Here is a 143,075-nt window from a genome sequence, read left to right as displayed (position 1 = left end):
AACTCTCTATACCAGTTGTAAACATGATCCGTAACAGCAAATTGTACTAAAAGGAGGGTTGAAGATAGTTGAGAGGGTATGCTGTCCATGACCCCACGGCATGTAAAAGAGAAACATTAAACAGAAGCAAACATTCGCACAGTTGCTCACACTGCCTTATTTATCACTACTACAGTTGCGGTACTCTACTGTGCTTATTTTTCATTGGGATTGGTATTTACCATGCAAATGATACTAAAAAGAGGGTTGAAGGCAGGTGAGAGGATATGCTATTAAGGGGCACATGGCATCTATAAGAGAGACATTAAAAAGAAGCAAACATACGCACAGTTGTCAACGCTGCCTTATCTATCACCATTAAAGATGCAATGCTCTGCTGTGTTTGATTCTCATTGGGATTGGTATTTACCGTATGCGATATAAATAATGTGGGATGCGACCCAGCAATATGAGAGAAGATATAAAGGTTATGCCCTCAGCCGCACACATCATCTTATCTATCACCTTTAGGGATGAGATACTTTATTCTATCTGTGTTTAATCTGGATTGGTATTTACCGTGTAGCTAACACTTGATATGTGTTGAAAAGTATATAGGCTTGCTGAAATACAAGAAACACTTATACTCAGTTATGCATAATCTTTGCCATTGACAAAAACTTTTAAGGGGGCAGTACTATCTACAGAAGAGCTGCGACACGCTGCAGGGAGCTGCAGAATAATAGAAACAGATAAATCTCTCTGATTACCAACTTAATCTGCATACTGTGAGTGGAGACAAAACATAAACTAGAGCAACAGGAGATCAAATGCTCCTATTTAACTGAACTATGTCGGCTAGAAAACAAAATAAGCTACATACTGGTTCTAAAACCACCACACAGCACCCCTTCTTTAAACCCACTAAGGGAGGGAAAACCCCAGAAAGAGAGACACCACCTACAGAAGAAGAAATGGATTCAGATTCAGAACCCCAATCTGACAATACTGATATGATCTCTGTCACAAAAGCTGATCTCCAAAACCTAGTCTCGAAACAAGATATGAGCTCTTGAAAAGAACTACATTGGACATTGGTGATAGATGCTTATTAACCTTTAAGTTTTGTTATAACTTTTGATACGGTTTGAATTGTATATCAGGATGAACATTTAGGGCTCGTGGATGAGCCCGTAGCAGACCTGGGACAAGTCTCCACGCACTTTCGAATCTAGAGATAACCAAAGTTTATTTTATTATGCACACAAAATTTTGAAGTGTATTTTTCTAATTGCACGAGTTAAAAGTTTTGAAATATTTTTCTTAATGCAAATTCTATTTCATATTATTAGCTTAATCATTGTTATATATCCAGAATGGATATATTTAGTTTATAAGTTTGGGATGTTTACAGTCATGTGGTCATTAAATTGCTATGTACCTTTTAGTTACCATACAATGCCAAGTATTTGGGGAAAAACTGAAGTTGGTAGGAGAACCCTCTTTCTATGTGTAGCTTATGTGGCAGGGGGACAGACCCAAGTCAGGGAAAACCTAGGCCAATATAGACTTAGAATAGCAGGAGCTATACGCAACAACAGCTATGAAACCTGTTTTATCTATGGAGCCATGGGCAATTAACCTGATTTCACATAACATCAGGGGGTTGAACTCAGATATTAAACGTAGAACAGCACTCACACAATATAGATCTTTACGAGCCAATGTGATTTTCCTACAGGAGACACATTTCTTAGACACACAGATACCTAGATACTGGATTAAAGAATTCCCACTACATTATCATGCTACGACTGATTCGAAAAAAAGGGGAGTCTCCATCCTGATACATTCATCTATACCCTTTGTACATACAGAAACAATTAAAGATAAAGAGGTCAGGTACCTAATAGTCAGGGGCCAGATACAAAGTACTGAAATCACATTTTGTAACGTATATGCCCCTAATGATAAGCAAGACACCTTCTTTAAGCTGCTATCGCATCAGCTGATAAATTGGTCACAGTCTAGAATATATTTTAACGTTGATCTTGCCTTGCAATCTAGAACACGTCCCCAATTAATGTCCAACAAACAGCATAGACAGTATAGCAAAGCTAAAACGATACTTGATCACCTGAGCACACACACTTTAATTGACTCCTGGAAGACTCTATATGGAGACACGGTAGATACCACATATTACTCTGCGGCTCAAAAGACATACACAAAGTTAGATTACATATTTGTAAGCCAAATACTACAGCCCTCCTTAGAATCAGCCAACATTCACTCCTGTGTGTGGTCGGATCACTCGATGACGCAGCTGAGAATAGGTACCCTACAACCTACTGACAGAACTGAAGCATGGACTTTTGACTCTTTTTGCCTCAAAGATCCAGTAACATTGAAATCAGTAACACGACAAATGAGGGAGTACTGGGAGATTAATGCAGGGACAACGGAGAACCCCATATCGACTTGGGCAGCCCACAAAACTTTTTTTATGTTTAAATAATTTTTATTGGTTTAATAAGGAACAGAAAGAAACAGTAACAAGTAAACAATCAAATAAATAGAAACCTTTCCCTCTATTGACCTCTATATTGAGGCATATTATGAGGTAAGTTTACAATAGGACTGGAGCATAGGATGATCAATTTAAACAGTAATCGTCAACAATCCATTTATTTCTGGTTGTAGTCATTTGGTTCCTCCAAATCTCCATCTATATATTAGTAGTAAAATCCTAGAGGTGCTAAAAGGCTGTCGATACTTAATCTGACTATCTGTTACAGTGACAAGTAGCATCTTAAAGATTGTTGTATCTTCCTAAACACTCTATCTATCTCCGTCTATATCCATTTATTATCAGAAAGCCTCTAGATCAAGGATAATCTATCGTAACTAGTGATATCCTCTCATTCAAGAGAATATTTCCAAACAAAGGTAGGGTTAGATAACTTAGGTATATAGCAAAGAAAAGAGGGGAAGGATGGGAATGTATGGGAGGGGAAGGGAAGTGACGACACACCATTCCTTGGTTTATCTTATATGTACATCAATAAGTTTAAGTCATTATTCTGGTTTTGACAATTTAAAGGTCTATCTTCCTACTATCTCATCCGAGTAGAGTCTATTTATTTATCCAGTAGTACCATACTGCTTGGACTGTATCTTTATTGTCTAGAATACCTGACGCTATCTCATACATGGTGTATGTATGGTGAATTTTATTGAGTATTTCTGTCCAGGTAGGCACTCCAGTTATCCAATATCTAGCTATGCATATCCTTGTGATTGTGCATAAAATCCTAATAAACGTGTTAATGTGCTTATGGTATATGCTGATATGTTCATGGAGAAGAGCCTGTTGTATTGTGAGGTTAATGTGTTCATCTAGGATCTGGCTGAGGAAGGCCGACAATTGTTTCCATACCCCTGATACTTCTCTACAATCCCACCACATATGTTTATATGTTCCTGTTTCCCCGCAACCTCTATAGCACAACCTATTTCCTTGTGGGTTCATGTGGGCTGTTCTTGTGGTGGTCAGATACCAGCGATAAATAGTTTTAGCAATGTTTTCCTTCAAATCTACACTTATAAGTCCTTTCTCAGCATCTTGAGAAATCTTTTCCCACTCTTTCATATCTTTACAAATATGTAGTTCCTGTTCCCAGGCCAGCATAGTTAGAGTTTTAGTGGTGTTTTGGGTGGACTGTATGTTTACGTAGAGTAAAGAGATAGTACGTTTATCACGACCTTCTGATTTACTGAAAGTTTCTAGTGGTGTAGTAATATCGCCTCGTGGGTGTTTTAGGTATGTTTGTATAGCCAAGCAGATCTGTAAATACATATACCAATGTAGCTTCAGTGGGTCTAATCTTAACTGTAGTTGAATAAATGAAAGTGTATGTCCACCCGCCATATAGTCCGCCACTCTATACAAGCCTTTATTTTCCCATTTCTTAAGTTGAACCCCAAGTTCTCTTGGCATTATGTATCTTATCGGTATGTATAAGGAATACTGTGGTAGGAGGTTATATTTTGTCCTGGCTGTTTTCCAGGTCGTCACCGTTAGGTTTGTAGTGTAAGGTCTGGGATTCTCTTTATTTCCTTGTGCTGACTCGGGATCCCAGATAATTGCATCTATCTCACCCCAGCCGCCCATATTTGCTTCTAAGGCACAAAACTTTTTTAAGAGGACTACTAATAAAAGAAAAAGCTGTCCTGGTTAAAAAAACATAGCAATCAAAGGAAAGAACTTCAAAACGAAATAAACACATTAGAACAGCAACGCAAAATTACACAATCTAAGACAGTTTATCAGCAACTACAAAAAAAGTTCGACATTAGCTAACATTCTTAACGACCAGTCAGTCAGGGCAGCATTCCGACTTAAGACCAATTACTATATCTATGCCAATAAGCCGGATAGATACATGGCTACTAAAATTCATGAAAAATTGAGAGTAGCGGCTATAGCACAGATTCAGAAACATGATGGTACCACCACTACTCATCCACAGGAAATAGCTGACTGTTTTGCTAACTATTACAGTGATCTATATGACGGGAATAAAGTGGCTCAGTCTGCACAAACGAAAACTCTGCTACATAAATTTCTTGACGAAACACAACAACCCTCCTTGACAGAAAAAGATATAGAAAAGTTAAATCAAGAGATTACGGTGATTGAAGTCCAACAGGCAGTAAAAGACTTAAAGCCAGGAAAGGCCCCAGGTCCATATGGACTACTGGGGGAATACTATAAATTGTTCAAATCCTCATTGGTATCCCACCTAGTTAAGTTCTCCAATCACATCATGCAAGGCTACACGATACCTCCTGACCTTCTCAGAGCCAGGATAGCTGTAATACCCAAACCGGGGAAAAACGTCAAATGGTGTGCTAGCTATAGACCCATCTCTCTCATAAATCAAGATCTTAAGATCTTTACCAAGATACTAGCTAATAGGCTTAAGTCAATACTGCCAGAAATTGTCCATCCAGATCAAGTTGGGTTTGTGATGGGCAGGGAAGCCCCTGATAACATTAGATGCATACTTACAACCATTACCCAATTGACAAAGACGAAAACGCCTTCTCTGGTCCTATCACTGGACGCGGAGAAGGCATTTGACAGAATTGACTGGATGTATATGTTTGCTGTCTTGGAGAAAATGGAATTTAGAGGCCCCTTTGTAACTGCTTTACAAGGTATATATTCTGCTCCTACAGCTACGGTTAGGGCTATTGGACACCATTCAAAACTTATAAATATTAAAAACAGGACTAGACAGGGATGCCAACTTTCGCCGCTATTATTCGCACTTTGTATGGAACCCTTAGCCACCTGCATTAGGCAAAATCCTGACATTACAGGTTTTCAACTTAAAAATAGGTATCATAAGATTGCCCTTTTCGCAGATGACGTTTTGCTGACATTGACCAAACCCTTAACTTCCCTCCCTAGCCTCTATGATGTCCTTGACCGGTTCTCTGCCATATCGGGGTATAAAATAAATATGGACAAAAGTGAAGCAATGGCAATAGCGTTGCCGCCTCAGACAAAAAAACTAATTGAACTTAATTTTTAATTTGCTTGGGTCAAATCATACATTAAATATCTGGGAATTAATTTATCAGCTCAATATGAGGAACTATATAGGATCAATTATTTGCCCCTATATAAAGAAATTCGTAGGGATATTGCAAAGTGGAAACATCTTAACTTTTCATGGTATGGCAGAATAGCGGCAATAAAAATGAATATTCTCCCAAGACTGTTATACTTGTTTAGAACCTTACCTATCCTAGTTCCAAAAAAAGACCTGGAAACAATGCAATCTGAACTTATTTATTTCATCAATAGCAAAAAACACTCTAGAATCCCCTTTCAAACGCTAACAAAGCATAGACAGCTAGGAGGGATTGGATTACCTAACCTGAAAGACTATTATGATGCCTCAAGACTGGCCCAGACAGCGTTAATAGGAACGTCTAACACTGACATAGTTTGGATAGGGTTGGAGGCGGACTTGGGAGACTCTGAATCCCCAGATGCTCTATTATGGGACACTTCTGTATCTCTACAGGTAATCCATGCTTATTCTCCAATCACCGGTCACTCGATGGGGCACTGGAGAACCCTAAATAAAAAGAAAAGACTGGTCCCAGAATACTCATTCAAGACACCACTTAGATATCTTATCCCAAAGGAATATAGGAAACAATTAGACAAATGGGTAAATAAGGGTCTTTATAGAGTAGGTGACATAGTACTACACAATAAACCGTTAACCTTTACACAAATCCAGGAGAAGCTAACACCAGACCCCCTTAGGTGGTACTTATACTTGCAAGTCACTTCTGCATTACATAGATTTCTCTCAAACACACAAAATCACCTTAGCACCACGTTAGAGAAAATATGCTGCGCTGATTTGAGGCAGAAACACACCATCTCAAGAATATATATAGCTTTACAATCCGCAACAAACGAGGAAAAGTCCTCTCTCATGTGCAAATGGGAAACTGATATAGGCATTAACTTAGAGGTGAAGGAATGGTATGAATTACTTTACTCCTCCTGCAGAGTTTTGATAAGCGCAGACCTACGAGAAAATAGCTATAAAACCATCTTTAGATGGTACTTAACCCCTATAAAAACTTCCCACTTCACAGAGGTAAAAAACAGAAAATGCTATAGGGGATGTAATGAAATAGGAACTTATATACACATGTGGTGGGAGTGCCGCGAAATTAAACAGATCTGGTCATGTCTGTCCAACCACCTTAGTACACTATTAGGGGAACAGATAACACTTGCCATGTCCCAGGGACTACGCAACATACCGCTTCCAAGCTATCATCATCATATCAACACTTTTATCAGAATACTCTGCACAGTCACAAGACTGTGCATTGCTAAGTATTGGAGGGAGAGAGCACCAACATGGCAGGAGGTTCTAGACAAAATTAAATTGACACATAAACTCCATGAAACTGCAGCTTTTATCCTGGGAAATGTGGATACTGGTTAATGCAATCATGATGATGTATTGACTCTCTTAGGGTCCTAAATTAAAAACATAGAAAGACAAATAACATATGCTAGGGAAGGTTCAGTTATAGATATTCTACCCCCCGATAAGGAGCATAGCTTCCGTGATATATTAAATGGCAATGACACACATAACTGCTTTTTGCTTGACCACATGTTAGTTTGTTTTTATTGTTCGTTATTATTCGTTTTGGTTTGACCTTATTTTTAATTTCTTGTTTTTTCTTGTTTGGTTTTTTCTTTTGAAAAAATGTACAAAGCGTCTATGTTAAAAATGCATTGCTCAGTATGTCAGACCGGGATTGAGGCCTGATGCCTACAGTGAAACATCAATGTGAGAAATAAGTCAAAACAGTTTGGACATTATGGACTCATATACTAGTATGCACCCAATGGTAAAAAGTTGATACAAAAGCTGGCAAATATAACCATATGGGGATGGGTTGTCTAAATTATCCTATGATGTACTGAATTACTAATGCTTATTGATATGTGATGTGACGTTTTTTGCTTAATAAAAAATATTTTAACATAAAACTTCTCATAAAGTTGATGAAATTTCAAATGACTGACAACATACTGAATTATCCTCCTCTGATGATTCAGAAGATCCTACCTCAGATATTGACACTGACAAATCTACTTATTTATTTAAAATGGAGTATATTCGTTCCTTGTTAAAAGAGGTGTTGATTACATTGGATATTAAGGATATTGAGGAAACTAGTCCTCTTGATATTAAAACTAGTAAACATTTAAACTCTGTTTATAAACCTCCTGTGGTTACTCCAGAGGTTTTTTTTCCAGTTTCTGATGCTATTTCTGATATGATTTCTAAGGAATGGAATAGGACTGGTACTTCTTTTATTCCTTCTTCAAGGTTTAAAAAATTGTATCCTTTGCCAGCAGTTAGTTTGGAGTTTTGGGAAAAGATCCCCAGAGTTGATGGGGCTATCTCTACTCTTGCCAAACGTACTATGGAATATAGTACTTCCTTTAAGGACCCTTTAGATAGGGAACTTGAATCTTATCTAAGGAAAGCTTATTTATATTCTGGCTATCTTCTCAGGCCTGCCATTTATATGGCTGATGTTGCAGCTGCATCAACGTTTTGGTTGGAAAGTTTAGCGCAACAGGAAACAGATCCTGATTTGTCTAGCATTGTTCGCTTGCTTCAGCATGGTAATCATTTTATCTGTGATGCCATTTTTGATATCATCAAAATTGATTTTAAATCTATGTCTTTAGCTTTTTTAGCTAGAAGAGCTTTGTGGCTCAAATATTGGAATGCTGACATGGTATCTTAATCTAGATTACTATCCCTTTCTTTCCAAGGTAATAATTTATTTGGTTCTCAGTTGGATTCGATTATTTCAACTGTCACTGGGGGAAGGGAGTTTTTTGCCTCAGGATAAAAGACCTAAGGGTAAATTTAAAGCTTCTAAACATTTTCGTTCCTTTCGACAAAATAATGAACAGAAACCTAATCCTTCCCCCAAAGAATCTGGTTCCAATTGGAAATCTTCTTCAAGTTGGAATAAATCCAAGACATTTAAGAAACCAAAGCCAGCCCCCAAGTCTGCATGAAGGTGCTGCCCTCATTCCAGCTCAGATGGTGGGGGCAGATTAAGATTCTTCCAAATTATTTGGGCAGATTCTGTCCAAAATCAATGGATTCAGAGTATTGTCTCTCAAGGTACCGAATAGGATTCAGAGTAAGACCTCCTGTGAGAAGATTTTTTTTCTCTCACGCATCCCAGCAAATCCAGTAAAGGCTCAGACCTGGAGCTTTCAGGGGTAATCATACCAGTTCCGTTTCAGAAACAGGTTCTGGGGTTTTATTCAAATCTATTCATTGTCCCAAAGAAAGAAAATTAATTCAGGCCAGCTCTGGATCTGAAAATTTTGAATCATTTTGTAAGAGTGCCAACTTTCAAAATGGTGACTATAAGGACTATTCTGCCTTTTGTTCAGCAAGGTCATTATATGTCCATGATAGACTTACAGGATGCATATCTTCATATTCCGATTCATCCAAACCACTATCAGTTTCTGAGATTCTCTTTTCTAGACAAGCATTACCAATTTGTCGCTCTTCCATTTGGCCTAGCGACAGCTCCAAGAATCTTTTCAAAGGTTCTTGGTGCCCTACTCTCTGTAATCAGAGAATGGGGAATTGCAGTGTTTCCTTATTTGGAGGATATCTTGGTACTAGCTCAGTCTTTACATTCTACAGAATCTCACAAGAATCAACTAGTGTTGTTTCTTCAAAGACATGGTTGGAGGATCAATTTACCAAAAAGTTCCTTGATTCCTCAGACAAGGGTTACCTTTTTAGGTTTCCAGATAGATTCAGTGTCCATGACTCTGTCTCTAACAGACAAGAGATGATTAAAATTGGTTTCAGCTTGTCGGAACCTTCAATCTCAATATTTCCCTTCAGTAGCTATGTGCATGGAAGTTTTAGGTCTCATGACTGCAGCATCGGACACGATCCCCTTTGCTCGTTTTCAAATGAGACCTCTCCTGCTTCGTATGCTGAATCAATGGTGCAGGGTTATACAAATAACACAATTAATATCCTTAAATCCCAATGTTCGACTCTCTCTGACTTGGTGGTTAGATCACCATCGTATAGTTCAAGGGGCCTCTTTTGTTCATCCAACCTGGACTGTGATCACAACAGATGCAAGTCTTTCAGGTTAGGGAGCTGTCTGGGGATCTCTGACAGCACAAGAAGTTTGGAAATCTCAAGAGGCGAGGTTACCAATCAATATTTTGGAACTCCATGCTATTTTTAGGGCTCTTCAGGTTTGGCCTCTGTTGAAGAGAGAACCGTTCATTTGTTTTCCGACAGACAATATCACAACTGTGGTATATGTCAATCATCAGGGTGGGACTCACAGTCCCCAAGCTATGAAAGAAGTATCTTGGATACTTTCTGGTGCGGAATCCAGCTCCTGTCTAATTTCTGCAGTTCATATCCCAGGTGTAGACAATTGGGAAGTGGATTATCTCAGCCGTCAGACTTTACATCCATGGGAGTGGGAGTGGTCACTCCATCCAGATGTGTTTTTTCAAATTGTTCAGATGTGGGGTCTTCCAGAAATATATCTGATGGCTTCCCATCTAAACAAGAAACTTCCCAGGTACCTGTCCAGGTCCAGGGATCCTCAGGCGGAGGCGGTGGATGCGTTAGCAGTTCCTTGGTGTTACCAACCTGCTTATATCTTCCTGCCTCTAGTTCTTCTTCCATGAGTGATTTCCAAGATCATCATGGAACAATCGTTTGTGTTGCTGGTAGCTCCAGCATGGCCTCACAGGTTTTGGTATGCGGATCTTGTTCGGATGTCCAGTTGCCTACCTTGGCCACTTCCTTTAAGACCAGACCTTCTGTCTCAAGGTCCGTTTTTCCATCAGGATCTCAAATCATTTAATTTGAAAGTATGGAAATTGAATGCCTAGTGCTTAGCCATAGAGGTTTGTCTGACTCAGTAATTAATACTATGTTACAGGTGCGTGAATCTGTTTCTAGGAAGATTTATGATCGAGTTTGGAAGTCTTATATTTCATGGTGTTCTTCTCATAAATTCTCCTGGCATTCTTTTAGAATTCCTAGAATTTTACAGTTTCTTCAGGATGGTTTAGATAAAGGTTTGTCTGCAAGTTCCTTGAAGGGACAAATCTCTGCTCTTTCTGTTTTATTTCACAGAAAGATTGCTAAGCTTCCTGATATTCACTGTTTTGTAGAGGCTTTGGTCCGTATCAAGCCTGTCATTAAATCAATCTCTCCTCCTTGGAGTCTTAATTTGGTTTTAAAGGCTTTACAGGCTCCTCCTTTTGAGCCTATGCATTCTTTGGACATTAAACTACTTTCTTGGAAAGTGTTGTTCCTTTTGGCAAGCTCTTCTGCTAGAAAAGTTTCCAAATTATTTGCTCTTTCTTGTGAACCTCCTTTTCTGATTTTCCATCAGGATAAGGCAGTTTTGCGGACTTCATTTAAATTTCTACCTAAGGTTGTGAATTCTAACAACATTTATAGAGAAATTGTTGTTCCTTCTTTGTGTCCTAATCCTAAGAATTCTTTGGAGAGATCCTTACATTCTTTGGATGTTGTAAGAGCTTTGATATATTATGTTGAAGCTACTAAAGATTTCAGGAAGACTTCTAGTCTATTTGTTGTCTTTTCTGGTTCTAGGAAAGGTCAGAAGGCTTCTGCCATTTCCTTGGCATCTTGGTTAAAGCTTTTGATTCATCAGGCTTATTTGGAGTCGGGTCAGGCCCCGCCTCAGAGAATTACAGCTCATTCTACTAGATCAGTCTCTACTTCGTGGGCTTTTAAGAATAAAGCTTCAGTTGATCAGATTTGCAAAGCAGCAACTTGATCTTCTTTGCATACATTTACTAAATTTTATCGTTTTGATGTATTTGCTTCCTTTGAAGCAGTTTTTGGTAGAAAAGTTCTTCAGGCAGCTGTTTCAGTTTGATTCCTCTGCTTATGTTTAAGTTTTTTCTTTTCATTTATGAGAATAAACGTATATTTTGGGTTGTGGATTAATTTTTTTCAGCGGAAAATGGCTGTTATTATTTTTATCCCTCCCTCTCTAGTGACTCTTCTGTGGAGTTCCACATCTTGGGTATTACTATCCCATACATCACTAGCTAATGGAATCTTGCCAATTACATGAAAGAAAACATAATTTATGTAAGAACTTACCTGATAAATTAATTTCTTTCATATTGGCAAGAGTCCATGAGACCCACCCTTTTTATGGTGGTTATGATTTTTTGTATAAAGCATAATTATTTCCAAATTCCTTTTTTTATGCTTTTTACTCCTTTCTTTATCACCCCATGTCAGGGTGCCAGGAATCAGACTGAGATGAGAAGTGCAAAAATAATCACACCTTTATTAATAGCAAAAAATAATAAAAAGTCCACAAGTCAAATAACAAGCCAGGAATCAAAACCAGAGTTGGTAGTCAGACGAGCCGAGTCAGGAGCCAAAGCGAATAGTCAGACGAGCCGAGTCAGGAGCCAAAGCAAATAGTCACACGAGCCGAGTCAGGAGCCAAAGCGAGTAGTCAGACGAGCCGGAATCAGAAACAAGGAAAACAGCAGTCAGGAACAAGCCAGGGATCAGGAACCAGGAGGGATGTCAGACAGCCAGGTAATACACAGGAGCCCTCACAAACAGGTCTGAGACAACGCAAGGGCAAAGCATAGTGAACAGAGGCCCTTTAAATAATAAGTGATGACATCACAATTCTGAGACTGCATCCTGTCTCACATGGATGATGTACACCAGTCTGGCCATAAAAGGAAGTGCAGGAAATGAGCAGCATCACACAGTATGCACTAGAGTCAGCAAGAGAGGTGAGTAAAATGGCTGCCAGCAGCACATGGCAAACAAAACAGGTAAAAACCCTGACACCCCACTACATGGCTATTTGTTAAACTGAATTGTGGGTGTGGTGAGGGGTGTATTTATAGGCATTTTTGAGGTTTGGGAAACTTTGCCCCTCCTGGAAGGATTGTATATCCCATACATCACTAGCTCAGGGACTCTTGCCAATATGAAAGAAATGAATGTATCAGGTAAGTTCTTACATAAATTATGTTTTTATATAGACAGAAAGGCAATCTCTTATTTACATTGTGGGAATCAATTTGATACCAAATATGATATGGTTGTCATATTTACCTTCATCTAATGTCATAACATGTTTTAAACACATATCTACATTATAACCATGTGCCTTTATTGACCTTATCAGTTTCTGTGAAGAGGCACTGTTCTGTTTCTCTAAAACCGACACTTTTACTGCCTGGATGCACCAATGCCTATATGATAACATTTATTGAAGTGGAACTCTGAAACTATTTATAATGGGGTCTGGTTTTATCTCAAAGAACAAACAAAATAAACACAGGACACAGTTCTTCTTGAAAAACAAATGTTTTTTTAGCTCACAGGCTAAAGAGAATTAACCCCTTGGCATTTCAATCATGGGGTATTCGTGACATCCTCTTAGCTCTATCTCACACATATAACAGCCCCTGCTTACCCTCTCAGCTCCCTTGCACACACATACAAGAACCTGTTTACCCTCTTAGCTCTATCTCACACATATACCAGCCGCTGCTTACCCTCTTAGCTCCCTCTTACGCACACACCAGCCCCTGCTTACCCTCTTAGCTCTCTCTTACACGCACACAACAGCCCCTGCTTATCCTCTTAGCTCCCTCTTACACACACACCAGCCCCTGCTTACCCTCTTAGCATCCTCTTACACACACACCAGCCCCTGCTTACTCTCAGCTCCTCTCACACACACCAGCCCCTGCTTACCCTCTTAGCTCCATCTATCAAACACTCTAGCCCCTGCTTACCCTCTTAGCTCCCTCTTACACACACACCAGCCCCTGCTTACCATCTTACCCTCAGCTCCTCTCTCACACACCAGCCCCTGCTTACCCTCTTAGCTCCATCTATCACACACTCTAGCCCCTGCTTACCCTCTTAGCTCCCTCTTACACACACACGAGCCCCTGCTTACCCTCTTAGCTCCATCTCACACACATATACCATCCCCTGCTTACCCTCTTAGCTCTATCTCACACATATACCAGCCGCTGCTTACCCTCTTAGCTCCCTCTTACACACACACCAGCCCCTGCTTACCCTCTTAGCTCCCTCTTACACACACACACCAGCCCCTGCTTACCCCCTTAGCTCCCTCGTACACACACACCAGCTCCTGCTTACCCTCAGCTCCTCTCACACACACCAGCCCCTGCTTACCATCTTAGCTTTATATATCACACACTCTAGCCCCTACTTACCCTCTTAGTTCCCTCTTACACACGCACCAGCCCCTGCTTACCCTCTTAGCTCCTTCTTAAACACACACACCAGCCCCTGCTTACCCTCTTAGCTCCTTTTTACACACACACACCAGCCCCTGCATACCCTCTTAGCTCCTTCTTACTGTAATATACTATCTCTTTAAGGGGAGGTACTTCTTCCTTACATTCCCTATTTATTGCGCTGGATATTTAAGATCAATGCTTGGTATTGAAGTATCCAGCTTCTCCCTAAGCCTTTTTCGTATGAGATGCCAAGTAGTTGATTTATTTATTTATTTATTTATAAAATATTTTACCAGGAAGGATACATTGAGATTTCTCTCGTTTTCAAGTATGTCCTGGGACCACAAAACATTGCAATGATACAATAGGGTACAATAAAATACAAAAACAATAATAATACACAATATATGCAAACATTTAACATAGAGCAGGTACGAAATATTTAATCAACCATGAAAGGAGCATTCTGTTTTGAGATATGTATAGAGGGATCTCTTAAAGGATTTTAGGCTTGGGGAAGTTTTTAAAGTGTGAGGGACGTCATTCCATAATTGTGGCGCTCTGTAAGAAAAGGAGGATCGAGCTGCTTTCTTTTTGTATTGAGGCAAGCTAAATAATGTGCTGTTATTGGATCGACTTGATTTAATCAGTTCCTGTGATCTATTCTACCTACCTACGAACTCTGCCTGTAGCCTGCTTCCTCTCCACAGAGGTATTCTGTTCTTTTTTCGCAACTAGAAGCAACGTTCCTTCTTAGGATTGCCAGCTGCTGTTTCGGATCCGCTTTTCCGCCTCATGCTGCATGAGTGACGTCACTTACCTGAGCCATTCTGCTTTCCAGCGTGTCTCCTCAGCGTTCCGGACTTACACTCTGCCTGAAACGCCATATTGATCCTATCAAGCTCAATACGAAGCGGTAAGCACTGCATCTAAGCAAGTCTATTTTTTTGTACTTCCAGCACTTCGTTAGCTAACAATAACTTTAAGGCTGCAGTTAATGTATGCAGGGAAACTTATAGTTTGTGCTATCTTCTTATACTTGCAGTTTCACCCACTCCAGTCTTGCACACTCTAATAAGTTTCCCTGCAGAGTAACTACATACTTAGTTATAGGTAATACTAAAAACCTCAGTATTTACCTACATCTTATCATGATACAAACCTTTTCTTTTAATAGAAATATTAAAGGAACAGATGATACAAATAACTCTAGTTAACATTTGCTATTTTGTTCAAATCTCTCACATACTCTTAGTGAGATTAAATTGGAAGTCTTACGTTACACTTACACACACCAGCCCCTGCTTACCCTCTTAGCTCCCTCTCACACACACACCAGCCCCTGCTTACCCTCTTAGCTCCCTCTCACGCACACACCAGCCCCTGCTTACCCTCTTAGCTCCCTCATACACACACACCAGCCCCTGCTTACCATCTTAGCTCCATTTCACACACATACACAGAGGCGTAACTAGAAAACACAGGGCCCAGGTGCAAGAATCTAAGAAGGGGCCCCCCCACCGCCCCTCCCCCCTCCAAAAAATGTGAATTTAATACATATCATTTTTTTAAAAAATTTTTTACATTTAACACATAAAAAAATGTGAATCAGAGTACATGTCTGCAAAAGGAGGTACCCTGTGCCCACAGTCTGTGAGATGGTCTGAACCCCTATTACTGTAAATAGTGACACTGTTTAACCCACCAGTACTGTATATAGTGAGTTAGTGACACAGTATGTAATCTGCTGGTGAGATGGCTGGCCTGACCCTACCCACCCAGTACTTTATAAAGTGACCACAGTAGTCAGTGACATGGTCCACACCCCGTACTGTATATAGTGGTACTGTATAGTGACACTGTTTACCCCCTGCCCCCCATGCTGTAGTAACAAGGTCTGTAATTTGCTGGTTCCACAAACATACACATACATACATACATGCATAAATACACACAAAGTCACATACACACCATATACACACACATAAACACCAATGTAAAAAAAGAAACACTAACCCCTGTAGTCATGTCACACTCACATGATATCAGTGCAGGCAGTGTTAGGTTAACGTTTTTTATTTAAATTTTTTTTTTAAGCTGGGCCCCCACCCTCAGGGGTCCAGTCGCACCTGCAACCTCTGCACCCCCTGTAGTTTTGCCCCTGCACACACACATATCAGGCCCTTTTTATTTCTCTTAGCTCCCCTTTCCCTGACACAAATGAATGCACACCAACCTCTGCATGGCCACTCTGTAAAGAAGAGTTTCACAAAACACTATCAAATAAAGTCTCTCCCTACTGACATCTAATTTACATGTCCACAGTCTCAAAACGACTCAAGCACCAGTGATATAAATTAGGTGTGCAAAGCTGGAGGAGCCACTGCTCAAAGACTCCCAAACATCAGAATCAAAGAAAGTCCAGCAGCACCACAGTAGTTTATCTTTCAAACTTTATTAGTACCTGGAGGTTAGAAAATGACGTTTCGGGCTCAGTAGCCCTTAATCATATTTATGATTAAGGGCTACTGAGCCCGAAACGTCATTTTCTTACCTCCAGGTACTAATAAAGTTTGAAAGATAAACTACTGTGGTGCTGCTGGACTTTCTTTGAATCTTTCTTTGAATCTAATTTACATGTATCAAGGTCATCTGTTAATGATCTTTTTTGACCATTTACAAATGCATTAGTGCTCCATTGAACATTGTCTACTTTAATTATATCCTTCTGGAAATAGTGGGCCTATTCTCTAAAATGTATAAAAAGAAGTGCGTGGGTCTAGCGCTAATATAAGCACCTACGGCTCTCTCCAAAAAGGATGCCTAGCCAACCTCAAATATAGCAAATACAATTCAGGTTTTGAAGTGAGCGCCCAAAAAGGCAGAGGTGAATCAAAACATTAAACTGTTAAATTTTAATAATACATAGTATATTAGACAGGATTAAAAATCATGGATCCATGCATACATTAATAACAATAAACAAATAATATAAGTTAAAAAGTGAAATAATATAATCAAAACAGATTTGGTACCACGTCGAATAGATAAAGTACCTTTATGGACATATAATTTGTGAGATTTTCAAATTTTTCAAATTGTCTATAGTATTGTTTTTATTTCTTTTCACAGGTTTTTTTCTTATTGTTTTTTTTCTAAATGTATTATCATGGGATTTTAAAACAAGCTATCACTCAGGAATCACCTTCAATATTTTCCATCATAACTGATTGTGATCACTGAACTCACAATTTTACTTTGTGTTTTGCCTTTTTGTATTCATATATTTTTCTTCACTTTTTTGACACTATCCACATATAATTTTTAATCATTTTTATTTTTTTATTATTCTTTTGGATTTTTATTGGATTTTTCACTATTGGAGCCAATATCACAAGGATTTTTTAGCACACATTGAATACTCTAACCACTCTGGACACAACATTTTTTACAAACAATTTTTTTTTTATTGGATTAAACATCTTTTTGTTAAACATCTTTTGGACACACCCACTGGATTTTGCACTTTTGGACACACCCACTGGATTTTGCACTTTTGGACATATACCTACATTCATTTTTTTTTTGGACACAACAATTCTTTTGGACATTAACTGTTATTATTTCTTTATCACATATACAGCTGTATCAGAGACGGTACTTTATCTATTCGACGTGGTACCAAATCTGTTTTGATTATATTATTCCACTTTTTAACTTATATTATTGTGTTTATTGTTATTTATGTATGCATGGATCCATGATTTTTAATCCTGTCTAATATACTATGTATTATTAAAATTTAACAGTTTAATGTTTTGATTCACCTCGGCCTTTTTGGGCGCTCACTTCAAAACCTGAATTGTATTTGCTATTCTCTAAAATGTGCCTGTATGAAGTGAAATCACCATGCTGACCCATACATGGCCAAACTTCACTCAATTATCTTACAAAAGGAACTGAACCTGGAAGCCCCAGTAAATGATTATGCATGTGCAGTACAACTTTCTTATAATGTTAGTGGCCAGTGACAATCTAAACCAAACCATGGTATTCTCAAGGATTACATTTTAGCAGATTGTATTTTCACATGACAGCCTGCTAATACCCAGCTGATGGATCTGATATGAGAGTAATTTATTTTAGAAACAAACAAACAAACAAACAAACAAACAAACAAACGGCATTATTATCCAGATTATGTTCTCCCTATGTGCCACCCTGTCAAATGCTGCTTGGGTCCCTTGGTTCCACCTGGTCCCATTCTATAGCCGGCCCTGCACTACCAGTAAAAAGGTTAAAGGGACATGATTTGTTTAGAGCATACAATTTAAAACAACTTTTCAATTTACTTCTATTATAAAATTTGCTTCATTATCTTGTTATCTTGAACATCATTGCACTATTGACAGCTAGCTGGACACATCTAGTTAGCCAATCACAAGAGACAAATGTGTGCAGGCACCAATCAGCAGCTAGCTCCCACTAGTGTAGGATATGTGCGTATTCATTTTTTAACAAGGGATATCATGAGTACAAAGCACATTTAAAAATAGAAGTTAATTTAAAAGTATCTTAAAATGATGTGCTCTGCCATCATCATGTGAGTTTAGTTTTAACTTTCCTATCCCTTTAAATTGCTGGTCTTAGAGGCATAAACCATTTTAAATGACTACTTTGTGTGTTACTGGCACAAACTGAGTAAAATAATTAAATCAGTATTTTCTCTGGCCTAGATTTGGAGTTTGGCGGTAGATGGGCTGTTAACGCTCCGCGGGCTTTTTTCTGGCCGCACCATAAATTTAACTCTGGTATCGAGAGTTCAAACAAATGCTGCGTTAGGCTCCAAAAAAGGAGTGTAGAGCATTTTTACCGCAAATGCAACTCTCGATACCAGAGTTGCTTACGGACGCGGCCAGCCTCAAAAACGTGCTCGTGCACGATATCCCCATAGGAAACAATGGGGCTGTTTGAGCTGAAAAAAAACCTAACACCTGCAAAAAAGCAGCGTTCAGCTCCTAACGCAGCCCCATTGTTTCCTATGGGGAAACACTTCCTACGTCTGCACCTAACACTCTAACATGTACCCCGAGTCTAAACACCCCTAACCTTACACTTATTAACCCCTAATCTGCCGCTCCCGCTATCGCTGACCCCTGCATATTTTTTTTTAACCCCTAATCTGCCGCTCCGTAAACCGCCGCAACCTACGTTATCCCTATGTACCCCTAATCTGCTGCCCTAACATCGCCGACCCCTATATTATATTTATTAACCCCTAATCTGCCCCCCACAACGTCGCCGACACCTGCCTACACTTATTAACCCCTAATCTGCCGAGCGGACCGCACCGCTACTATAATAAAGTTATTAACCCCTAACCCGCCTCACTAACCCTATCATAAATAGTATTAACCCCTAATCTGCCCTCCCTAACATCGCCGACACCTACCTTCAATTATTAACCCCTAATCTGACGACCGGAGCTCATCGCTACTATAATAAATGGATTAACCCCTAAAGCTAAGTCTAACCCTAACACTAACACCCCCCTAACTTAAATATAATTTACATCTAACGAAATTAATTAACTCTTATTAAATAACTTATTCCTATTTAAAGCTAAATACTTACCTGTAAAATAAATCCTAATATAGCTACAATATAAATTATAATTATATTATAGCTATTTTAGGATTAATATTTATTTTACAGTCAACTTTGTAATTATTTTAACCAGGTACAATAGCTATTAAATAGTTAAGAACTATTTAATAGTTACCTAGTTAAAATAATAACAAATTTACCTGTAAAATAAATCCTAACCTAAGATATAATTAAACCTAACACTACCCTATCAATAAATTAATTAAATAAACTACCTACAATTACCTACAATTAACCTAACACTACACTATCAATAAATTAATTAAACACAATTCCTACAAATAAATACAATTAAATAAACTAGCTAAAGTACAAAAAATAAAAAAGAACTAAGTTACAAAAAATAAAAAAATATTTACAAACATCAGAAAATTATTACAACAATTTTAAACTAATTACACCTACTCTAAGCCCCCTAATAAAATAACAAAGACCCCCAAAATAAAAAAATGCCCTACCCTATTCTAAATTAAAAAAGTTAAAAGCTCTTTTACCTTACCAGCCCTGAACAGGGCCCTTTGCGGGGCATGCCCCAAGAATTTCAGCTCTTTTGCCTGTAAAAAAAACACATACAATACCCCCCCCCCCCCAACATTACAACCCACCACCCACATACCCCTAATCTAACCCAAACCCCCCTTAAATAAACCTAACACTAAGCCCCTGAAGATCTTCCTACCTTGTCTTCACCATCCAGGTATCACCGATCCGTCCTGGCTCCAACATCTTCATCCAACCCAAGCGGGGGTTGGCGATCCATCATCCGGTGGCTGAAGAGGTCCAGAAGAGGCTCCAAAGTCTTCCTCCTATCCGGCAAGAAGAGGACATCCGGACCGGCAAACATCTTCTCCAAGCGGCATCTTCGATCTTCTTGCATCCGGTGCGGAGCGGGTCCATCTTGAAGCAGGCGACGCGGATCCATCCTCTTCTTCCGTTGTCTCCCGACGAATGACGGTTCCTTTAAGGGACGTCATCCAAGATGGCGTCCCTTGAATTCCGATTGGCTGATAGGATTCTATCAGCCAATCGGAATTAAGGTAGGAATATTCTGATTGGCTGATGGAATCAGCCAATCAGAATCAAGTTCAATCCGATTGGCTGATCCAATCAGCCAATCAGATTGAGCTCGCATTCTATTGGCTGTTCCGATCAGCCAATAGAATGCGAGCTCAATCTGATTGGCTGATTGGATCAGCCAATAGGATTGAACTTGATTCTGATTGGCTGATTCCATCAGCCAATCAGAATATTCCTACCTTAATTCCGATTGGCTGATAGAATCCTATCAGCCAATCGGAATTCAAGGGACGCTATCTTGGATGACGTCCCTTAAATGAACCGTCATTCGTCGGGAGACAACGGAAGAAGAGGATGAATCCGCGTCGCCTGCTTCAAGATGGACCCGCTCCGCACCGGATGCAAGAAGATCGAAGATGCCGCTTGGAGAAGATGTTTGCCGGTCCGGATGTCCTCTTCTTGCCGGATAGGAGGAAGACTTTGGAGCCTCTTCTGGACCTCTTCAGCCACCGGATGATGGATCGCCAACCCCCGCTTGGGTTGGATGAAGATGTTGGAGCCAGGACGGATCGGTGATACCTGGATGGTGAAGACAAGGTAGGAAGATCTTCAGGGGCTTAGTGTTAGGTTTATTTAAGGGGGGTTTGGGTTAGATTAGGGGTATGTGGGTGGTGGGTTGTAATGTTGGGGGCGGGGTATTGTATGTGTTTTTTTTACAGGCAAAAGAGCTGAAATTCTTGGGGCATGCCCCGCAAAGGGCCCTGTTCAGGGCTGGTAAGGTAAAAGAGCTTTTAACTTTTTTAATTTAGAATAGGGTAGGGAATTTTTTTATTTTGGGGGTCTTTGTTATTTTATTAGGGGGCTTAGAGTAGGTGTAATTAGTTTAAAATTGTTGTAATAATTTTCTGATGTTTGTAAATATTTTTTTATTTTTTGTAACTTAGTTCTTTTTTATTTTTTGTACTTTAGCTAGTTTATTTAATTGTATTTATTTGTAGGAATTGTGTTTAATTAATTTATTGATAGTGTAGTGTTAGGTTAATTGTAGGTAATTGTAGGTAGTTTATTTAATTAATTTATTGATAGGGTAGTGTTAGGTTTAATTATATCTTAGGTTAGGATTTATTTTACAGGTAAATTTGTTATTATTTTAACTAGGTAGCTATTAAATAGTTCTTAACTATTTAATAGCTATTGTACCTGGTTAAAATAATTACAAAGTTGACTGTAAAATAAATATTAATCCTAAAATAGCTATAATATAATTATAATTTATATTGTAGCTATATTAGGATTTATTTTACAGGTAAGTATTTAGCTTTAAATAGGAATAAGTTATTTAATAAGAGTTAATTAATTTCGTTAGATGTAAATTATATTTAAGTTAGGGGGGTGTTAGTGTTAGGGTTAGACTTAGCTTTAGGGGTTAATCCATTTATTATAGTAGCGGTGAGCTCCGGTCGTCAGATTAGGGGTTAATAATTGAAGGTAGGTGTCGGCGATGTTAGGGAGGGCAGATTAGGGGTTAATACTATTTATGATAGGGTTAGTGAGGCGGATTAGGGGTTAATAACTTTATTATAGTAGCGCTCAGGTCCGCTCGGCAGATTAGGGGTTAATAAGTGTAGGCAGGTGTCGGCGACGTTGAGGGGGGCAGATTAGGGGTTAATAAATATAATATAGGGGTCGGCGGTGTTAGGGGAAGCAGATTAGGGGTACATAAGGATAACGTAGGTGGCGGCGCTTTGCGGTCGGAAGATTAGGGGTTAATTATTGTAAGTAGCTGGCGGCGACGTTGTGGGGGGCAGGTTAGGGGTTAATAAATGTAATACAGGGGTCGGCGGGGTTAGGGGCAGCAGATTAGGGGTACATAAGTATAACGTAGGTGGCGGTCGGCAGATTAGGGGTTAAAAAATTTAAATCGAGTGGCGGCGATGTGGGGGGACCTCGGTTTAGGGGTACATAGGTAGTTTATGGGTGTTAGTGTACTTTAGGGTACAGTAGTTAAGAGCTTTATGAACCGGCGTTAGCCCAGAAAGCTCTTAACTCCTGCTATTTTCCGGCGGCTGGAGTTTTGTCGTTAGAGCTCTAACGCTCACTTCAGAAACGACTCTAAATACCGGAGTTAGAAAGATCCCATTGAAAAGATAGGATACGCAATTGACGTAAGGGGATCTGCGGTATGGAAAAGTCGCGGCTGAAAAGTGAGCGTTAGACCCTTTAATCACTGACTCCAAATACCGGCGGTAGCCTAAAACCAGCGTTAGGAGCCTCTAACGCTGGTTTTCACAGCTAACGCCAAACTCCAAATCTAGGCCTTTGTGTGTTAGTTACTCTCAGCTATGTATCTCTGTGTAATGTCATCAATCACCAGAAATTTAATTTAAAGCTGGTATGTATTTAATAACATTTTTAGGCATTTATGTGAGCAAATAAACCTCCACATTATTTTGTTGCACATATTCTTGACTTAAGTGTCTGTTCAAATGATGGCTTCACCTTTTATTTAATGAAGATCAAATAGGATATTTCCAACTATTTACTTTTGTACAGATGTTTATGTGCTGAATAAATAGTATTTTAGACTATAATAAATATGATTCTAAAAACTGTTGAAAGTTAAAGGGACACTGAACCCAATTTTTTTCTTTTGGGATTCAGATAGAGCATGCAATTTTAAGCAACTTTCTAATTTACTCCTATTATCAAATTGTCTTCATTCTCTTGGTATCATTATTTGAAATGCAAGAATGTAAGTTTAGATGACGGCCCATTTTTGGTGAACAACCTGGGTTGTTCTTGCTGATTGGTGGATAAATTCATCCACCAATAAACAAGTGCTTTCCATGGTTCTAAACCCAAAAAATAGCTTAGATGCCTTCTTTTTCAAATAAAGAAAGCAAGAGAACGAAGAAAAACTGAAAATAGGAGTAAATTAGAAAGTTGCTTAATATTACATGCTCTATCTGAATCACGAAGGAAAAAATTTGGGTTCAGTGTCCCTTTAAATTGGAATTTCGATCACGTACATAATTAACCAAGTATGATGGGTTTTCATAATACTGTACAAATTAGTGAATTTAACAATCTTCAGAATATAAAATGCTTTACTAACATATTTTATGCTGACAGTATGTACATTTTGCCTAGGTCTATTTTAATGTCTTAATGACAGGTTTGACTACACATTTGCAACAGAAGTAAGTTTAATGATAATGGGCTGCAGGTTTGAAAGGGTTAATTTAAAACCCTAGTTGTGACGTTTATAGTCCCACCCACTCCGTCTTATGGTCACACCCCCTCTGCGGAGTCACCGCTTCCCAGGTGGATCCGGCCACGTCACTGCTGCCAACAGAATGTCCCGCCTGCTCGCTCTCTAGCCATTCAGTGAAATGACACGGTGTGTGAGGGGCGTGGTTACTATAGGGGAGCGCCCTATGAGAGAGGGCGACGGGGCTGACGTTAAAAAAATGTCCAATGGGTCATAAGAGGAGGTGAAAGTGACGTCAGGACCCGGTTTGGTACCTATGTCTTGTCAGTGAGGCGGGTCTGGGAAACACAGTCAGACAGTACCGGACTATACAGGCAACATGTGTGGTGAGTAATAGTCTCGATTCGGTTCATGGGGGTCTCATTGTATTTGCTATTTATGCCGTTTCTCCCCATACGCTCCCGAACCCCAATGAGCGAGTTCTGGTGTCCAATGCGTGTCAGCTCCTGTATTAGACCCCAGTCATCTTTTATAGTGATTAAGTTACTGAGTGCTAGCAGAGATTTCCCCCTTTATTCATTCAGTGGTGGTAAAGCTTTTATTGAGTAGGTGAAGTCAGTTCTGGGGCCCCTTATTCAGCAATACACGGGTAACAATTATGTCTTCACTCATATAAGTCAGTGGCAGCTTTTTTTTGTGTGTGACTGTCAACTATTTGAAATTTGAGTCACTAGGTGTCCACTGTTCATTTTCACTTGCGCCTGAAAAGGTTAATTACAATTGGAATAAACTATCATTTGAGGTGACAGGTAGTGTAAGGGAGTGCACACATCCATGGGATATGGATAAGGCTATCCTGAGATCTCCAGCAGAATGAGAGATGCACACATTTCAGAGACAAATTTTTTTTTTTTTTTTTTTTATCTTTATAATTTTTTTTTGAGTAGGTTCTTAGTCCCTGGGATTGGTGCTTATAGTGAATTATTTCAGGCTTGTGATACATATACATTTCTTTTGCAAGAAAAACACAATTTTGTAATTTCTGGTCTCCAAATTTAATTAGTGACAAATGGTTAACCATGAAATCAGCCTTTATCATGAAAGTCTTTGCTACCTTTCAGTTTATCACTACCATCTAATTGGGCTACATATGATTTCCCCTAGCACCCCTTAATGTTCTAATTTTTCTCTCTTATTGCTTATCTATATATCAACAATACGTCAAGAATGCAAGAGCAGAAGCTATGCTGGGACATTATTTATATACATTGTGTAAATCCTATAGTAATACATGGAAGTGATTTTGAGAGTAAAAATTACTATCCCATCTAGCAGGATACTAAAACAAAAAGTTACGTGGCAAAGGGGAATGCACCCTATATGGTGACAATATAAATGGCCTATAAACTCACATAAAATATTGGAATGGTTCAGGGTACTATTATTTTCAAGGATTGGTTCTGATAACTCTGTACTTGTTCTCTGGAGAATACGCTGGCTAAACATTCAATATGTATGTGTATATTTATATCTTTTGTCCTTTTATATTAAATGGACTAGTGATTTTTTTTTTCCCTCACTGACCATAGAGGTATTTAGACTATGGTGTGTGTATCTCTCCTTTTGCTAGTCTTGGTACTTATAACTTAGCCCCACAGTTGTTTCTTCAATTACATCATATCCTCCCATCTGCCAATCAGATTGAGGCTTTATTTTTTGTTTATAATAAACTTTCAGTGTGCGCTACAGCGAAAAACAAGTTGCGCTGGTTGCCAAAGGTAGAGTTGTTTGAACATTAGCTTTCCTAAAGGTAACTGCAGAATCAGTCATGGATACACACTCGCTGTCCAATGTGCCTAGAGGTATATGGATGTACTTCACTGGTAAGTAATCAGGATTATCTGGTCTAGCTTCTTCTTGAACAGGATCTGGAATGTAGACTAATAAATCAATGTTCTTTTTACTTGTTAAAGGCACCACTGGGTTATGATGCTGTTCCTGGATTCTCTTGCACTGTCACACATACACTATTAAAGTACTGAAAACCCTGATATGCAAATGAGTGCATTTTGTTTGGCTTCCACCTACTTTACATCCTGATTCACATAGATCTTCCTCTGTTTGACAAACCCTTCACAAATATATAATGCCTTCCATTTCTCAGATCAGATGAAGGCTACTTTTGATATTTTGGTTTCACTAGAACCACAAATTGAGATTAATACTGATTGCTTTCTCAATTTCTATCTCTTACCTCTATACACACTGAATATGCAGGCTACATATGCAATGTTTGATGTATAAACAGTGTTGCAATCTAGTACATTCATAACTATTTTGACTTTAATTTGCTTCTCTAATGGACCGTTTTGCTTCTATTTTTTTTTTTATAAAGATTGCCAAGTCAATGGATTCAACAGAGCTATATCACTCTCTATCATATGTATCTCTAGTGTGTGTTTAAAAATCCAGATCAAATATGTTGCAGATGAATATAACCTTTTACAACTGAAGTGACATTCATAAGCTGATATGTGTTTATATGGTAGGTCCTTCAAGAGCTAACTTATCAACCCTCTACAGAATTTTACAGCTGTGACATATTGGAGACACTCATGAAGCTTTACAAATCATAATTTCCCTAACTTTAAATATTTACAAATTCACTTCCTGGTTGTACTAATACATCTGTCAGTGTCAACTTAAAGGGACATGAAACTCAATTTTTTGTCAGTTATGATTCAGATAAAAAAATTAAATTTTAAATCACACATATGTATGTGTGTATGTGTGTGTATGTGTGTATGTGTGTGTATGTGTGTGTGTGTGTGTATGTGTGTGTATGTGTGTGTATGTGTGTGTATGTGTGTGTATGTGTGTGTATGTGTGTATGTGTGTATGTGTATATATATGTGTATATATATGTGTATATATATATATATATATGTGTGTATATATATACACACGCGCGCAACAGCACTATGTTTAAAAATATACTTCTTTATTAGAACAACATCAGGATAAAAACATAGCGACGTTTCAAGCCTCTTGGACCCTTATTCATGAATAATGTTCTAATAAAGAAGTATATTTTTAAACATAGTGCTGTTGCCACTGTCTATTTATATATATATATGTTTCTCTAAAGTGGTCCTCAAGTACCCCAAACAGGCCAGGTTTTCATTATAGATGAAATAATCAGCTGATGGGAGAACAGGTTAGTAACCATGGTGTTGCTGATTTTCACCTGTGCTCTAGTTCAGCTATAATGAAAATGGGACTGTTGGTGGTACTTGAGGACCGCGGTTAAGAAATACTATTTTAGAGGATAGATGGCATTTAGACATGTGTTCAAATGGCTGAAACTTATTAAGGCTTTTTTTGTCTTAAAGGGACATTAAACACAAATATTTTCTTTCATGATTCAGAGCATACATATGTAAACAACTTTTCAATGTACTTCTATTATCAATTTTGCTTCATTCTTAGAATCCTTTTTTGAAGAAGCAGCAATGCATTACTGGGTACTAGCTGAACACATTGGTAAGCCAATCACAAGAGGCATATATGTGCCGCCACCAATCAGTAGCTAGCTCTCAGCTTCCGAGCCTATCTAGATATGCTTTTAAACAAAGTACAGGTAGCCCTCAGTTTACGCCGGGGTTAGGTTCCAGAAGGAATGGTTGTAAATCAAAACCATTGTAAATTGAAACTCAGTTTATAATGTAAGTCAATGGGAAGTGAGGGAGTTGGGTTCCAGGCCCCTCTCAAAATTGTCATAAGTAACACCTAATACATTATTTTTTAAAGCTTTGAAATGAAGACTTTAAAGGGATTCTAACCCCTCATTTTTTCTTTCATGATTCAGATAGAGCATGCAATTTTAAGCAACTTTCTAATTTACTCCTATTATCAATTTTTCTTTGTTCTCATGTTATCTTGATTTGAAAAAGCAGTAACAAAAGGTTAGGAGCCGGCCCATTTTTTAGTTCAGCACCTTGGTAGAGCTGCTGATTGGTTTGCTACATTTAGCCACAAATCATCAAGTGCTACCCATGTGCTGAACAAAAAATGGTCTGGCTCTAAAGCTTGCAGTACTGCTTTTTTCAAATCAAGATGGCATGAGAACAAAGAAAAATTGATAATAGGAGTAAATTAGAAAGGTGCTTAAAATCTCATGCTCTATCTGAATCATGAAATAAAAAAATTGGGTTTAGTATCCCTTTAAATGCTAAACGGCATTATAAAACTAACAAAATAATCACATGACACAGACTTCACTTACATTTTTCTGCAAACAGTTCTTTCTATGAATTTCAATTTGGACTGATTTTATAGACAGGAAGATCTTGTTCCTTTGAAATCTGCTCAATAGCTCAGGTCTGGTTAAATTCCAGCTTGCTTGGCTTTGCTGCAACACAAGCGGACAGCTCCACCTAATGGCTATTTTAATAAATGCACTGCTTCTCGATGCTTTTCAATAGCAGTCACATGACTGGGAAAAAAAAGTTGTTATTCTGAAACTGTGTAAATTGGAACCGTTGTAAAACAAGGGCCACCTGTATACAAAGGGAACGAAGCAAGTTAGATAAAAGAAGATGTACATTGTAAAGTTGTTTACATTTGTGTGTTCTGTCTAAATCATGAACCAAATTTTTTTGGGTTTCATGTCCCTTTAATGCACGTAGTATATATGAATATTTATGCCACAGACCTTTGAGGAAGTATATTATAAATAGCACACTATATAACATATTGTCTTTTTAATTACATATTCTCATAATTTATTTGTATAGTGCCACAACTTTTTTTTTTTTTTGTCAAAATGTATTAGTGTTTTTTATGGTTCTTTGCTGAATAAACACACTTTAGGCATTTTCCTATTAGCCAGTGAGCAATAAATACCTAGGTATTGATTGTACACAAACATTTAGTTCCATTTTATTTTAAACAGCTTCTACATAAACATGTTAACCTTTTTTCATGTATGGTAGTAGTAAATTTATGTCCCTCCTTAAAAGGACAGTAAGTCAAATTTGTTATGTAAATATATATACATGTGCTTGTCGGCATATAATGCTTTGTAAACAATTTATAGGATACACCCAATGTAAAGTCTGATGGGAAGATCTATTTCTCTGGAGGGAGGAGAACTTGCATCATTTTCTTGGGTATTTTACAGCAAAAGCAGACAAAAGTAAAATACACATCACAAGATTACTAATTTATGTCTATATGACAACTAGATATAAAATAGTGATTCTGAATTCCAGTTCTTGAACTTAAAGGGATAGGAAAGTGAAAATTAAAGGGATGCTGAACCCAAATTTTCTTCTTCTTTCATGATTCAGATAAAGCATGCAATTTTAAGCCAACTTTCTAATTTACTCCTATTTTTCTTCGCTCTTGCTATCTTTATTTGAAAAGGCATCTAAGCTTTTTTTTTTTTTTTTGGGTCAGTCTGTGGACAGCACTTTTTTATTGGCGGATGAATTTATCCACTAATTGGCAGGAACCCAGGTTGTTCAGCAAAATCGGCCGGCATCTAAACTTACATTCTTGCATTTCAAATAAAGATACCAAGAGAATGAAGAAAATTTGATAATAGGAGTAAATTAGAAAGTTGCTTAAAATTTCAAGCTCTATATGAATCACAAAAGAAAATTTTTTTTGGGTTCAGTGTCCCTTTAAACTTGCATGATTCATATAGAGCATGTAATTTTAATACACTTTTTTTTTAAATTCACGTCTATTTTCAAATGTGCTTCGTTCTCTTAATATCCCTTGTTAATACATGAATACGCACATATCATACACTAGTGGGAGCTGCTGCTAATTGGTGCCTGCACACATTTGTCTCTTGTGATTGGCTAAATAGATATTTTCAGCTTCCTGTCAGTAGTGCAATGCTGTCCCTTCAGCAATGGATAACAAGAGAATGAAGAAAGTTTTATAATAGAATTAAATTGGAAAGTTGTTTAAAATTGTACGTTCTATCTGAATTATAAAAGAGAATTTTTACTATCCCTTTAAGAGGCCAGATTTGAAATATTTCCCTTTTTAGGGAATTCAGTAGCTCCAGTCTTTATAACTTTCACCTGTGTTCAGATAGGGAAATCATTTAAATCTGACCTGTTTTAAGTTCCTTGAGGACTGAAATTGTGAAACACTGATGTAAAGCAATCGCTAGACGTGGTCAACGGCCTAGCAACATCAGCACCAGACATTTAGGGCTCCATTTATTAAGCAGCGGATGCTGTTTCGGAAGGCCCATCGGAAGTTAAGTAGCAGCAGTCTTAAGACCACTGCTCCTTAACTTGTGGCCGGTTGAACTCCTGTCAAACCGATTGGGATGATTGACAGCCCCTGCTAGCAGCTGATTGGCACCAGTGAGCAGGGGGCTACATTACACAAGCATTTCACCAGAAATGCTTGTGCAATGTTACATATGGACAGCGTATGCTGTCGCATTTAGCAATGTCGAGCGGAATAGCGAATCATGTCCGCTCGACAGTTAATAAATCAACCCCCCAAGAAGCAAATCTTAAATGCTCCAATTTCTCTAACTGCCACTTAGTGGTTTAAGACACAGATGAAGTCCTACGATGGGAACCACAAGCATTGCAGCTCCCAAGTAAAAAATAGCCTGTGGTTGGCAGGTCTTGTTACTGCCGCTCTTTATTGGCTCAATGGCTAAATTCTGATGGATTTTACCTGTGTGTTTAACAAATTAGTGGAAGTTAAAGGGACACCGAACCCATATATTTTTTCTTTCATGATTCAGAGCATAAAATTGTAAGCAACTTTCTCATTTACTCCTATTATCAATTTGTCTTCGTTCTCTTGCTATCTTTTATTTTAAAAGCAGGAATGTAAATCTTAGCAGCCAGCCCATTTTAGGTTCAGCACCATGGATAGCGCTTGCTTATTGGAAGCTTACATCTACCCACCAGTCAGCAAGCATAACCCAGGTTCTCAACCGAAAATGGTCCGGCTCCTATGCATCATTCCTGCTTTTTAAATAAAGATATCAATTTTCTTAGTGCTCTGATTCATGAACGAAAAAATTTGGGTTCAGTGTCCCTTTAAACAAAGAGTTCTATGGTCAGTAATGGAAAGGTGATATGGTGTAACAAATTAGTACATGTAATTGTGTGTGTGGGGTAAATAAAATGGTTACTGGAAGCAAAAAGGTAAAGCATTTTGAAGCTAATTTGCATATCTTTACCCAGAATCAATCAATAGTTGCATTTGGAAATTTGCAGCATTTTTGGACTTTGTAGGGCGCATTGGACAATCCATAATTTTGACACTGTGCAATTTGGCTATAATATTTAATATGGGGCGTTTTTATTCAATCTTGTAGATGGAAATCGTCTGGCACACCTGTAGTTTGACCTCAGGATAATATTCTTGCTTAACTTGTTTCTCTAAGAAATTCCTTCCTCATCACATTTAGTCTCTGTCATGTGATTTACACCCATTCTCCCCCCCCCCCCCCCGCTGCACCCAATTCAGTGATTAATTATTCATCATTGTTTTATGGTACTGAGGTCCTGTTACCAGTATAGCAAACATTAAAATTATTCTTTATATTGAGTTAAGATTTGAAACCTCTGTATTTAGTTACTGATTGGTCCAAAATACATTTTCTATTTGGTAATGTAAAAAGTAGTGAATCAATGGTTTCTTAAAGGGACATGAAACTCAAAATGTTTCTTGATTTAGGTAGAACATGCAGTTTTAAACAACTTTCCAGTTTACTGCTATTATCACATTTTCTTCATTCTCCTGGTATCATTTGTTGAAGCAGTAGCAATGCACTACTGGTTTGTAACTGCTCACATGGGTGAGCCAATGACTATGTATATCAGCAGCTAGAACCTAGGTTATTTGATGCTCCTGATCTTTCCTAGATAAACCTTTCAGCAAAGAATAACAAGAGAAGGAAGCAAATTAAATAGAAGTAAATTGGAAAGTTGTATAACATTGTATGCTCTGTCTGAATCATGAATGTCTTCTGACTTTACTGTCACTTTAAAGGGGAAGTGCAAAAAAGTAAATGGGTGCAAATTCAGATCTTAGTTTGAACTTTCACAAGAATAAATCTTGCTCCGAAAAGAGCCGAATGCCATGTACGACCCGCTTTCCGCGTTTGGATCCTAACAAAGGATCCAAATTCACATGCCTAGTGTTTATCCAGGGAAAGGGGTTAATCATAGTTACGGCCTGCTACAGAGCAGGGATTGCATTACAGGGATCAGCCAGCCAGACAGATAGCTCAGCATGCTAATGCACTGTGGCTGAGGGTTGCAAGGTCCACTCAGCCTTTCTCCTTCCGAGGTTGATAAAATGAGCAGCGCCTTGAGACCCTTACGGGGGATTAGCCGCGCTTTACAAGTACCCAATACATACATATAGCCAATACAAGCAACCTGAGATTTTAAATTTACTCCCATATCCAATAATTGAATGAAACGACAAAACATGATTAACAATTTGTCTTTATTTTTCTGTAAAACTTCAGGGCCCTTTTTAGTCTTAAATAAAATAATAAATGTAGTAAGTTTTTAAACTATTCTTTTAGGATTGAACATTTTTATTTTTCTCTATTCATCTTCCTCTAACACTACGTTATGCAGTAACGTGAATACAAACTGAAGATTTAGCCTTGGAAATACTAAAACAGTTTTAATGTATTTAGGTAGTCTTGAATTGGGTCATTGTGGGTTGATAAAACTCCCTCCTTCCATATCAAAAAGAGTTCTGTTTTCTGAGATTCCTACATGTAAGATTCAGTTGCGTCTATGAATAGAGCATTTAGTAAACATTTAAAAGGGACACATTTTAAACTGGCAAAGTTAGATATAATTTTAGGTATTAAAGTATGGCACAGTTCTATCTCAAAAGCATACATAGACTATAAATGTTAAGTATAAGGGTGCACTAATCATATACGGAATGTGCATAGACATTCAGTTGGTGTCTAAATATACTTGCGTGCAATAATGTTCATAAACCATGCTTTTAATGTACAGCCCATGCCTGTTTTAAACTTATGGTGCACATTCCCAAGTAATTCTATTCTTGACATTCTAATGCAGGAAACCACTGATTCAGCCAATCAGAGCCAACATTTGCACAACTCGCCATTCACTCGCAATGTGAGGCTATTACTATGCGTTTAACACATTTTTATGTACGGTCAATAAGGAAAGAAATTTAACAAATGTAATGTTTGCATTGGAGTACTCGGTTTTTATCTATGTATGTCTTTAGCAAATGTTTAGTGCAACCTACATTAATATTTACTGACTTTATTTATTTTTCTTTAGGAATCTTTGCATATCTGAACTACCACGTTCCACGTACAAGGCGAGAGATCTTGGAGAGACTTATCAAGGGTCTCCAGAGATTAGAGTATAGAGGCTATGACTCTGCCGGTGAGTCGCAAGTATGCTTTGTCATGAATACATTTTGTTCAGACAGTTATGATCTATTAATCCATTAAACAATACAAGACTTTAAATTGTGCAGTACCACCTTTCACACACTACCTAAAGGGACATAATACTCATATGCGCTAAATCACTTGAAACTGATGCAGTATAACTGTAAAAAGTTGAAAATATCACCTGAGCATCTATGTATAAAAAGGTATTTTCCTCACAATTTCCTCAGCTCACCAGAGTAAGTTCTGTGTAAAAAAAATAAAAAAAAAAATAAAAAAAAAAAAATTAATAAATGAACAGCAGCCAATCGGCATCAACAGTGCTGAGGTCATGAACTCTTTTACTGTGATATCATGAGATTTCATAGTAAACTTCTTTAAACTGAATAGAGAAATAAGATAAGTGCACGTAAACTCAATCCATAAGCTGTCCTGGGACAGACATACTGATTTCAAGCTTAGAAGTCCTTTACAATGGGATGTGACTACTGAGGCATTTTTGAGGTAAAATATATCTTCTTACATAGAGATGTTCAGATGATATTTTCTAGTCGGCTTTTTACAGCTATGCTGCATCACTTTCAAGTGTTTCAACATTTGGGTATCATGGCCCTTTAACTCACTTTGTGTTTCTTTTACATTGTGTTCTTTGAGTATCTACATATTACCTGGGTTTCTCAATTTATAAAGATGCTATGCTGGGGAATACATAATGACATTTAGGACATTGTTTATTGTGGGTTGACTGCAAAAAAAGAAATGTATGATTACCTGATAAATTGATTTCTTCTATGATACGACGAGTCCACTGAGTCATACTTACTTGTGGGATATTATCCTCCTGCTAACAGGAAGTGGCAAAGAGCACCACAGCAGAGCTGTCTATATAGCTCCTCCCTTCACTCTACTCCCCAGTCATTCGACAGAATGTATAGGAAGAAAAAGGAGAAACTAAAAAGGTGCAGAGGTGACTGAAGTTTTGAAAACAAAAATCTAATCTGTCTAATATGACAGGGAGGGCCGTGGACTCGTCATATTGTAGAAGAAATCAATTTATCAGATAAGCATAAATTTCCTTTTCTTCTACTAGATATGACAAGTCCACGGATTCATCCTTACTTGTGGGATACAATACCAAAGCTACAGGACACGGATGAACGGGAGGGACAAGACAGATACCTAAACAGAAGGCACCACTGCTTGAAGAACTTTTCTCCCAAAAATGGCCTCAGAAGAAGCAAAAGTATCAAATTTGGAAAAGGTATGAAGGGAGGACCAAGTCGCAGCCTTACAAATCTGTTCAACAGAAGCATCGTTTTTAAAAGCCCATGTGGAAGCCACCGCTCTAGTAGAATTAGCTGTAATCTTATCAGGAGGCTGCTGTCCAGCAGTCTCGTATGCCAAACGGATGATGTTTTTCAGCCAAAAAGAAAGAGGTAGCCGTAGCTTTTTGACCCCCACGCTTTCCAGAATAAACAACAAATAGAGAAGATGTTTGACGGAAATCCTTGGTCGCTTGTAAGTAAAACTTCAAGGCACGAACCACGTCCAGATTATGTAACAGACGCTCCTTCTTAGATGAAGGATTAGGACATAGAGAAGGAACAATACTTTCCTGATTAATATTCTTATTTGGAACTTCCTTAGGAAGGAATCCAGGTTTAGTGCGCAAAACCACCTTATCAGAATGGAATATAAGATAAGGCGAGTCACATTGTAATGCAGAAAGCTCAAACTCTTCGAGCAGAAGAGATAGCAACTAAAAACAGAACTTTCCAAGATAAAAGCTTAATATCTATGGAATGCATGGGTTCAAAAGGAACCCCTTGAAGAACATTTAGAACTAAATTCAAACTCAATGGCGGAGCAACAGGTTTAAACACAGGCTTGATTCTGACTAAAGCCTGACAAAAAGACTGAACGTCTGGGACATCCGCCAGACGCTTGTGTAGTAAAATTGACAAAGCAGAAATTTGTCCCTTTAAGCAACTAGCTGATAATCCCTTCTCCAATCCTTCTTTGAGAAAGGACAGAATCCTAACCCTACTCCATGAGTAGCCCTTGGATTCGCACCAATAAAGATATTTACGCCATATCTTATGGTAAATTTTCCTAGTGACAGGCTTCCGAGCCTGAATCAAGGTATCCATAACCGACTCGGAGAATCCCCGCTTAGATAAAATCAAGCGTTCAATCTCCAGGCAGTCAGCTGCAGAGAATTTAGATTTGGGTGTTGGAACGGACCTTCCAACACCCTCTATTATCAAAAACGTTACCCAAAAAACGTTATGGAAAATAAACTAGCAACCCCCTGCACCTCGCCACAGCTCTGCTGTGGCACCTACTTGCCCTCTGGGGTCTGAGAATTACTCGCTTCGATAAGGCTATCTCTGAAGTTGAGGCCCACCGGAGCTTGCTGCCTTTATGTGAAATACAACTGCGCATCTAAGGTGTGAAATTAGGCCCCGCCCATCATCCACGATGTCTCAGCCTAGTGAAAAAAACGCTGTAAAGCGTTATAGGAACTAGCCATGTGGGTTTTCATATACCCAGTACAATATTGTCAGCCATGTGAAACCCTCCAGAACCATCAAACACACAAACGTTAGTTCAGAGAAAAACGTTATTGCCCCTGCAAATAAATCGTTTCCACACAAACATTATGCAACCAGTGTCTTTCATTTATAGCCCATAATATAACAGGTCCCAGTAGCATCCCTTCATTGCCTGTAGGATTACTGCTTACCCCTTCCCTCATGGGAACTATGTCAGCAGGTTCTGAAATACCACAGTCTATTCAGAAAAAATGACTGAACCTACCTCAATGCTTGTAGCATGAAAACAGTTCCCCACACTGAAGCTTCTCAAGTACTCCTCAGCCATTCTGTGGAAACTCCTTTGGATCTTAGTAACCACTGTTAAGATCATCAACCTCCAGGCAGAAATCTTCCATCTGCTGCCTGTGGAAAAATAACACTCACCGGTACCATTTAAAATAGTCTTGCTTGAAGAAAATAAAAACTATCATTTTATCACCTCTTTCACTTTACCTCTTCCTATTACTTAATATAGGCAAAGAGAATGACTGGGGGTGGAGTCAAGGGAGGAACTATATAGAAAGCTCTGCTGTAGTGCTCTTTGCCACTTCCTGTTAGCAGGAGCATAATATCCCACAAGTAAGGATGAATCCGTGGACTCGTCGTATCTAGTAGAAGAAATATAATATTAGTAAGTTGTAATTTGCACCAAAGCTGTTATGAATAATAAAGGGACAAGGAAGTGGAAAAAATGAAACCTTCATGATTCAAATAGAGCATATCCATTTAAAAACAGATTTCTCTTATTAAATGTATTTATTTCTGTTATCCTTTGTTGGAAACTTTTAATTTTCCATGAGAGCATACTGAAGTAGGTTCATGAGCACTACTGTTTATGGCAGCTGTTTGCAACAATGTATACCACTGTTAAAACATAGATACAAGCAGAGCTTCCATATAGGGCTCGATTTATCAAGCTACGGCAGACAGGGATGGACTAAATTCCCCTGGCGGAATTTAACATTGCAAAATAGCGCTCGTGTGCAATGCAGCCCCCTGCCCGTTCACAGCCGATCACGCATGAGGAGATTGGAATTCTCCACCTAAGAGGTAGAGAAGAGTGTAGGAAGCAGCGGTCTGAAGATAAATACTGACTGCAGGTTCTCTTGTGAGTACCTGCAGCCGTAGATGGGCGAAGCCTTTGATAAATCAAGCCCATAGTGCTCAAGCTAACTTTCAAGAAATAGGTACATTTTTGGTAAAAGTAAATTGAGGAAACTTAAAGGGATTCTAAACCCAATTTTTTTTTTTTTCTTTTTTTTTCATGATTCAGATAGCGCATGCAACTTTCTAATTTTACTCCTATTAATGTTTCCTTGTTCTCTTGCTATCTTTATTTGAAAAAGGCATCTAAGGAGCCGTTCATACCTTGGACAGCACTTGTTGTTTGGTGCTGTCCAATCAGCAAGGATGATCCAGGTTGATTAAAATTGAATGCTCCATCTGAATCATGAGAGAACATTTGGGTTCAGTGTCCCTTTAAGAAAATAGGTTTTGCTTTTTTACCTTGGGGAAATGCCCAAAACGAAGGTGTGCAGGATCCAAGGAGCAGTGAGCTTGGACACAGAGATCCCAGTAGGTGTCACTAAGCACAAGTGGGTGCTGCTTCCATTGTGAGTACCTGTTTTACATTCTTGTTTGATTGTATACTGTGTAAACTTTTACACTAGGAGGCGCCCTTCTTTCTTGTGTATTCCCACAGAACTGTTTCTACATAGACGTAGCATATGTCCACCTGCTCATTCTACCGTGATATGACTTTCCATAATGAAGGGAATGGCAAATTTAATTTTAAAGGTCCATTATAGTCAACAAATGACATGCTCTAATCAGAGTCAAATTTCAATGAGAAACCAGCACAGTTCTATATGGAGAACTACAGTGAGCAACTGCTAAGCCCACGACATATCCAAAAAGGAAATACGAGTAGTCTCCAATAAAAAATAAATATCCATTTTTATTGGTTACATGAAATGAGAACCAAAAAACACAATGTTTTGGGGTAAACACCCCTTAGTCATTCATTTTTTTTTTTATTTTTTTCCTTTCCTATGACATGGAGAATCCACAATGTCATTCCAATTACTAGTGGGATAGTCAACTCCTGGCCAGCAGGAGGAGGCAAAGAGCACCCCAGGGAAGCTGTTAAGTGTAACTGCCTTACCCATAACCCCCAGTCATTCTCTTTGCCTCTGTCAATGGAGTTTGTGCAAAGTTGGTGTCTGAGGAGTTAATCCTTTTATGGGTACTTTTCCCTGCAAGCAAGGATTGGGGTCTAGCTGTGTCCATGTCAATCTCTTGAGTAAGAGTAGTGGTGGCTTTTAGCCGTTAAAAGTTGGCGAGGAAGTCTTTACTTTTAACATTTTGTTACCCCTTTGTGGAAAGTCAGAGTTGGTTACTCTGTTTCTTTTTCCTACAGGTCCATGGCAGGGAGCGTAGTGCCTGCCACACTTTGAGAATCAGCATCTTGAATGCAATATGATCTAAGGTAAGTGCCTTTGCCTTTCTAGGTACAGGAGGGCTGCAGCACTTACGAGGTTAAGCCTCTTTTTACTGATCCATTTTGGGACTTAATAATCCTTTTTATAGTGAAGGATTCATATTGGTGACACTTTATTTTTTTTAAAGTATGGCACATAACGGTAGGACAGGCTAAAGGAAAGAGACCATAATGAGGGCTTATTTATAACCTAATTTATTTTTATTATATAATGGGAGTTTTTATTTCTCAGCCTGTCAGGCTCTGGATCATTACACGATACTTCTAAAACTGTTAGACATGAAACGTGGAAGCCGTTTTTTAGACTGTTACATTTTGTGCCAAGTAATCTTCTTTTAGGATAGTCTAAAAGGAAAGTAAATATCTTCTAGGAGATCCGTTTTTGTTCCTTTTGGCTGGTAGGAGACTCAGGCAAGCTGAGGTGAATCAGTCCATCTCTATGGATAAATGTTTATTTTGCTTAGAGCCTCATGTTCTTCCAATACAATTTTTTGTTCCTCTTGTTTAGATAAAACTTTAAAATTTAAAGATAAATTACTCCCTTCTGAGCCAACTGTCTCTCAGGATATTGCTGTGCGTGACATGCCTCAGCTTTCTCCTTAAACGTCCCAAGCTTTAGTTGTTGCTCATACTGTGCCTGTTGTGTCCTCTCAACCACCTGGGGGTATTTATTTACCTGGGGATTTTGCTGCTCCGTTTTCCTCTGCAGTAACAGCGGCTTTATCAGCTTTTCCTTCCTTGGGTAAGCGAAAGGGAAAATCTAAACATTTTCCTGATACTAAGGCTCCTGACTCTAGAACTGCATTAGCCATTATTGATCAGATGTCTGATGTGGAAAATACTTCAGTAGCTTCTGAAGGTGAGTTCTCACTCTGACACTTTAGCAGTAAAATCTTCAGAATCTGAAGTAAATTTTAGATTTAAACTGGTACACCTCTGGTTACTATTGAAGGAGGTCCTTGCTACTTTAGACAACTCTGAACCTTTGGGTGCTGCCAAACTTCAGGCTCTAAGCAAAATAAACATTTATCCATAGAGATGGACTGATTCACCTCAGCTTGCCTGAGTCTCCTACCAGCCAAAAGGAACAAAAACGGATCTCCTAGAAGATATTTACGTCTTCTAAACTGGATAGAGTTTATGATTCTCCATCTTCTGAGGAAGTTTTTCCTGTTCCAAGGAAGCTGTCTGAGATTATAGCTCAGGAATGGGATAAGAAAGGGGTTCGTTCTCCCCCCCCCCCCCTGTTTTTAAGAAGTTTCCTGTTGCTGACTCTTGTTGTGACTCATTGCACACTGTTCTTTCTGGTTGAGAAGTTTGATTCGTTTGGCGTATGAGATTGCTGGACAGCAGCCTCCTGAGAGACTCACAGCTCATTCCACTATGGCTATCTTCTCTTCCTGGGCTCTCAAAAATGAAGCTTCTGTGGAACAGATTTGCATGGCGGCAACTTGGTCCTCCTTGCATACTTTTTTCCAAATTCTACAAATTTGATACCTTTTTGCCTCGGCTGAGGTTTCTTTTGCGAGAGAGGTGCCTTCTGTTTAGGTCCTCCTGCCTTTTTCTCCCTCCCTGTTCATTTTGTGTCCTCTAGCTTGAGTATTGGTTCCAACTAGTAATTGGAAAAACATTGTGGACTCTCCATGTCATAGGAAAGGAAACACAATGCTTACCTTACCTATTTCTTTGTTTCTGGACATGGAGAGTCAACGACCCCGCCCTCTTCCTTTTTTTTTTTTTTTCTTCCCCCGGTTGAATGACTGGGTGTTATGGGTAAGGCAGTTACACTTAAAGGGACATAATACTCATATGCTAAATCACTTGAAACTGATGCAGGATAACTGTAAAAAGCTGACAGGAAAATATCACCTGAGCATCTCTATGTAAAAAAGGAAGATATTTTACCTCACAATCTCCTCAGCTCAGCAGAGTTTGTTCTGTGTAAAAAGTTATACTCAGCTGCTCCCAGCTGCAGGTAAAAAAAAAATTAAAAAATGAAGAAATGAACAGCAGCCAATCAGCATTAGCAGTGCTGAGGTCATGAACTCTTACTGTGATCTCATGAGATTTGACTTAACTCATGAGATTTCATAGTAAACTTCATTTACCTGATTGGTGAAATAATATGAGAGTTCACGATGCTCATCCCTTCAGTTGTCCCGGGACAGACACACTAATATGCTGCTTAGAAATCCTTTACAATGGGAGGTGGTTACTGAGGATTTTTTGCGGTAAAATATCTTTCTTTTTTACATAGAGATGTTCAGGTGATATTTTCTAGTCTTTTTACAGCTATGCTGCATCACTTTCAAGTGTTTCAACATTTGGGTATTATGGCCCTTTGACAGCTTTGCTGGGTGCTCTTTGCCTCCTCCTGCTGGCCAGGAGTTGATTATCCTACTAGAAATTGGAATGACGTGGATTAAGAAATTTCATGTAAGCAAAGATTTTAGTTTTTCCTTATAACATTAGAACATGCAATGTATTGTGTGTTTAACCTCACAAAGGGGTTAAAAACAAAACTGCCACTCGAGACCATTAGGGCACTGCTGATCCTGAACGGAACTCGCTGCTGATCCAATCAGCAGTGCTAGTCGCACAAGTCAGATGTGCAACTAAAGCTGCTGATTGGATCGGCGGCAGGTTCTGCTTGGGAACTACATTGGACATGAGCGATACTTCTACTTTGCACGAGTTAAACGCACAGTACTGCAGGGTCAATAGTCTTAAAATGACATGGTCTAACAAAGTAATGACCCTTTAATTATCTTATGCAACTTGACATTTGTATCAACTCTGTAACCATGTATACATGACTAAAAAAAATTAATCAATCTTCCATGACCCTTTTAAAGGGACATGAAACCCACATTTTTTCTTTCATGATTTAGAAAGAGAATGCAGTTTTAAACATCTTTCTAATTTACTTCTATTATCTAATTTGTTTTATTCTCTTGATATTCTTTGCTGAAGAGCATATCTAGATATGCTCAGTAGCTGCTGATTGGTTGCTGCACATAGAAGCCTTGTGTGATTGGCTCATTGTGTGCATTGCTTTTTCTTCAACTAAGGATATCTAAAAAATGAAGCAAAATAAATAATAGAGGTAAATTGTAATGTTGTTTAAATTTGTATGTTCTATCTGAATCATGAAAGAAAGATTTTGGATTTAGTGGCCCTTTAATCTGAAATTTACTTCATTCTATTGGTATCCTTTGTTGAATAACCTACCTAGATAGGCTCAGGAGAGTGCACGTGTATTGAACACTATATGGCAGTACTGTTTTCAAACATTTGTGACTGTTCTAAAAATTGCGGCAGTATGGGGTCGATTACAATACTTATAAATTAACTTTATATAGCTGTGCTAAATTAATTAGAAAGCAAACAGTCTTCAGAGGCAAATTACAGGAAAAGGGAAAAAAAGTATATTGCAAAGCTTCTTTACTACACATAATTTTAAACTTTAGGTAATGTCCCTTAGAGCACTTCATTTAAAAGATCTGCCCTTTTGAATGCAGTGTTTTGCTAAATTTCAGAGAAATTTCTTGAAAAGTCTGAGTATGGATCCGGGCAATATGGACCATAATTCAATTTAAGAGGCTATAACAATAGCGTATCAATCTTAAATAGTCATTGTGACTTTAGTGTGTGTGTATCTCTCTATCTCCTCATCCAAAGCAGCCTTTATATAAAGCAAGTTAGTTTGACTTACTATTGGATACAGTCAGTCCCCTCTGTCATCCCTCTGCAGGCGTGGGAGTCAACTTTCTCGCCGCTGATTCAGCTCTCCGAACTCTGCAGATCATGCATCCGGACTTTTAATATGCAAACAATACCTTAATCATTGATCTCCTTTTATATGTACTCCGATGGTGCCCTGTGGGTATCCTTAACGCCACACTTCCACACCTTGAAAAACCCAGACCGGCACCAAAACGATGATAAAAGGAAAATCTTTATTGTATGAGTTAAAACCATTGAACACACCAGTAAATAGACATACCAAACAGCTACTGCCTTGTTAAAAAGTATTGAAGGCTACAACCTCGGCCCGATGACATCACTGACGCGTTTCAGGTGTTACCCGTAGTCATAGTTACCATCATGGGGTCTATCTCCACCTTAAATAGGTATAGACTCGGGTGTAAGCCTTTAACATAATGCTTAGCGATTAACACTATATGAACACAAGTTTGCCAATATCGATATACTTATACCATTATTTGCATCTTTGAAAACATTATTTCTTAGATTAACCAAAATTACAGGAAAAGGGAACAAAGTATATTGCAAAGCTTCTTTACTACACATAATGTTAAACTTTAGGTAATGTCCCTTAGAGCACTTCATTTAAAAGATCTGCCCTTTTGAATGTAGTGTTTTGCTAAATTTCAGAGAAATTTCTTGAAAAGTCTGAGTATGTTTTAACTAGTTGTACTTGTTGTGGCCAATTAGGATACAGATGTTAATGTGCTCCTCCACTGATTCTGAACAGAACCTGGCCAGTGATGGGTAGCTATATGTATATGGTGCTTCTCATTGGCACAGCAGGTTCCAGCACCTGAGTGAGACTTTGTGTTCAGCTATTCTACCGTCTTGTGTGTGGGTTGTTTTTTTTTTTTTTTTTTTTGGAACTAAAGTGAACTTCCTCAGTGCTTTTTGTTTACAGGATTTTTTTTTTTTTTTTTTTTGATTTTTTTTAATAGCGTCATTGGTCTATATTCACAATTTTTATTTAAATACTATAATCATTGTTTATCTGCATCTCATTTTGATAACTATACCTGCAGATTTGAGATATTATTCTCACGCTTCAGTTGAGCAATGATATTACAATCGGTAATGTGAATGTTTTCAACTTAGGTGTTATGCTGCTTTGCTGACATAATCACTTCTATGAGGGTTTCTGTTCATTGCTTGTAAACGGTTTTCTGCCTTATTCTTTTATAGGGGTTGGAATCGATGGAGGAAATGAGAAAAACAGCGAAAACCACTGTGAAAAAATCCAGCTCATCAAGACAAAAGGAAAGGTGAAGGCCCTGGATGAAGAAATAAACAGTATGTAATTATATACATCCACTAACTTATTAATGTGTGACCTTCAGTCATGTGTCGCTTCTGGCTGCTGTGACTATGGCAATCAGGTTAAGTGTGCCTTAACTCCTTCTCTTTGTTTCAAATCCTTTTGCACTCTTCTAATAGAGGCATTGTGCAATATGGTCAATCCAGCCCCAGGTTGTTAAAGACAATCATGGGGCTAAGTCACTGCTGCATTGATTTAGCCCCTTGATTGTCCAGATGCATTTTGTGAAATAAAGGTTTAGTGCATTTAATAGTTATTAAGTAAAATGACTGTTCTGTGTTAGAAACTAAACCGTGTAAATGTTTTGGGCCCACTGATCTAAAGCTCTCTGCTCATATGAGATGATCTAAAATGATCCTCCAGCACTGTGAGATCCTTCATGAGGTTCTAGACAGGCAGATTTTGCTAAACCTTTCTAAGGGGCGGTCCATGTATTTCTTTGTGGAGGAACAAGTACAGTATAATATGGCACTGCATGACAGTTGTTAAATTTACACTTTGTGGATTATAGTTTTATATTACTAGTGCATTTGTTGTTCCACATCAGGCTTTTCCCTTCAAACAGTGCTCTGTGCTGGTTGCACTGTGAATATTCCATAACACAGTGGAGCCAGAGTGAAGTACTGTTTGAAGAGAACGGGCAAATACATAGCAGTGTTGCGAAGATAGTCTCTCAGGGTTTTTTTTTTTTTTTTTTTTTTTTTTTCAACCCCGCCCCTAGCCTTTCCTGGTCTGCATAGCTGTGACTCCTAAATATAACATTTTGTGAGCAATGTACATTTATTAATACATTTTTACCTTATGTGATGTTAGATCAAGAACAAAGGAAACAAATTTACTCAACATCTTTAAAGTTAACACACATTTTATTTTTATATGCAATTTTCAACAGCTGCAATCTATAATAAACATGTTTAAAAATGGCTATATTCTTCATTTAATCAACACATTGCAATTGAGCTTGCTACTTTAGTGGAAATGCCTAATTTAAAAAAAAAAAAATTCAAAATGACCTGCAGAAAAAATGTTCACAAAGTTTTTATTACATTTCCGGGTTCTTTCTATTGTGTATTTTAATGCATTTAAATTCTGTATACAGCAGTGTATTAAGGATTGTGGTTTTACAAATGCTGATTATACTTTCAAAGTTCTGTGAAACTTAACGGGATACTAATCCCATTTTTTTTTTTTTTCTTTCATGATTCAGAGCATGGAATTTTTTTTTTTTTTTTTTAAATGCAACTTTCTAATTTACTCCTATTTTTTTTTTCTTTGTTCTCTTGCTATCTTTATTTAAAAAGCAGGAATGTAAAGCTTAGGAGCCGGCCCATTTTTGGTTCAGAACCTGTTACACTTGCTTACTGGTCGCTAGATGTAGCTACCAATAAACGAGCACTATCCAGGGTGCGTAGTTTAAAATGGGCCGGCTCCTAAGCTTTACAGTCCTGATTTTTAAATAAAGATAGCAAGAGAATGAAAAGCAATTAAAGGGACACTGAACCCAATTTTTTTTTCTTTCGTGATTCAGATAGAGCATGCAATTTTAAGCAACTTTCTAATTTACTTCTATTCTTCGTTCTCTTGCTATCTTTATTTGAAAAAGAAGGCATCTAATCGGAGAGAGCACATTTTTGGTTCAGAACCATGGACAACACTTGTCTATTGGTGCTGTCCAATCAGCAAGGACAACCCAGGTTGTTCACCAAAAATGGGCCGGCATCTAAATTTACATTCTTTCTTTTCAAATAAACATACCAAAAAAATTGGTAATAGGAGTAAATTAGAAAGTTGCTTAAAATTGCATGCTCTATCTGAATCCCAAAAGGAAAAAAATTTACTTTCAGTGTTCCTTTAAGTAAATAAGAGCATGCAAATTTCTATCTGAATCATAAGAGAAAATTTTGTGATTAGTCTCCTACTTTTTTATATATGTGTATATTATTATTATTTTTTTTTTTTTTACAGATTATATTGCCCTTTAAGTGGGAGGGAAAGGGGGGATTGCACGGGTCTGTCTGAATCTCTCTCACAACTCATATGCTCTAAGCATGTTGCACATGCAGTCCTCTCCAATTTATCTCGCCAGCTGTATGTAGGTTGTTTGCTCAAAATTTACAGTACACTTATTTAACTGACATATAACAAGCAATGTACACTAAACTATAGGCAAAAGCCAGTTAAATTGCAGTTAAATAATTTCAGTTAATTAATTTGTGATCCCTTGTTTTATTTTTTATTTTTTTTTGTCCCAGAAAGCCTGTTTACTTTCTGTGGGAGGCAGCTCTCATCTCTGACTTCCAGGTTCCTCCACTGTTTAAATCCAGTGAGTTCAGCTCATGTGAAGTCTGCTCTGTAATTTCTCTTCAATATGGAGAATTTTTGATTATCATGTAGGGGTGTGATTTATTCACTATCTTAATACTGGTTCCTGATTAACCTGGTGGGTAACACAGTGGCAAGAAGTGGTATAAATCTCAAATCGTGAATCTAATTTATTTAAAATTGTACTATGCTGTGACGGACACCAGCTACCCTAACTGGGTAGCTCCGTACGTGGGGTCCTTCCTATACCTGGAACATGCCGCTATGTAGCGGAGCAAAGTGATTATAGCGGAGCCCACCCAAATAACTAGACAGAACCAGTATTCGGGTGAAACAAAGAACAACTTTATTGTGGATACACAAAGCCATCTTAAAAACATAATTTATGTAAGAACTTACCGGATAAATTCATTTCTTTCATATTAGCAAGAGTCCATGAGCTAGTGACGTATGGGATATACATTCCTACCAGGAGGGGCAAAGTTTCCCAAACCTCAAAATGCCTATAAATACACTCCTCACCACACCCAGAAATCAGTTTAACGCATAGCCAAGAAGTGGGGTGATAAGACAAAAGTGCGAAAGCATAAAAAAATAAGGAATTGGAATAATTGTGCTTTATACAAAAAAATCATAACCACCACAAAAAGGGTGGGCCTCATGGACTCTTGCTAATATGAAAGAAATTAATTTATCAGGTAAGTTCTTACATAAATTGTTTTCTTTCATGTAATTAGCAAGAGTCCATGAGCTAGTGACGTATGGGATAATGACTACCCAAGATGTGGCTCTTCCACGCAAGAGTCACTAGAGAGGGAGGGATAAAATAAAGACAGCCAATTCCGCTGAAAATAATCCACACCCAAAATAAAGTTTAAATCTTATAATGAAAAAAAATGAAATTATAAGCAGAAGAATCAAACTGAAACAGCTGCCTGAAGTACTTTTCTACCAAAAACTGCTTCAGAAGAAGAAAACACATCAAAATGGTAGAATTTAGTAAAAGTATGCAAAGAAGATCAAGTTGCTGCTTTGAAAATTTGATCAACAGAAGCTTCATTCCTAAACGCCCAGGAAGTAGAAACTGACCTTGTAGAATGAGCTGTAATCCTTTGAGGCGGAGTTTTACCCGACTCGACATAAGCATGATGAATTAAAGATTTCAACCAAGATTCCAAAGAAATGGCAGAGGCCTTCTGACCTTTCCTAGAACCGGAAAAGATAACAAATAGACTAGAAGTCTTTCGGAAATTCTTAATAGCTTCAACATAATATTTGAAAGCTCTAACTACATCCAAAGAATGCAATGATCTCTCCTTAGGATTAGGACACAATGAAGGAACCACAATTTCTCTACTAATGTTGTTAGAATTCACAACTTTAGGTAAAAATTCAAAAGAAGTTCGCAACACCGCCTTATCCTGATGAAAAATCAGAAAAGGAGACTCACAAGAAAGAGCAGATAATTCAGAAACTCTTCTAGCAGAAGAGATGGCCAAAAGAAACAAAACTTTCCAAGAAAGTAATTTAATATCCAGCGAATGCATAGGTTCAAACGGAGGAGCTTGAAGAACCCCCAGAACCAAATTCAAACTCCAAGGAGGAGAAATTGACTTAATAACAGGTTTTATACGAACCAAAGCTTGTACAAAACAATGAATATCAGGAAGATTAGCAATCTTTCTGTGAAAAAGAACAAAGAGCAGAGATTTGTCCTTTCAAGGAACTTGCAGACAAACCTTTATCCAAACCATCCTGAAGAAACTGTAAAATTCTCGGAATTCTAAAAGAATGCCAGGAAAAATGATGAGAAAGACACCAAGAAATGTAAGTCTTCCAGACTCGATAATATATCTTCCTAGATACAGATTTACGAGCCTGTAACATAGTATTAATCACAGAGTCAGAGAAACCTCTTTGACTAAGAATCAAGCGTTCAATCTCCATACCTTCAAATTTAAGGATTTGAGATCCTGATGGAAAAAAGGACCTTGTGACAGAAGGTCTGGTCTTAACGGAAGAGTCCACGGTTGGCAAGAGGCCATCCGGACAAGATCCGCATACCAAAACCTGTGAGGCCATGCTTGAGCCACCAGCAGAACAAACTAGCATTCCTTCAGAATCTTGGAGATTACTCTTGGAAGAAGAACTAGAGGCGGAAAGATATAGGCAGGATGATACTTCCAAGGAAGTGACAATGCATCCACTGCTTCCGCCTGAGGATCCCTGGATCTGGACAGATACCTGGGAAGTTTCTTGTTTAGATGAGAGGCCATCAGATCTATTTCTGGAAGTCCCCACATTTGAACAATCTGAAGAAATACCTCTGGGTGAAGAGACCATTCGCCCAGATGTAACGTTTGGCGACTGAGATAATCCGCTTCCCAATTGTCTATACTTGGGATATGAACCGCAGAAATTAGACAGGAGCTGGATTCCGCCCATACCAGTATTCAAGATACTTCTTTCATAGCCAGAGGACTGTGAGTCCCTCCTTGATGATTGATATATGCCACAGTTGTGACATTTTCTGTCTGAAAACAAATGAACGATTCTCTCTTTAGAAGAGGCCATGACTGAAGAGCTCTGAAAATTGCACGGAGTTCCAAAATATTGATTGGTAATCTCACCTCCTGAGATTCCCAAACCCCTTGTGCAGTCAGAGACCCCCAAACAGCTCCCCAACCTGTCAGACTTGCATCTGTTGAAATCACAGTCCAGGTCGGAAGAACAAAAGAAGCCCCCTGAACTAAACGATGGTGATCTGTCCACCACGTCAGAGAGTGTCGTACAATCGGTTTTAAAGATATTAATTGAGATATCTTTGTGTAATCCCTGCACCACTGGTTCAGAATACAGAGCTGAAGAGGTCGCATGTGAAAACGAGCAAAGGGGATCGCGTCCGATGCAGCAGTCATAAGACCTAGAATTTCCATGCATAAGGCTACCGAAGGGAATGATTGAGACTGAAGGTTTCGACAAGCTGAAATCAATTTTAGACTTCTCTTGTCCGTTAGTGACAGAGTCATGGACACTGAATCTATCTGGAAACCTAAAAAGGTTACCCTTGACTGAGCAATCAATTAACTTTTCGGTAAATTGCTCCTCCAACCATGATCTTGAAGAAACAATACAAGTCGATTCGTATGAGATTCTGCTAAATGTGAAGACTGAGCAAGTACCAAGATATCGTCCAAATAAGGAAATACCACAATACCCTGTTCTCTGATTACAGACAGAAGGGCACCGAGAACCTTTGTAAAAATCCTTGGAGCTGTTGCTAGGCCAAACGGCAGAGCCACAAACTGGTAATGCTTGTCTAGGAAAGAGAATCTCAGAAACTGATAGTGATCTGGATGAATCGGAATATGCAGATATGCATCCTGTAAATCTATTGTGGACATATAATGCCCTTGCTGAACAAAAGGTAGAATAGTCCTTATAGTTACCATTTTGAATGTTGGTATCCTTACATAACGATTCAATATTTTTAAATCCAGAACTGGGCTGAAGGAATTCTCCTTCTTTGGTACAATGAAGAGATTTGAATAAAACCCCAGTCCCTGTTTCAGAACTGGAACTGGCATAATTACTCCAGCCAACTCTAGATCTGAAACACATTTCAGAAATGCTTGAGCCTTCGCTGGATTTACTGGGACACGGGAAAGAAAAAATCTTTTTGCAGGAGGCCTTATCTTGAAGCCAATTCTGTACCCTTCTGAAACAATGTTCTGAATCCAAAGATTGTGAATTGAATTGATCCAAATTTCTTTGAAAAATCGTAATCTGCCCCCTACCAGCTGGGCTGGAATGATGGCCGCACCTTCATGTGGACTTTGGAGCTGGCTTTGGTTTTCTAAAAGGCTTGGATTTATTCCAGACTGGAGATGGTTTCCAAACTGATACCGCTCCTGTGGGTGAAGGGATCAGGCTTTTGTTCCTTATTGTGACGAAAGGAACGAAAACTTTTATTAGACCTAAATTTACCTTTAGATTTTTTATCCTGTGGTAAAAAAGTTCCTTTCCCTCCAGTAACAGTTGAGATAATAGAATCCAACTGTGAACCAAATAATTTATTACCCTGGAAAGAAAGGGAAAGCAAAGTTGACTTAGAAGACATATCAGCATTCCAAGTTTTAAGCCATAAAGCTCTTCTAGCTAAAATGGCTAGAGACATATAACTGACATCAACCCTAATGATATCAAAGATGGCATCACAAATAGTTATTAGCATGTTGAAGAAGATTAACAATGCTATGAGAATTATGATCTGTTACTTGTTGCGCTAAAGCTTCTAACCAAAAAGTTGAAGCTGCAGCAACATCCGCTAAAGATATAGCAGGTCTAAGAAGATTACCTGAACACATAAGTAAGCTTTTCTTAGAAAGGATTCAATTTTCCTATCTAAAGGATCCTTAAAGGAAGTACTATCTGCCGTAGGAATAGTAGTACGTTTAGCAAGAGTAGATAGCCCCATCAACCTTAGGGATTTTGTCCCAAAACTCTAATCTGTCAGATGGCACAGGATATAATTGCTTAAAACGTTTAGAAGGAGTAAATGAATTACCCAAATTATTCCATTCCCTGGAGATTACTTCAGAAATGGCATCAGGGACAGGAAAAACTTCTGGAATAACTACAGGAGATTTAAAAACCTTATTTAAACGTTTAGATTTAGTATCAAGAGGACCAGAATCCTCTATTTCGAATGCAATTAAGACTTCTTTAAGTAAAGAACGAATAAATTCCATTTTGAATAAATATGAAGATTTATCAGCATCAACCTCTGAAACAGAATCCTCTGAACCCAAGGAACCATTATCAGAATCAGAATGATGATGTTCATTTAAAAATTCATCTGAAAAATGAGAAGTTTTAAAAGACCTTTTACGTTTACTAGAAGGATTAACAGACATAGCCTTCTTAATGGATTTAGAAACAAAATCTCTTATGTTAACAGGAACACTCTGAGTATTAGATGTTGATGGAACAACAGGTAATGTAACATTACTAAAGGAAATATTATCTGCATTAACAAGTTTGTCATGACATTCATTACAAACAGCTGGAGGAACAGATACCACAAGTTTACAGCAAATACACTTAACTTTGGTAGATCCAGCACTAGGCAGCAATTTTCCAGAAGTATCTTCTGACTCGGGGTCAATCTGGGACATCTTGCAATATGTAATAGAAAAAACAACATATAAAGCAAAATTGATCAAATTCCTTAAATGACAGTTTCAGGAATGGGAAAAAATGCCAGTGAACAAGCTTCTAGCAACCAGAAGCAATAAACAAAGACTTAAATAATGTGGAGACAATAGTGACGCCCATATTTTTTGCGCCAAAAAAAGACGCCCAAACGTAAAAAATGACGCAACTTCCGGCGACACGTATGACTCCGGAAATCAAGAAAAATTTTGCGCCAAGAATGACGCAATAAAATGAAGCATTTTCAGCCCCCGCGAGCCTAACAGCCCACAGGGAAAAAGTCAAATCTTAAGGTAAGAAAAAAATTGATTTATTCATATGCATTATCCCAAATATGAAACTGACTGTTTGAAATAAGGAACGTTGAACATCCTGAATCAAGGCAAATAAATGTTTGAACACATATATTTAGAACTTTATATAAAAGTGCCCAACCATAGCTTAGAGTGTCACAGAAAATAACTTACTTACCCCAGGACACTCATCTACATGTAGTAGAAAGCCAAACCAGTACTGAAACGAGAATCGGTAGAGGTAATGGTATATATAAGAGTATATCGTCGATCTGAAAAGGGAGGTAAGAGAAGAATCTCTACGACCGATAACAGAGAACCTATGAAATAGACCCCGTAGAAGGAGATCATTGAATTCAAATAGGCAATACTCTCTTCACATCCCTCTGACATTCACTGCACGCTGAGAGGAAAACCGGGCTCCAACCTGCAGCGGAGCGCATATCAACGTAGAATCTAGCACAAACTTACTTCACCACCTCCATAGGAGGCAAAGTTTGTAAAACTGATTTGTGGGTGTGGTGAGGGGTGTATTTATAGGCATTTTGAGGTTTGGAAAACTTTGCCCCTCCTGATAGGAATGTATATCCCATATGTCACTAGCTCATGGACTCTTGCTAATTACATGAAAGAAAAGGAGTTTTATCAGACCCTCAGATTTCCCGCTCCTCCAGACAGGCTGGCGCCCCCCCCCATAGTGTCCATTGTCTTACGGAGTCCCAGTGGTACAGAGGTGGCTATTCTGTGGTGGTCCCAGGGGAGCAATGGCACTTCCAGGGTGGTGTTGAATGCCCTCGGTCCCCAGATACTGCAGTCTAAAAAGCGACGTGATCCATGGCTGGGAGCCAGAGCTATGGGTGATCAAACGTACACCGGGAAGGCAATGGGAAAATTGGGAGTTGTAGGGGTGGGTCAGGAACCCCCAGTTCCCAAGGGAGTTCCCCTCCGGCAATCACCCCACCTCTTGTCCTCCCTAGGGGGTACCAATCCCCAAAAGAGCAGATCTCTGGGGTGAAGGGCCGCTGGAGCAAACTGGTTTGAATGTTAGCGGTTGTTTGGGGAAGTGCGGCCAGTAGTTCCAGGAGCCCGGCCGGCCAGAGAGGTGCTGGACGGTCCGAGATCAGCTATTCTGTGAGCATGTAAAGAATACAAAACAAGTAATCCAAATGTCTGGGAGATCGCAAATGCTCTCAAAAGTCCAAATCCGGTGAGAAATTAGTGGGGGGGCTAGGTAGTAGCGGGTGGGGTTTGACCTTGGCAGCCTGGTATCTGTGACAGTGCTCCCCCCCCCCCAAAAAAAAAGTCTGACAGACCCGGATAGATCCACACATGGGTCGGCTTGGGGCTGTCCGGGGAGCTATCCCATTTCAGTTTGCTGGAAAAGTCTGTCGGCATTCCCATTTGCCTTTTCACGGCCGATATTGGATAGTGAAGTTAAAGGGCTGCAAGGCTAAACTCCACCGCAACAGGCGTCCATTGTCCCCAGCAACTCGGTTGAGCCAAACCAGTGGGTTGTGGTCAGTTAGAATGGTGAAAGCCCATCCGTACAGGTATGGTTGTAGCTTTTTTAGGGCCAGGCATTTTCTCTTCTGCTGTGTAGCCTACCTCTCTGGGCAACAGCTTCCTACTGATATAGACTATGGGGTGGTCATGCCCTTCGTCATTCACCTGGCTCAGTACTGCTCCCACACAAAATAAATGTGATAATAAAATACACAAAGTGAATCGTGAAAAAAGTTCAAATATAAGGATATGTAAATCTTCTAAGAAAGGTCTCTTCACTCTTCTGCGGTCTTCCGTGTGTTCTCAAAGAAAAGGAAACAAGATATGCAACATAGTGTAACTCTGTAACCACTTATTGTGCAACAATTCTGCTTGTTTAACGAGTGATTACTCACATTTGTTGGAGCTTATGGCCAAGCTCAGGGTAGTGCGCACTCCCACTTTATACTGGTGGGAAAACAGTACTCTCGGGCAAATCTTATAAAAGCAAACATTTATTAAAATACATAAAAAGCGTCACAAATGCTTTTACAACACCTCTTACAAAGGGAAACTGAGTAATAATAGCTGTAAAATTACTCAAAAGAGTAAATGCCAGTCCTGGATGGAGATGGGATGGACAAGCAGAATCTTAACCGCTTAGAACCACTACTTCCCAGTGCCAGAAAGACCGCTCCTCCCTCAGGTGAATAAACAGATGTAGAGACGCAAGAGTGTCAATTCCGACGTACGTTTCGCTGAATCAGCTTTTTCAAGTACTGCTCCCAACCCGAACATGGAGGCATCTGTATGGACACAAACGATTGGTTGGGTTAGGAGCGGCCAGGATAGGGGTCTTCAGTTGGTGGTTTGGACGTTCCAGGTAGATTGAAGCATCCCACTGCTGCCAACCAAATGTGACGGACACAGTCTACCCTGACTGGGTAGCTCTGCCAGAAGGGGTCCTTCCTATGCCCGGAACATGCTGTTATGTAAGTGATTATAGCAGAGCCCACCAAAATAACCAGACAGAACCAGTATTCAGGGGAAACAAAACAACTTTATTGTGGAAACACACTGCTTATATACACAAACCCATCTTGATAAGGAGTGTTATCAGACCCTCAGATATCCTGCCCCTCCAGACAGACTGGCGCACCCCATAGTGTCCATTGTCTTACAGAGTCCCAGTGGTACAGAGGTGGCTATTCCGGGGTGATCCTGGGGGAGCGGCAGCACTTCCAGGGTGTCGTTGGAAAGTCGGATACTACAATCCAAAAAGTGGGGTGATCCATGGCTGGGGGCTGGAGCTACGGGTGATCAAACGTACACCGGGAAGGCCATGGGGAAATAGGAGTTGTAGGGGGCTCCGGAACCCCCAGTTCACAAGGGAGTACCCTCACCTCTTGCCCTCCCTAGGGGGTACCAATCCCCAAAAGAGCAGAGCTCTGGGATGAAGGGCCGCTGGAGCTACCTGGAGTGAATGTTAGTGGTTATTTGGGAAAGCAAGGCCGGCCGTTCCAGGAGCCTATGTGGCCAGAGGGGCTGGTCAATCAGATCAGCTCTTCCGTGAGGATGTAAAGAACACAAACCAAGTAAACCAAACGTCTGGGAGTTCGCAAATGCTCTCAAAAGTCCAAATCCGGTGAGAAATTTGTGGGGGCTAGGTAGTAGGGGTTTGCCCTTGGCAGCCTGGTATCCGTGACATATGCCTTTGCCAAGGAATTGTGAAATTTATCCTGTATGCCACACCTAGCAGGTGACAGAATATTGTAGCTCTATTAGGAGCATATTGGCACTGGTGAGTTTATTGGCTCTGACTGAGAGCGAATAGAAATGCTTGTTAGAGGTTTGCAGGTATAAGTACCCTATTCTTCCCTTTTTTTATTTTTTAAAAAGCTTTATTTGTATCAACTGATCATACATGTCATATGATAAATGTATGCAATAGACATCAAGAATGGTACAAGGTAAAGTTTCCTTCAACATTACACAGCAAAATCACATTCTTTAGTACGATATATGTCTAGGGTGGTCACATTTTTTTTTATTAACTTAGACCTCCCTTGGGCCTTTTAACAAACTATATAAGTGACCTATCAATGTCCAGTTTCATTAAAATGTAATCTTTTTAGCGGGTGCTACTTATCAGCTGTAAACAATTGTAGATGATAATAGCGATGCAGTAACGCTCTGCTCTATATTAGGATCGCTCGAGCACATTTTATCTAATCATATGATGCTAGCAATATGTCATTTTGTAGCAATGTTGGGGTCTCCGCCAACTCCGAGATGTGAATGGTAAGGTGAGGATGCAAAGGCAGAGAGCTCGGGGGGATATTGTGTAAAGAGCAGCTATACGGGAATCATGCCTGGGGATGTACTAAATTCGCTATTCCTCCTTCCATATCATTAACATCCTTTCATGTATTTCAACATTATTACTTCTAATGTAATGGTACCTTTCAAGTTGCAGTAGTTTGTCAACTTGTTTCACCCATTCCCTGAGTGTGGGGATCAATCCAGATTTCCAGTACTATTCTTCGCTTTTTAATGCTTCAAGGTACAATGTGAAATGAGTTTTCTCTTTAATGGGTTTCCAATTACTTGATAATCCAGCTGCAGAGTATAAAATCTATGGAAATGTCTCAAGTTTATTTTTGCAAATGAAATAGATGTTTTTGCACATTAAATAAGTAAATACATAAATAAATACAACCCATTTTTAAAAAGACCAAGCTTGCTCTCTCTGTACACGAGATTTGGAGGCAGGTGTGTACGAAAGCGGATACTTAAATAAAAAATTAAAATGTTTTCAATTGTTCGCTCTGTCAGTCCCACACCCAAGGAGCTGCTGCAAATTCTTTTTTACATAGCTTTTCTTTATCGAATACAAAATTATTCATATTTTTTTGGTATACATGGTGGTTTTAAAGGGACATTAAACACTTGAGATGTTTATATAAATTTATAAATCTTATATATAAAAAAAACTCTACAATATACTTTTTGTCCCCTTTTCCTGTAATTCCATTCTGAAATTGTGAGCTTTTCAGTTCCTGTTATAAATAGGTCACTAGAGTGTGCAGCCAATGGCTGTGTGGGATGTAACGGTGTTCTGTACTTCCATTTCTAACTCTCTATTTGGCCACAGCAGAGAAGGTAACTTAAGTTACAACGTGGCAGCTCCCATAGTTTTTATAGACACTAAAACTTTACTTATTTTGTCAACATTTAAACAGCTAATGACACTTTTTATAAATACAATGTTATTCTCAGACTAATCTTTTCTTTGAATGCATCATTCTATCTAGCATATGTTTAGTGTTTAATGTCCCTTTTAAACACTAAATATAAATAGTGCACCTCCCTCTAATTAAATCTGTAAATCCATTTTGGAACCTAGGTTTCACTGCAGCTATCTGAAGGAGAGAGACTGCACATGTGCAAACACATAAGCATTGGAATGTAGTGTTGCGCCATTTGGATGTAGGTTCTATATCACACAGTACTTTGCCCAGCGTACTGTAACGTGCCTACATCCAACACTGGTGCATGCATTTGCTTTTATATAGTGAGGGAGCGCTGATCGTGCTCCCTTGCTATATGAAATCAGATCACTGATTGTTACAAAGAGGGGCACTGTGTACATCACTCTAATGATAATCATTGGTGCAGAGTGGGAGGGAAGCAGGTGGACCGGCCCAGCAGAGGAGGTGGAAACAAGGGGTGGGTTTCACTACGCTACAATTTTTTACATTTTATTTTTTAAAAGTGGAGAGGTAAGCTTGGGCTGGAGCCCTACACTATAGACAATACTTATATATTTTTTTATTTTTCCTTATTGGCAGACTGTTTGCCAGTAACAAATATGGCACTTGTCAGTGGGAGGGTGAGGAGGGACTCTACCCCTGGTGGTTACTAGTGGGGGGCGGTAAGAGTGCTGTTTGGAAAGATCAGTGGGTGGGAGGGATATATCTTATATTCTAATAGCAAAATACAATGGACAAGCCATGCATGTCTGTTAAAGAAAAAAAAAAGTTTGGGGTCCCCTTTGTTCAGACAACCATTTTATCTTATGACTGCAGTAGTTGTGTGTAAATAAGTTTCTAGTGAGGGTTTGTTTTTTGTTTGTTTTTTTGCTTGCACAACTGGTGTGAGGCTTGCAACATCTGTGTAATGACATTGTTTTGGCACTACAAGTGGTGTTCAGCAGCATTCTCTGCCTTTATATAAGTCACAGCATTGTGTTTGCAAAAGATGCATCATTCTCCAGTCTCCCAGTTTCTCCTACCTGCCGTATTCCTTGTACCTTCTACAGATAATTGGACTACAAGCATCAGGTTAATTGCTGCTGTGTGGACAAACACGTATAAGAAAGGGGTTAATTTTTCCTAGTTTTCTGGCAGTAAGAGTAGTGTTAAATCCCTTCAGGCTGCATACGTGGAGATTTAATGGAAATTTGATGTTAGTTTCTCTCAATGACGTGAAACGTAACACTTATTGCTCGATTAGCTGAATCCAAACACATTGCCAAATTCGTGTTCTCCAACAAAAACAGTGCATGAAAATTGTCATTTTTCACATTCCCATCCCCCGTTCTTAGAAATATCCAAAATGCAACTAGCTTGCCAGAGGATTTCTATGGGGGTTACTTTTTATCATAAAATGGATGAGATTAGAAATAAAATATGTAGAACTAACTTTTTTTTTTTTTTTATTGGAGCATGATAATCTTATAATGGAGATGCATTTCTTTTTTCCTGCTGTTTTGAAAGAATTAACTTTAAAGGGATTCTAATACCTCAAAATTACGTAATTTCATTTAATGCTAAAGTTATTTAAGACTCAAACTATCCTTTTTCCACTACATTTAAGACTAAATATATGTGGTACCGATTTTAATGTGTACACTGTACTGAATTTTTTATTTATTAATAAATTCTCTCTCCTTCTCATGACTAGTGACTTGTTCTCATGATATACTGTGTTTTAAAAGGACATGAAACCGTAATCTTTTTTTTCTTTCATGATTCAGAGCATGCAATTTTAAGCAAATTTCTAATTTTACTCCCATTAGCAATTTCTTTTTGTTCTCTTGGCATCTTTATTTGAAAAAGCAGGAATGTGGCCGCTAATCAGCAAGCGCTACCCAGGGTGCGGAACCAAAAATTGGCCAGCTCCTAAGCTTACATTCCTGCTTTATCAAATAAATTAGAGCATGCAATTTTAGCAACTTTCTATCTGAATTGTGAGAGAAAATTTGGGTTTCATATCCCCTTTAAATTGCCCAATCTAGTTGTCCTGATACATAAAATTTCTGTGAATCAGAACCTTTGTTCTGAAGCTCCTCTTATAAACTACTTTTAAAGGAAAAACCGAAAGGTTTTTGTTTTTTTTTTTTTTTTTTTTTTTTTTTTCCTCCCCCCCTCTCATGATTCAAATAAAGCATTAAATTTTAACCCCTTAACGCCCGTGATGTACCCTTACGTTATTGGTCGTTAAGGGATGGTCTGTTTATAATAACGAGGATCTTGCAGAGCAGACCACGCTATTGCACCCTCCCTCCCTGCTGGCTTCCTAAAATAGTGCGGTCTTGTCGCTGACAGCGAGACCTCGCTATGATAAAAAGTAACCCCCATAGAAATACCAGCGACGTACAGGGTTAAACATCTTCCCAGTTTACTTCTATTGTCCAATTTACTGCTTTCTCTTGGTATCCTTTTGTAGAAGGCGCAACAATGCACTAATGGGAGGTAGCTGAACAGAGAGCGAGTCAATGACAAGAGGCAGGTAAGCCTCCCGTAAGTGCTTTGCTGCTCCTGAGCCTATCCAGGTATGCCTTTCAGCAAAAGAACCAACAGAACAAAGTAAATTGGAGAATACAAATATATTTGGAAAGTTGTTTAAAACTACATGTTATGTCTGAATCACAAAAGAACATTGATTTATTATCCAATTGTGTCTGCTCTGAGGTCTTCATGTCCCTGGAGCCCCTAAATCAGCCACTAACCAATTTAGATCTGAGATCAAAGTCTTGGCCCAGCAGCTTCCTCCAGGGGGATTTCTCTTGAGCACCAAACACGTAGTCTTATAAATCGAGAGAGAGGCCAGAATGGTGACAAATGGCATAATGCTGCAAAAAGTAGTAACAACAAAAGCTATTTCAACCCCCACCACCCTACCCCATCAGTTTGGTGGACCTGGTGTGTTTTTGATGTTTGTTTACCTATCTATACCATGAAAGCATAAGACAAACATTAAAAGGATATTAGTTTGGTTTCAGGAAGAAGTTATGTATGGTAGACCTGACCCACCATACAGAGCAAAGGGAGAGACTTCTCCAAAGAATTCAATTCAATTATGATGCTAGACTGTTCCTTACCTGTTGTGATTTATATTGCATTTCAGAGCAACAAGATATGGATCTGGACATTGAATTTGAGGTTCATCTGGGCATTGCACATACCCGCTGGGCTACTCATGGAGAACCGAGTCCTACCAACAGTCATCCTCAGCGTTCAGACAAGAACAACGGTAGGAAGTGCTCTTGATACTCCATCATTCTATCCATCAGCCTCCTAAATCGCTCATTTTAAAGAAATGTTTTTTATTTATTTTTGTAACTATTTTTTGGTCATATAAAACCCTGTTTTGAGTACCTAGTACTGCCGCAGAGCAGACATTGAAAGTGACAGTAAGGACACAATCAAACTTGCCTTATTCAGATTATACAATTTTAACACCTTTCCAAGGCACTTCTATTTGATTTGCTTTGTTATCTTGGTATCCTTTGTTGAAAAAGCATACATAGTTAGGCTAACAAACAGATATACTCTACTGGGTGCTAGCTATTGATTGGTGGCTGCACATTTATGCCTCGTTTTTGGATCACTCAATGTGTTCTGCTCTTTCAACACAGGATACCAAGCTAATAATAGAATTAAATTGGGAACTTGTTTAATTGTATGTTTTTTTTTTTTTTTGTTTTTTTTTTATAAATAAATACTAATCATTTGTAATTGCTTTGGATAGTTAAATTTAATTGTTTTGTATTTTCACTTACAATGTTTGTTTTTGTCTTTAGAATTCATCGTCATCCACAATGGCATTATCACCAACTATAAAGATCTGAAGAAATTTCTGGTGAGTAGAAGATTCACAGATCAAAACATTTTTGTGATTATTGTATGTATGTCAATAGTTCTGACAGTTAAGTACTTTTTGCACGTTGTATAGTTTATTTGGTACTTGCGTATGTTTAAGGCAGTTGAGACTGAACACTTACTGGACCTTTTTTCATATTGATGTTAAAGGTACACTAAAGTCAAAAGTAAAAGTTCATGGTTAAGATAAAGTGTGCTGTTTTTTTTTTTTTGTATGCACACTTTTGAGGTGCAAGATATCTCAGTGTATTTGTACAAGTGTGTGATTGGCTGCTGATTGTCACATGATACAGGGGGCAGCAAATGTGGGGGGGGGAATTTAAATTTTGTCAGAAAAAATATACTGTTTATTTAAAATTCAGAGTAAGTGTTATTGCATTGACTTTTTAGTGTGCCCTTTATTATAAAAATTTACTGCATTTTAAACTTTTGTTCTTTTTATTCTTTGGATCTGGGTTGCAATACAAGTTTTATTACTTATACAGGATACCAGGTTTATAACAAACTATATATATATAATTTTTTATTTTTTTTTCTTCTCTCTATTCACTATAATAGTATATTTACCAAATTTTAGTTTGGTCTCCTAGGCTTTCTGGATAGGCTTCAAATAAATTTGCTAAAAAGGTTAAGTTTTTGCCCATTGTAAGTTCACTAAACAAGTTATGGGATAGAGACCATGTTCCTTAGCTTTTTTTTTCTTTAAGATAGACAAATGTAATAAGAATGACTGTTCCTTGAAATAAGAAACAAATAATTTTTTTGGTCCTCTTGAACGACTAAGTTTTTGGCAAATGCGATTATTTCGGGCTGAAGTAATGTTGCCGTGTAGTATGCATTTTAAGTGAGTGTAAATTTTCACGAATGAAAGCCCTGTTTTTAAAAATACTATTAAAAACAGGGGCACTTTCATTCATTAAAGTTTACATTGCAGCCGTTTTTTGTTTTTTTTTAAAAAATACTTTTTCTTCCTTGCAAGCGTGGAGCAGCGATTTTCCCCCGCCTCCAGGTCGTCTCTTACGTCAGAAATGACGAATCTGGCTTCCTCCAATCACGGCTACCCCAGAGCAAACATTGTCTGAGGCCACGCCTTGATTGGAGGAAGCCGGATTCGTCATTTCTGAAGTAAGAGACTTCCTGGGAGTGGGGGAATCGCTGCTCCGGTGTTCCACGCTTCCTAAGAAGAAAAGGGATGTAGTTTAAAAAAAAAAAAAAAAACAAAAAACAATGTAAACTTTCACGAATGAAAGTGCCCCTGTTTTTAATAGTATTTTTAAAAACTGGGCTTTCATTCGTGAAAATTTTACATTCACTTTGTCATGTCAGGAACATAGGGCACAGAGAACGTAATGCTTGCTTGGTCATTGCATGGATGCCAAAGGGAGTATCTGCCAAGGCTCAGCAGTGCAAGGAATCACTGATTTAGTTTTATTTGCTCACTGTAATTAAGAACAAAATCTCAAACATTTTTTTTTATCTTTTTAGACCTTTTTATTTTTGATTATTCAGACCATGTTGCCTTGAGTTTGAAACATCTTGTTTCAGATAAAATCTTTCTTGAATCGTAACATTTTAAAAACTAAATGATCGGACTTCATTGGAGGCGATCTTGTTGCACACATTGGGTAGTAGTAGTAATTTACTCTAGAAATGGTAAACTGATATAATACTGGGTGTCTCGAAATTTAACTGTCTGGAAAACGATGTCCACTTCCATGTTCATGTCTGTGTATAGCCCTGACTTTCTTAAGACAGCGTTTTGTCTCCTTGTATTAACCGCTACTTAGTTAATAGCCTGGATCCCCTGAGGATTTTAAAGCACTTGGTTGCTAAAGGTTTAGAAAACCAAGTTACTGTGTTAGAGTTAAACTTCAACACATTGTGGAAAGGGCAGGCTGTCAGCCATCTTTGTGCCATTTGTCCTAGATTCAGTAACTAATCTCCTAGGGGAAAAAACTCGCCACGAATTCATAAAGAGTTGTAGCTGCCGTTGTCATTCTCCATTATAATCATTAAAGCAGCACCTGTCTCATACCCGTTCACCTCTCCGTGCCTAGAATGGGTTATACTCTAAAGGGTACAGGCATCGCAAAAACTCAAATGTTAGAGAAATGAATAGAAAAAACACTTTATAAAACAGTGCTTGCTAACATATACACAAAAATGTGAATACTCTTAAAGAGAAATAAAATAAACTACCAAAACAACAGTGTCAGTTTTGAAATTGTGAGACACCATATACCGCGCCTTTAAAACAGTGCGCATAATATTCTTGGTTATATACCCGTTACTAAATGCAGGTAAGGTAGCTGTATACCTACTAACCTAGGAGGTACCTAGCTTTCTGTGTTAAATTACTTGGTATCTAAGTACCTTCTATAATCTCTATGCTGAATTACTGTTTACAAGCCTCCCCTATCAATGTGCTAATTGTATCTATTTACTTTTTTATGTAAGAAGTCATTTTCAACCTGCTGATATATGTATGTTACTGGCTGTTTGTCTTCTGTTTACAAAGTAAAATGTTAGCACATGATATAGATTATGACTGAAAGAACAGCTCTACTTTACATTACACAAAGACTTGGAAATACAAAAAACTATTTAGGAGATGTAAACTTTTTATATTCTTTTGGTATCTTTCCTCCTCCTTTTTGTGCATCTAATACTAAGTCTCCTGCAGCAGTACCTGTATCAACATTGTGTATTCTCATTGCAGGAAAGCAAAGGTTATGAATTTGAGTCTGAAACGGACACCGAGACCATCGCTAAGCTAGTGAAATATATGTATGACAACCGGGAGAATGACGATATAAGCTTTGCAACCCTAGTGGAGCGGGTCATCCAGCAGCTGGTGTGGAACCTTGATAATTTATAGCTTTCCCCTGCCCCCCCCCCACCCACACTTAAGATTGTGCTTAAAGGGACATGTGCACGTGTCTGCAGCAGTTTTACAAGAATGTTATACATTTGCAAAAGCACTAGATAGCAGCACTATTTCCTGTCATGTAGTGCCCCAGACATGTGTGCACGCTAGATATCTCATCAAAAAAGAATAACAAGAGAATGAAGCAAATTTGATAATAGAAGCTGGAAACTTTTTTTTGAAAATTGTATTCTCTATCTGAATCATGAGAGCAAAAAAGGTGTTTCGTGTCCCTTTTTTAAATATGGATTATTGCTGGTCTTCATGATTTTGACTAGCTAAAAAAATGAAGCACATTATATGATTTTTCATTGCTAATATTTTTAATATGGCGTTAAATAGTCTGAGAAAACTAAGGATTATATAATTTTGTATTGTTTAAAGGGATATAAAAGTACAAAAAAAGTGTTTTTGCGCGGTTGCCTACGTATAACGGTTTTAAAGGAATTTAAAACCCCAAATTCCCCCCACCTTGTTATCCTTTGTAAAAAAGCAGGGATGTGAGTTCAGGAGTGTGCACGTGTCAGCAGCAGTCTTGCAAAAATAACATACATTAACAAGAGCACTAGATGGCAGCAGTCTTTCAAAAATAACATACATTAGCAAGAGCACTAGATGGCAGCAGTCTTTCAAAATAACATACATTAGCAAGAGCACTAGATGGCAGCAGTCTTGCAAAATAACATACATTAGCAAGAGCACTAGATGGCAGCAGTCTTGCAAAAATAACATACATTAGCAAGAGCACTAGATGGCAGCAGTCTTGCAAAAATAACATACATTAGCAAGAGCACTAGATGGCAGCAGTCTTTCAAAATAACATACATTAGCAAGAGCACTAGATGGCAGCAGTCTTGCAAAAATAACATACATTAGCAAGAGCACTAGATGGCAGCAGTCTTGCAAAATAACATACATTAGCAAGAGCACTAGATGGCAGCAGTCTTTCAAAAATAACATACATTAGCAAGAGCACTAGATGGCAGCAGTCTTTCAAAAATAACATACATTAGCAAGAGCACTAGATGGCAGCAGTCTTGCAAACATAACCTACATTAGCAAGAGCACTAGATGGCAGCAGTCTTGCAAACATAACCTACATTAGCAAGAGCACTAGATGGCAGCAGTCTTGCAAAAATAACCTACATTAGCAAGAGCACTAGATGGCAGCAGTCTTGCAAAAATAACCTACATTAGCAAGAGCACTAGATGGCAGCAGTCTTGCAAAAATAACCTACATTAGCAAGAGCACTAGATGGCAGCAGTCTTGCAAAAATAACATACATTAGCAAGAGCACTAGATGGCAGCAGTCTTGCAAAAATAACATACATTAGCAAGAGCACTAGATGGCAGCAGTCTTGCAAACATAACATACATTAGCAAGAGCACTAGATGGCAGCAGTCTTGCAAACATAACATACATTAGCAAGAGCACTAGATGGCAGCACTATTTCCTGTCATGTAGTTCTCTAGATATCTGCAACAAAGAATATAACGAAGCAAATTTGATAATAGAAGTAATTTGGAAACTTTTTTTGAATTTAAATTGTATTCTCTATCTGAATCGTGAAAGAAAAAAAATGGTTTCATGTCTCTTTAACCTATGCAAAGGGTTTAAACACTTAGATAACGCCAGCTCCATAGCAGCAATGGGCAGTTGTGCACCCACCAATCGCCAGCTAGCTCCTAGTACTGCATTGTTGCTCTAATACAGATATTAAAGATGTTTAACCCATTTTAAGGAGTTGTTCTTTGTAATAATAAAACACTCCTTTTTATTCTCAGAGCATTTTTTCTTTTTGCACTTTTTATGTCCCATTTAAAGAGAGGATAACACATTTTAACTTAATTTTAGGCCATAAATAATTGGGAACAAAACCTACACCCTCAATAGTAGCAAGGCCACTAGATAATCTTATACTTTGTCACTTACAAAATAAATCAAAAATTGTAAAGCTAATTGTGTTTTTTTTTTTCCCTCCAATAGGAAGGCGCTTTTGCCCTTGTATTTAAGAGTGTACATTTCAAGGGCCAAGCAGTCGGAACCAGGTAATTTTTGTTGTTGTTGTTTTCTTTCTTACAAACATTGTATACAAAATGAGTTTGAATAACAAAATGAGTTTGAATAACAAAAGCAACCTTTTAATGACTATACATTGAATATGTTTACATGTATCTGAATATAAAGATTGATCTGTTTTTGTAATGCTTTATATATTGCGTACAGTGATCTTTATCTCATTTTGTACTCTAGGAGGGGAAGCCCACTTTTAATGGGGGTACGAAGTGAACACAAGCTCTCTACCGATCACATTCCTATCCTCTACCGCTCTGGTAATTACGTATTTTAATCTGTTAGTCACTTGTCTCTTACATAGGTCCTATCCTGTACATATATATTTAGCAGCGCTGATTTGTAGGTTAGTGTTTAAAATAAATAAGAGAAAAATGATGATTTTTTTTTTTTACTGAAATAATGAACCGATACTATATGTTCTATGTTTCTTTAGTATTAAAACTCTATGTACTTTTTCCACTGTGTCACACTATGCATTGCTGAACTGCTGCGATGCATAGAATATTTTTCCTAGATGTTACCTGATTCCGTTTTTTTTGTTGCACTTTATTGTACTTTCAGCAGGAAACTTGGATTATTCTCTTGAAGGAATGTCCATTAAAATGGATAAAGGTGCCTCATCCAACAAATTTACTCTCCTACTCTGCTGATTTGAATTAATGAGTTACATGACATAAAGGTCTTCTGTTCTGGTATTGTTTTCCAAATAGCTGAGTATATATTTGTTTGCACAGAAACTCGCATGCATGCACAAACTCCCTGTAGTTCCAAATTCCACCACCAGATGGCACTGTATCTTCATACAGTGAAGTATATTTTAACATATAACAAAGTAATTGAAATAGTACTGTCTAGTCACAAGACTTGAAGTGAGACATTCATTCTCTGTTAACGTATGTTTAACATACATGCAAAATCCTTATAGCAAACATACCCACAACAAATTATTTTCAGTCGCCGAAAATCCTCATAGTAAACTCACACTAAAATATTCTATCAAAAGCGTCTTAAACAAAACAAATTTAATTTCTTTTATACAGGCGGTGAGAGTCTATATGATCCAATACTCCTGGGAACCACTCTTCTCTACCACTAGGAGATTCTCCCCCCCCAAAAAAACCCAAAGGGCTCTCTAAAACCCATTCCACCTCATAGTGGGTACCTCAGTCTTGTCTTTGCCTCAGCTGGAGGAGGTTGAGGAATAAAGATGTGAGAGGCGTTTTTCAGTGTTGAGGCCCATTTTCCCCTCAGTAGTCATTGTTGGAGGGATGTATTTGGAGTATGGGTAGTAACATAGTATTCACCTGTATGGTTTTAGTCACAAGCCTTTCCATGGATTTCACAGGGACTTGTCCTTTGCCTCCTTCTGTTGATTTGTCAATATACTGTACTCCTATTCCAAAACCTCTGCTGTTATGTTTCAGCACTGGTTTTGGCTTCCTACGGGTTTCTTCCAGTAGTGGTGTGCCTATTGGGAAGTACCATTTTTTTTTTTTATTACTTGGCCCTCCTATCTAGCATGTTAGGTTATTGTTTGTTTTAAGCAAGTTCTTAAACAGAGCCTGCGATCAGGAACATTTATTATAAGGTTTAGAAAACCTTTTATTTCTTAGTGTTCGGCTAATGATTTTTCATGGCTTTCTTTTAGAATTCTGAAGTTTTTGCAAGATGGTTTGGTTAAAGGTTTATCCGCCAATTCGTTGAAGGGTCAGATTTCAGGTCTGACCTTCATAGTTTTATTAAAGCATTGGCTAAAATTAAACTAATTTCTCCTCCTTGGAATCTTAACTTGGTTTTGAAGATTTTCGCATTCTCCCTCTCTTTGATCTCTTTGATGCGTAAAGTGAATATTAAGATACGTTCTCTAAATTTTTTGTTTCTTTTGGCTATCTCTTAAGGTAGTTTCAGTGGTGTACTTTCTTGTGATCCTCATCTTTCATCAGCATAAGGCAGTTTTAAGGACTAAATTTGATTTATTTCATAAGGTTGTGTGTTAAGACAATATCAGTTGGGATTAAAACAAAGGGACGACAATTTCCCAAGAATGCTTCAGAGAGATCTTTGCATCAAAGTATTATTGATACTACTAAAGATTTCACATAAAGGTTAAAAAGACAAGAGTATAAGAGCGCTCCATATGTGCTAAATAAAGGATATGTGATTCTTTGAATCAGTCTGTATGCTTGTCACGGATGCAGCCACTTTAAGAAAACACAGATCTGGACACTGGATATGGCTATGCACAAAGAAAAACAAGAGAAGGGCGCAAATCCCTCTAAGAGCAGTATGTTAAAACCAACAGGAATTTATTAGTATAAATACACACTCACACTTAAAACCCTCAAACGATATGAGGTATGAAAAAGCACATAAAACATCAGATTCCTCACAACAAAACCAGTGAGTCACAAAGCATCCAGGAAGTCTCCCACAATCCAGGCAGTGTCCAATATGAATGTGGAATCAGTTCAGCAAAGTATTATGAATATAATGGCACACAGCAATCAATGTTAAAATAACCACCACTATACCGCATTGGCTGTACGATGTGTAGCCGGCTCTGATACAGCTGATTGTAGTGACGTCAAGATGATGGGCGTGGCCTGGATGCTCTGACTCTCACTGGTTTTGTTGTGAGGAATCTGATGTTTTATGTGCTTTTTCATACCTCATATAGTTTGAGGGTTTTAAGTGTGTGTATTTGTTCTAATAAATTCCTGTTGGTTTTAACATACTGCACTTAGAGGGATTTGCGCCTTTCTCTTGTTTTTCTTTGTACTAAAGATTTCAGCCAACTTCTAGTTTGTCCTTTCCTAGAACCAGAAAAGTGAACAGACAAAGTTTAGGCAGTTTTAATTTATTTCTGTCAATTTATTTTTATTAAATCCACATCCCCAAAAGGGCTTTTTTTTGTTTTTGTTTTTTTTCTCAGTGAAAAAAAGATTCTTCTTAAATACTGCTCTTTGTTTCATTACTCGTAGACTCCACAGCTTGGGTATTAGTTCCCAGGAGTAATGGATCATGGACTCTCACCACTTGTATGAAAGAAAACATAATTATGCTTAACTGATAAAATAATTTCTTTGATAGTGATGAGAGTCCAACCTTTTTTTTTTTTTTTTTTTTGTGTGCATTTTTTATTATGGTGCCCCCCCCCCCCCCCGCTTTTATTTTTGCCCTTGTTTCTTTTCCTACTTTACTTGCTTGGCTATACATTTAGACTGAGGCACCTACGTGATGGGAGGGATTTTATAGACCTCTTAGGGGTTTGGAATAATTCTCATCCTGGTGGTAGGCAACAATGGTTCCTAGGAGTAATGGATCGTGGGCTCTCACAATCATGAACAAAATTAATTTTATCAGGTAAGCATAGATTATGGTTTTATTTAAGACATGCCAGGCAGTTCAATCAGATCTTCAAGTGTTCTCCAAGTTAAATATAGCTGAGTTAAAATAGTGGAATTCATTTAATACACTGATTTTATTTAAGCCCCCAGATTCGGATTGAACATTCATGTTTGAACAACTTTCCAATTTACTCCTCTTATCCATTTTACCTCATTCTCTTGGTATCCTTTTTTTAAAGGAGCAGGAATGCACTTGTGCGAGCCAGCTGAACACATTGGTTAGTCAATGACAAGAGGCATCTTGGTGTAGCTAGCTCCCAGCTTCTGAGCCTACCTAGGTATATTATATATATATATATATTTTTAACAAAGGCTGCTATGAGAACAAACTAAAAGTAGATAAAAAGTAAATTTAAAATTTTGTTTAAAATGGTATTGTTCTACCTGACTCGTGAAAGAGAAAAATTTTCATGGTTTTTAAGTTTCATGTCAAGTAATTTTATGAAATGCAACATTTTTGGCTCTCAGGATTGTTTTTATTTGCCAACAATTTGGATAGTGAAACTTATTTCTTCTGTTAAGTGTGATCAGTCCACGGGTCATCATTACTTCTGGGATATTACTCCTCCCCAACAGGAAGTGCAAGAGGATTCACCCAGCAGAGTTGCATATAGCCCCTCCCCTCTACGTCACCCCCAGTCATTCTCTTGCACCCAACGACTAGATAGGATGTGTGAGAGGACTATGGTGATTTTATTTAGTTTATTTCTTCAATCAAAAGTTTGTTATTTTTTAATAGCACCGGAGTGTGTTATTCCTTCTCTGGTAGAGTTTGAAGAAGAATCTACCAGAGTTTTTACTATGATTTTAGCCGGAGTTGTTAAGATCATATTGCTGTTTCTCGGCCATCTGAGGAGAGGTAAACTTCAGATCAGGGGACAGCGGGCAGTTTATTCTGCAAAAGGTATGTAGCAGTTTTTATTTTCTAACAATGGAATTGCTGAGAAAATCCTGCCATACCGACATTATATCATGTATGTATAATTTACATTTTAGTATTCTGGAGAATGGTACTTCACTGGAATTACACTGTGTATTTAAGACTTTAGCCTAATAGAAATACAACAGGCTTTTTAATAACTCTTAATTATGTTAAACGTTTTTGCTGGAATGTAAAATCGTTTTCATTTTCTGAGGTACTGGGTGAATAAAATGTTTGGGCACTATTATTCCACTTGGCAGTTGCTGGATCTAATTATGACAGTTTTTAATCTCTCTCACTGTTGTGTGTGAGGGGGTGGGACCTTTTTTGGCGCTTTTGCTACGCATCAAAAATTTCAGTCAAAAGCTCATTGTTTTTTCCTGCATGTTCCGGTTTATCTCTACAGAACCCAGGGATCTTCAAAGCTAATTTGAGGGAAGTAATCTAACAGAGCTGTAAGATTGTAGTTGACTGTGATAAAAAACGTTTATTCTTTAACTTTTTTATGCCTCAGGGTTAGTTATTTCTTGCTACTGGGTACAAGCCTTTGCTAAGTTGCATTTGTTTTACAAAGCTGATTGATTTAATCTGTTATATATATTCAGTGCTTTTCAAGCACAGTTCGTTTTTTTCATTGTATTTTACTTGTATAGTATTTCCAAATTGCAAGTTTATTTGCTAGTTTGTTAAACATGTCTGATTCAGAAGATGAGGCTTAGAGTACTTAAGCTATCTAATTCATTCATTTCGGAAGCCGTAGTACATTTAATTAAACTTACGGCTAAGAATTCCGGATTCGCCATTCAAGTGTGCAGAGCACTGTGGCTAAAATCCTGGTCAGCTGATGTAACTTCTAAGTCCAAATTACTTAATATACCTTTCAAGGGACAGACCTTATTTGGGCCTGGTTTGAAAGAAATTATCGCTGACATTACAGGAGGTAAGGGCCACGCCCTACCTCAAGACAAAGCCAAACCTAAGGCTAGACAGTCTAATTTTCGTTCCTTTCGGAATTTCAAAGCAGGAGCAGCATCAACTTCCACTACTCCAAAACAAGAAGGATCTGGTGCTCGCTACAGACAAGGCTGGAGACCTAACCAGTCCTGGAACAAGGGCAAGCAGGCCAGGAAGCCTGCAGCTGCCACTAAAACAGCATGAATTGAGGGCCCCTGATCCGGGATCGGATCTAGTGGGGGGCAGACTTTCTCTCTTCGCCCAGGCTTGGGCAAGAGATGTCCAGGATCCCTGGGCGCTAGAGATAATATCTCAGGGATACCTTCTGGACTTCAAACACTCTCCTCCAAGAGAGAGATTTCATCTGTCAAGGTTGTCGACAAACCAAACAAAGAAAGAAGCGTTTCTACGCTGCATACAAGAACTATTGTTAATGGGAGTAATCCATCCAGTTCCACGGTCGGAACAGGGACAAGGGTTTTACTCAAATCTGTTTGTGGTTCCCAAAAAAGAGGGAACTTTCAGACCAATCCTGGATTTAAAGATCCTAAACAAATTCCTAAGAGTTCCATCATTCAAAATGGAGACTATCCGGACAATTTTACCCATGATCCAAGAAGGTCAGTACATGACCACAGTGGACTTAAAGGACGCTTACCTTCACATACCGATTCACAAAGATCATTACCGGTATCTAAGATTTGCCTTTCTAGACAGGCATTACCAGTTTGTAGCTCTTCCATTCGGATTGGCTACAGCTCCAAGAATCTTCACAAAGGTTCTAGGTGCTCTTCTGGCGGTACTAAGACCGCGGGGAATTTCGGTAGCTCCTTACCTAGACGACATTCTGATACAAGCTTCAAGCTTTCAAACTGCCAAGTCTCATACAGAGTTAGTACTGGCATTTCTAAGGTCACATGGATGGAAGGTGAACGAAAAGAAAAGTTCACTCGTTCCACTCACAAGAGTTCCCTTCCTGGGGACTCTTATAGATTCTGTAGAAATGAAGATTTACCTGACAGAGGACAGGTTAACAAGACTTCAAAGTGCTTGCCGCACCCTTCATTCCATTCAACACCCATCGGTGGCTCAATGCATGGAGGTAATCGGCTTAATGGTAGCAGCAATGGACATAGTGCCATTTGCTCGCTTACACCTCAGACCACTGCAATTGTGCATGCTAAGTCAGTGGAATGGGGATTACTCAGACTTGTCCCCTTCTCTGAATCTGGATCAAGAGACCAGAAATTCTCTTCTATGGTGGCTTTCTCAGCCACATCTGTCCAGGGGGATGCCATTCAGCAGACCAGACTGGACAATTGTAACAACAGACGCCAGCCTTCTAGGTTGGGGTGCCGTCTGGAATTCTCTGAAGGCTCAGGGACAATGGAGTCACGAGGAGAGTCTCCTGCCAATAAACATTCTGGAATTGAGAGCAGTTCTCAACGCCCTCCTGGCTTGGCCCCAGTTGACAACTCGGGGTTTCATCAGGTTTCAGTCGGACAACATCACGACTGTAGCTTACATCAACCATCAGGGAGGGACAAGGAGCTCCCTAGCAATGATGGAAGTATCAAAGATTATTCGCTGGGCAGAGTCTCACTCTTGCCACCTGTCAGCAATCCACATCCCGGGAGTGGAGAACTGGGAGGCGGATTTCTTAAGTCGTCAGACTTTTCATCCGGGGGAATGGGAACTTCATCCGGAGGTCTTTGCCCAAATACTTCGACGTTGGGGCAAACCAGAGATAGATCTCATGGCGTCTCGACAGAACGCCAAGCTTCCTCGGTACGGATCCAGAGATCCAGGAGCAGTCCTAATAGATGCCCTGACGGCACCTTGGAACTTCAGGATGGCTTATGTGTTTCCACCCTTCCCGATGCTTCCTCGATTGATTGCCAGAATCAAACAGGAGAGAGCATCAGTGATTCTGATAGCACCTGCATGGCCACGCAGGACTTGGTATGCAGACCTGGTGGACATGTCATCCTGTCCACCTTGGTCTCTACCTCTGAAACAGGACCTCCTGATACAGGGTCCTTTCAAACATCAAAATCTAACTTCTCTGAAGCTGACTGCTTGGAAATTGAACGTTTGATTTTATCAAGACGTGGGTTTTCTGAGTCAGTTATTGACACCTTAATACAGGCTAGGAAGCCTGTTACCAGAAAGATTTACCATAAAATATGGCGTAAATACCTATATTGGTGTGAATCAAAAGGTTACTCTTGGAGTAAGGTTAGGATTCCTAGGATATTGTCTTTTCTACAAGAAGGTTTAGAAAAGGGTTTATCTGCTAGTTCATTAAAGGGACAGATCTCAGCTCTGTCTATTCTGTTACACAAACGTCTGTCAGAAGTGCCAGACGTTCAGGCTTTTTGTCAGGCTGTAGCGAGGATTAAGCCTGTGTTTAAGACTGTTGCTCCACCATGGAGTTTAAATCTTGTTCTTAACGTTTTACAGGGCGTTCCGTTTGAACCCCTCCATTCCATTGATATAAAGTTATCTTGGAAAGTTCTATTTTTAATGGCTATTTCATCGGCTCGAAGAGTCTCTGAGTTATCAGCCTTACATTGTGATTCTCCTTATTTGATTTTTCATTCGGATAAGGTAGTTCTGCGTACTAAACCTGGGTTCTTACCCAAGGTAGTCACTAACAGGAATATCAATCAAGAGATTGTTGTTCCATCCTTGTGTCCAAATCCTTCTTCAAAGAAGGAACGTCTTCTGCACAATCTGGATGTAGTTCGTGCCCTAAAATTTTACTTACAGGCAACTAAAGAATTTCGACAGACGTCTTCCCTGTTTGTCGTTTACTCTGGTCAGAGGAGAGGTCAAAAAGCTTCTGCTACCTCTCTCTCTTTTTGGCTTCGTAGCATAATACGTTTAGCCTATGAGACTGCTGGACAGCAGCCTCCTGAAAGAATTACAGCTCATTCCACTAGAGCTGTGGCTTCCACTTGGGCCTTTAAGAATGAGGCCTCTGTTGAACAGATTTGCAAGGCTGCAACTTGGTCTTCGCTTCATACTTTTTCCAAATTTTACAAATTTGACACATTTGCTTCCTCGGAGGCTATTTTTGGGAGAAAGGTTCTACAGGCAGTGGTTCCTTCTGTATAAAAGAGCCTGCCTATCCCTCCCGTCATCCGTGTACTTTTGCTTTGGTATTGGTATCCCAGAAGTAATGATGACCCGTGGACTGATCACACTTAACAGAAGAAAACATAATTTATGCTTACCTGATAAATTCCTTTCTTCTGTAGTGTGATCAGTCCACGGCCCGCCCTGTTTTTTAAGGCAGGTAATTATTTTTAAATTATACTCCAGTCACCACTACACCCTTGGTTCCTCCTTTCTCGTTGGTCCTTGGTCGAATGACTGGGGGTGACGTAGAGGGGAGGGGCTATATGCAACTCTGCTGGGTGAATCCTCTTGCACTTCCTGTTGGGGAGGAGTAATATCCCAGAAGTAATGATGACCCGTGGACTGATCACACTACAGAAGAAAGGAATTTATCAGGTAAGCATAAATTATGTTTTTTTGTATGAGATAGTTAAAGGGACGTGAAACCCAACATTTTCTTTCATGATTCAGATAGAAAATACTATTTTTTTTTAAACATTCCAATTTACTTCAGTCTTCAGATACCCTTTGAAGCAATAGCAATGCACATTGGTGAGCCAATCACATTGAGGCATCTGTGTGCAGCTACTGAGTATTTAGAACTGCTTTTTTAATGAAGGATATCAAGAGAATGAAGCAAATTAGATAATAGAAGTGAATTGGAAAGTGGTTTAAAACTGCATGTTCTTTCTAAATAGTGAAAGAAAAAAATGTAGGTTTAGTGTCCCTTGAAGGACATTAAAGGATGTCAGGTGAAACAGACCCGTTTTCTTAACGGATACTGACAGCCCCTCAAATTTAGTTTAAGGATATGGAAATTAGAATTTTTAGGTGGCCAAGCACTATAGTGCTGGACACCTATTGTTTTTGCTCAGATTATTATTATTATTATTTTTATTATTATTATTATTATTATTATTATTATTATTATTATTATTATTATTATTATTATTATTATTTTTCCGCCGTTTTTTTCAAATGCTTATAATAACAACAGCATAACTCAAAAACTCATGAAACTTGGCACAGTGCTAGAGATCTATGCTGTACATAATCCTATGCAATATAAATCTCATAGGTCATGTGATCTAGCAGCCATATTGTTTTTTGCGACAAATTTTGACAAACGCTTGAAAATCTTCTTCTCTGGAACCGCTTATGTTACAGTTGTGAAACTTGCTGTGTGTACTGCTGTACTGACCTACAATAAAGTTTGTTCAAGAGAAGTGATTTGGTCACATGATTTAGCTGCCATTTTGAAATGTGCGAAAATCTTTAAACATCTTCTTCTCCGAAACCGCTAAGTGCAATGAAGCGCAATTTTGCACATATACTCTTTGCGACGTCATCTACCAAGATTGTTAAAACTGCAAATTTTCCATAATCAACATGGCTGCTATGAGCGATTCGCCTTTTTATCGCTGTTTAATTGCGTAAATTTGCACTTTATGCATTATATTTACACTATTTAACTATATTACAGTGCAGCAGACACATGATTACACATAGTCATGCCACCTAAAGGCAATATTGCAGGTAAAATTCGCACTGCGCAGTCGCCTTCGTGAAATAAAACATTTGCAAATTTTCATGAAACTTCTGCAAATTGTAGAGGTCTATAGTGAGCATTAGTATGTGCAATTTGAAAGCCATACATTGCATGGCTTGGCGGCCATTTTGTTTCGAATGCGCTGTTTTTAAAAACTACAAAAATCTTCTTCTCCGAAATTGCTTATGGCACAGACTTGAAATTTTGTTTATAGAGTTATCTTATGACTAACATTCAGATTTGTTCAAGAGAAGTTGATAGGTCATGTGGTTTGGCAGCCATTTTGAATTGTTCAAAAATGCCTAACGATATTTTTAAATTAATAATAAAACAAAAACCGTTTTACCAAAATGCTTTATTTTTGCCATGCTTATTGACATCTATGGTGACAACTATTGTGCATAATATGGAGACTGTATATGATATATTCTGGCAGCCATTTTGTTTTTTGCGAAAATTTTGAAAATCTATTTTCTCTGCAACCACTTATGTTAGAACTGTGAAACTTTATGTATAACCTTATATTGTGACATACAATTACATCTGTTCATGTTGAAAGTATTGGTCATATGGTATGGCCGCCATTTTGAATAACGCAAAAACTTCGAAAATGTGTTTTCTTTGCAACCGCTTATGTTAAAGCTTTGAAATTTGCTGTATAACCATATAATGTGACCTAGAGTTACATCTGTTCATGCTTAAAGTATTGACCATATAGTGTGGCAGCCATCTTTAAAAACGCAATAATTTCAAAAATGTGTTTTCTTTCCAACTGTTTAACTTAGAACTGCAAAAACTTGCTTTATAGATATATATTGTGACTTAGCTGCTTGTGTGCCATTGCATAGGCAATGCGCTTGGCCACCTCTATTGCTGCTTGCAGCTATATTGTTATTTGTTATTGCTTGTACTATTTTTATTATTTTTCCGCCGTTTTTTTCAAATGCTTATAATAACCACAGCATAACTCAAAAACTCATGAAACTTGGCACAATGCTAGAGATCTATGCTGTGCATAATCCTATGTAAAACAAATTTCATAGGTCATGTGACCTAGCAGCCATATTGCGTTTTGCGACAAATTTTGACAAACGCTTGAAAATCTTCTTCTCCAGAACCGCTTATGTTACAGTTGTGAAACTTGCTGTGTGTACTGCTGTACTGACCTAGAATAAAGTTTGTTCAAGAGAAGTGTTTTAGTCACATGATCTAGCTGCCATTTTGAAAAGTGCAAAAATGTTTAAACATCTTCTTCTCTGAAACCTCAAAGCGCAATGAAGCACAATTTTGCACATGTGCTCTTTGCAAGGTCATCTACCAAGAATGTTCAAACTGCGAATTTTCAATAATCAACATTGCCGCTATGAGCCATTCGCCTTTTTATCGCTGTTTAATTGCGTAACTTTGCACTTTATGCATTATGTTTACACTATTTAACTATATTACAGTGTAGCAGACACATGATTACACATAGTCATGACCCCTAAAGGCAATATTGCTGTAAAAATTTGCACTGCGCAGTCGCCTTCATGAAATAAAACATTTGCAAATTTTCATGAAACTTCTGCAAATTGTAGAGGTCTATAGTGAGCATTACTATGTACAATTTGAAAGCCATACGACGCATAGCTTGGCGGCCATTTTGTTTTGTATGCGCTGTTTTTAAAAACGACAAAAATCTTCTTCTCCGAAACCGCTTATGGCACAGACTCGAAATTTTGTTTACAGAGTTATCTTAGGACTAACATTCAGATTTGTTCAAGAGAAGTTGATAGGTCATGTCGTTTGGCAGCCATTTTGAATTGTTCAAAAACGCTTAACAATATTTTTAAATTAATAATAAAACAAAAACCGTTTTACAAAAATGCTTTATTTTTGCCATGCTTATTGAGATCTATGGTGACAAATATTGTGCATAATATGGAGGCTGTATATCATAAGATCTGGCAGCCATTTTGTTTTATGCGAATATTTCAAAAATCTATTTTCTCTGCAACTGCTTATGTTAAAACTTTGAAACTTGCTATATAACCTTATATTGTGACCTAGAGTCACAGTTGTTCATGTTGAAGGAATTGGTCACAAGCTGTGGCAGCCATATTGGTTTACGCGAAAATTTCGAAAATGTGTTTTCTTTGCAACCGCTTATGTTAAAGCTGTGAAATTTGCTGTATAACCATATATTGTCACCTAAAGTTACATCTGATCATGATGAAAGTATTGGTCATATGGTGGGGCAGCCATCTTGAAAAACGCAAAAATTTCGAAAATGTGTTTTCTTTCCAACTGCTAATGTTAGAATTGTAAAAACTTCTATAAAGCTTTATATTGTGACTTAGCTGCTTGTATGCCATTGCAATGTCAATGCGCATGGCCACCTCTATCGCTGCTTGCAGCTATATTATTATTTGTTATTGCTTGTATTATTAAAATTATTTTTCCGCCGTTTTTTTCAAATGCTTATAATAACCACAGCATAACTCAAAAACTCATGAAACTTGGCACAGTGCTAGAGATCTATGCTGTGCATAATCCTATGCAAAATAAATCTCATAGGTCATGTGATCTAGCAGCCATATTGTTTTTTGCGACAAATTTCGACAACCGCTTGAAAATCTTCTTCTCCAGAACCGCTTATGTTACAGCTGTGAAACTTGCTGTGTGTACTGCTGTACTGACCTAGAATAAAGTTTGTTCAATAGAAGTGATTTAGTCACATGACCTAGCTGCCATTTTGAATTGTGCGAAAATCTTTAAACATCCTCTTCTCTGCAACCGCTAAGTGCAATGAAACGCAATTTTGCACATGTGCTCCTTGCAAGGTCCTCTACCAAGATTGTTCAAACTGTGAATTTTCCATAATCAACATGGCTGCTATGAGCGATTCGCCTTTTTATCGCTGTTTAATTGCGTAAATTTGCACTTTATGCATTATGTTTACACTATTTAACTATATTACAGTGTAGCAGACACATGAGTACACATAGTCATGACCCCTAAAGGCAATATTGCAGGTAAAATTCGCACTGCACAGTCGCCTTCGTGAAATAAAACATTTGCAAATTTTCATGAAACTTCTGCAAATTGTAGAGGTCTATAGTGAGCATTAGTATGTGCAATTTGCAAGCCATACATTGCATAGCTTGGCGGCCGTTTTGTTTTGAATGCGCTGTTTTTAAAAACTACAAAAATCTTCTTCTCCGAAATCGCTTATGGCACAGACTTGAAATTTTGTTTATAGAGTTATCTTATGACTAACATTCAGATTTGTTCAAGAGAAGTTGATAGGTCATGTGGTTTGGCAGCCATTTTGAATTGTTCAAAAATGCTTAACGATATTTTTAAATTAATAATAAAACAAAAACCGTTTTACCAAAATGCTTTATTTTTGCCATGCTTATTGACATCTATGGTGACAACTATTGTGCATAATATGGAGACTGTATATCATATATTCTGGCAGCCATTTTGTTTTTTGCGAAAATTTTGAAAATCTATTTTCTCTGCAACCACTTATGTTAGAACTGTGAAACTTTATGTATAACCTCATATTGTGACATACAGTTACATCTGTTCATGTTGAAAGTATTGGTCACATGGTATGGCCGCCATCTTGAATAACGCAAAAACTTCGGAAATGTGTTTTCTTTGCAACCGCTTATGTTAAAGCTTTGAAATTTGCTGTATAACCATATAATGTGACCTAGAGTTACATCTGTACATGCTGAAAGTATTGGTCATATAGTGTGGCAGCCATCTTTAAAAACGCAATAATTTCAAAAATGTGTTTTCTTTCCAACTGTTTATCTTAGAACTGCAAAAATTTTCTATATAGCTATATATTGTGACTTAGCTGCTTGTATGCCATTGCATAAGCAATGCGCTTGGCCACCTCTATTGCTGCTTGCAGCTATATTATTATTTGTTATTGCTTGTATCATTAAAATTATTTTTCCGCTGTTTTTTTCAAATGCTTATAAAAACCACAGCATAACTCAAAAACTCATGAAACTTGGCAAAGTGCTAGAGATCTATGCTGTGCATAATCCTGTGCAACATAAATCTTATAGGTCATGTGATCTAGCAGCCATATTGCTTTTTGCGACAAATTTCGACAAATGCTTGAAAATCTTCTTCTCCAGAACCGCTTATGTTACAGCTGTGAAACTTGCTGTGTACTGCTGTACTGACCTAGAATAAAGTTTGTTCAAGAGAAGTGATTTGGTCACATGATCTAGCTGCCATTTTGAAATTTGCGAAAACTTTTAAACATCTTCTTCTCTGAAACCGCTAAGTGCAATAAAGCGTAATTTTGCACAAGTACTCTTTGCAAGGTCATCTACCAAGATTGTTAAAACTGCAAATTTTCCATAATCAACATGGCTGCTATGAGCGATTCGCCTTTTTATCGTTGTTTAATTGCGTAAATTTGCACTTTATGCATTATATTTACACTATTTAACTATAATACAGTGCAGCAGACACATGATTACACACAGTTATGACCCCTAAAGGCAATATTGCAGGTAAAATTCGCACTGCGCAGTCGCCTTCGTGATATAGAACATTTTCAAATTTTCATGAAACTTTTGCAAATTGTAGAAGTCTATAGTGAGCATTAGTATGTGCAATTTGAAAGCCATACATTGCATCGCTTGGCGGCCATTTTGTTTAGAATGTGCTGTTTTTAAAAACCACAAAAATCTTCTTCTCCGAAACCGCTTATGGCACAGACTTGAAATTTTGTTTATAGAGTTATCTTATGACTAACATTCAGATTTGTTCAAGAGAAGTTGATAGGTCATGTGGTCTGGCAGCCATTTTGAATTGTTCAAAAATGCTTAACGATATTTTTTAATTAATAATAAAACAAAAACCGTTTTAACAAAATGCTTTATTTTTGCCATGCTTATTGACATCTATGGTGCCAACTATTGTGCGTAATATGGAGACTGTATATCATATATTCTGGCAGCCATTTTGTTTTTTGCGAAAATTTCAAAAATCTATTTTCTCTGCAACCACTTATGTTAGAACTGTGAAACTTTATGTATAACCTTATATTGTGACATACAGTTACATCTGTTCATGTTGAAAGTATTGGTCACATGGTATGGCCGCCATCTTGAATAACGCAAAAACTTCGAAAATGTGTTTTCTTTGCAACCGCTTATGTTAAAGCTTTGAAATTTGCTGTATAATCATATAATGTGACCTAGATTTACATCTGTTCATGCTGAAAGTATTGGTCATATAGTGTGGCAGTCATCTTTAAAAATGTGTTTTCTTTCCAACTGTTTATCTTAGAACTGCAAAATTTTGATTAATAGCTATATATTTGACTTAGCTGTTTGTATGCCATTGCATAGGCAATGCGCTTGGCCACCTCTATTGCTGCTTGCAGCTATATTATTATTTGTTATTGCTTGTATCAATAAAATTATTTTTCCGCCGTTTTTTCCAAATGCTTATAATAACCACAGCATAACTCAAAAACTCATGAAACTTGGCACAGTGCTAGAGATCTATGATGTGCATAATCCTGTGCAACATAAATCTCATAGGTCATGTGATCTAGCAGCCATATTGCTTTTTGCGACAAATTTCGACAAATGCTTGAAAATCTTCTTCTCCAGAACTGCTTATGTTACAGTTGTGAAACTTGCTGTGTTTACTGCTGTACTGACCTAGAATAAAGTTTGTTCAAGACAAGTGATTTAGTCACATGATCTAGCTGCCATTTTGAAATGTGTGAAAATCTTTAAACATCTTCTTCTCTGAAACCGCTAAGTGCAATGGAGCGCAATTTTGTACATGTACTCTTTGCAAGGTCATATACAAAGATTGTTAAAACTGCATATTTTCCATAATCAGCATGGCTGCTATGAGCCATTCGCCTTTTTATCGTTGTTTAATTGCGTAAATTTGCACTTTATGCATTATATTTGAACTATTTAACTATATTACAGTGCAGCAGACACATGATTACACATAGTCATGACCCCTAAAGGCAATATTGCAGTCAAAATTCGCACTGCGCAGTCGCCTTCGTGAAATAAAACATTTGCAAATTTTCATGAAACTTCTGCAAATTGTAGAGGTCTATAGTGAGCATTAGTATGTGCAATTTGAAAGCCATACATTGCATAGCTTGGCGGCCATTTTGTTTCGTATGCGCAGTTTTTAAAAACTACAAAAATCTTCTTCTCCGAAACCGCTTATGGCACAGACTTGAAATTTTGTTTATAGAGTCATCTTATGACTAACATTCAGATTTGTTCAAGAGAAGTTGATAGGTCATGTGGTTTGGCAGCCATTTTGAATTGTTCAAAAACGCTTAACAATATTTTTAAATTAATAATAAAACAAAAACCGTTTTACAAAAATGCTTTATTTTTGCCATGTTTATTGACATCTATGGTGAGAACTATTGTGCATAATATGGAGGCTGTATATCATATGATCTGGCAGCCATTTTGTTTAGCGCGAAAATTTCAAAAATCTATTTTCTCTGCAACTGCTTATCATAGAACTGTGAAACTTGCTGTATAACCTTATATTGTCACCTAGAGTCACAGTTGTTCATGTTGAAGGAATTGGTCACAAGCTGTGGCAGCCATATTGGTTTACACAAAAATTTCGAAAACGTGTTTTCTTTCCATCTGCTTATGTTACAACTTTAAAAACTTGCTTTATAGGTTTATAGTCTGACTTAGCTGCTTGTATGCCATTGCAAAGGCGATGCGCTTGGCCACCTCTATTGCTGCTTGCAGCTATATTATTATTTGTTATTGCTTGTATCATTATAATTATTTTTCCGCCGTTTTTTTCAAATGCTTATATTAACCACAGCTTAACTCAAAAACTCATTAAACTTGGCACAATGCTAGAGATCTATGCTGTGCATAATCTTTTGCAACATAAATCCCATAGATCATGTGATCTAGCAGCCATATTGTTTTTTGCGACAAATTTCAACAAACGCTTAAAAATCTTCTTCTCTGGAACCGCTTATGTTACAGTTGTGAAACTTGCTGTGTGTATTGCTGTACTGACCTAGAATTAAGTTTGTTCAAGAGAAGTTATTTAGTCATATGATCTAGCTGCCATATTGAAATGTGCGAAAATCTTCAAACATCTTCTTCTCTGAAACTCCTTAGTGCAATGAAGCACAATTTTGCACATGTGCTCCTTCCAAGGTCCTCTACCAATTTTGTTCAAACTACGATTTTTCCATGATCAACATGGATGCTATGAGCTATTCGCCGTTTTATCGTTGTTTAATTGCGTAAATTTGCACTTTATGCATTTTGTTTACACTATTTAACTATATTACAGTATATTAGACAAATGAATACACATAGTCATGACCCCTAAAGGCAATATTGCAGTCAAAATTTGCACTGCGCAGTCGCCTTCGTGAAATAAAACATTTGCAAATTTTCATAAAACCTCTGCAAATTGTAGAGGTCTATAGTGAGCATTAGTATGTGCAATTTGAAAGCCATACAATGCATAGCTTGGCGGCCATTTTGTGTCGTATGCGCTGTTTTTAAAAACTACAAAAATCTTCTTCTCCGAAACCGCTTATGACACAGACTTGAAATTTTGTTTATAGAGTTATCTTATGACTAACATTCAGATTTGTTCAAGAGAAGTTGATAGGTCATGTGGTTTGGCAGCCATTTTGAATTGTTCAAAAACGCTTAACGATATTTTTAAATTAATAATAAAACAAAAACCGTTTTACCAAAATGCTTTATTTTTGCCATGTTTATTGAGATCTATGGTGACAATTATTGTGCGTAATATGGAGGCTGTATTTCATATGATCTGGCAGCGATTTTGTTTTATGCGAATATTTCGAAAATCTATTTTCTCTGCAACTGCTTATGTTAGAACTGTGAAACTTGCTGTGTAACCTTATATTGTGAACTAGAGTCACAGTTGTTCATGTTGAAGGAATTGGTCACAAGCTGTGGCAGCCATATTGGTTTACGCAAAAATTTTGAAAATGTGTTTTCTTTCCAACTGCTAATGTTAGAATTGTAAAAACTTCTATAAAGCTTTATATTGTGACTTAGCTGCTTGTATGTCATTGCAATGTCGATGCGCATGGCCACCTCTATCGCTGCTTGCAGCTATATTATTATTTGTTATTGCTTGTATTATTACAATTATTTTTCCGCCGTTTTTTTCAAATGCTTATAATAACCACAGCATAACTCAAAAACTCATGAAACTTGGCACAGTGCTAGAGATCTATGCTGTGCATAATCCTGTGCAACATAAATCTCATAGGTCATGTGATCTAGCAGCCATATTGCTTTTTGCGTCAAATTTCGACAAACGCTTGAAAATCTTCTTCTCCGAAACCACTTATGTTACAGTTGTGAAACTTGTTGTGTGTATTGCTGTACTGACCTAGAATAAAGTTTGTTCAAGAGAAGTGATTTAGTCACATGATCTAGCTGCCATTTTGAAATGTGCGAAAATCTTTAAACATCTTCTTCTCTGAAACCACTAAGTGCATTGATGCTCAATTTTGCACATGTGCTCTTTGCAAGGTTCTCTACCAAGATTGTTCAAACTGCGAATTTTCTATAATCAACATAGCCGCTATAAGCCATTCGCCTTTTTATCGTTGTTCAACTGCGTAAATTTGCACTTTATGCATTAGGTTTACACTATTTAACTATATTACAGTGTAGCAGACACATGATTACACATAGTCATGATCCCTAAAGGCAATATTACAGTCAAAATTCGCACTGCGCAGTCGCCTTTGTGAAATAAAACATTTGCAAATTTTCATGAAACTTCTTCAAATTGTAGAGGTCTATAGTGAGCATTAGTATGTGCAATTTGAAAGCCATACATTGCATAGCTTGGCGGCCATTTTGTTTCGTATGCGCTGTTTTTAAAAACTACAAAAATCTTCTTCTCCAAAACTGCTTATGGGACAGACTTGAAATTTTGTTTATAGAGTTATCTTATGACTAACATTCAGATTTGTTCAAGTGAAGTTGATAGGTCATGTGGATTGGCAGCCATTTTCATTTGTTAAAAAATGCTTAACGATATTTTTAAATCAATAATAAAACAAAAACCGTTTTACAAAAATGCTTTATTTTTGCAATGTTTATTGACTACTATGGTGAGAACTATTGTGCACAATATGGAGGCTGAATATCATATGATCTGTCAGCCATTTTGTTTTACGCAAAAATTAAAAAAAAAGATTTTCTCTGCAACAGCTTATATTAGATCTGTGAAAATTGCTATATAACCTTATATTGTGACCTAGAGTCACAGTTGTTCATGTTGAAGGAATTGTTCACACGCTGTGGCAGCCATATTGCTTTATGCGAAAATTTACAAAATGTATTTTCTTTGCAACAGCTTATGTTAAAGCTATGAAATTTGCTGTATAACCATATATTGTGACCTAGAGTTACATCTGTTCGTGTTGAAAGTATTAATCATATCCTGTGGCAGCCATCTTGAAAAACGCAAACATTTCGAAAATATGTTTTTTTACCAACTGCATGTGTTAGAACTGTAAAAACATGCTTTAAAGCTTTATATTGTGACTTAGCTGCTTGTATGCCATTGCAAAGGCGATGCGCTTGGCCATCTCTATTGCTGCTTGCAGCTATATTATTATTTGTTATTGCTTGTATTATTAAAATTATTTTTCCGCCGTTTTTTTCAAATGCTTATAATAACAGCAGCATAACTCAAAAACTCATGAAACTTGGCACAGTGCTAGAGATCTATGCTGTGCATAATCCTGTGCAATATAAATCTCATAGGTCATGTGATCTAGCAGCCATATTGTTTTTTGTGACAAATTTTGACAAACGCTTGAAAATCTTCTTCTCTGGAACCGCTTATGTTACAGTTGTGAAACTTGCTGTGTGTACTGCTGTACTGACCTACAATAAAGTTTGTTCAAGAGAAGTGATTTGGTCACATGATCTAGCTGCCATTTTGAAATGTGCGAAAATCTTTAAACATCTTCTTCTCTGAAACCGCTAAGTGCAATAAAGCGCAATTTTGCACATGTGCTCTTTGAGAGGTCATCTACCAAGATTGTTAAAACTGCAAATTTTCCATAATCAACATGGCTGCTATGAGCGATTCGCCTTTTTATCGCTGTTTAATTGCGTATATTTGCAATTTATGCATTATATTTACACTATTTAACTATATTACAGTGCAGCAGACACATGATTACACATAGTCATGACCCCTAAAGGCAATATTGCAGGTAAAATTCGCACTGCGCAGTCGCCTTCGTGAAACAAAACATTTGCACATTTTCATGAAACTTCCGCAAATTGTAGAGGTCTATAGTGAGCATTAGTATGTGCAATTTGAAAGCCATACATTGCATAGCTTGGCGGCCATTTTGTTTCGAATGCGCTGTTTTTAAAAACTACAAAAATCTTCTTCTCCGAAATCGCTTATGGCACAGACTTGAAATTTTGTTTATAGAGTTATCTTATGACTAACATTCAGATTTGTTCAAGAGAAGTTGATAGGTCATGTGGTTTGGCAGCCATTTTGAATTGTTCAAAAATGCTTAACGATATTTTTAAATTAATAATAAAACAAAAACCGTTTTACCAAAATGCTTTATTTTTGCCATGCTTATTGACATCCATGGTGACAACTATTGTGCATAATATGGAGACTCTATATCATATATTCTGGCAGCCATTTTTTTTTTGCGAAAATTTCAAAAATCTATTTTCTCTGCAACCACTTATGTTAGAACTGTGAAACTTTATGTATAACCTTATATTGTGACATACAGTTACATCTGTTCATGTTGAAAGTATTGGTCACATGGTATGGCCGCCATCTTGAATAACGCAAAAACTTTGAAAATGTGTTTTCTTTCCAACCGCTTATGTTAAAGCTTTGAAATTTGCTGTATAACCATATAATGTGACCTAGAGTTACATCTGTTCATGCTTAAAGTATTGACCATATAGTGTGGCAGCCATCTTTAAAAACGCAATAATTTCAAAAATGTGTTTTCTTTCCAACTGTTTAACTTAGAACTGCAAAAACTTGCTTTATAGATATATATTGTGACTTAGCTGCTTGTATGCCATTGCATAGGCAATCCGCTTGGCCACCTCTATTGCTGCTTGCAGCTATATTTATTTTTGGTTTTGAAAAAAACACTTAAATAACATTCCAATCTAATTTTTCTTCTTTCTCTTTTTATCCTTTGAAACGTAACTGCATTTTTTTGAGAACATATTTCGATTCTATTCATGGTTGTGCATGTGTATTGAGCACTACATAGTAACAAACTGCAATGTATCGTGACACATGCATACTCGGCCTACCTAGATATTCTGTCATTGAAAGGAGAAAAAAATAATATATTTTACAACCTACATCCTTTAAAACGAAGTACTCATATTTAGGTGCATGTTCCACGACAAATTGCTTTACATTTAATTGGAATTATTATTTGAAAACAATATCAGAACAGATGGGCAAAATATTTAGTGTTTTGTGTAACTTGTTATATTTGTGCGGTTTATGATTGGGTGTCTAACTTTTTTTTTTTTTTTTTTTTTCTTCTTCTTTGATTCTATGATTAAATGTTGGTGGATTTCCCAGTAGTATGTCAAATTTTAAAAGTACATTTAATGGGAACCAATCAGAGTGTACATGGTCTATACAAGGTTTTTTTTTTTTTTTCCCTTCCTCTGAAGACTATGCTCATATTGTGGTACAGCATAGATGAACAGTAGCTATAATGAAAATTGGCATACCATAGTTATAGTGCAAGTTTGCTCTCCTGGTCTATTACAAATTACTCATCCTAATTAGATTTTTATTTAAAAGAAACTAGAACTAACAGAAATTTGGAAAAATATAAAATGCTTATTGCAAGGAAAAACAGTAAAAAGATGTCATTTCAAAAGTAATAAAAAAATGTCATAACATTTATTTGCACAATTTTTATAATTTTTTTTTTTTTTTAAACAAATCAAAAGCAGTTCAGGGATGCACCTATTGAAAACCCCAATGAAATCTATATTGCTGGTCTCCTTTGTCACCAGTTAAGAACACAAATGATTGTGCTCTGAGCTAAGTAACCACTGGGTAGAATATTGTAGACTCTGGTAAATTTCCCCATACTCAAGTATGGTAGACACACACTCCATCCTCTTGAAGATCAAGCACACTTTAGAGGTATTTTACAGCAAAAGTAGGAAAAATAATAATAATTTGCATTGTATAACTTTAAAAAAAAAAAAAAAAAAGACAGTCAATTCAAATTTATTATATTTAAAAAAAAAAAAAAAAAAAGATAAACCATTCCATTCCCCAGTTTTGCATAACCAACAGTTATATTAATATACGTTTTTACCTCTTACCTTGTATCTAAGCTTCTGCTGACTGCCCCTGATTACATGACTATATTGACTTGCAATCTAGCCCTTTAGTGCTTTCTTGTGCACAACTTCACGTGTGTGAGCACAATGTTATCTATATGGCCCACATGAACTAGCAGTCTCCTGTTGTGAAAAGCTAATTAAAAAAAAAAAAAAAAGCATTTAGAGGTTTAAATGTTATAAAGTATATTAATATAACAATGTTGGTTGTGCAAAGCTGGAGAATGGGTAGGAAAGGTGTTATCTAACTTTTTAACCAATAACAATTTTGGTGTTGACTGTCCCTTTTTAGCACTACTTGTCACTGATCCATATGTATTTCCCATTGCACATAACCATGGAATGCCAAACATGACCGACATTAGAAGCCTTGGCCACATTATGTGTATATTGATGGATAAAGAGTCTTTGTTCTGTTGTCTTTGTAAACCATGAATTTGTGTCTGGTTTTGCGCTAGTGTCAGACTAAATACGTCTTGAGTCCAGGCCTGTTATTTCTCTGATGCAGAAATTTAACCTTCATGTTGGTTTGTGCAGGTTTAGATAAAAAAGGAAGCTGCATACTGCCCCGAGTGGACAGCACAACCTGCCTATTCCCTGTAGAGGAGAAAGCAGTGGAATATTATTTTGCTTCAGATGCCAGGTGAGAAAATTCTAATGTTTTAGTGAAAACGACTGAATTGTCAGTGATAAAGCGGTTTAAACTGGTTTGGTGGCAACACTATGACCATAGAAGTTTAAAACTTCTTTCAAAAGGCCAAATGTGTACTCTCAAATTAACAGCTCTTTGTCTTAAAGGGACAAGAGACCAAATTTTATTTCATGATTCAGATAGAGCATACAACTTTCCATTTTACTTTTGTAATCAAATTTGCTTTGTTCTTTTTTGTATCCTTTGTTGAAAAGCAGATCAACACTAATGGGAGCTTACTTATCAGACGGATCTAAATTTGTGTCTGTTTCTAACCTTGTCTGTGGCTCTCTCAAAGTAAAGTGCGGTGTACCCCAGAGTTGCATTTTAGGGCCCCTCTTCATATTTATAAATGATCTTCCAATAGTTTGCAAAACCTCAAATGTACACATGTGGATGACAATATGATATATGCAAAAAAACAAACTTATCACAACTTGAGGCTGTGTTACGACAGGATTTTTTTAGCGGTTGAAAGATGGAACTGTAAAAATACTGTTTCTAAGCACTAACAAAACGGTAACCATATTTTTTTGGATGACATTTTTAAAAACTTAATAAAGACGCAGTGGTAAACATAATTACTTTATCAAACTGTAGGCTGGCTCCTGTCAACTCCTCCTATGGATAAGTATCTCAGTATTTGGCTTGATTTTTTTGGACCTCATATTCACAAAATATTGTCCAAACTGTACCCTAAAATTGGAGCCCTTTTTAGAAATAAATCTTGTCTAAATCTTGAGGTTAGGAAACGCACTGTACAACAACTTCTGATCCCGGCAATCCTTAAGGGGATGTTGTGTATATACGTCTGCGCCGCAGATCCATCTCAGTAAACTCAACTCTTTATAGCTCGTTATGCCAATTTGTCCTGCAATGTGACTACAAAACTCAATTGTGATATTAAAAGAACTAAACTCTCGCTTGACTCTAGACACTTTTTTTTTCACCTCTCTTGCCTTGTCTAAGCACTTTTATGAGGAGCCCCTGCGCTACCTGAGCAGTATGCTCACTCCCGCTATTAACTTCAGGTCAGGTCTACTCTCAAATACCAGTTACAATAAGTAATCTGGTCTGTGGGCGTTCTCATTCAGAGCTCCTCGACTGTGGAATAACCTCCCGGTAACCACCAAATCCTTCAGCAGCCTGAGATCCTTGAAAAGAAAGTTCTCTTAGAAACAAACATTTTGGTAAAGGCTGTAAATTATAAAAAAAGACCTACCTTGTGTCTGTGTATAGCTATGTAAAAATGTAACTATTTGTACAATACGTAATGTACTGCTGTAATATCCCAGGACATACTTGAAAACGTGAAATCTCAATGTATTTTTCCTGATAACACATTTTATAATTTTATAATTGGTGGCTGCATATAAATTCCTCTCCATTGATTCACTTGATTCTAGCTCACAGTAGTACATCACTGCGCCTTTAACAAAGGATACAGAGAGAATGAAGCAGATTTGAAAATAGAAGTAAATTGGAAAGTTGTTTAAAATTGTATCTATCTGAATCATGAAAGAGAAAAAAAATTGAATTATCTGACCGGCACAAGCTTTGCCCCACAGTCTTAAATGGGTGTGTTCTCCTTGTGTTAATATTACTCAGGGAAAAAAAATAAAATAGTGTGATTCTGCAAAAACATAGGACATGGTCAAAAGGAACTCCGGATTACTCACATTTATAGAAACTACCAAATCGCTCTAGTTTTATATTGCAGACCTGATTTAAAGGGACATAAAACAAGTTGGGATAGAGACAAAATAATATAATATTATATAATATAACTTCTGAATTGTAAAGCTTTAACTCCCCCCACACAATTCCTTTTATGGCTGTATCTATGTTTATTGTTTTGGTAAAATGCACAAATGAATAGAGATTATCGGCTGGAGCATGCCTAGAAGCTGAGAACTCAGTTGAAATACAATGCCTGTGTCTAAACACTGATAAGGGGTGGAGTTAGCTGCTCCAGGCAGTTTAGCTATGTAATTCATTTTGCTTCTTTTTGAAAATTATTTTAAAATACTTGCCAGCAATTTTTTAACAATTTTTTTTTTTTTAATGCAAATGTATTTTAAATTTGCCCTTTTAGGATATGCACAGATCTCAACCTGTTTTTATGGCACTTTAAGGCTATAGGGGAAAGCTCTACTCCACACAAATGCTTCAGTATCCAAACAATGTTTAAAACTATAAAATACAATGGTAATTAAAATCTCTAAAGGTCCGACCCAAACGTCACTATAGGGCTATAGTATAACAGGACTGTACAGAGTACATATGAGGCCTTTTAAAATAAGTTTTTTAATGTTATTGTCAGTGTTGCCCTATACTTTTTTCTTTTATCTTTGAGCAAATTATACACTACCATGGAGAACTTTGAAGTGACAGGATTTATATTGGGGTTGTACTGAGAACACATTTTATATCCCATTTGTTTCTACTTTATTTAGAACATTATTTAATTTTCTTTCTAATGACACGGTGAGTCCACGGATCATCATAATTACTATTGGAAATATCACTCCTGACCAGCAGGAGGAGGCAAAGAGCGCCACAACAAAGCTGTTAAATACCACTTCCTTACCCACAACCCCCAGTCATTCTCTTTGCTTATATCAGTTGCAAGGAGTGGTAAAGTTTAGGTGGCTGATTCTTCAATCAAGAGTTTTGTTGTTTTTAAACAGAGCAGGTTTGCTTTGTTTTCTTGGGGTGTAGGCGTAGTCCATGTAAGTCTCTTCAGTAGAGCAGTGGTGGCTTTTACGTATTTGGGAACTTGTGGGGTATAATCCCCACTGTGCTTCCCAATCAGTTTCTGCTGCCCTTATTTTAAAAGGTCTAGGTAGGTTTACTTGGTCTTTTTTGTTTTTCCACAGGTCCATGTGAGGAATGAAGCCTTTCAAACCTTGTGAGCTGCCTTGCTGCCGGGCAGACTGTGATGGAGGTAAGTGATCATTTTAATTTTTCTGATATAGAAGTTCAGAAAAGTTTTGGCACTTAGGGGGTTAATTGGAATGTAATCCTGCTTATGTGCAGGTTTTTTTTTTATCTGGCAGTAGTTGTTTTTTTTGGGGGGGGGGGCACTGTGAGAGGATAGCTCTGTTTAGGAGTGCTGTTAGCTCTCCTTTGTTTGGCTCTGTTTTTATATCTTTATTATTTTTTTTAAAAAAGATTTTGTTTTTTACAAGTTTTTGCGCGCTCGTCCTGTAGTTTTTCTGTAATACGGAAGTGAGTGGGCTGCAGTCAGTTTGTTTCCAGTGTGGGCGACTCTGGGGAGCGGGTGCCATTTTTCTTAGAGTCCGGATTGCCTTGGTTATTCTTCTGTCTGGGGAGGTCAGTTAAGAACCTCAGCAAGGTTTTGTAGAGGTGTGCTGCAGGGGTCCTGTTGTGGGTTTTTTTTTTTAATTGTGCCAGAGATGGACTAAGAGGACTTGCAAGCAGTTACTTGTACTTTATGTTTAGATGCAATGTGGAGCCTCCTATCCCTTTTTGCTCCGCTTGTATAGAGAGAACATTACATTACAGGGATAGGCTTTTTGATACAGAGCCTTAATTTTCTAAAGAGAATGTTGTTCAGCTTTCTCCCCAATCATCCCAATCTCAATCCTCTTCTCATGCAGTGCCCTGTGTTTAGTCTCTGGTTGGTTTTCCCTTTCAGGATATGGCTACTCTCATATCCTCTGCTGTATCTGAAGCTTTGTCTGCTTTTCCTGTATTGCAGGGGAAGCGCAAGAGGAAGTGTAAGGTTTCTGACTATGTTGGAGTTATGTCAAAGGTTTCTTCCAATAGGTCTGAGGAAGATACTACTTTAGCGTTTGAGGGTGACATTTCAGACTCTGATAGTGTAATTCCTTATGCTGATTCTGAGGTTGTTTCTTTCAGATTTAAGCTGGAGCACCTCCGTTTGTTTCTCAGGGAGGTTTTGGCTACTTTGGATGACTGATAAGAAGTTGGAGGCTTTGCTTAAAAGTATGTATGTTCACCAGGGGTTCCAATGGCAACCTGCTGTGTGTATTGCTACGGTTACCAGTGTGGCTGCATATTGGTTTGATGCATTGTCTGATTCTATTCAGCAGGATACTCCTTGAGGAGATTCAGGGTAGAATTAAGGCTTTAAGATTGGCTAATTCTTTTATTGCAGATGCTTCTTTAAAGGTTATCAAATTGGGAGCAAAGATATCTGGCTTTGCTGTTCTGGCGCTCAGGGCCAGAACATGGTTATAGTCCTGGTCTGTGGCTGTATCGTCTAAATCTAAGCTTTTGTCCATTCCTTACAAGGGTACAACCTTTTTGGGCCGGGTTTGACTGAGATCATTTCTGATATTACAGGAGGGAAGGGGCATTCTCTCTCTCTCTCTCTCTCTCTCTCTCAGGATAAGAGAAATAAACAGAAGGGTAGTCAGAGTAATTTTCGTTCCTTTCATAACTTCTCTGGTAAGTCTTCCTGTTTCTCCTCCAAGCAGGATCAGCCCAAGCCCTCTTGGAAGTCCAATCAGTCCTGGAGCAAGGGGAAGCAATCTAAGAAGCCTGTTGCTGACTCAGTCAGCATGAAGGGGCTGCCCCTGATCCGGGAATGGATCGCGTGGGGGGCAGGCTTTCTTTTTTCGTTCAAGATGTTCCAGATCCCTGGGCCGTAGATATTGTGTCCCAGGGATACAAACTAGAGTTCAAGACTTTTCCTCCCAGGGGCAGGTTTCTTCTTTACAGGTTATCTATAGACCAGATTAAAAAAAAAGGCATTCTTAAGTTGTGTTCAGGATCTTTCTGACATCGGAGTGATCGTTCCTGTTCCAGTTCAGGAGCAGGGGCTAGGTTTTTATTCCAATCTGTTTATCGTTCCCAAAAAGGAGGGAACTTTCAGACCCATCCTAGATCTCAAGTGTGTAAACAAGTTTCTCAGAGTTCCGTCTTTCAAGATGGAAACTATTCGGTCAATTCTTCCTTTTGGTTCAAGAGGGTCAATTCATGACTACAGTAGATCTGAAGGATGCGTATCTGCATATTCCCATCCACAAGGAACATCACAAGTTTGAGATTTGCTTTCCTAAACAAGAATTTTCAGTTTGTGACTCTTCCTCTTGGTATTGCGACAGCACCCAGGGTGTTCTCAAAGGTCCTGGGTGCGTTGCTGGCAGTGCTCAGATTGCAGGGGGTTGCAGTTGCACCTTATCTGGACGATATTCTAGTTCAGACTCCATCTTTTCAACTATCAAACTTCCACACAGAGTTTTCTTTTCTGCGCTCCCACGGTTAGAAGGTGAATTTAGGAAAAAGTTCCTTGAGAGTGGTATTCTTGGGAACCATTATAGATTCTCTAGAAATGAAGATTTTTCTGACAGAAGCAAGGAGATAAAAAAAAATTGTTCAATTCTTGCCTTGCTCTTCAGTGCTCTCCGCGGCTGTCAGTGGCTCAGTGTATGGAGGTTATTGGTCTGATGTTTTCCTTCATGGACATTTAGTTTGCTCGGTTCCATCTCAGGCCTCTGCAGTTATGCATGCTGAGACAGTGGAACGGGGATTATACACGTCTGTCCACGAGGATTGTTCTAGATCATGCTGCAAGAGATTCTCTTCCGTGGTAGTTGTCTCAAGATCTTCTCTCCCAGGGAACCTGTTTTCGCAGGTTTACCTGGGTCATTGTGACCACAGATGCCAGTCAGCTGGGTTGGGGAGCTGTCTGAGGTTCGCTGAATGCTCAGGGTCTGTGGACCCGGGAGGTATCGGTTCTTCCCATAAATATCCTAGAGCTGAGGGCAATCTTCAATGCTCTTCTGGCTTGGCCTCAGTTAGCTTCAACCCAGTTTATCAGGTTTCAGTCGGACAATATTACGTCAGTGACTTACATCAATTATCAGGGGGAGACTTGGAGTTCCCTGGCCACGATAGAGGTAGCCAAGATTATGCAGTGGGCGGAGGCTCACAACTGCTGTCTGTCTGCGATCCACATTCCAGGGGTGGACAATTGGGAAGCAGATTTTCTGAGCAGACAGACTTTTCATCCGGAGGAGTGGGGACTTCATCCGGAAGTGTTTTCCAGTTTGATTCTCAAATGGGGTCAACCGGCGTTGGATCTTATGGCGTCTCGTCAGAATGCCAAGCTCCTGGGGTACGGATCGAGATCAATGGATCCTCAGGCTGTTCTGATAGATGCTCTAGCAGTTCCTTGGAAGTTCAGTCTGGCATACGTGTTTCATCAATTTGCCCTTCTTCCTCGGGTCATTGCTCGGATCAGACAAGAGAGGGCGTCAGTGATTCTCATTGCACCGGCGTGGCCTTGCAGGATTTGGTATGCAGATCTGGTAGAGATGTCAACCTCCCCACCTTGGAGTCTTTCGTTAAGGAAGCATCTTCTTCAGGGGCCTTTCCTTTATCCAAATCTAGTTTCTCTGAAGTTGACTGCTTGGAGATTGAACGCTTGATTCTTTGTCTGTTATTGAGACTATAATTCAGGCGCATAAGCCTGTGACTAGAAAGATCTATTATAAGATATGGTGTAAATATCTGTTTTGGTGTGAATCCAAAGGCTACTCTTGGAGTAGAGTTAGGATTTTGTCTTTTCTCCAGGAGGGTCTGGAGAAGGGTTTATCTGCTAGTACCCTGAAGGGTCAAATTTCTGCTTTATCTGTTTTGTTGCACAAACGCGTCTGGCGGATGTGCCAGACGTTCAATCTTTTTGTCAGGCTTTGGTTAGAATCCGGCCTATGTTTAAATTTGTGACAACTCCTTGGAGTCTTAATTTTGTTCTCCAACAGGCTCCGTTTGAGTCTATGCATTCTTTGGATATTAAGTTGTTAACCTGGAAGGTTTTGTTTTTGGTTGCTATCTGTTCGGCTCGAAAAGTTTTGGAGCTTTTTGCTTTGCAGTGTGAGTCTCCATTCCTTATTTTTCATTCTGATAAGGTAGTACTACGCACTGCACTAGGTTTTCTACCCAAGGTTGTTCCTTCTATGTGTCCTAATCCTTCTCATAAGGGACGTTTGTTGCACAATCTGGATGTAGTTCGTGCATTGAAATATTTGCAGGCGACTAAAGTTTTTCGCCAGTCTTCTTCATTTGTTGCTTTTTCTGGGAATTGTAAGGGTCAGAAAGCTTTGTCTACTTCTTTCTTGTTGGTTGAGGAGTGTTATTCGCTTGGCATATGAGACTGCTGGTCAGCAGCCTCATGAGAAAATCACAGCTCATTCCACGAGGGCTGTTTCTTCTACTTGGGCTCTCAAAAATGGAGCTTTTATAGATCAGATTTGCAAGGCTGCCACTTAGTCATCTCTAAACACTATTTTTCAAAATTTTTACAAATTTTGATACTTTTGCTTCAGCTGAGGCTGCTTTTGGGAGAGAGGTTCTTCAAACAGTGGTGCCTTCTGTTTAGGCTGTTTTGTCCCTCCCTTATCATCCTGTGTCTTCTAGCTTGGGTTTGATTCCCAATAGTAATGATGATCTGATAAATTTTTGTTTCTTTCTTGACACGGTGAGTCCCCGGCCCACCCTGTTTTTCAGACAGTTTATTTTTCCATAAACCTCAGGCACTTCTGCACCTTATATTACTTCCTTTCTACTTTCCCTTTGGTCGAATGACTGGGGGTTGTGGGTAAGGTAGTGGTATTTAACAGCTTTGCTGTGGTGCTCTATGCCTCTTCCTACTGGTCAGAATTAATATTATCCATAGTTATTATGATGATCCGTGGACTCACCGTGTCAAGAAAGAGAAACAAATTTATCAGGTAAGCATACATTTCGTTTTTGTGAAAACATGTTTAACAAATATTACACAATGAAAAGCTAACACTGCTGTTCTACAGTGCTCAAGGCACGTGCACGCTCCTGAGCCTTCCTCGGTAAACTTTTCAATTAACTTTTTATAAAATGTACCTTTCTCTTGGTTAAAAAAAAACAAAAAAACACCTTCAGTGTATACCTATTGGCTCAGTAGTGTGCACATCTTGAATAAAAATTTTAGCTTTTGTAGCTAAATGTGAAGCAGTGTATTCCTATACCACTGGTCTTTCATACAGCATGCATTGAGTGCGGTAGACTTTAATTTTAAAGGGGCATTAAAATTCCAAAATTTTCAATTCAGATAAGGGGTAAATTGGAAACTTTTTTTTTTTTTTTTTTATTGCATGCTCTAATTTTATCTTGGTATCTGAAGAGCATACCTAGATAGGCATAGGAGCAGTAATGCACTACTGGAAATTAGCTGGTGGCTGCACATGTGTGCTTATGGTCAATGGCTTACCTAATTGTGTTCTGTTAACTCCTAGTAGTGCATTGCTGCTGATTCAACAAAGGATATCAAGAGAATGAAGCATTTCTACATTTGATATTTAGAAGTAAATTGGGGGTGAGGGGGATATTATTTTTTTTTTTTTACAATGAGATGTTGCCACTGAGGAAATTTTTTAAGTAAAATATCTATTTTTACATAGATGTTCATTTTTTGTTTTCTAGTTTACAGATATGCTGCACTTTAAAGTGATTTTCACATTTGGGTAACATGTCCCTTAAAGGGACAATAAATACTTTGAGATGGTAAAATAAATCAGTATATAGAAAAATAAATCTGCAATATACTTTAATGATTGAATTTGTCCCCCTTTCATGTAATTCCATTCTAAAATTGAGCATTTTTAGTTCCTGTTTAGAAATGGAAATGCTGAACAGTTATATTATATTCCACACAGCCATTGGCTGCACACTCTAGTGACTTATAACTGTCCCTAATTGGCCATAGCAGAGACAGTAACCTTAAAACAATGAGAGCTGCCATGTTGTAACTATTTCCACTAAAACTTTACTCTTATTTTGTCAATATCTAAACAACTAATAAAACTTTAAAAATACGTCTACATGTTGTTCTCAGACTAATCTTTTCTTTGAATGCATCATTCTATCTAGCGTTTATTTAGTGTTTTTAATGTCACTTTAATAATATAATACAATGGACTGGCTATTCTTGCTGTAAGCATAGAACAAATCTATTTTCTTTGGAAATATTTTATAATGGTTAATAAGCCAACCAGTTTTAATTGTTAAAAATGGGATTAGAAATATTGTGCACTATTAAAGGAATAGTCTGTTCAAAATTAAACTTTCATGATTCAGAGTAGCAATTTTACGCAGCTTTCTAATTTACTCCTATTCTTTCTTCGTTCTCTTGCTATCTTTATTTGAATGTAAGCTTAGAAGCCGGCCCTTTTTTGTTTTAGCACCTGGGTAACACTTGCTGATTGGTGGCTACATTTAGACACCAATCAGAAAGTGCTACCCAGGTGCTGACCCAAAAATGGGCCGGCTCCTATGCTTGCATTGCTTTTTCAATTAAAGATGCCAAGAGAACAAAGAAAAATGGATAATAGGAGTAAATTAGAAAGTTGCTTAAAATTGCTTGCTCTATCTGAATTAATGTTTCATTTTGACTAGACTATTCCTTTGGATGGATGAGACGAGGACAGTTTTAGAAGTGTACACAAACTGATACTGTAAATTTTTGTAGTATTTTTCAACTTTTTTCTTATACAAGAGTTAGAGGTGCCCATTAAAGGAACATGAAACCCAAAAACTTTCTTTCATGATTCAGAGAGAATACAATTTTTAAACCACTTTCTAATTTACTTCTATTATCCAGTTTGTTTAATTCTCTTTGTATCATTTGTTGAAGGAGCAGCAATGCACTACTGGTTTCTAACTGAACACATGAGCCAATGGCAATCAGTGTATGTGTGTGTGTATATATAGCCACCAATCAGCAGCAAGAACCTAGGTACTTTGCTGCTCCTGAGCTTGCCTAGATAATTCGTTCAGCAAAGGATAACAAGAAAAGGAAGCAAATTAAATAGTAAATTGGAAAGTTGTTTAAAATTGCATCATCTATCCAAATCATGAAAGAAAAATGTTGGGTTTCATGAATATTTTTTGGACATGGTTTTACAGGGCTAGACAGATTTTTGGTTCAGTAAGAACTTTTAGTAAACTGTTTACCTTTTGCATTATAGTGCCGTCATAGAGCACACTAACAGAGTAATCTTCCTTGAGGATGATGATGTAGCTGCAGTTGTTGATGGACGTCTCTCCATCCACCGAATCAAGCGAAGTGTTGGGGATCACCCAGCACGTGCCATTCAGACTCTGCAGATGGAGCTGCAGCAGATAATGAAAGGTGAGCTTAAAAGCCAGAAAAGCAGTCCCTTTCTGCTTGGTAATTGGTTGAGAAATTAGCAGAGATTTACACTTGTTATGGAACAGGACTTCTGAGACCAGGTATTGTTTTAGATTAGTGTCCTACAAATGAATAGTAGGTGGATGAAGAGACAGGAAAGCTTCCGAACAGAGACCTTGACTGTATGTTGTGTGCTTCTTTTCCTAGGTAACTTCAGTACTTTTATGCAAAAGGAAATCTTTGAACAGCCCGAATCCGTTGTCAATACCATGAGAGGACGTGTTAACTTTGATGATCACACAGGTAATGAATGTTTTTCCAAGAATTTCTAGTCCTTACTATTCACAGGGAACGTTTTGCTTTTAAACCTTTTTTTTTTTCTTCTTCCATGTGAACCACTGTCTTTAAGCGGAGAAGGAGTGGTTTAATATTTGTAATTAGTTATCTAAAACCACAATCCATTGTCTGAGGTCTAAGAGGAATATGTATTGATGCTTGTGGAGTGAAGTAGTCTAATTTACTCCTTTAAGGGACTTGAAACGCAAAAACACTTTCTTTCAGGATTGATGGAGAAAACTATTTTAAACAACGTTCCAGTTTTATTATTTAATTTACTTCCATCTCTTGTTATCCTTTGAGAGGTTTATCTAGGAAAGCTCAGGAACAGCAAATAACCTAGGTTCTTGCTGCTAATTGGTGGCTGCATATAAATACACTGATTGCCATTGGCTCACCCATGTTTTCAGTTAGAAACCATTACTGCTCATTCAGCAAAGCATACCAAGAGAATGAAGGAAATTGGATAATAGAAGTAAATTAGAAAGTCGTTTAAAATCGTATTCTCTATCTGAATCATGAAATAACATTTTTGGGTTTCATGTCCCTTTAAGTATTTACATTAATTACATCTCATGCCACCAAAGAATCCCTCCATAGACCAATAAGAAATTGCCACATTACTAGAGATTTAAAAAAAAAAAAAAAAATCCAGTTTTTTAATTATTGTAAAAAATCTTTCCCATCTGTGGGTGGAAGGGTTATGTTCTGTATCTAGCCATAAAAGGCCCAATTTAAATCAGTTCCTTAAAGGTAACTGAACATCAACATTTTACATGTAGACTGTTGATTTTTGATTGAGCTAACACACCACATTATGCCCCACTGTGCTCATTTATACTGAGTGCTGGTGATGATTGCTACATTCATAGGCCAAAACTTTTGTTACCAAATGGGGTATTTCTTTTTGTATTTTATTTGAGTTCCCAGCATGCTTGTTGGCATCATTTATGGATAAAAACAATTATATGGTGAATGATAACTTCAATTGGACAATAACAATAAACATTGACATATTCGTCTGTTTTTACAGTCAATCTTGGCGGTTTGAAGGATCACATTAAAGAAATACTAAGGTGTAGGCGGCTGATCCTTATTGCCTGTGGAACTAGTTACCATGCTGGAGTTGCTGTAAGTACTCTATGTATTTATACATTTTGTAAATATATCTTTATGAAAAGTATGTAATATATTCCCCAGTATTGCAGAAGTTTTAAACTTTAGGTGATGAGAAAACTTTTTCCTTTAAGAGGAATGCATGCTGGGAATGGCGGTTAAATTAAATTTAAACATGCACAAATATATAAAAAGACTGTTATAACAAAGACCGTAGTATAACCAAAAAGACATACCAAAAACATTTTTTACAGGTGTATACTTTATCCTTTTAGGCTGAGAAACTTAAGTAAAAAATGAAATCCCCCCCATGCCAAAATCATTGTCTTTGTATATTTTTTTTATTTTTTTTTTAAGGGGAAAGTTATATTTCAAATTGAGATGCTTCCATATGGAGGCTAGACAACCAACAGCCTTGCCTGTATGTAGAGAAAAATACAGCACCATTAAAGGACCCTCTGACAACAATATAGTTCATTTTTTTTTTTCTACAAATATTTAGTGTTGGCAGCTGTTAGTCTTTTGTGGGCTGTTTCCACCCTAAACTAATTATTTCAACTGAATGTTCTCAAAAAAATATTTTAATTTTTACATTCTATCCATACAACTTTTATTAAGTATTACAAAACCATTTAATTGAAACTTCTTTTATTAAATATCACTGGCAATATGATCTCAAATTCAATAATGTGTTATGGTGTGTGTTTTTTTTTTTTTTTTTGTATGTGCGTGGTACTTTCTGTAATAACCTCGGTTTAGATTAAACTTTCTTTATAATAAAATAATGCTCTAGAAAGGTATGTCTGTCTGTTTGGAATGTATATCTAGAACCCAATGTCTTTCTTTATCCCTCACCAGACTCGTCAGATTTTGGAAGAGCTGACCGAGCTGCCTGTTATGGTGGAACTCGCAAGCGACTTTCTGGACAGAAACACTCCAGTTTTCAGAGATGATGTCTGCTTCTATATCAGTCAGTCAGGTAAGTTAAACTTAACGTAATTATGTATAATTTCCTATCTAGTTCTTGATAAGAAGAAAGTTTGAAAGCAGATAATCGATTTCGCTTTCTCAATAGTATTAACTTTGATCAAGTTTAAGACTGTGGTATATAAAACAGTGATTTACATATCCATGATGAGGAATCCTAACTTTATCCTGTATACTTCGATAGTCCCAATCTAAAACCACTGCCTCACTGCTAATTTTCAAATACATTGTTTTGTTTGAGCCCTGTCTGTTCTAGAAAAGAACATACACACTTAACTGAGACAGAACAAAAGCTGGAAAAACTTCCATGCTTATTCATAAGGCCAGTGCCACTCGGGGTTCAGACTTTTTTTTTAGCTCACTATGCCTTTTACAGAGGAGAAATATCCTGTAGCATATCAGTCTGACCCTGCCAAAAGACAGTCCAGCCCTGAAATACCAGGTAATTCTCCTCTGAACAAAATTAAACATCAAACCCCAGACATACTATTCGGCTTCTGTAGGCCTCGTCAGTGAGGTGTCAACCTGTCTTGGCTCCACACTAGGTAGATGACCAGATCATATGTTCAGCAAAAGAAGCACTGTTGAAGTACAGTTTTAACAAAAATATAAAACCCAAACAAAAATATGTTCCATAACCATGCAAGAATTGCAGCTGCTTTGCAACAAAAACTGATAAGCCTGGTCAGGAGGGGCATCACGTCTACTTGACAGTGGCAGCAGTCTTCTGCTCTGGAAATTCCAGCTCTTATTTGGGAATTTACTAATGTGTTCAAATCTCTTGTGGGCGTTATTAAATGCATTTTTTATAAGATTAGCAATGTAACAATTGCATGCTCCTATCAAATTGGGGAATAAAACAAACTAGAATATGGGTAGATTACCCTGTCAGTATAGATTTGAGACAATCTGATGCAAAAAAATGTTCTCATTAATAAAGCTCAAACTAATGAGCGTTATTTATGTCTAGGAGAAACAGCAGACACGCTGCTTGCCCTCCGTTACTGCAAAGAGAGGGGTGCTTTGACTGTAGGCATAACAAACACTGTTGGAAGCTCCATATCACGGGAAACTGACTGCGGAGTTCATATCAATGCTGGACCTGAAATAGGTGTTGCCAGCACCAAGGTGAGATGCAACTAATTTTGCCTATCAATTTGTATGTGAAGGTAGCAGAAATACCAGCAGGCAATTCTGAATTTAATAGGCATTTTACATATCTGTAATTGTGCTTGGTTGGTTTGCTACCAGAGAACTTGACCTTTTCCATTACCCACAGTCCTCATTTTTTTGCACTGGTGTCTGATAGGTGTCTATTTTGCTTTCGTAGGCCTACACCAGTCAGTTTGTGTCCTTGGTGATGTTTGCCCTTATGATTTGTGATGATCGAATATCCGTGCAGGGACGTCGCAAACAAATCATTCAGGGGCTGAAGATCTTACCAGGTAAGAAGTGCTTTATTTTAGTTGGAGGTACAACATTATTTGTAATTCAGCAGGTCAGCATACGTCTGCTTTGTGTAAAATTGCGTATGAAGAGTAAAGTATAAAGAGAATATTCAGCTGCATCTGTTAGAATCCACTTTAAATCTTTATTTGAAAGATGGAAAAATATTTAACATTCTTTATGGTTGTCCCTTATACAGAAATAGCCTTAGCCTACACAAGTGATGGCGGACCTTGACACTCCAAAGTGCCTAAGTATCATGGAAGATGTAGTTCTGAAACATCTGGAGTGCCATGGTTCACCGTCACTGGCCTACACTGTATAACAAGAATGCTATGTCTTCTCCAACCTTTTACTCCTTTCCTAAATTCCATTTCTTTGTGCACCAATATATGTAAATTACTCTGCACTCTATATTCAAAGCATTAGTTTTATAATACTAGTAAAAATCTATCTTGTTAGGGAGATATGTGACCCGTCCCCCCTTCCATGTCCTCTTTGTGTGGATCAGTATAGTGAGTCTGCATTACTCCCATGTGCAGAAGCAGGAAGTGCAAGTGATGTGGGCTTAAAAGAAAGTTGTGTAGTAAACAAAGCCTTGCAGTACACTTTTTATTTTTGACCCCCTTTTCTTTTACAAAGATATGACGAGTCCACTGATTTCATCCTTACTTGTGGGATATTAACCTGCTTACAGGAAGTGGCAAAGAGCACCACAGCAGAGCTGTATATATAGCCCTTCCCCTCCACCCTCAGTCATTCTCTTTGCCTGTGTTATACTTGGAAGACATGGTAAAGTGAGGTTTTAGTTTCTTCAATCAAGAAGTTTTTTTATTTTAAATGGTACCGGTGTGTACTATTTTCCTCAGGGGGTTATGGAAGAAGATTTCTGCCCTGAGGTTGATGATCTTAGCAGCTGTAACTAAGATATATACGCTGGTTCCCACAAGATTTCTGAAGGTAACAGATGAGACATCTTCAGTGTGGAGACCGGTTTCATGCTACAAGCAGCATTAAGGTATGTGCAGCCTTATTTCTGAGGAGACTTGATATATCAGAATTGGCTGACATGTGTATCCCAGTAAGGGAATGGGGGTAAGCAGTAACCAGTTATAAGAGGGATACTGAGAGACCTATGGTTATGTTTTTATGACATTTGGGCTAAAGATCATTGTTTCAAGACTTAAGCAATGTGAAAGACACTGGGATGCTTAACGGGTTTTATTGGTTAACAATATGGCCGTAGGTTGTGTTAAGGGGTGAAAGATTCCACATGGTTTTATTCTCAGACCGTTTCTCTATGCGGTTGTTTGTTTTTTCATCGTCGGTTCTGGTGGGCGGGGCCTGTTTTTCACGCGCTCAGACGCGCACTTCACTATGACTGTAATAGAAGCAGGCATTAGCTCCGGTTGAGCCCAGGCTACTATTTAGTTATCCGGATTGTTGATACGTCGGTTGATGGTACCCTGAAGGCAGGTAGGCACGGTTGTTAAATTTAACATTTTTTAGGCATAAATGTCTCTTAGTGGTTAAATTCTCCTTTTTATCTTGGGAATGCAATATATTTGGGAACGTTTGCTTAAGGATTACGAATTTTAAAGCCTTAACGTTTCGGAGCAGTTTTGAAAAATTGTGCACTTTTTATTTTTTAAAGGCACAGTACACTTTTTTCAAAATATTGTTTAAATCAATAAATAAAATGTTTTAACAACTTTTGTGGTTATTACTAGTCTGTTAAACATGTCTGACATTGAGGAAAATCATTGCTCTATGTGTTTAGAAGCCATTGTGGAACCCTCTATTGCATTTTGTACCTCTTGTACTGAAAGTCTTTCATTGTAAAGAGTATATTTTAGGTCATGAAAGTGTGCAGAAGGATGATTCTCAGTCTGAAGAGAATCAGGATATGCCATCCAATTCTCCCCAAGTGTCACAACCTTTAATGCCCACACAAGCGACGCCTAGTCCTTCTAGTGCGTCTTATTCTTTTGCTCTGCAGGAGATGGCTGCAGTTATGTCAACTACCCTTACTGAGGTATTATTTAAATTACCAGTGTTACTGGGTAAACGCAGTAGGTCAGGTATTAATGTGAATACTGAATCCTCTGATACTTTATTAGCTATTTCCTATGTACCCTCAGTGTTCTAAGTTGGGGGTCAGGGAATTACTGTCTGAGGGTGAAATTTCAGACTCAGGGAATGTTTTACCTGCGACAGATTTGGATGCTATGTCCTTTAAATTTAAGCTTGCACACCTCCGACTTTCTTCGGGAGGTTTTTTAGCGACTCTGGAGGAATTACAATAGGGTCACAATCATCCAGAGAAATTGTGTAAGATGGATATATATCTAGTAGTACCTACTTACACTGATGTTTCTCCGGTTCCTAAGAGAATTTCGGAAATTATAAAAAAGGAATGGGATAGACCAGGTATACAGTTTCTCCCCCTCCTACTTTTTGTTTGATAAGTCCCGAACGGTGTCTGGTATGGCAAACGGTCCCTAAGGTAGAGGGAGCTATCTCTACCCTAGCTAAGCGTACAACTATATCCATTAATGACAGTTGTGCTTTCAAAGACCCTATGGATAAAAAATTAGAGGGTCTACTAAAGAAATGTATTTATTAATCAGGGGTTTTCTTTTTCAACCGATGGCTTGCATTGTTCCAGTAACTACTGCAGCAACTTTTTGGTTTGAGGCTCTAGAGGAATCTCTCAAGGTTGAGACCCCATTAGATTACATTTTGGATAGAATTAAGGTAGCTAGTTAATTCTTTTACTACTGATATCACTTTTCAAATTACTAAATTAGTTGCGAAGAATGCAGGCTTTGCTGTCTTAGCACGTAGAGTGCTGTGGCTCAAATCTTGGTCTGCTGACGTCTCATCAAAGACTTAGCTTTTGGCTTTTCCTTTTAAAGGTAAGACCCTTTTTGGGCCTGAATTGAAATCATTTCTGACATTACAGGAGGTAAAGGCCATGCCTTACCTCAGGATAAGTCTGTTAAGATGAGGGGTATACAAAACTATTTTTCGCTCCTTTCGGAATTTTAAAGGACTCAACTTCCTCTTTTTCCACAAAGCAGGAAGGGAATTTTTAACCAATCTAAATTAGTCTGGAGACCCAACCAGAACTGGAATAAGGTAAACAATCCAAAAAGCCCGCGGCTGCTACTAAAACAGCATGAAGGGACGGCCCCTGATCCGGGACCGGATCTAGTAGGGGGTAGACTTTCTTTCTTCGCCTAGGCTTGGGCGAGAGATGTTCAGGATCCCTGGGCACTAGAAATAGTGACTCACGGGTATCAATTGGTTTTCAAGATTGTCTGTAGAGAGGTGTTCTTACGCTGTGTAAAGACCTCTCTACCATGGGAGTAATTTGTCCTGTTCCAGAATTGGGACAGGGGTTTTACTCAAATCTTTTTGTGATTTCCAGAAAAAAGGAACTTTCAGACCCATTTTAGATCTCAAGTGTCTAAACAGGTTTCTCAGAGTCCCATCGTTCAAGCTGGAGACTATACGAACAATCTTAACAATGATCCAGGAGGGTCAATATATGACTACTGTGGACTTGAAGGATGCTTACTTTCATATTCCTATCCACAAGGATCATCATCAGTTGCTAAGGTTTGCCTTTCTAGACAAACATTATCAGTTCGTGGCTCTTCCCTTCGGGTTGGCCACAGCACCCAGAATCTTCACAAAGGTTCTAGGGTTTCTTCTGGCGGTTCTCAGACCGTGAGGCTTAGCAGTGGCGCCTTTTCTGGACGATATTCTAATCCAGGCATCCACGTTTTCACTGACAAGATCTCACATGGACACAGTGTTGTCTTTTCTGAAAACTTACGGTTGGAAGGTGAACATAGAGAAAGTTCAAGGGTTCCTTTCTTTGGACTCTGATAGACTTAGTAGCTATGAAAATATTTCTGACAGAGGTCAGAAAATCAAAGATTCTATATATATTTGCCGAGCACTTTAGTCCATTTCTTGGCCATCAGTGGCTCAGTGTATGGAGGTAATTGGATTAATGGTAGCAGCAATGGACATTGTTCCGTTTGCTCGCTTTCATCTCAGACCACTGCAACTGTGCATGCTCGGACAGTGGAATGAGGATTATGCGGATTTATCTCCTCAGATAAATCTGGATCAAGAGACCAGAAACTCTCTTCTTTGGTGGGGACTTGTTTTGCAGACCCTCGTGGGTAATAGTGATAATAGACGCCAGCTTTTTGGGCTGGGGTGCAGTCTGGAATTCCCTGAAGATTCAGGATGTTTGGACTCGGGTGGAGTCTCTACTTCCAATTAATATTGGAACTGAGCAATATTGAATGCGCTTTAGGCGTGGCCTCAGTTGGTTTTGGCCAAATTAATCAAATTCCAGTCGGACAATATCACGACTGTGGCATATATCAATCATCAGGGGGGGAACGAGGAGTTCCTTAGCGATGATAGAAGTATCCAAGATAATCTGTTGGGCAGAGGCCCACTCTTCTCATCTGTCAGCAATCTATATCCCAGGAGTAAAGAACTGGGAAGCGGATTTTCTAAGTCGACCGACTTTTCATCCGGGGGAGTGGGAACTTCACCCGGGGGTATTTGCCTCATTTATTTTCAGATGGGGCAGACCAGAATTGGATCTGATGGCATCTCGATAGAATGCCAAGTTTCCAAGATACGGATCCCGGTCAAGGGATCCTCAGGCCGAACTGATAGAGGCCTTGGCAGTGCCTTGGTTGTTCAGCCTAGTTTGTGTTTCCACCGTTTACTCTCCTCCCATGCGTGATTGCTCGAATCAAACAGGAGAGAGCTTCAGTGATCCTAATAGCGCCTGCGTGGCCACGCAGGACTTGGTATGCAGATCTAGTAGGACATGTCCTCTCTGCTACCATGGAAACTTCCATTGAGGCAGGACCTTCTCATTCAAGGTCCTTTCCAGACATCCAAATCTAATTTCTCTGCAGCTGACTGCATGGAGATTGAACGTCTGATTTTATCAAAGCGAGGATTCTCTGATTCGGTCATCAATACTTTGATACAGGCTAGAAAGCCTGTCTCTAGCAATATCTTTCATAAGATATGGCGTAAATATATTTATTGGTGTGAATCCAAGGGTTACTCATGGAGTAAAGTCAGGATTCCTAGGATTCTGTCTTTTCTCCAAGAAGGATTGGAGAAAGGGTTATCTGCAAGTTCCTTTTTAAGGGACAAATTTCAGCTTTGTCTATTCTATTTCACAAACGTTTGGCAAATTTGCCAGATGTTCAGTCTTTTTGTCAGGCTCTATCTAGAATTAAGCCTGTATTTTGACCCATTACTCCTCCCTGGAGTTTGAATTTTAGTTCTTTGAGTTCTTCAAGGGGTTCCGTTTGAACCCATGCATTCCATAGATATCAAATTGTTATCTTGGAAAGTTCTGTTTTTGGTTGCTATTTCTTCTGCTCGAAGAGTTTCTGAGCTTTCAGCGCTACAGTGTGATTCTCCTTATCTCATTTTTTCATTCTGATAAGGTGGTGTTACGTACCAAACCTGGATTCCTTCCTAAGGTTGTTTCAAATAAGAATATTAAGAAAGGAACAACAATTTCCTGATTATGTCCTAACCCTTCTTTTAAGAAGGAGCGTATGTTGCATAATTTGGATGTGGTCCGTGCCTTAAAGTTTTACTTACAGGCAACTAAGGATTTCCGTCAATCATCTTCATTATTTATTCTGGAAAGCGTAGGGGTGATAAAGCTACGGCTACCTCTTTCTTTTTGGCTGAGAAGTATCATTCGCCTGGCATATGAGACTGCTGGACAGCAGCCTCCTGAAAGAATTACGGCTCATTCTACTAAGGCTGTGGCTTCCACATGGGCTTTTAAAAATGATGCATCTGTTGAACAGATTTGTAAGGCTGCCACTTGGTCGTCCCTTCACACTTTTTCCAAATTTTACAAATTTGCTTCTTCAGAGGCTATTTTTTGGGAGAAAGGTTCTTCAAGCAGTGGTGCCTTCTGTTTAGGTTCCTGCCTTGTCCCTCCCTTTCATCCGTGTCCTATTGCTTTGGTATTGGTTTCCCACAAGTAAGGATGAAATCCGTGGACTTGTCATATCTTTGTAAAAAAAAAAAGTAAATTTATGCTTACTTGATAAATTTAATTTCTTTTACGATATGACGAGTCCACGGCCCACCCTGTTCTTTTCAAGACAGGTTTTTCTTTATATTTTTTATAAACTTCAGGCACCTTTTAGCCTTTCCTTTTTCTCTTCCTATACCTTCGGCCGAATGACTGAGGGTGGAGGGGAAGGGGAGGGGCTATATATACAGCTCTGCTGTGGTGCTCTTTGCCACTTCCTTTAAGCAGGAGGTTAATATCCCACAAGTAAGGATGAAATCTGTGGACTCGTCATATCGTAAAAGAAATTAATTTATCAGGTAAGCATAAATTTACTTTTCCTATAATTGATCTGAAAATTGTGGGCTTTCCAATTACCCGAAGCTTCTATAAGGCATCGGTGCCCCATGTTGAAAACCTAGATTTCCATTCTCTAATCTCTTTAGCAGAGGATATTAGGGACATAAAATGTGTGAACAATGGTTGTGTGTAATATAGCAATATTAAAGGGACATTAAATATTAGTTAGCTTAACATTGCTTTATTCCACACGGCCGTTTGCTGTTTTTAACACACAGTGTGTGCAACAAACTACTTGTTTTACTTGCCAAATGGGCATTTACAAATCCTCAGTGTAGCCCCTGCCTATAGCTAGGCATGCTTAGATTGTCTAAGTTAAAATACTTTTAAAATGATGTATATGTTACAATGATTTATATTTAGTGTAAGCCACCGGGTAGTGCTTTTGTTATTACAACAATGAAACAGCCAGTTTGAGATATACAGTGTGTGTGAATTTTTACTTATTTCTTTACATCTGAACTTTGTTCCGATGTAGACAAATAAGTCCTGTCAGGAAAGGGGGAGAAACTAATCACAGCACACTGTCCCTTTTTAAAAATTCTGTACATTGCAATATCTACTTATATCAAATGAAAAATTCATTGTCTAACTTTATTGGTGTGTACATATCAGTTTAAAGTTGTGTTTAAACTATAAAGTTATGAAGTTAGTTGTGTTTACTTATGAATGTAAGCAGAGTGCACTACATTTTACATGTGTTTCCAATCCATGTTGTTTCTCTACAAAGATATCTGACTAAGCTGGCTGAATACTTATTGAAATCTAAGTTCAGGGACTAGTGAATCAAGATGGTAAAACACACCCATAATGAGTATGTGTATAAAAAATAAAAATAAAAAATTCTGCTCTATGAACACAACTCGGAGCAGCATAAGCTGCTTAAACCCCGGCAGAGATAAACCACTGAAAACATGCTCGCTTTGAGTGATTGCCAGGCCCTTTTCTCGCAAGTGTGTAATGCTACATTCGGGCAGGGGATGTAAAGGGCCTACAGCTCGTTAGCTTGAGAACCAGCCTGCGTGGCTGGTGATCTGAAAATTGTGGGCTTTCCAATTACCCGAAGCTTCTATAAGGCATCGGTGCCCCATGTTGAAAACCTAGATTTCCATTCTCTAATCTCTTTAGCAGAGGATATTAGGGACATAAAATGTGTGAACAATGGTTGTGTGTAATATAGCAATATTAAAGGGACATTAAATATTAGTTAGCTTAACATTGCTTTATTCCACACGGCCGTTTGCTGTTTTTAACACACAGTGTGTGCAACAAACTACTTGTTTTACTTGCCAAATGGGCATTTACAAATCCTCAGTGTAGCCCCTGCCTATAGCTAGGCATGCTTAGATTGTCTAAGTTAAAATACTTTTAAAATGATGTATATGTTACAATGATTTATATTTAGTGTAAGCCACCAAGTAGTGCTTTTGTTATTACAACAATGAAACAGCCAGTTTGAGATATACAGTGTGTGTGAATTTTTACTTATTTCTTTACATCTGAACTTTGTTCCGATGTAGACAAATAAGTCCTGTCAGGAAAGGGGGAGAAACTAATCACAGCACACTGTCCCTTTTTAAAAATTCTGTACATTGCAATATCTACTTATATCAAATGAAAAATTCATTGTCTAACTTTATTGGTGTGTACATATCAGTTTAAAGTTGTGTTTAAACTATAAAGTTATGAAGTTAGTTGTGTTTACTTATGAATGTAAGCAGAGTGCACTACATTTTACATGTGTTTCCAATCCATGTTGTTTCTCTACAAAGATATCTGACTAAGCTGGCTGAATACTTATTGAAATCTAAGTTCAGGGACTAGTGAATCAAGATGGTAAAACACACCCATAATGAGTATGTGTATAAAAAATAAAAATAAAAAATTCTGCTCTATGAACACAACTCGGAGCAGCATAAGCTGCTTAAACCCCGGCAGAGATAAACCACTGAAAACATGCTCGCTTTGAGTGATTGCCAGGCCCTTTTCTCGCAAGTGTGTAATGCTACATTCGGGCAGGGGATGTAAAGGGCCTACAGCTCGTTAGCTTGAGAACCAGCCTGCGTGGCTTTGCATCTGAGGACCCTGTCAGTCTTGGTAAATGGGGCCCATTATTTGTTTATACACAGGGGTTAAACTTATTACTGTAACTTACCAGTCAGAGGAAAGTTAGGAAAGAAGAGGTTACTAGTCCACTCAATGTTAACTATAACATGGATGGCCAGTTAGCCTGTGTGCCATATAAGGCCCTCTGCACTAGTTTTTGCAGTGAGCGTAATAAAACTAAGAATGTGTGCCATAGTTTTTGTGGTCCAAGGGAAATAAAACTAAACTGAGGGGCTTTTGGTGGGTGGACAGACAAGAGGGCTATGACTCACGAGTCCACTGGAGGAGAACACAGCACTCAGAAAATATGATGCAATCTTCACTAAATCTGGAACTGTCACTGGATATTTTTGCAAATATTTTATTTGTGCATTTTGTAGCCATACATTTATGTGGTTAGGAGTGTGTTTACAAGGGTCTGAGGTCTCCATCAAACCGAATCCACATCACTAGGAGCCCATGTGGCCCCTGAAATCAGTACTGGTGGAGTCTGTGCCCCCCCTTCCCCTTGTAGAACAGGGCTCACAATGTAAGGAAAGTGTAAGGCGGTTGCACCTTTACAAATATATTGGCAAGGTTTCAAAGATGTCAATCGGTATGGCCATACAAAAAAGCTGCCACCATATTTGTAAAGGAAGGCTGCACCAGTACATATCTTCGGATGTTGACAAACCATGTGGGAAGGAAAAACACAGAGAAGCAGTTCCCCTTGCTCCTTTGTTGCAGCTGGCTTGATTTCAAACAACCAGAAATAGCACGGTTGAATGGGGAGGCTCCATATCAGTCGTTGCCCTGGTGTCCAGAAAGGATTAGTTGCACCTCTGTATGCTTATAATATAATTTTGCTCTAAAAAAAACAAGAACAGGTTTAGGTACCTTAACAGTTGGGAAGATAACATGCAAGGTTTTTTTTTACCTTTTTTTTTCCTTTCTTTGCAGACAACATTAAAGAAGTATTGAGTATGGATGATGAGATTCAGCAGTTGGCAACTGAGCTGTACCAGCAGAAATCTGTACTTATTATGGGCCGTGGATATCACTATGCAACCTGCTTGGAGGGAGCTTTGGTAGGTAGTGCAGCTGCTTCTGTGGTGGAACTGGATGTGATTAAATGCTTGTCCCAGCCACTCTAAACCCCCCCCCTTTTTATTTTTTTACTATGAAATCTTATATAGTGATGTAAGGGAGGCTACCAACACCCATAGTCTGGAGCATGGTTTAGTGATGTCCTAACTGCATTAGGGTTTTAAACATATTTATTTCTTTATAAATCTTGCCATATCACTTTTGTAATGGCCTTTCCAAGATTGCTGCAGACAAAAATGAAGGGACGCTAAAACTGTATCATTATAGTGTATAGACAGTGTCACTTCGTTTTGGTGGCTGTCATCTTGGAAAACAGTCTTTTTCAAGAGCATTCACAAATAATTTGCTTTACAAACAATGCTATGTTTGTAACACAAATTATTTGTGTATGTTCTTGAAAAAGACGGTACTGACCGTTGAAACATGTTGGGCTAAATAAAATCTGCTTTTTATGAAAAAGCTGGTGAAACCTTTCTTTGAACACTTGCATACTCTCATACTGTGAGCATCTACACTTTGTATTACGTTGTATGGATACAGCATTTCAGTGCTATATATCTTATCACTTTGAAGAAGCTGTGGAATACCCCCCCCCCCCCCCAGTGAACCGATTGGAACCTTTGGTGAACCGGCGCCTCCCTCTGCACACACATAGATTTAGGGGAAGATAGGGTGGTATTTCATGGGAGGGGCTGTTGAATGTACCCATAGGCTAAAATCCCTAGTGTTAACAACCAAGCAAAGACCCAGTGTACCAAGCCATTTCTGGTATTGCAACCACTGCAGGCTATAAAGCCCATCTACCATGTTTTGGATATAAAATTACCTGGAGTACACATCAGCTCTGCAGTTTTTCCAAATGCATTTTTCATTTAAAATAAATGTAATATTATCGTATCTTATGGTTCTGCTTCTTCTCCAGAAAATTAAGGAAATCACATACATGCATTCGGAGGGCATCTTGGCAGGCGAATTGAAACATGGTCCCCTAGCCTTGGTAGACAAACTCATGCCAGTTATTATGATCATCGTCCGGGATCACTCTTACACAAAGTGCCAGAATGCGCTGCAGCAAGTTGTTGCACGACAGGTAACGCCACAACCTGTTCACCTCAGATGATCTTTATACATTTTTGCTGTTGACTGTTTTATAAAGGATAGAACACTTTACTAGTTAATCTGAGACAAGAGAAACCTTAATACCTTCTACTCAATGTTTTTAACTTTCTTTTCTATGCTGTCTACAATAAAGTTTTTTACATTACTATGTTCTGCACTTTCTCAACCTATTGTATCAACTCAAGCCATTTATTAATAATAATTTTATTTTTTATTATTTTAAATACACTCGTGCAGAATTAGTTGAGTCTGTTAGTCCATTCTACTCCTTAAAAAAAAAAAAAAAAAAAGTATGCCACATATAAAACCTAGCATTTTTACTATAGCCGGTGTAAAGGGCCTCAGATCAGATGTATTCCCTCATATGTAAGATTTTGTGTCTGAATATGTTTTAGAAGTAAATTTTGTAATTTTCCATTTTGCACTTTCATAAAAAGGTATATTTTGACATGTATGTATGTATGTATACTAGGGACAGCACAGCTTCCTGTGAGTGCCCGTGTGCTGTCCCTAGAGTCACAGGCAGTTAACCCCAGACAGGTCTGGGTGCAAGAACCATAGGGAAAATTACAAAACAAATTAATACAACACACAGAGAGTCCAGCACTCACTTACAAGCTCTCAGCTAAGGTTTAAAAGCAAAAATGGAAAGGGGACAGCATAGCTTCCTGGGGACAGCACAGCTTCCTGTGAGTGACTGTGAGCACCCAGGGCTGAGCATGTTGCAGGGTTATGGGATGTGTACCCGGTCTGGTATGTGAGTGGAGTCCCCTTCCGTGTTTTGTATATGTCTAGGGTGATTACATATTCCTGTGCACCCTTCCCTTGTTCAGTTTGTTTGGATTTGAGAGCTTGCATTGTGTGGCTGTTTTAGGGTCCCAGGTATTGGAAAGGACCTTCACGTGGTACCTGGGCTTGTCTCATTTGGCCAGATGCGGTAACTAGCCTTTCTATTTTTGCTTTTAAATCTTAGCTGAGCACTTGTAAATGAGTGCTGCACTTTCTGTGCGTTGTATTAATTTGTTTTGTAATTTTCCCTATTGTTCTTGCACCCAGACATGTCTGGGGTTAACTGCCTGTGACTCTGGGGACAGCACAGCTTCCTGTGAACACCCAGGGCTGAGCATGTTGCAGGGTCATGGGATGTGTACCCGGTCTGGTATGAGTGCAGTCCCCTTTCGTGTTTTGTATGTGTATATATTCTACATTATAAGAGAAACATTATTTCTCTGTTTAGTAATTTTCATGTTGTACGATAAGATTTTATTCACAATAAGAAATTTTTTTTTTTTTAAATTCACATACAAACAATTTGTCCATTTTCAGGGCAGACCTGTGGTTATCTGCGACAAAGAAGACACAGAAACCATTAACAATGTCAAACGCACTATTAAGGTACCTCACACAGTGGACTGTCTGCAAGGAATACTAAGCGTTATCCCTTTGCAGCTCCTTGCGTTTCATCTTGCTGTTCTGAGAGGATTTGATGTAAGTTACCATGTTTTTTGTTTGTTTGTTTGTTTTTTTGGTGGGGGGGTTGTTTTTCCCTCTAGAAAGTCTTGTTTTTGTAAAGGGTTTTTCTTCTCTTAGGGTTTTAATATTCTTTCATTTGCCATAGAATATATTACCTAAGGAGAATTCACAGATCTTCCTTGCAAACATTATTTTTTAAGTTCTATATTTTTTTTTTTATTTAAAAAAAAAAAAAACACCTTTTATCACTCTTGTTACACTATGAAACGTATATGCTTTTATGTAAGATATTACGCTATCACAGCTTGCCGTTAAAATATTTGTGCAAAAGCCATGCTACTTTCAATGTTTTGGTCAGAAATCATGGTGAGGTTTACATTATGTTGGATCAAACTTGGGGGGGAAAACCTCACACTTCAAGGTATGGGACATGGAAAAAAGACTTGCCAGGTCTCAATATAAGCACAAACCTAAAAGATTGCTGCCTCAAAAATGACAAATACCTTTATTTCTTCCAAACTGGGTCCATAGGTGCAAACGTACATTTCAGGCCTGCAATAGGCCCTTAGTCATGTTTGCACCTATGAGACCCAGTGCGTGGGCATAGTCTCAATTAAGATCTGAGATCCTCTAGTTAAGTCACCACGTAGTGTAATTTCATGAATCTTTATTACACTGTTTTTTTTGTTTTCTTTAATACAATTATTCTCTTGTGGTTTTGTTTTTTAACTTAGTTTCTAAACTTGATGTTTTCTAACTTTTTATTTTTATTCAGGTGGATTGTCCAAGAAATCTGGCAAAGTCTGTCACAGTGGAGTAAGCCAAGAATAATACACCGTTTTTGGAAGACACTATTTTGACTTGTACCATTACCCTCCATTTTTAAAACTCATTTTTTTTTATTTTTGTATTTATGTTCTTTTATTATGTATTGGCACTTGAGATTATTTGCAGATCTTTCCTATTTTGTTGCACCTTTTTTCTAGTTTGAATAATGGATCTTTGAGAAATTTGCTTTCTTTAAACTGTAACTCTCCCCATATCCTTGCGAATTGCACTGACACATTTTTGCCACACCATGACCAACCAATGCTACTTGTCCACTTTGTTATAGTCTGAATGTAGATCCGACCCATGTTTACAGAACACTATTTGCATTAGGAAGTAACTAGTAGAGCTTCTTTAAGACAGGCTATAAGTTACTACCTGGATGTTAATGCTGTGTTGGTGCAGTAGTCAAATTGCATACGTTTCTATGCCAGGGAGAGGGCATCTATTGGTAATTCTTCTACACTGGCATATAAACAAAGATGGACAGTGGTAAAATGTGTAATTTAGTGTACGAATTGCCCGACTGTGCTAATTTAAAAAAAAAAATGTATGCTTCGTAGTTTATTGCTGTTTGATGGGCATATCCAATCTGATCAAATCACTGTGTAAATGGGTGAAGTTAGTATATTTACTCTATTTCTTTACATTACATTTCTGGTTGGTATTGGGCAGCAAAATGCTCTAGCAGTGGGCAATGTAAAATCCAATTTATTTATTTTTTATTGAAATTTCCTATCGAAATCAACTAGGTTTTGCATTCCTGTTGTGCTCTAAATTTAAGTAGTTTGCTGACAAGCCATCTTTGTTGTAAATTATACTAACTACTTTTACTATTCAGGAAACATTTGTGGGCTAGTTCTCATTTTAATGGTACGTTAACATGGTAACAAAAATCTTCATAGACTTTTTTTTCGTTACTATCTGTTAACGTTAGACCTAGAATGTAATATAGCCCATTACCTGTTCTGATTAACACCTATAATTACAACTGTTCCTGGAAGCATTCATCTGGAAGTTGATGTTAAAGTGCTTTGTTTTGAAATTCTAGAATGAAATATTGGGCATTAGTTGAGCCTTTAATTTGTAGAAGGAAAAAAAGATTGAAGTCCACACAGTCATTTTTGGAATTGTTAAGGATTACACAATGTAATTGTTCTGTTATTGCAGGGGTTTGCATAAAATTTTAAAATGCTCTAAAAGAGCTGCTGCTGAATCATTTTAAGATTCCGTTTGTTGTTTAATCAAACTGTGATATTCAGAAAAGAAATCTATTGTACACTCTAAGTTAATTGCAGTAAATCTATTTTCCTTCTAGTGGTTTTAACTAGCACAATTCTAAACTGACATACAGAATGCATAGGCAGTGAAAGCATATGATTTGCTAACCAGTTGTTGTCAGTCATGATAAAGGACCATATAAAATATATAATTTATTTTGGCAGCTGTGGAATTATGTAACTCCGCCCACAAGGCTCTTTCCAGTTCCCTGTGGGACTGTCTGAATACTGTTCAGAATTGCCCATTTTGCTCATTTACCGTAAGAGCCTTGTGGAATCAGCAAATGTGTAATTATGTGACATGACACAGACTCTATTGATCAAATGAAGGAATTTGGAGATTTAAAATATGCACTACTTGGGAATAGCAACCATGAAGACAATGTGACTGATGCTTTTTGTTATTTTTTTTCTATGTTCCCTTTTAAACATTTTGTACCCAGTCTACTATATTGCTACTTAAATAGCATTTAGTCATGTAGATGTTATATATAAATATATATAGAAATAATTTTTTGTTGTTGTTTTAACTGGAATAATGGGTATTTCAATGAAATTGAACATAGGCGTATTGCAGTGTTTTTTCCTAATCATGTACAATAACATTGCAGAGGACCAAAGATACGTTCAGTGCATATTGTAGAAAGTACCCCTGAATTCATGTGAAATAATAAAACATTTGGACAAAGCAGCCATCATTTTGCCTTTTTTTTTTTTTTTTTTTTTTTTTTTTTTAAATCCAGCCTTATTGATACAGAGACAGGAGTATTACAATATAAACCTTAAACAAAGAGAAAACCATAAGAGAACTCAAATTTTAAGATGCATTTCAGGCAGCTGGTTATTTTTAACAGTAATTAATGAAAAACAAATGTAATCTTGATAAAATCAGTACATTTAAATTTCTAAAAGGTCCTATTTAGAAATGAGAAATGTGTTATGTATGAAATGGCTATGTCGAGATTTGTGTCTAAATGTTACTCCTGAGTTTAATATCTGTGTTTTGAACTTAGCTTTATATAAACATTTTTTTAAATAAAGCTATCTGTTTCAAAGCCAGACATAAGCATATCACCTGTGTAACCTCTGCTTTATGGCTATGGTGCTAGAGAAAAAAAACTTTTTAGGGATATTTAAAACTTTCCTCTACTCCCCCCCCCCCCCTGTCCCCTACCTTCAGTATAAAAAACAGTTCTCTCTACATAGCAGCTTGTTTTTTCTGTAAGCATTGCTATCTCCTCTAGAAGCACTGGTTATAAAACCTGTCCTTAGGCCTCCTTAACAGTCTAGAATTTGAGGATATCTTTACTAGAACAACACTACATAGAAAGAAGCTAAAATGGTGATGACGTTAAAGGTAAAGTAAAGTCAAAATATTAAATTGTCATAGTCTAGATAGAGCAACTTTCACATTTTACTTCTATTATCAAATTTGCTTTTTTCTCTTCCATGTGTCTTTAGCAGTCTATGGAAATATCGTTTGCAGCATTGTTTTTAAAAGTGGTATAAAAAGTTACAAATACTGCTGCCATAGAGCGCACGCTCTTGAAGTCCTATGAGCCCATCTAGATTCACTCTTTCACCAAGTATTATAAGACGACAAAAATTTGATGATAGAAGTAAATTGGAAAGTTGTTTAACATTACATGCTCTATAAATAAATATAAATAATAAATATATAAAGTTTTCATAGATAAAATTAAAAAAAAGTTAAAGCTTTATTTCTGTTTAAGGTAGACAACCCAAGGTATTGATTCTAGGCCCATTTTGCTATATTTGATACCACTATTTGACCGCTAGATACGATCATATCCTATTTGGCAAACTTTGGGTTTTTCACTGAAATTATTTACATACAACTACTGCAGTCATAAGACAAATGGTTATAAAAAAACTTCTGTGATCCCCTTTTTTCAGAAATAGCAGACATGCATGGATTTGCCATTGCTTTTTGTCAATTAGAATGCCGCAATTTGCAGATGTGCACATTACATGAAATTCCTGGCAACAAAGGTTTCTAAGCTTGCAAGGTTAATTTTTTTTATTTTTTTTTATTCAGACTAGAGATTACCCCCCCCCCCCCCCACCGGACACCTAATCCCTCCCAAACAAATCTTTCCTCCATCAGCCCCCACTAGTGACCACCATCTTGGGTACTGGCAGAAGACCTATTGTGCATTTTATTTTTTTTATATTTTTTGTTATCAGTATAGTGATTCCTCCATCTCCTACTAGTAGTGACCCTCTTAAAGTGAAGGTAAACTTTGGTGATTGAAAGCCCGTTTTTTAAAAATACTATTAAAAACAGGGGCACTTTCATTCATCAAGTTTACAAATAAGCCGTTTTTATTAAAAACTTACCATTTTTTCTTCTCACAGCCAGAGCAGCTTCTCCCTCCTGGAAATCCTCTCTTCACACGTCAGCAATGACTAATCCGGCTTCCTCCAATCACAGCATGGCCTCAGGCAATGACCACCCTGGGGGGAAAGCCGTGATTGAAGGAAGCTGGATTAGTCATTGCCGACGTGTGAAGAGAGGATTTCCAGAAGGGGGAAGCTGCTCTGGCTGTGAAAAGTAAAAAAGGGAAGTTTTTAATCAAAACGGTTAAGTTGTAAACTTTGATGAATGAAAGTGCCCCTGTTTTTAATAGTATTTTAAAAAAAATGTGCTTTCATTCATCAAAGTTTACCTTCACTTTAAGTACTGGCAGCTATCTGCCTGTAGCCAGGTTTTTTTTTTTTTTTAAATCTTTTTTTTTTCTGTAGTGTAGTGGTGCCCCCTACCTCACCTCCCGCTGGCACAAGAAGCTGATTCTTATAGACGGTGATACAGTGTCGCGGTCTAAAGATCAGGCATCTGCCTTCATATTGAACCGGAGCGCTGATCGTGTTCCGATTCAATATGCAGACATGCCCGGAGTTCAGGAACTCCAGCTCTTGACTGTAACTTACTGCAGCTCAGACGTATGTGTGTGTATATATGTGTATATGTATATTTATATAATATATATATATATATATATATATTATGCGGTACGATGGGCAAAGTACCACATGACGTGTGCATAAAAACATAATTTATGTAAGAACTTACCTGATAAATTCATTTCTTTCATATTGGCAAGAGTCCATGAGCTAGTGACGTATGGGATATACAATCCTACCAGGAGAGGCAAAGTTTCCCAAACCTCCAAAATCCCTTTAAATACACCCCTCACCACACCCACAATTCAGTTTAACGAATAGCCAAGAAGTGGGGTGATAAAGAAAGGAGTAAAAAGCATCAAAAAACGAATTCGGAAATAATTGTGCTTTATACAAAAAAATCATAACCACCATGAAAAGGGTGGGCCTCATGGATTCTTGCCAATATGAAAGAAATGAATTTATCAGGTAAGTTCTTACATAAATTGTTTTCTTTCATGTAATTGGCAAGAGTCCATGAGCTAGTGACGTATGGGATATTAATACCCAAGATGTGGAACTCCACGCAAGAGTCACTAGAGAGGAAGGGATAAAAAATAAAAACCGCCAATTACGCTGAAAAAAAATACACAACCCAAATCATAGGTTTAGTCTCATAATTGAAAAGAAAAAACTTAAATCGTAAGCAGAAGAATCAAACTGAAACTGCTGCCTGAAGAACTTTTCTACCAAAAACTGCTTCTGAAGAAGCAAATACATCAAAATGGTAGAATTTAGTAAAAGTATGCAAAGAAGACCAAGTTGCTGCTTTGCAAATCTGATCAACTAAAGCTTCATTCTTAAAAGCCCAAGAAGTGGAAACTGATCTAGTAGAATGAGCTGTAATTCTGAGGGGTTTTACCCAACTCCAAATAAGCTTGATGAATCAAAAGTTTTAACCATGATGCCAAAGAAACGACAGAAGCCTTCTGACCTTTCCTGGAACCAGAAAAGATAACAAATAGACTAGAAGTCTTCCTGAAATCTTTAGTAGCTTCAACATAATATTTCAGAGCTCTCGCCACATCCAAAGAATGTAAAGATCTCTCCAAAGAATTCTTAGGATTAGGACACAAAGAAGGGACAACAATTTCTCTACTAATGTTGTTAGAATTCACAACTTTAGGTAAGAATTTAAATGAAGTCTGCAAAACTGCCTTATCCTGATGAAAAATCAGAAAAGGGGATTCACAAGAAAGAGCAGATAACTCAGAAACTCTTCTAGCAGAAGAGATGGCCAAAAGGAACTACACTTTCCAAGAAAGCAATTTAATGTCCAAAGAATGCATAGGCTCAAATGGAGGGGCCTGTAATGCCTTCAAAACCAAATTAAGACTCCAAGGAGGAGAGATTGATTTAATGACAGGCTTGATACGAACCAAAGCCTGTACAAAACAGTGAATATCAGGAAGTTTAGCAATTTTTCTGTGGAATAAAACAGAGTAGAAATTTGTCCTTTCAAGGAACTTGCAGACAAACCTTTATCCAAACCATCTTGAAGAAACTGTAAAATTCTAGGACGTCTAAAAGAATGTCTAAGAGAATTTATGTGAGGAACACCATGAAATGTAAGTCTTCCAAACTCGATAATAAATCTTTCTAGAAACAGATTTACAAGCCTGTAACATAGTATTATACACTGAGTCAGAGAAACCTCTGACTAAGCACTAAGCATTCAATTTCCATACCTTCAAATTTAATGATTTGAGATCCTGATGGAAAAATGGACCTTGAGATAGGTCTGGCCTTAAGGCAAGTGGCCAAGGTTGGCAACTGGACATCTGAACAAGATCCGTATACCAAAACCTGTGAGGCCATGCTGGAGCCACCAGCAGCACAAACGATTGCTCAATGATGATTTTCAAGATCACTCTTGGAAGAACTAGAGGCGGGAAAATATAAGCAGGTTGATAACACCAAGGAAGTGTCAATGCATCCACTGCTTCCACCTGAGGATCCCTGGACCTGGACAGGTACCTGGGAAGTTTCTTGTTTAGATGAGATGCCATAAGATCTATTTCTGGAAGCCCCCACATCTGAACAACTTGAGAAAACACATCTGGGTGAAGATACCACTCTCCCGGATGTAAAGTCTGATGACTGAGATAATCCGCTTCCCATTTGTCTATACCTGGGATATGAACCGCAGAAATTAGACAAGAGCTGGATTCTGGCCAAACAAGTATCCGGGATACTTCTTTCATAGCTTGAGGACTGTGAGCCCCACCCTGATGATTGACATATGCCACAGTTGTGACATTGTCTGAAAACAAATGAACGGTTCTCTCTTCAATATAGGCCAAAACTGAAGAGCTCTGAGAATCGCACGGAGTTACAAAATATTGATTGGTAATCTCGCCTCTTGAGACTTTCAAACCCCTTGTGCTGTCAGATCCCCAAACAGCTCCCCAACCTGAAAGACTTGCATCTGTTGTGATCACAGTCCAGGTTGGATGAACGAAAGAGGCCCCTAAAATTATACGATGGTGATCTAACCACCAAGTCAGTTGAATATTGTGATTTAAGAATATTAATTGTGATATCCTTGTATAATCCCTGCACCATTGATTCAGCATACAAAGCTGGAGAGGTCTCATATGAAAACGAGCAAAGGGGATCGCGTCCGATGCTGCAGTCATGAGACCTAAAACTTCCATGCACATAGCTACTGAAGGGAATGACTGAGACTGAAGGTTCCGACAAGCTGAAACCAATTTTAAACGTCTCTCGTCTGTCAGAGACAGACATGGACACTGAATCTATCTGGAAACCTAAAAAGGTTACCCTTGTCTGAGGAATCAAAGAACTTTTTGGTAAATTGATCCACCAACCATGTCTTTGAAGAAACACTAGTTGATTCGTGTGAGATTCTGCAGAATGTAAAGACTGAGCTAGTACCAAGATATCGTCCAAATAAGGAAACACCACAATACCCTGTTCTCTGATTACAGAAAGTAGGGCACCGAGAACCTTTGAAAAGATTCTTGGAGCGGTCGCTAGGCCAAAAGGAAGAGCAACAAATTGGTAATGCTTGTCTAGAAAAGAGAATCTCAGGAACTGATAGTGATCTGGATGAATCGGAATATGAAGATATGCATCCTGTAAGTCTATTGTGGACATATAATGCCCTTGCTTAACAAAAGGCAGAATAGTCCTTATAGTCACCATTTTTAAAGTTGGTACTCTTACATAACAATTCAAAATCTTTAGATCCATAACTGGTCTGAATGAATTTTCTTTCTTTGGGACAATGAATAGATTTGAATAAAACCCAGACCCTGTTCCTGACATGGAACTGGCATGATTACCCCAGATAACTCCAGGTCTGAAACACACTTCAGGAAAGCCTGATCTTTTTCTGGGTTCGCTGGAATGCGTGAGAAAAAATCTTCTCACAGGCGGTCTTACTCTTAAACCTATTCTGTACCCTTGAGAGACAATACTCTGAATCCAAAGATTTTGGACTGAATTGATCCAAACATCTTTGAAAAACTTTAATCTGCCCCCTACCGGCTGAGCTGGAATGAGGGCCGCACCCTCATGCGGACTTGGGCGCTGGTTTAGATTTCTTAAATGGCTTGGATTTATTCCAGATTGAGGAAGGCTTCCAATTGGAAACCGATGGATTATATTTCTGTTCCTTATTAAGTCGAAAGGAACGAAAATGGTTAGAAGCTTTAAATTTACCCTTAGACTTTTTATCCTGAGGCAAAAAAGCTCCCTTCCCCTATTGACAGTTGAAATTATTGAATCCAACTAAGAACACAATAATTTATTACCTTGGAAAGAAAGAGATAGCAATGTTGACTTAGAAGTCATATCAGCATTCCAAAATTTAAGCCATAAAGGTCTTCTAGCTAAAATAGCTAAAGACATATATCTAACATCAATTTTGATGATATCAAAAATGGCATCACAAATGAAATTATTAGCATGTTTGAATTAATTTAACAATGCTAGACACATTATGATCCTATACTTGTTGTGCTAAAGTTTCCAACCAAAATGTTGAAGCAGCTGCAACATCAGCCACAGAAATTGCAGGTCTAAGAAGATGACCTGAATATAAATAAGCCTTCCTTAGATAAGATTCAAGTGTCCTATCTAAAAGGATCTTTTGCTAAGCGTACTATTATTCCTACGGAAAATAGTACTTCTTTTAGAGTAGAGAGAGCCTCATCAACTTTGGGGATCTTTTCCCAAAACTCCAATCTATCATTTAGCAAAGGATACAATTTTTTTAAACCTTGAAGAAGGAATAAAAGAAGTACCCGGCCTATTCCATTCCTTTGAAATCATATCTGAAATAGTACCAGGAACTGGAAAAAACCTCTGGAATAACCACAGGAGGTTTATAAACAGAATTTAAACGTTTACTAGTTTTAATATCAAGAGGACTAGTCTCCTCCATATCTAATGTAATCAACGAATATACTCCATTTTAAATAAATAAGAGGATTTGTCAGTGTCAATATCTGAGGCAGGAACTTCTGATCCTCATCAGAGATAAATAAATCAGTATGTTGTCGGTCATTTGAAATTTCATCAACTCTATGAGAAGTTTTAAAAGACCTTTTACATTTATTAGAAGGCGGAATGGCAGACAAAGCCTTCTGAATGGAATCAGAAATAAATTCTCTTAAATTTACAGGAATATCCTGAGCATTAGATGTTGATGGACCAGCAACAGGTAATGAACTACTACTGATGGATACATTTTCTGCATGTAAAAGTTTATCATGACAACTATTACAAACCACAGTTGGAGGTATAGCCTCCACAAGTTTACAACAAATGCACATAGCTTTGGTAGAACCGATATCAGGCAGCAGGAATCCAGCAGTAGATTCTGAGACAGGATCAGATTGATACATCTTTTAAATGTAAGAGAAAAAAACAACATAAAACAAAATTATCAATTTCCTTATGACAGTTTCAGGAATGGGTACAAAAATGCAAACAGCATAGCCCTCCGACATAGAAAAAAGGCCAGAGACAAAAGGAATAGGGTTTTAAATAAAGAAAATATTTGGCGCCAAGTATGACGCACAACAAACAGAAAAATATTTTTTGGCGCCGAAAACGAAACACTAGCATCATAGATGACGCAACCTTGTGAAGGACTCGGCGCCAACTAAAACGCCAGAAATGACGAATTTGCGTCAACAACTGTAACTTTTGCACCAAGAATGAAGCAATAAATTTTGGCATTTTTGCGCCCTCGCGAGCCTAATTCTGCCCGCAAATATTAAAAAGAGTCAATTAAAAAAGACTAAACTCCAGGTAAGACATAATTTTTTCTTAAAATTGCATTTCCCAGATATGAAACTGACAGTCTGCAAAAAAGGAAATATACTGAAACCTGAATCATGGCAAATATAAGTACAATACATATATTTAGAACTTTATATAAAGTGACAAACCATAGCTGAGAGTGTCTTAAGTAAATGAAAACATACTTACCGAAAGACACCCATCCACATATAGCAGATAGCCAAACCAGTACTGAAACAGTTATCAGTAGAGGTAATTGAATATTGAGTATATCATCGATCTGAAAAGGGAGGTAGGAGATTAATCTCTACGACTGTTAACAGAGGACCTATGAAATAGATCCCCGTTAGGAAAACCATTGCATTCAATAGGTGATACTCCCTTCATATTCACTGTATTCACATTTACTGTACTCTGAGAGGAATCGGGCTTCAAAAAGCTGAGAAGCGCATATCAACGTAGAAATCTTAGCACAAACTTACTTCACCACCTCCATAGGAGGCAAAGTTTGTAAAACTGAATTGTGGGTGTGGTGAGGGGTGTATTTATAGGCATTTTGAGTTTTGGGAAACTTTGCCTCTCCTGGTAGGATTGTATATCCCATATGTCACTAGCTCATGAACTCTTGCCAATTACATGAAAGAAAAATATATATATATATAATTATATAGAAGGCACTCGCCGTTTTCAGCAATTTATTTAAATGCGCGAACGGCCCTATGGAGAGCCGAATAGGACAAGTCTAAAAAACAAAGTGTACATACATAGTGATTTACCAGCTATAATAGATGTATACAGGTGATAGATTAACCATCCTATTCTTATATCCATTCTGACATACTGCACTCGCTATCCTCTCTCAGGGATGTAAATACAAAAACTGTCACAACCAATCATAATTGTAATACGTTTCTATTAGATATATGTTGTACCGCATCAGTGCCATAACTGACGAGCACTCAGTCTTTTGACTGTTTAAGCAATACCTGCCTTAGTGTTATAACCAATATAGTGAGATCCTAACTAAAATATCATATGATAGCTATACTCTATCCCACCATCTAGTGGTAATACTATACCAGAAATTCTAAAATACATAACAATGGTGTACAGCATAATTGACCGATTTACTAGCTACCATCTACCACCCACTTAGCAATCAGAAGGATAATCATTTCTAGGGGTGTTATTAGTACGCTAACCCCTCTAAATACCTGACTGCTTATATGGGATACTCATATACAAGGCCCTAACCCTACTACAAAAAGCAGTGATAATCCAAGTATACTTTAAGTCCCTTTGGATACATAGTATCCAAGTTAAAAATCCACTGGGACTCCCTTTGTAGTAAGCATTTGGCCCGGTCCCCACCTCTAGAGCTTCTGGGGATATGGTCTATAATAATGTATCTCAAATCAGAGACCCCATGTCTGTTGGTGCAAAAATGTCTAGCCACCGGTTGGTCAGTATCCCCAACCTTAATGGCGTTACGTATGGCCAACCAGTGGTTAGCCATTCTCGTCCTAAGGTCATCCTGGGTCTTCCCTACATAGAACCTGCCACAAGGACAGTGAAGCAGGTACACAGTAAAGGTAATTGTGCAGGTGACCCTATGCTGTATGTAAAAAAATTTTGTTGGACCAAGGATGTGTAAAGACATTACTCTGTGTTAAAGGGACACTGAACTCAATTTTTTTCTTTTGTGATTCAGATAGAGCATGCAATTTTAAGCAACTTCCTAATTTACTCCTATTATTAATTTCTTCATTCTCTTGCTATCTTTATTTGAAAAAGAAGGCATCTAAGCTTTTATTTTGGTTTTGGACTTTGGAAAGCACTTTTTTATTGGTGAATGAATCCACCAATCAGCAAGGACAACCCATGTTGTTCACAAAAAATGGGCCGGCATCTAAACTTACATTTTTGCATTTCAAATAAAGATATCAAGAGAATGAAGAAAATGTGATGAAAGGAGTAAATTAGAAAGTTGATTAAAATGTCATGCTCTGTCTGAATCACAAAAGAAAAAATTTGGGTTCAGTGTCCCTTTAAGCCACCACAGGTAATGCATTCACTGCACCGGAAACAACCCTTTTTGGTGGTACTTAACCACGTAGTTGGCATGTAGCTGTCACTGTTATCCGGTCTCAATAGTATATCCTTCAAGGATCTTCCTCTCTTTAATCCCGCCATCAGTGTTTCCATTGAGGCAATTGGCAGTGACTTGTCACTAGATAGAATGTCCCAATGTTCCCTCAGAGTTTTGGAAAACTCCAACTTCTATGGGGAAAATGTAGTGGTGAAGATCATTTTCTAGGTCGCTGCTCCTTTACTAGCCTTCAGCAGGGCTTGTTCCTGAGTCATAGATGCTGATTCAGACAATGCTTGTCTTAACTGAGTAGACCCATATCCCCGTTGCTCAAACTTGTTATACATAGCCACCAGTTGGCGTCCTTTGTTCACTTCGTCGGTATTATTTCGAACCACACATTTGAATTGTAACTTAGGCAAGGCTTTCTTTAAGCTAGGAGGGTGGCAGCTAGTAACATCCAACAGTGAACTCCAGTCAGTTTCCTTCTGAAACAAAGTGGTGCATAATGTCATCCCATCCTTATAGATCCTCAGATCCAGAAAATCAATAGTCTCGGTATTGGAGATTAGTTTGAACCATACTTGTGGATTCACATTATTAAGGACGGCAAACCACAATGAGAGTTCTTCTGGAGTACCCCCCATATTACCAACAGTTCGTCTATATACCTCCTATAGAGTTTCACTCTGGTATCCCTGAAAGCATCAGTTTCTTCTGTTTCAAACTGTGCCATGAAAAGATTTGCATATGATGGGGCCCCATTGGACCCCATCGCCGTCCCTGATGTTTGTAAGAAAAATTATTTTTCAAATTTGAAATAATTTCATCTCAAACACAAGTCCAGTAGCTCAAGGATCACATCAATCGGGGGACCCACATAGGGGTATTTTAGGAGATGGTTAGACACTGCTGCCATCCCCTGAGCATGAGGGATAATGTTATATAAGCTGGTCACATCCAACGTGACCAGAATATAATTGTCTCCATAGTTCTGCCAGGTTTTTAGCAGCTTAATCAATTGTATTGAATCCAAGAGAAATGAGGAAGTGTTTCTAACCAGTGGTTGTAATATTGTGTCCACAAAGATCGCCAGAGGTTGTAGAATAGACCGCCGTGCCAAAACAATCAGTCTGCCTGGGGGCGATGTGGGGTTCTTGTACACCTTCGGTAAGGTGTAAATCACAGGTACTACAGGATGGTCCACCTGCAAATACTCCTTCAGAGATTTAGAGATAATGTCTTGCTGTTGAAGACACTGTAAATACGTATCAATCTTTGTTTTAAAGGCTTTAGTGGGATCCCCTGGTAGACGTCTGTAAGTGTTCACATCAGATAACTGTGTTAGGATCTCTTGCCTATAATCACTGTAATCCTGAAGCACCAGGGCCCCACCTTTGTCTGCTTCCCGGATCACCAAATCTTTGTTCATCTGTAAATTCTTTAAAGCCTTTCGCTCTTCTCTGTTGAGATTATTGCGGATGAATTCCTTCTTAGTATGCAGATCCTCCATCATGTCACTCTTAACCATTCTTGAATATGTGGAAATACTAGAGTTACTGCTCTTCGGATCAAATTTCCCTTTCTGCGAAATCCTACAGTATCATCCTTAGAGATACCAAAGTGCTCCTTAAAGGACCAGTAAACACAGTAGATTTGCGTAATCAACAAATGCAAGATAACAAGACAATACAATTGAATTTACTCTGAATTTCAAATGAGTAGTAGATTTTTTTCAAACAAATTTCAAAGTTATGTATATTTCCACTCTCCCTGTACCATGTGATAGCAATCAGCCAATCACAAATGCATATACGTATAGTCTGTGAATTCTTGCACATGCTCAGTAAGAGCTGGTGACTCAAAAAGTATAAATATAAAAGACTGTGCACTTTTTTTTAATGGAAGTAAATTGAAAAATTGTTTAAAATTACATGCTGTATCTGAATCATAAAAATTTAATTTGACCCGAGTGTCTCTTTAAGTCTCAATGATCTTTGGAATTTGAACATATCAACATTTAAGGAAAAGTTGTCAGCATAAATAGTAGGAATGAACTTAAGACCATTCTGTAGGAGAGACTCCTCAGCCTTAGATGGAACTTAAATTCATAATGATACTCCTATTAGTATCAGCACCATCTATTTGCGCCACTGTCTTGGTGGGCTCCCTCTTGTTCTGCGACCCATGTTGCCCTCTCTGCTGGTGTTGCCTCTGCCCTGTTCGTTTTTCAAACGCGTAGACATTGCTTGCGTACCCTGAATCTCTTCTGCCCATACCGGGGTTATTCCTTCAGCATCCGAGCTGTTGTCAGAGCTATCCACAGTTGCCAATGATCTTGGTTTGAATACCCTGCCACGTCTGTTCCTAGTATAGTGGCTCCTTTCCTGTGGGCCCAGTAGACAACTGTAGATTCTTTAATTCTTATAATCCAGGGTCTCTGCCTCCCACTTACGTTCCTTTAAAGCTGATTAATTCCTTCTCATAGGCATCAACCTGCTGTTTTAATTTGTCTAGCCAGGTTTCTCCAGGATCCTCTGTCAATTTGGAAAGGTGTATGGTTTCAAAATTTTGTAATTGGATCTGATCTTACTGGTTATTGAGGAGGTGAGTGACCAGTTACAATAATTGGAGGTGGAATTACAAAATTTTGAAACCACACACCTTTCCAAATTGACAGAGGATCCTGGAGAAACCTGGCTAGACAAATTAAAACAGCAGGTTGATGCCTATGAGAAGGAATGTTACGACCTATAGTTGGTATATTTTTGATCCTGAAGCCTTTGGGAATAAATAGTTTTCTGTGGTATTCCGACAGGTAACATCCATGCATTTTTAAACCCACTCTCTTTTTTTCTCAGCTTCACCTGGTAGTTAAACGATTGTTTCTGGTGTTCACTTTGTTTTTTAATGGTAATGGTATCAAACCTTATCCTATTGACATCCTCCTCTGAGAACTGGAGTAGGTTAGTACCCTCAATATTGTCATCCACTGTATTACCCACACGTGAAGCACCCTCATTCTCTGGATCCATTGTTATCAACAACCTGTATGTATCACACCACCACCTTTAAAAACAAATAGCAGTATGCTGCTAGTAAATAGTCCCTAGTACCGGAGAGATAGACAGAGTATCAATATTCCACTTGCAAGTGCTGTAGATCAAAAAAAATAATGTATAAATTAAGAATCAGGATCCAACACTCACACCATCATCAACCTCCGGGGTGCACTTCAAAAGTAATGTAGTATAGAAGTAAGGAAGGCACTCACCATTTTCAGAAATGAATTTATTTAAACGGTTAATGTTTTCGGGGTCTCCCCGTCCTCAGACCACTTAGGAATCAAACAATAGGCAAGAGATCCTAACACAGTTATCTGATGCGAACACTTACAGATGTCTACCAGGGGATCCCCCTAAAGCTTTTAAAACAAAGATTGATACGTATTTACAGTGTCTTCAACAAGACATTATCTCTAAATCTCTGAAGGAGTATTTGCAGGTGGGCCATCCTGTAGTACCTGTAATTTACACCTTACCGAAGGTGCACAAGAACCCCACATCGCCCCCGGCAGACCGATTGTTACGGCACGGGGGTCTATTCTACAACATCTGGCAACCTTTCTGGACATGATATTACAAACACTGGTTAGAAACACTTTCTCATTTCTCTTGGATTCGATACAATTGATTAAGCTGCTAAAAACCTGGCAGAACTATGGAGCCAATGATATTCTGGTCACGCTGGATGTGACCAGCTTATATACCATTATCCCTCATGCTCAGGGGATGGCAGCAGTGTCTAACCATCTCCTAAAATACCCCTATGTGGGTCTCCCGATTGATGTGATCCTTGAGCTACTGGACTTGTGTTTGATATGGAATTATTTCAAATTTGAAAAATAAATTTTCTTACAAACATCAGGGACGGCGATGGCGTCCAATGGGGCCTCATCATATGCGAATCTTTTCTTGGCACAGTTCGAAACAGAAGAAACTGATGCTTTCAGGGATACCAGAGTGAAACTCTATAGAAGGTATATAAACAATCTGTTGGTAATATGGGGGGGTACCCCAGAAGAACTCTCATTGTGGTTTGCAGTCCTTAATGATGTAAAGCCACAAGTACGGTTTAAACTAATCTCCAATACCGAGAGTATTAATTTCCTGGATCTCAGGATCTACAAGGATGGGATAAAATTATGCACCACCTTGTTTCAGAAGGAAACTGACTGGAGTTTGCTGTTGGATGTTACTAGCTGCCACCCTCCTAGCTTAAAGAAAGCCTTGCCTAAGTTACAATTCAAACGTGTGGTTCGAAATAATACTGATGAAGTGAACAAAGAACACCAACTGGTGGCTATGTATAACAAGTTTGAGCAACGGGGATATGGGTCTACTCCGTTAAGACAAGCATTGTCTGAATCAGCATCTATGACTCAGGAACAAACCCCTGCTGAAGGCTGGTAAAGGAGCAGCGAGCCAGAAAATGATCTTCACCACTACATTTTCCCCATAGAAATTGGAGTTTTCCAAAACTCTGAGGGAACATTGGGACATTCTATCTAGTGACAAGTCACTGCCATTTGCCACAATGGAAACACCTGGGATTCAAGAGAGGAAGATCCTTGAAGGATATTCTATTGAGACCGGATAACAGTGACAGCTACATGCCAACTACGTGGTTAAGTACCACCAAAAAGGGTTGTTTCCGGTGTAAAAACGTATCAATCTTTGTTTTAAAGGCTTTAGTGGGATCCCCTGGTAGACGTCTGTAAGTGTTCACATCAGATAACTGTGTTAGGATCTCTTGCCTATTGTTTGATTTTTAAGTAGTCAGAGGACGGGGGAGACCCCGAAAACATTAACTGTTTAAATAAATCCATTGCTGAAAACGGCGAGTGCCTTTCTTACTTCTATACAACATTACTTTTGAAGTTCACCCCGGGGGTTGATGATGGTGTGAGTGTTGGATCAAATTAATCAAAACAAATTAATACAACACACAGAGAAAACCCAGCACTCACTTACAAGCTCTCAGCTAAGATTTAAAAGCAAAAATGTAAAGGTTAGTCACCGCATCTGGCCAAATGGGACAAGCTCAGGTACCACGTCAAGGTCCTTTCCAATACCTGAGACCCTAAAACAGCCACACAATGCAAGCTTTCAAATCCAAAGCTTTCTGTGTGTTGTATTAATTTGTTTTGTAATTTTCCCTATGGTTCTTGCACCCAGACCTGTCTGGGGTTAACTGCTTGTGGCTCTGGGGACAGCACAGCTTCCTGTGAGTGCCAGTGGCACCCAGGGCTGAGCATGTTGCAGGGTCATGGGATGTGTACCCGGTCCTGTATGAGAGTGCAGTTCCCTTCCGTGTTTTGTATATGTCTAGGGTGGTTACATATTCCTGTGCACCCTTCCCTTGTTTTCAGTTTGTTTGGATTTGAAAGCTTGCATTGTGTGGCTGTTTTAGGGTCTCAGGTATTGGAAAGGACCTTGAGGTGGTACCTGAGCTTGTCCCATTTGGCCAGATGCGGTGACTAACCTTTCCATTTTTGCTTTTAAATCTTAGCTGAGAGCTTGTAAGTGAGTGCTGGGTTTTCTCTGTGTGTTGTATTAATTTGTTTTGTAATTTTCCCTATGGTTCTTGCACCCAGACCTGTCTGGGGTTAACTGCTTGTGGCTCTGAGGACAGCACAGCTTCCTGTGAGTGCCAGTGGCACCCAGGGCTGAGCATGTTGCAGGGTCATGGGATGTGTACCCGGTCCGGTATGAGAGTGCAGTTCCCTTCCGTGTTTTATATATATATATATATATATATATATATATATATATATATATAAAACCTGGCACTTGCCAGCAGATTCACAGTAATGTTTAAAAGCAAAACTGGGGGAAGTCAGTTACATTTGGCGCCAAAGGATTAAGCCCAGGACGGTGGACCACGACAAGGTCTCCCCCTTCCTGGGACCCTAAACCAGCACCCACACAATGCATACTTCCAAACAAACCAACTGGGGACCTCCCAGGGTGATACAGGCTTTAGTAACCTCCCCTATGTAAATACAAAACACAGGAATGGACCGCACTCAGACTGGACTGGGTACACATCATAAGCCACAGCAAACTCCACAGCTCTGAACACTGACAGACAGCTGCAAAGTTCCCAGCAACCCAGACAGTTAACCCCAGAGCAGCCTGGGTGACAGGTCCGCAGGGAAGCATTACAAACATTATCAACACAACACACAGAAAACCTGGCACTCCCCAGAAGATTCACATTAATGTTTTCTGTGTGTTGTGTTGGTAATGCTTCCCTGCGGGTGCTGGTTTAGGGTCCCAGGAAGGGGAGACTTTGTTGTGGTCCTGGGCTTGATCCTTTGGCACCAAATGTAACTGACTTCCCCCAGTTTTGCTTTTAAACATTACTGTGAATCTGCTGGTGAGTGCCAGGTTTTCTCTGTGTTGTGTTGATGATAATGTTTGTAAAGCTTCCCTTCGGGCCTGCTCTAGGGTTAACTACCTGGGTTGCTGGAAACTTTGCAGCTGTCTGTCAATGTTCAGGGCTGTGGAGTTTGCTGTGACTTAGGATGTGTACCCAGTCCAGTCTGTGAGTGCAGTCCATTCCTGCTAACTGAACATTACATGAGCCAATGACAAGAGGCATATATGTGCAGCCACCAATCACTAGATGCTACCAGTAGCGCATTACTGCTCCTTAGCCTACCTAGGTATGCTTTTCAAATGATACCAAAAAAAGAAAGCAAAATAGATAACAGAAGTAAAAAATCTAAAGTTGTTACAAAAATATATTTTTTTTATCAAAAACATGAAAGAAAAAAAATCGTTGTAAAATGAATTAACATTCATCTACTAAAATACAACTTAAAGGGACAGGAAACCACAAATTTTTCTTTCATGGTTTGGATAGAACTTACAATTATCAAATTTGCTTCATTGTCTTGTTATCCTTTGCTGAAGGAGCAGCATTGCACTACTGGGAGATAGCTGATCACATCTAGTTAGCCAATCACAAGAGACAAATGTGTGCAGACACCAATCAGCAGCTAGCAACTAGTGTAGGATATGTGTGTATTAGTTTTCTATAAGGGATACCAAGAGAACAAAGCACATTTGAAAATAGAAGTGAATTTAAAAGTGTCTTAAAATTACATGTTGTATCTCAAACATTCAAGTTTTTTTTTACCTTCCTATCCCTTTAAGTAACCCATTATTCTCTATTAGTTTTTATCCTTCCTTACAAAGCAACTGCAATTGTATTTCTTAAAGGGACATTAAACCATAATTTTTTCTTTCATGATTTAGGTAGAACATACAGTTGTTTGAAACTACTTTCCAGTTTACTTCTTTTATCTAATCACCTTCATTCTCTTTGTATCATTTGTTGAAGGAGCAGCAATGCACTACAGGTTTCTAACTGAACACATGGGTGAGCCAATGACAATTGGTATATATATGCAGCCACCAATCAGAAGCTAGAACCTAGGTTCTTTGCTGCTCCTAAGCTTTCCTAGATAAACATTTTAGCAAAGGATAACAAGAGAAGGAAGCAAGATAAATAATATAAGTAAATGGTACATTTTCTAATTAATTGTATAACTGATCTGAATCATGAAAGAAAAATACACACTGACACCTCTAGGACTAAGGATACACACACAAACTGACACCTCTAGGACTAAGGATACACACACAAACTGACACCTCTAGGACTAAGGATACACACACAAACTGACACCTCTAGGACTGAGGATACACACATACACTGACACCTCTAGGACTAAGGATACACACACAAACTGACACCTCTAGGACTGAGGATACACACACAAACTGACACCTCTAGGACTAAGGATACACACATAAACTGACACCTCTAGGACTAAGGATACACACACAAACTGACACCTCTAGGACTGAGGATACACACACAAACTGACACCTCTAGGACTGAGGATACACACACAAACTGACACCTCTAGGACTAAGGATACACACATAAACTGACACCTCTAGAACTGAGGATACACACATACACTGACACCTCTAGGACTGAGGATACACACATAAACTGACACCTCTAGGACTAAGGATACACACATAAACTGACACCTCTAGGACTAAGGATACACACACAAACTGACACCTCTAGGACTAAGGATACACACATAAACTGACACCTCTAGAACTGAGGATACACATATACACTGACACCTCTAGGACTGAGGATACACACATAAACTGACACCTCTAGGACTAAGGATACACACATAAACTGACACCTCTAGGACTAAGGATACACACACAAACTGACACCTCTAGGACTAATGATACACACATAAACTGACACCTCTAGGACTGAGGATACACACACAGACTGACACCTCTAGGACTGAGGATACACACACAAACTGACACCTCTAGGACTGAGGATACACACACAAACTGACACCTCTAGGACTGAGGATACACACATAAACTGACACCTCTAGGACTAAGGATACACACATAAACTGACACCTCTAGGACTAAGGATACACACACAAACTGACACCTCTAGGACTAAGGATACACACATAAACTGACACCTCTAGGACTAAGGATACACACATAAACTGACACCTCTAGGACTAAGTATACACACACAAACTGAAACCTCTAGGACTGTGGATACACATATACACTGACACCTCTAGGACTGAGGATACACACATACACTGACACCTCTAGGACTGAGGATACACACATACACTGACACCTCTAGGACTGAGGATACACACACAAACTGACACCTATAGGACTGAGGATAAACACATACACTGACACCTCTAGGACTGAGGATACACACATACAATGACACCTCTAGGACTGAGGATACACATATACACTGACACCTCTAGGACTGAGGATACACACATACACTGACACCTTTAGGACTGAGGATACATACATACACTGACACCTCTAGGACTGAGGATACACACATACACTGACACCTCTAGGACTGAGGATACACACATACACTGACACCTCTAGGACTGAGGATACACACATACACTGACACCTCTAGGACTGAGGATACACACATACACTGACACCTCTAGGACTGAGGATACACACATACACTGACACCTCTAGGACTGAGGATACACACATACACTGACACCTCTAGGACTGAGGATACACACATACACCTCTAGGACTGAGGATACACACATACACTGACACCTCTAGGACTGAGGATACACACCTACACTGACACCTCTAGGACTGAGGATACACACATACTAAACTAAGCCAGTAAAAAAAAAGTTTAATGTGTACAAAGTGCAGCAATTCTGCCTGCAGAAGCTGCATAGAATCTAACAATTGCAATCATATTTTTCATGTCCTTATGTATTCATTTTGTTTTGAGGTTATCAGTCAAACTTATACTCCTCTTCTGGCAGAATAACTGCTGACATGTCATCTATTTTAAAATACAATCACATTGTCCTCCTTTCACTGAATTGTAATTATAATTTTTAATGTATTTCCCTGGGCAGAATATAAATCCTGACTTCACTTTATGATCATTATGTGTAAAGTTATATACTCATGTAAATATGATTCTTTCAATTAGTGACTTTCTTGTTATAACTGTGCCTATCAGAGAATATCTGTCAAAACAGTTCTTGAAGTTCTCACACCATCTCTCCAGAATACCTTTTCTATTGTTTTACTCAACTGCATTCTAGTGATGTGAATATGAATCTAAATCTAGCCAGAAAACACAGGAACTGGCTTTTACATGATGCCAAAGTCAATAGATCATTACTTAAGAAGCATTGCTAGAAGAGTTTCCGAATTGTCTGCTCTCTCTTGTGAGTCTCCTTTTCTGATTTTTCATGAGGATAAGGCTGTTTTGCGGACTTCGTTTATATTTCTTCCTAAGGTTGTGAATTCTAACAGCATTAGTAGGAGGCGGGACAGTCCCCGCCTCAGAGGATCACAGCTCATTCTACTAGATCAGTCTCCACTTCTTGGGCTTTTAAGAATGAAGCTTCAGTTCTTCTTTGAATATATTTACTAAATTTTACCATTTTGATGTATTTGCTTCTTCAGAAACAGTCTTTGGTGGAAAAGTTCTTCAGGCAGCTGTTTCAGTTTGATTCTTCTGCTAATATTTTAAGTTTTTTCTTTAAATTTATGAGAAAAACTAATTTTTTTGTGGATTTAATTTTTTCAGCGGAAAATGGCTGTTTTTATTTTATCCCTCCCTTTCTAGTGACTCTTCCGTGGACTTCCACATCTTGGGTATTTCTATCCCATACGTCACTAGCTCATGGACTCTTGCCAATTACATGAAAGAAAACATAATTTATGTAATAACTTACCTGATAAAATAATTTCTTTTATAATGGCAAGAGTCCATGAGACCCACCCTTTTTCTGGTGGTTATGATTTTTTGTATAAAAGCACAATTATATTTCCAGTTCCTCTTTTTTGTATGCTTTTTTTACTCCTTATTCTATCACCCCACTACTTGGCTATTCGTTAACCCCTTAATGACCGAGGACATGCAGGGTACGTCCTCTAAAAAAAAAAGACAGTTAATGCCTGGGGACGTACCCTGTATGTCCTCGGTCTGGAAAGCAGCTGGAAATGATCCTGCTTGCTTCCAGCCGCTTTCCGGTTATTGCAGTGATGCCTCGATAGTGAGGCATCCTGCAATAACCCCTGCATGGCCATCCGATGCAGAGAGAGTCACTCTGTGTCCCTCTCTGAACCGGACATCGATGGCCGGTATCGTTGGTGGGCGGCCATCGATGGGCCGTGTGATGTGGAGGGGGGTGGGATCGACAAGGGTGCACAAACTAGGGGCGGCGGGCGCGCGCGCGCATGCACGGGGCGGGAGCGGTGGGAACCGCTACACTACAGAAAAAAAAAAAGATAATCTAAGTGGGAGAAAGCGGCTAAAACAATCTAAGGGATCTGGGAGGGGTGGGGGGTTGGTCTTTGGGGGGGGGGGGGAAGCTACACTACAGAAAAGGGATCTTTTTTTAAAAAAAAAAACACAATTATTTTTCTAAACTGGGTACTGCGCGTACCCAAGATGGCACCCATTAAGGTAGGGGGGGGGGCGTTAGAGAGCGGTTTGGTGGGGGATCAGTTGGGGGCTAAAGGGGGATCCTACACAGCAGCATATGTAAATATGCTATAAAAACGCAAAAAATCACAAATATACCTTTTATTTTAGTACTGGCAGACTTTCTGCCAGTACTTAAGATGGCGGTGACAATTGTGGGGTGGGGGAGGGAAGGGAGCTGTTTGGGAGGGATCAGGGGGTCTGATGTTTCAGGTGGGAGGCTGATCTCTACACTAAAGCTAAAATTAACCCTGCAAGCTCCCTAATTAACCCCTTCACTGCTTGCCATAATGCACGTGTGATGCGCAGCGGCTTTTAGCGGCCTTCTAATTACCAAAAAGCAACGCCAAAGCCATATATGTCTGCTATTTCTGAACAAAGGGGATCCCAGAGAAGCATTTACAACCATTGGTGCCATAATTGCACAAGCTGTTTGTAAATAATTTCAGTGAGAAACCTAAAGTTTGTGAAAAAGTTTGTGAAAAAGGGAACAATTTTTTTTTATATGATCGCATTTGGCGGTGAAATCGTGGCATGAAATATACCAAAATGGGCATAGATCAATACTTTGGGTTGTCTACTACACTACACTAAAGCTAAAATTAACCCTACAAGCTCCCTAATTAACCCCTGCTCTGCTGGGCATAATACACGTGTGGTGCATAGCGGCATTTAGCAGCCTTCTAATTACCAAAAAGCAACGCCAAAGCCATATATGTCTGCTATTTCTGAACAAAGGGGATCCCAGAGAAGCATTTACATTCATTTGTGCCATAATTGCACAAGCTGTTTGTAAATTATTTCAGTGAGAAACCTAAAATTGTGAAAAATGTAACGTTTTTTGTATTTGATCGCATTTGGTGGTGAAATTGTGGCATGAAATATACCAAAATGGGCCTAGATCAATACTTTGGGTTGTTTACTATACTACACTAAAGCTAAAATTAACCCAAAAAGCTCGCTACATGCTCCCTAATTAACGCCTTCACTGCTGGGCATAATACACGTGTGGTGCACAGTGGCATTTAGCGGCCTTCTAATTACCAAAAATCAATGCCAAAGCCATATATGTCTGCTATTTCTGAACAAAGGGGATCCCAGAGAAGAATTTACAACCATTTGTGTCATAACTGCATAAGCTGTAAATTATTTCAGTGAGAAACCTAAAGTTTGTGAACAAATTTGTGAAAAAGTGAACGATTTTTTGTATTTGATCGCATTTGGCGGTGAAATGGTGGCATGAAATATACCAAAATGGGCCTAGATCAATACTTTGGGGTGTCTTCTAAAAATATATATATACATGTCAATGGATATTCAGAGATTCCTGACAGATATCAGTGTCCCAATGTAACTAGCGCTAATTTTGAAAAAAAGTGGTTTGGAAATAGCAAAGTACTACTTGTATTTATTGCCCTATAACTTGCAAAAAAAAGCAAAGAACATGTAAACATTGGGTATTTCTAAACTCAGGACAAAATTTAGAAACTATTTAGCATGGGTGTTTTTTGGTGGTTGTAGATGTGTAACAAATTTTGGGGGTCAAAGGTAGAAAAAGTGTGTTTTCTTCCATTGTTTCCTCATATTTTATATTTTTTTATAGTAATTTATAAGATATGATGAAAATAATGGTATCTTTATAAAGTTCATTTAATGGCGAGAGAAACGGTATATAATGTGTGTGGGTACAGTAAATGAGTAAGAGGAAAATTACAGCTAAACACAAACACCGCAAAAATGTAAAAATAGCCTTGGTCCCAAACGGTCAGAAAATGTAAAAGTGCTGTGGTCATAAAGGGGTTAAACTGAATTGTGGGTGTGGTGAGGGGTGTATTTATAGGCATTTCGAGGTTTGGGAAACTTTGCCCCTCCTCGTAGGATTGTATATCCCATACATCACTAGCTCATTGACTCTTGCCAATATGAAAGAAATGAATTTATCAGCTAAGTTCTTACATAAATTATGTTTTTGAGCACTGCAATAAATTATAGATTTCTTGCGAGATGTAACTATTGCCATATGTAGCAGTGTTATTCCTACAATCTTAGCACAGCAGTCACATAAATCCAAACCACATACCCCATTGTATATAAACACTATATACCTGTTCCAAAAAACATTTAAAACTGATTCCCCTAGCTCAATAAAACTTAAAGGATTACCAAGCCACACTAAAAACTCAATTCCCAAACCACAATAATTTCAAATCTTCCCACCACTTTAACCCTTCCTATCCTAACAATATTTATCCTTTTCCCCAAGGACTCAAGACAATCGACATGTAACCTCAGCCCTCTATTGTATTAACCCATCCTAACCTAATCATATTAAAGTCTAGTCAAAATTAAACTTGTATGACTCAGATAGTGCATGTCATTTTAAACAACTTTCCACTTTACTTTTATCATTAAATTTGCTTTGTTCTCTTGGTATTCTTTAAAAACTAAACCTAGGTAGGCTCATATGCTAATTTCTAAACCCTTGAAGGCCGCCTCTTATCTGAATGCATTAGACAGGTTTTTCACAGCTAGAGGACGTCGGTTCATGTGTGCCATATAGATAACATTGTGCTCCCGCCCGTGGAGTTACCTAGGAGCCAGCACTGTTTGGCTAAAATGCAAGTCTGTCAAAATAACTGAAATAAGGGGGCAGTCTGCAGAAGCTTAGATACAAGGTAATTACAGAGGTAAAAATCATTTTAATATAACAATGTTTGTTATGCAAAACTGGGGGATGGGTAATAAAGGGATTACCTATTTTTTTAAACAATAAAAATTCTGGTGTAGAGACTGTCCCTTTAATCTTATGCCTCTGTACCATCCAGAGCATTAAAAGCGTAGGTTCCTCACTAATTAACCCCTCCTAGATTAACCATAGTAACCCTAGTTATGTCAGTTTGGTACCGTTCCCACCTATGCACCTGAAAGGTACCAACCTTTAAAAAAAACAAAAAAAAAACACATGCATGACAACCACCTCAAAAAACCTTAGCATCTAATCTCCCCTCTCAGTACCCTTCCAATGTAAAGACTGCTGTAACTCCCTATTGTAAATTTGTTAATAAGGTATGTGGCTTACTCTTATGCAGAAATCCTGGGACCAAAGACAACCAACAGCTGACATCGCAGGCCTGCTTCTCGCAATCCACTTTATTCCCTGCCTGCGCGCGGTACGGAGCTCCAGCCTGGGCGCGGTACAGAGCTCCAGGCCCCTGCGCGTGGATAAAACAAACAAGCAATTTTGAAAATAATAGAACAAACATATATGCTGCGTTACAGCACATATATTTGTTTTATTTTTTTTAGAGCCACACACTAATGTATATCCTTTGTAGCTGATTGGTAGCTATATACATACTGTATGTTTTTTTGTCATTGGCTCAGCAGATGTGTTTAGCCCGCTCTCAGTAGTGCACTGCTGCTTTGAAGTTGACTTTTCAACAGCTACCAATGGAACAAAGCAAATTTGACAATAGAAGTAAATTGAAAAGTTATTTAAAATGGCATATTTTATCTGAATTATGAAAGTTTAATTTTGACTTTAAAATGGCATGACTGACAGCATCTGCCTTCAGATTACACCCTTTGCTGCCAAATATAAATTTAACCCATTTCTTAAAGGGACATGAATCCCCAAAAATGTAATTCATGATTTGTATAAAACAATGGTTTTCAAACATGTCCTCAGGCCTCACTAACAGGCCAGATTTTCAGGATTTCCTTGGGGGAGAGCAGGTAAAATAACCATGTTTACTAATCAGCTGTTTATTTTACCTGTGCTCCAGTTCAGATATCCACAAAATCTGGCCTGTTAGAGAGGCCTGAGGACAGGTTTGAAAACCAATGGGATAGAACATACATTTTTAAACAAATTTACTTTTTTTTATTAAATATGCTTCATTCTCTTGTTTTCCTTTGCTGAAGGAACAGCATTGCGCTACTGGCAGCTAGCTGAACACATCTAGTTAGCCAATCACAAGAGCCCCAAATGTGTTCAGGCACCAATCAGCAGCTAGCTCCCACTAGTGTAGGATATGTGCATATTCATTTTCAACAATGGACACCAAGAGAACAAAGCACATTTGAAAAATAGAACTGATTTTAAAAGTGACTTCAAATTGCATGCTCTATCTGAATCATGCAAGTTTAAAGGGACAGTCAAGTCCAATTTTTTTTTTCCATGTTTCAAATAGGGCATGTAATTTTTTTTATTTAAACTTTTATTTTTATTCGATTCCCAACACAATGTTTGCTTCCTACCAGTTGTAGGTTCCTGTTGCGCCTCGCAGGGCATTATAGTACAACAAACAAAAACACTATTAGTTAGCAGCAATAATAAACACATATTTTTCCCTTGTAAACCGTTTTTTATCGACTATCAGCTCTAGTTTGTTATTTTGTGCCCTGGGTTAGTTACCTATGTAGGTCCTGTTGTGTTTCAATTTTTATTATTTTTGGTATGACTGTGTTGGAAATCCTGGATTTCCTTGCTTGGCGCTCTGGTACTCAGAGTGGGGTTTGCTACGATTTATATGAGGCGGAGGGGGGAGCGAGACAGAGAAGAGAGGGAAGGAAAAAAAAAAGGGGGGCTTTCCCTATACATTCTCTTCTCTCTTCATTCTATACTTTTACCACAATCCTAAGAGAACTAAATCTGAATTCCTAAATGGATAGATTAGGTGGTCTATTTCCTCTTTTGAGAAGATCTTTATAAATGATGACCATTTTTGAAAAAACCTATTAACATCTTGAGTTTTAAATAATTTTGCGTCATGTTGTTCAAGTATGCATTGCTTTTTTAAGCAGTTTCTGATCTCTGGGATACTAGGGGGTTGATGTTTCTTCCCATTTTTTAAACAGCAGATATCTTACTGCTAGTACAGTAATATTAACAATTTTTTTCTTATCTGGGAGAAGTCTTTCGTCTGTTCTAAGAAATATTATATTTATAAATGAGAGATCTACGTAGATTATACCTAATCTTCTATTTAGCCAATATTCCACTTTTTTCCCACATTACTCTCACCTTTGGACACTCCCAGAACATGTGCTTAAGGTTGGCCGCTTCCAGGGAACATTTTGGGCATTTATTGAATTGAGCATTGCCCCATCTGTGTCCCTTTTCAGGGGTAATGTAAGTCATGTACAGAAGTTTCATACGTGATTCCCTCCATGTGGACAAAGCTCAGAGCAGGCGGACAGGGTTAT

The 143,075-nt window shown here is 38.2% G+C and overlaps 1 protein-coding gene across 4 annotated transcripts; it reads left to right on the top strand.

The window, feature by feature from the left end:
* Nucleotides 1-24,070: 24,070 nt before the first annotated feature.
* On the top strand, nt 24,071-117,083 carry GFPT1 (glutamine--fructose-6-phosphate transaminase 1). Of its 4 annotated transcripts, none has more exons than XM_053718209.1 (20): nt 24,071-24,202; nt 33,152-33,259; nt 43,318-43,425; nt 59,173-59,298; nt 59,849-59,907; nt 62,647-62,781; nt 64,842-64,903; nt 65,109-65,188; nt 65,493-65,543; nt 87,852-87,957; nt 98,001-98,164; nt 98,372-98,467; nt 99,534-99,631; nt 100,475-100,595; nt 101,574-101,731; nt 101,934-102,048; nt 111,546-111,673; nt 112,615-112,782; nt 114,138-114,299; nt 115,060-117,083. In XM_053718209.1, exons 1-20 carry the CDS (start codon nt 24,196-24,198, stop codon nt 115,102-115,104), a joined length of 2,097 nt encoding a protein of 698 aa, XP_053574184.1. In that variant the 5' UTR covers nt 24,071-24,195; the 3' UTR covers nt 115,105-117,083. The 4 variants fall into 4 exon arrangements, with proteins under 4 accessions (XP_053574184.1, XP_053574182.1, XP_053574181.1 ...); XM_053718207.1 differs by lacking the exon at nt 24,071-24,202 and adding an exon at nt 25,566-25,699 and having other exon boundaries at nt 65,496-65,543; XM_053718206.1 differs by lacking the exon at nt 24,071-24,202 and adding an exon at nt 25,566-25,699.
* The last annotated feature ends 25,992 nt before the right edge of the window (nt 117,084-143,075 follow it).

The sequence above is a fragment of the Bombina bombina genome, chromosome 6 (genome assembly GCF_027579735.1).
Source record: "Bombina bombina isolate aBomBom1 chromosome 6, aBomBom1.pri, whole genome shotgun sequence".
Classification (NCBI taxonomy): domain Eukaryota; kingdom Metazoa; phylum Chordata; class Amphibia; order Anura; family Bombinatoridae; genus Bombina; species Bombina bombina.
This window is presented reverse-complemented; position numbering and strand designations above follow the sequence as displayed.

Excerpts from the sequence above, each read along its gene's own strand:
- GFPT1 (XM_053718206.1), top strand. The coding sequence starts at position 25,645 with ATGGATACACACTCGCTGTCCAATGTGCCTAGAGGTATATGGATGTAC. Across the intron at positions 102,049-111,545 it reads GGGGCTGAAGATCTTACCAG|ACAACATTAAAGAAGTATTG; the intron begins GTAAGAAGTGCT and ends CTTTCTTTGCAG. Across the intron at positions 114,300-115,059 it reads CTGTTCTGAGAGGATTTGAT|GTGGATTGTCCAAGAAATCT; the intron begins GTAAGTTACCAT and ends ATTTTTATTCAG.